The following is a 144,179-nucleotide window of genomic DNA, read 5'->3' as shown; positions in this document are numbered from 1 at the left end:
CTATTGGACTATGGAAGCTGCCTAGACAAAACATAAACAGCTTCTGGCTCACGAATCGGAGTAATTAGCTGCGGCCCCTTGATATCTTTGCTGTTTCCCACTGGTATCTGCAATGAGTTCCTGCAGAGATGGGCGGTTGTTCAAGGGATCATCTACCTGCAACATTTGCAGCAGTTCCTGCATCGTTGGTCTCTCCTTTGGATCGTCCCTGGTGCACATCATCGCCACATTCAGTAGTAGCTTAATATTCTCATGATGTTGGGGCACCTCTTCAAGCAGCGTCTCGTCTAGTATATCCACTAAATCTTCCTCCTCAAACATGGAGGATCGGATCCACCCGGGTAGAGTCTTCCCTTCGAACACATTGTCGTCCGTCGGCCTCCGCCCACTCACCAGCTCCAGTAGAATAATCCCGTAGCTGTAGACATCACATTTCCTTGATATTTGTCCAGTACTCGCATATTCTGCCCAAAGAACAAATTAGTTTGTTACGTTAGAAGTTTGCAGAACCAGAAAAACTCCAGAACTTAAAATTAGCGAGCAAAAATAGTACACCTGTTCTTACCAGGAGCAACATATCCAAGCGAGCCTAGCATGTTTTCGGTGGAAGCCATTGACACCGTCTGCATCAGGACTTTAGCAAGCCCAAAATCAGTGATTCGAGCCTCCATGTCTGCATCGAACAAGATGTTGCGAGGTTTCAAATCGCAGTGAACGACGTGTTGTGGACACTCGTAGTGCAAGTATACCAACCCCTGGGCAACCCCAATTGCGACTCGCATTCGAACCTCCCACGGAAAAGCAGGAGCTGTACCTTCGGGATGGAGATGATCGTTTAAATTTCCATTCGGCATGTATTCCAAAATCAAGACATAATTATCCAGATCGGAGCAATAACCCAGAACTTTGACAAGATTTCTATGTCTCATCAAGCCGACCGATCGCAGCTCCGCCTCAAAAGAACGCTGAGCTGTGCTCTCGGGCACGATCAGTTTTTTGAAAGCAAACATCTTGCCATCCCTCGTTATGCCTTTGTACACTACACCCGTGCCTCCACTACCAAGAATATTTTCTTGGCTAAAATCATTCGTTGCTTCCCGTATGTCTTCCGCCCTTAGTTTCAGGAAATTGCTGAATTTATTCAAATGCGAGGACATACGTAAGGACGTAGCCGGGCCGCATTTCTGTAATAGGACGAAGCAAATAATCCCGAGGATAACCAGAAGAAAGCATCCTGCAACTGCCAATCCAATCTTTGCTGAATTTGTTAGGACTTCATGTTGGGAACAGAGTCTCTGTAGGATCTGACCACAGAGGCCGGGATTTCCTAGAAAGGACGCAGCCGTTAAATGTCGGAAGAACCCGTGATCTGGGACTGGGCCTTCTAGCTTGTTGTATGAGAAATTTGCAAAAGATAGTCCTGTAATATCAGCCAAGGAGACGGGAATGGTACCCGTAAAGGCATTGAAAGACAAATCTAGCTGCTCTAAAGCTGTGAGGTTTCCCAATTGTACGGGTATGTCCCCAGAAAAGGAATTCTGAGACAGGTTAAGGGAGATTAAACTTCTCAGCTCCGTTCCAAGAGAAGGAGGAATAGTGCCCTGCAACTTGTTGCGGGAGACATTTAGAGAACGCAGGTTTACGCATCCTGCAAGAGCAGGGGGGATTCCGCCGGAGAGATTGTTAAGAGAAAGATCCAAAACCTGAAGCTGGAACATGACTCCAAAATCGGGAGATATATGACCAGACAAGCGGTTGCTGGCAACGTCAAAATAAATCATGCTTGGGAGATTAGGTGTAAGAATCTCTCCTTCGAGTAAATTGCCGTTGAGCGAAATGTTGCTGAGTCTGGTGCAGTTGTTTAATAGGGAAGCGGGAATGGGTTCCGTGAGCAAGTTGTTATCTAGTATCAGATGTTCCAATTTGGCTAGGTGGCCAAATGAAGAAGGAATAGATCCTTGAAGACGATTCCGGTACGAGCTAAGGACAATGAGCGCAGTGCAGTTGCCCAGTTCGTGTGGGATAGTTCCTGTGAAACGATTAAACTCGGACACGACAAGCCAAAGAGTTGGAAGATTACCCAGCTGCGATGGAAGACTACCCGCGAGCTGGTTCTCGTTAACAAGGAATTTGGTAAGCAAAGTTAGATTGCCGATTTCAGTAGGAATAGCGCCCGTGAGAGCATTGTATTGCAAATCCAACTGAACCATCTTCTGAAGTTGGAAAATTTCCTTAGGGATAGTGCCGGACAAGCGATTGAAGCCCAATATAAGCTGCGTGAGGCCGGAACAATTGGCAAGAGATGCAGGGATAGATCCAAAGAAGCCGGAGTTGGGGCCGGAGTTGAGAATGAGCTTCAAGATCTGGAGCTTGGGAAGAGTTGATCCAAGGTCGGGAGGTACCCTTCCTGAAAATGAATTATTCGACACATCTACGAAAGAGAGGCTGCTAGAATTCATTGTTAAGTCATTCAAGACTTGACCAACAAATTTGTTACTGCCGAGATGGACGTAGTGGAGTTTGGAGAGAGACCAGATTAGTGGAGGAACTGCACCGCTGAAATAGTTGAGTCCCAAGGAGAGGAAGGTGAGGTTCCTCCATCCGAGTGGGAGTGAGGACGGGATGGTGCCAGAGATGCGGTTGCTATACAAGCTGAAATGATGCAGGCTAGAGCAATTGGCGAGAGAAGGTGGCAGCTGTCCTTGGAGCTGGTTTTGGTCGAGGGCAAGGTAAGTTAAGAGGGTGAGGTTGGCGAGAGAGGGAGGGAGGGAACCGGAGAGGGAGTTATAGGCGAGGTCAAGGGAGTGCAAGGAGGAGGAGAAGCGGGGGGGCAAGGAGCTACTGATGGAGTTGAAGGAGACGTTGAGGGTATGGAGGCGGGAGAGGTTGGCGAAGGAGGAGGGCAAGGAGCCCGAGAGGGAGTTAGAGCTCAAGAGCAAGTGAGAGAGGGAGGGGCAGAGGCCGAGCTGGGGGGGGATGGAGCCTGTGAAGTTGTTGAAGGAGAGGTCGAGGAAGGAGAGGTGAGGGAGAAGGGCGAGGGAGGGAGTGATAGAACCTTGAAGGAGACGATGCGAGAGGACGATGGCTGTGATATGGGAGCGGTGCTTATTGCAAAACAAGCCTGCCCAGGAGCACCACGAAGCGTTACTGGGTGGGCTATCGGGATTCAAGTCCCAAGAAGCGAGTGCATGCAACGGATCGAGTTTGATTGCCTGCTTGAAGTCCCGCAGCACCCTGAACGTCGTCGTAGTCGTAGTAGTTGTAGAGCCAGTAGAGCCGTGGGTTGCAGCTGCTGCAACGCCAACCCCTCCACAGCTGATTATACAGCACACCAGCATCCACAACCACGCCATCTTCTTTTGCACATCCTGCATTCCCAACTTCTTGCCCCTTTATAACAAGCGTATCGACAGGGCTCTTACATGCAACCCCCAATGTGAACGCAAGTCTCAGGCGCATGCATGACTAAGTTAGTTTCATGAGTATCAACTAAGGCTGACGATCACCACTGATTTCCAACCATCAACAGCATGGTACACGTGGCTATGTAGGATCGCTTGTTTTGGCATGCAGTGCACGTGGATGTTTTTAATTTGTTGACATTAGGTAGGTGTGCTCCATGTCTCCAATGATTTTTTACCAAGGAGGTGACATGATACAACTACTAGCGTGGTGGTTTTTGATAGTTTGGCAAAAGAGCGCATATGCATGACATGGGTGTGAGGTGGTCAGTATGATGGTAGAGTAAATTAGTTGGCAAATGTCTCAATCACACTTTATGTATACATGGATGCAACCATAGCACTACCTTAAGTTCTACTAAATGCAAACGATTGACAAGATTACTTTGCAACACCTATGATAGTAGCCCATGCATAAAACCATTGGAAAGTTTTCGTGTTGTTTATTTCAGTAAAAAAGAAATGCGTGTGCATGAGGGTGGGTGTGTGTGTGGGTGTGTGTCTGTGTGTGTGTGCGCGTGCGTGCGTGCATGCATGTGTGTGTGTGTGGTGCACGTGCGATTGTGCATGTGCGCATGCATGCATGCACGTGTGTGTGCGTGTGCGTGTGCGTGTGCATGTGCGTGTGCGTGTGCGTGCGCGTGCGTGCTTGCATGTGTGTGTGTGTGTGTGTGTGTGTGTGTGTGTGTGTGTGTGTGAGAGAGAGAGAGAGAGAGAGAGAGAGAGAGGGGGGGGGGGGGGGGGGGGCTAAAAGCCAAAATAAAAGGGTATGGGGGAGGAGCCATGCGGCAAGAGGAACATTTTTTCCAAAAATGAGAGTAGAGCACTTCCTTGCAAGGCAGTGCTAAAATGATGGTGACTACTTGGGAAAACAAATGGACACAGATCATGAAGAAGGTGAAGATGGAAAGGCCCATGCTTAAACACAAGAAAAAAAAGTTAAAAATGGAGATGATTCCTAGACTTCTTTTTTACTCTTACCTCCAAGTTTATTTTATTGTCCAATACTTTCGTTGAAAATATTGGACAATGACAAACATGTCCATTTTCACCTCTTTCTCCTTGTTTTAGTCATGGCCTATTGATCTTCATCTTATTTCTTCTCAGGTTGACTCTCTCTCTATAGCTTTTTTCAAAGGTGACTTAGCTTTTTTCAAAGGAGTCACCTTCTTCTTTTTCATTGTCACTAGATTTTGAAGCAAAAATTTTATTGGTGTCAAAAGTTTGTACCATCATTTAGCTTATGCCATGGCTACCCTAAATCTCTATAATAATAATCACAAATAGTACTCTATCGAGAAGTCACAAATATTTCTCTATCTTGGACATTACCAATGGGACCACCTAATCATGCACTTGGCTAGCCACCTTTAAATTTGTAGACAATAGCTAACCTATAAGAGTAAAATGGTAAAGATGAAGAATTCTATGACTAAAAACAAGGAAATGAGACCAAAATAGAGACATGCATGGAAGTGATCTAAAATCATATATATTATTAGTGTCACCATTGGCTTGTCATTTACTTGATGCTCTTTGGATTTTCTTTAAAAATAGGCTCTAAGAATATCCCCATGTGGGCTGTGGCATATCTCATAACTCGTCACTTATTGGTACTAATTTGGTAAGTCTTATGTAATATTAGAGAGAAAATACGTTTGGAATTCTATAGTTAACAATGAGTTAACTACATGAAAATTTATAATGGTTGGGCCATGATGCCATAAGTGTTGTCCAATTAAGTCTTCAATCATCTAAAATTTAAGGAGTTCGAACCTAAAAGTCATTTAAGACTTAGCTCATTAGGGGAAGTTTCGGCTCAAAAAGGGCCTTATAAAGGACGTGATTAGAAAATTGCTAATCCTCAATTTAAAATAGGCATTGCAAAATGCAATTAATGGGAGGGTTTTACACGTATTAAGAGAGGTGGAATGTGTCACATACATTTTGATGATGAGAATGCATTTGTCTAAAATCCAAGGGTGCTAATGGTTGGGCTTTATGATCCATTGGGTCATCCCAGTCAATCTAAGGGCCCATGTGAGACACCCTGTCTCCACCTTTTATCTCATCCCCATCCAAGGCCACATGTGAGACACCTCCCCCTCACCCTTGGATCAACACCGCATCTAAGGGCTTATAAGCTATCACAAACCAAGTGAGACATATGGCTTCAAGAGTCGCACCAGAATCAAGGCCCTTGGATTGTTTCCTCAATCAAGGGCACATGTGAGGCGCCTACTTTCCACCCTTGGAACAGCTTCTCATTCGAAGGGCTCACAATCTCTACTGGACATCACATCAATGCGTGGGCTAGGTGGCAACTCTACACGATGTGCCAATCTTGGACCAGATCAGATCAAATATGCATCTAACGGCACGCATGAGGTGCCTCTAGCATACCATTAGATCTTTGGATCTATCCAAGGGTTTGGATGCGGCTACCATGAGGCATTAACTCACGTGGGCACCACAAGAATGTTCGAGTTGTTGGATCATTGCCACACCCCACACATTCAAGGGTGAGGGTTAGCTTGAGCTACAGTTAATCACCCATCGTTGATGTCTTGTGATGATCCAATGGCCATGGTTCTTTTTGAAGACCTTTACCAAAGTAAACAAAGGTACACTGACCCGTTGTCAGTCCTCCCACCAATGATAAGAGGTTCAAAAACCTTTATTCTTTAAATGTTGAACCCTTCTTATTGGCCAAACCCTAATCTCGCTTTTTTAAGGCCTAGTGTAAGAGGCCCTTTTTGAGCGCTAAATTCCCCTAGTGCTTATTTCGATAGTTTTAAAAAAAATCTTTTGAACCCATTTGGTGTAAGGGCAAGTTCCTAATGTTACCTTTCCTTTTGTAGATTTTGTGTTTAAAACCCCTTTTTTAAAGGGAAAAGACCCCTAGGAAGAATCCTAAAAGCTTGAAATATGAGGCCTTCTTCATGCATGAGGAAAATAGAGATGAGAGTGGAGGGATCACTAGATTCTTGATACAAATGCTGCTACATTAATGGGAAAAAAGGTTAGACGGCAACGAGCTTGAGGTGAGGAGATTGCATTTCTACACGAAAAGGCCGATGATCAATCAAACAACTAAAAAATATTTCAGCTAGCCCAAAGCCTTGAATAGTCCAATATCATATACATCCTTCTTTTACCACCTAGCGCATGACATGCTGAAGAAAGTCCCTGCATGTCCACATCATGGAAACTCACGAATCGTACCAACTATGTATGGGCCCCCCCTAGAATCATGTCCACATCGTGGTAACAATCATGTGACCTTACCAACTTTGTATGGGTCCCCCCTAGAACCACATTTCACATGCGTGTTGGTATCCCTCATAGACCCCAAATGCCAATATCATCCCATCATTTAATTTAGAATTTTGGTAACAATCATGCGACCTTACCAACTATGTATGGGCCCCCCCTAGAACCCCACTTCACATGCATGGTGGTATCCCTCATAGACCCCAAATGCCAATATCATCCCATCATTTCGTTTAGAATTTTGGTAACAATCATGCGACCTTACCACTATGTATGGGCCCCCCCTAGAACCCCACTTCAATACTTTTATCTTTGTTGCATTATCTATAATGCATGTGCGTGTGTGTGTTCATGGGTGTGCATGTGCATGTGCGTGTGTGTGTGTGCGCAAGTGCGTGTGCATGTGCATGTGCTTGTGTGCATGCGTGCGCACATGCGGGTGTGTGTGTGTGTGTGTGTGTGTGTGTGTGTGTGTGTGTGAGAGAGAGAGAGAGAGAGAGAGAGAGAGAGAGAGAGAGAGAGAGAGAGAAGTGGGGGGAGGGGGGGGGGCTAAAAGCCAAAATAAAAGGGTATGGGGGAGGAGCCATGCGGCAAGAAGGACATTTTTTCCAAAAGTGAGAGTAGAGCACTACCTTGCGAGGCAGTGCTAAAATGACTACTTGGGAAAACAAATGGACAAATATCATGAAGAAGGTGAAGATGGAAAGGGCCATGCTTAAACATAAGGAAAAAAAGTTAAAAATGGAGATGATTCCTAGACTTTGTTATTTTATTAGTTGGAAAAGAGGATATCAATACTTTCATTGAAAATATTGGACAATGACAAACATGTCCATTTTCACCTCTTTCTCCTTGTTTTTAGTGATGGGTCTATTCATATTCATCTTATTTCTTTTCAAGTTGACTCTCTTTCTATAGTTTTTTTCAAAGGAGTCGCCTTCTTCTTTTACATTGTCACTAGATTTTAAGGCAAAACTTTTATTAGTGTCAAAAGTTTGTACGATCATTTAGCTTATGCCATAGCTACCCTAAATTTCATAATAATAGTCACAAATAGTGCTCTATCGAGAAGTCACAAATATTTCTCTATCCTGCACATTACCAATTGGACCACCTAATCATGCACCCACCCACCTTTAAATTTGTAGACAATAGCTAATTTATAAGAGTAAAATGGTAAAGATGAAGAATTCTATGACTAAAAACAAGGAAGTGAGACCAAAGTAGAGACATGCATGGAAATTATCTAAAAGCATATCTATTATTAGTGTCAGGACCATTAGCTTATCATTCACTTGATGCTCTTTGGATTTTCTTAAAAAATAGGCTCTAAGAATATCCCCATGTGGGCTGTGGCATATCTCATGACTCGTCACTTATTGGTACTAATTTGGTAAGTCTTATGTAATATTAGAGAGAAAATACATTTGGAATCCTATAGTTAACAATAAGTTAAGTACATGAAAATTTATAATGGTTGGGCCATGATGCCATAAGTATTGTCCAATTAAGTCTTCCATTGTCTAAAATTTAAGGAGTTAGGACCCAAAAATTATTTTAGACTTAGCTCATTAGGGGAAGTTTGGGCTCAAAAAGCGCCTCATAAGGACGTGATTAAAAAATTGCTAATCCTCAATTTAAAACAGGCATTGCAAAATGCAATTAATGGGAGGGTTTTACACGTATTAAAGAGAGGTGGAACGTGTCACATACATTTTGATCATGACGATGCATTTATCTTAAATCTAAGGGTGTTAATGATTGGGATTTGTCATCCATTGGATCATCCCAGTCAATCTAAGGGCCCATGTAAGACACTTGTCTCCACCTTTCGATCTCATCCCCATCCAAGGGCACATGTGAGACACCTCCCTTCACCCTTGGATCAACATCGCATCTAAGGGCTTATAAGCTATCACAAGCCAAGTGAGACATACGGCTTCGAGAGTCGCACTGAATCAAGGCCCTTGGATTGTTTCCTCAATCAAGAGCACATGTGAGGCACCTACTTTCCACACTTGGATCAGCTTTTCAATCCAAGGGCTCACAATCTCTACTGGAAATCACATCAATGCATGGGCTAGGTGGTAGCTCCACACGTTGCACCAATCTTGGACCAAATCACATCAAATATGCATCTAAGGGCATGCGTGAGGTGCCTCTAGCATACCATTAGATCTTGGATCTATCCAAGGGCTTGGATGCGACCACCATGAAGCATTAACTCACATGGGCACCACAAGAATGTTCGAGCCATTGGATCATTGCCACACCCCACACATTCAAGGGTGAGGATTAGCTTGAGCTATGGTTAATCACCCATCGTTGATGTCTTATGATGATCCAATGGCCATGGTTCTTTTTGAAGACCTTTACCAAAGTAAACAAAGGTACACTGACCCGTTGTCAGTCCTCCCACCAATGACAAGAGGTTCAAAAACCTTCATTCTTTAAATGCTGAAGCCTTCTTTTTGGCCAACCCCTAATCTCGTTTTCTTAAGGCCTAGTGCAAGAGGCCCTCTTTGAGTGCTAAATTCCCCTAATGCTTATTTCGATAGTTTTAAAAAAAATCTTTTGAACTGGTTTGGTGTAAGGGCAAGTTCCTAATGTTACCTTTCCTTTCGTAGGTTTTGTGTTTAAAACCCCCTTTTTAAAGGGAAAAGACCCCTAGGAAGAATTCTAAAAGCTTGAAATATGAGGCCTTCTTCATGCATGAGGAAAATAGAGATGAGAGTGGAGGGATCACTAGATTCTTGATTTAGATGCTGCTACATTAATGGGAAAAAAGGTTAGACGGCAACGGGCTTATCCCGTAACCATTATAGCTATGTGCCTGCCGAACGAGGCCCAGTGGTATGAAAGAATTGCTTCATCATCTTGTCCCCCTACTATACCCAATGGGACCGGGTGGAGTGGTATGAGAACTCAGCCCGCCAAATCTCCGTGTCGTAGAGCTCAAGGCTCGTGCTCTCATATGTTTCTCTAAGCCAGTGGGATCTTGGGTCCTACTCCCTAAGCCTTTCTATGGAGGCAAGGTCTCGTTCGCAGTGCATGCTCACGCTCCTAAAAAGGCCTCCTTCTTCTAAGGGCATGAGACTGCAACTCCTCACTCGTCAGAATCACATATGCCACCCATGAAGCCCAGCCCTCACAAGGTGCTGACTCTAGTTGCTACCAAATCTCTGCCAAAACTTGCTGAACCTCTTGGTCTTGCAAGAGGTCCTTTGGAATGCGGACCTCCTTTTGGGAAAGACCCCAGCGGGGTTACTCAAGGTAGAGCACTACTAGAGAGTGGTCTAGCATTGTGGTGCCTACTAGAAGCCTTGTAGAGCGACCTCTGTGGAGTGCCCAATCCCCAATGTAGAAGTGATCCAACCTCTCAAGTAGTCCATCATGTCTCCTTTAGCTGAATGAGAAGAGGAGGATTCTAGGTATCCTGCTGAACTCTGGCTCTCACCACCACAGGTCTCTGCCCCACTGATCATGAATATGAAGTGCTCCCATGTGCTCCACTCTATGGCTGGCATCTCAGAGAAGGAGGCACCACCCTGCTTGTCCTCCCCAAAATCCAGGTTGTTAAAGTCTCCACCAATGATTCAGGAGTCAACACTTGGCAGGCACTCTGTCAGCCGCCTCCAAAAGGTTGGCCGATGTTGTTTGCACGCTACGGCATACACATTCAGGATCCCAATCCTATACTCTCCCATCCTGACTCCCATCCAAACTACTCCTACCTGGGATAAGCTCACCCTGATCATAGACCTCTGGGGTCACCATCTGGGAGACCGAGATGTAGACCCCTCCGCTCCATCCTACAGTAGGAGACCACACCTCCAAGCCTCTCCTAGAAAGAAGGTGGTGCTGCCATTTGATGTTTGATGTTGAAAACATGTGCTCCTGTATTAAAAGGAAATCCACTGCTCACCCTACCACTGCCCTCTGCAACTCTTGCCGAAGGATCAGATACTGCGGCTAACTACGTGCACGGTCATGGAGCTTGTGCATGTTCCAACTCACTATGGTCCAACTCATGAAGATGGGGAAGCAGGAAATAAGGCTCGCCTGTGGGAGTGTACACGTTCCAGCAAAACTGCCTTTTTTGACTTTGAGGAGGGTTTTGAGGGTGAGTAGTCTGTGTCCATGCAACGGCGTATCAAGGTGGACACTGGCTCTATGCCAATCATTCGTGCCCATAGCAACATGAAGGAAACATCCACTTTGAACATCTCAGCACATTGGCTCTATGCCAATCTTTCATGCCGTTAGCAACATGAAGGAATCATCCACTCTGAACATCTTAGCACACTTTTAGAGGGGCCATCAGTGTGCTGAATCAATCCTTGCCTCAGGCGGCAATCTGATAACTCCTACTGTCAAATTATAAATCAGCTTTTCCTGCGTGAAGCTCAACTGGAAGTTCACTTCATCACCATGAGCATGCCAAAGATCTAGTCCCAGTGGACCCATCCAATCTTCCATCATGTTTGAGATGTGATCCCCCATCATAGCATCAAATACCCCTAGGGTCCACTTCTCCAACCCTGTGGAGGCAAACTGGAATCTCCAAACTGGGTGTGTCTGGGAACCCACTATGCTGATCGAACCTTCTTTCCAAAGCTGCAAGATCATGAGCACCATATCCAGTGGTAGAGGGTAAGAGTCGTGGATCTCCACGTAGTTTCAAGGCCCCAACCTCCAAAATAATATCAGGAGAGGGCACCCAGGTTGAAGAATGGGAGCTGCTGATCGGGAGGACGAGCCCCTTCCCCTTGAATCCCCTAGAATGGGAGGGATGTGAAGGGATGGAGATAGGCCACTGCAACGAGGAAGCGGAGGGGGAAGTGGACATGCCCTTCCCTACTGGCAAGGCAGCCGGGGCAGGATTGATAGAAGGGAGGGGGGGGGGAGCTAAAGAAGCTGCTATGGAGGGGGATGCCAAAGCATAAGGAGGGGGGGAGGTGGGGGGGGGCGGGTGGTGAGGATGACCATAACAGGAGTGGCAAGGGGGGGAGGAGGGGGAAGGGGGAGCTCGGGAGGAAGGGGGCATGGAGAGGGAGAGGCGTCCAGCAGGGGAGGGTGGTGGGATGGAGTAGGGGCACAAGCCCACCCTGGTGACTAGGCACATCTGGGCTCTAAATCCCTTTCTCCTCAGCTGTTCCCGGCCTACCCTCCACAACTTCTGCCATAGCAACGTCAAGAGCTCCTGAGGCACCTTGCAAATTCGAGGGTTGTACCTCCACTGATGGAGGGGAAGGATCTCTAATCAAGGGCTCTTGCAGGTGATTGCTCCTCTGTGGATGCCTCTCGGCCTACTCTCTCTCTCCCCCTACATCTAGCCCATTGCCTGGGGTGCCTTTGAGCCAATTTACTTAATTTCTTTTTCTTTTTTCCCATCTGCGTCAACTCTCCCTCTAAAGGTATCACCCAAGGGGTCTGGGACTCTTGCTACTCTTGTGTTTGTGGGGATGCTGGGCTCGAGTCTATTGACTCTTCCTATCCTAGCAAAGGGGGCGGAGGAGTCCATCCCTGACCATGGGGGCAGTTGCAAGCTAAATATCCCATCAGCCTACAATGAAGACACTTGCCATGCAAATCGGAGATCTCCACTCTCTTGCAGAGTGTACCCCCCTCGAGGGTCTCAAGGAGGATCAACTCTGGGAGGGACACTAGGCTCTCAACCACTAATATGATCCTAGGGACCCCATCGTCTGCTACCACTGAAGTTGCCGAATCTATTGGGGATTCTAACACCATGCCAAACGCTCTACCGATGGAGGGAAGGATGGCTTTGTACTCCCTTGGAAGCCCCAAAACGTGGAGCATCACGCGGAATAGGGGAATATGGTGTGTCATGTCCATGTGTCCTCCACTATGAAGCCATGGTACCAAGGGAAGAGGTACACTAGGGACTAAGGAGGATGGAGCTCTCCTCCACAAGTGCCAAGGCAGTAGACCGAGAGTTCAGTTGGATGAGAAAAATGCCTCTTCTATAGATGGTGACCTCCTGGATGTGGTCCCCTTATTGTGCTAGACTCGCTTGAATCCAGTGTCTCTTTGTGGGTGTGAGACCAATAGTTTTGCCCACTACTGCCTTCTCTTGTGACCGAACTGCATGCTTCACCTATTGCTTGTCGGTTGGGGAAAGAAGAATCTTAAAATGGTTGTGGGATTCAAGGGTGCTACCATAGAGCTGCCCCTCTAGCCAGACCAAGAGTCACCACCAAGAAACTCTTCCCCGAAGATAAACAAAAACCGCACACTATTGCCCAAAGGGAAGGAAAAAAACCAAAGGGCCAGCTGTAGGGGAATGGGCACAATGCCACACACCCCTATAGTTGGCTACCAATGGAGAGGGAGAGCCCTCAAAGAGGAAGAAGGTGAAGGGGGGTGAAGAGGGGACGAACAGGAGGCGAGGAGGGAGTCAAAGAACAAGCGAAGTGGAGGTAAGGAGTTGAGGTGAAACAGAGGAGGCGAGGGGAGGGTGGAGGGGAGAGAGTGGATGGAGGTGGGGTGGAGGAATGAATGTGAGGAGGTGAGAGGAGGCAGGAGGTGGGGTAGGTGGAAGGAGACAAGTAGGAGGCAGAGGGGTGGAAGGAGAGGGCGGGGAGGCAGCAGGGGCAGAAAGAGAGGGCGGAGAGAGGTAAGCGGAAGGAGAAGGCGAAAGGAGGGTGTGGAATGGGTGGGAGGAGGCAACGAGATGGCAAAAGGAAGGTGTGGAGGAGCGAGGTGGAGGCAAAGGCTATCGGAGGGAGGAGGCAGGGAGGGCAGGGAGGGAGGTTTGTAGGCGGGAGGAGGCGAGGAAGGAGGAGGAAGGGGCAAAAGGAGGTGGGAGGAAGAGGATGTGGGAGGGAGGCAGAGGGGGGGGCTTGAGGGGAGATTTTTTGAAGTGTCCTAAGGTTTTCCCTCCTAACCACAGTAGTGGTTGAGTTAGTTGTTTGTAAGGGTTTTAACCTTAGTTAGGGTTACGCACTAGGGTCTTAGGGCTTATGCCCTTGTACTTTGTTTTGTTCATCATTCTCAGTACAAGAGCTCAACGAGTAGTTTCTCCTCTGCTATTGTGCACCTCATTAAATTGGTATATAGGTTGCCCCTCGCTCCTTTGCACCTCTCCTGCCCTTGGGAAGCACTTTTGTCATGAAAAAACTTCACTTTTCTCACGAAGAACCTCCCTATCTAGCCTTTTTTAGTCAATTGTCACCTCTACAAGACTAGGAATGATGGACAACCCATTTTGGAGGGGTTTTCTCAAATTTTGACCTAATGTACCTGTTTTTAATAGCCTGCACTTGTTTTTGGTGGTTTTCGACTAGTTTTCAAGCTCTTAGAGTTGTGGAATTGTCATCGATTTCGGCTTGCTGCAGCCTAGTTAATCAAGGGCAACCTATTGTGGAGTGATTACAGATCGGTTTTAAGGGTTTTAAATATGTTACAAACCCACTTTAGGGTTTGAAAACTATTACAGACGCGTTTCTATGGTTTTAGACTTCTTTAAGGGTTTTATATAGGCCACCTCTTGTGTTGAAGTTCTTGAAGCGAATCCTAACCTGGAAGTGACACTGTTGCTAACTTGACCAAGTTTGGCCTATTTTGGAGCTGTTTTTGGAGGAGAATAGTATTGTTTCTTGGATGCTATATAGGCTGAACTTTCATGATTAGTTTAGTCACATTTCTTCTTGCGTTTGGAGTTGGGTGATTTTTATTTGCAAGTACGAGTTAGATTTCAACCAGATTTGTAGACTTTGGCCAAGCATTGGCTTGTGGAGCAGTGAATTCTGTTGGTACAACTGCCAACAAGCATGACTATACTTTGATCCTACCAATTTAAAGCAATCCAAGTAAGTTTTCCTTCTTAAAAATTTTCACAAAACACATATACACACCCCAAAAAAAACACATCCAAAAAAAGTTTCCTTATACTATTTAAAAAGACTCCCATGTGGTATTTCAATTATCAAAATACCATGTGGCAAGGTTTTTTCCAATCATTAAAATGTCGAGAGAGAGAGAGAGAGAGAGAGAAAGAGAGAGAGAGAGAGAGAGAGAGAGAGAGAGAGAGAGAGAGCATGTACACACACACACACACACACACACACACACACACATCTTTTAAATGATCTTGCATCATCATTCCCATACATGCATCTAAAACTTTGTAGCTTGAAATAGAGCTTTAATTTGTTGCCAGATCTCAAATTTGAGCAAGTGACAAGAAAGATCTTGAAATTCTGAGTAATTTTCCCTCTCAATCTGAGTTATGCATCAAAAGTTATAGATCTTCGAAGTTTTGGATATGTATAAGTGAGGAGTGCCCCGCCCCCCAAAAAAAATAAAAAAGTCCATGTGGCATTTCGGCTGCCAAAATGCCATGTGAGCTTTTTTTTTGTTTTTTTTGTGGCACTATTCACTTATACATAGCCAAAACTTGGATTGAGGTGGTTTAAGAGGAAAATTACTCGAAATTTCAAGATCTTTCTTGTAGCATGCTTAGATTTAAGATTTGGAAACCAATAATAGGTCCTTTTTAAACTATTGTTGGCCACACATGTGGTCCAAAAATTACACCAAGTAGAGGGGAGTCCCAACTCCCTTCCTCCTAGCCATGCTGCCTTTATCACTCTCCAAAAAGGCCGGCGAGATTATAAGAGAGGCTTCACAAGTACTTTTAACTATACCCAAGCACTCGGGATTAGTCTTTCCTTCATCCATGTGTCATATAGTGTGTGCTTGAGGCATTATTCATTCAAATAGGTGACTTATCTTATTAGCCACACATATATTTCCATCTTCCACCCCCCCTCCCTTATGGGCCAAACACTTGAAACATCATCTTGGCCTTGAAATGTGGGATCTGGGCACAAATAGCCTTTCTAATTCAAGGAGAGTTTTTGGGATGTGAAGTTGTGACTTTTGTATCTATGCAAGGCTCCATAGTCTAATATCTTAAGAAATACAAGTTCTCTCAAGTTTCAATTTGTAGTCTATTCCACAATCGTTCATGTCTGATGTTTGCTTCATTATAAGTTATCTCAAGTTTCAACTTCACGTGAAAAAAACATTTTTGAGTGGTTTATTTTCAAGATATAGAGAAGATTCATGCCAACAATCCTTAAATGTGAAGGTGAGACTTAATGTAATCATGTGTTTGGAAGAGAGGGCAAAGTCATGGGGAGAGACTAAGAGAATACCATAGTGCAATAACACTGACAAAGAAGACTACATAATCTCTTCCTTTGGGATGTGATGTAAAGAGAGACAGAGAGAGACGCGCGCATGCACACACACATGTCACACACACACACACACAGTCGTTTGCTATAATAATAACAAGGAAAACTACGGAAAGGTGACACAAAGAGAGAGAGAGAGAGAGAGAGAGAGAGAGAGAGAGAGAGAGAGTGTGTGATAACAATGACAAGAAAAACGGATAATTTATTTCAATTGGAAGGAGAGAGAGAGAGAGAGAGAGAGAGAGAGAGAGAGAGAGAGAGAGATTGCAATGAGTGGACAAAAGTTGCTCTTCTGTTACTTGGCCAAAATGAAAACTGAATACAAATGGCTCGTGGCCACACACACACATGAGTTGTCTTTGTATAGCAAGAACGACCCTAACTCCTAGAACTCCAGACCCTTTTATACACTACCTTCCTATTGACATTTGCGATGGGTACTACCCACTGCATTTACAATAGTTTGCGATGGGTACTACCCATTGCATTTACAATAGTTTGCACCTTCTTGTCAAAAAGGGCAAGTGCTATTACTTTGTATTGATCCTATTTGGCACCTTTTGCTCTAATGGATCATTTCTTGGTCTCTTCCTCAGAATCATTCCTTGGTCTCTTCCTCAGGACGGCCCATTGACTATTCTTTGGGTTCTTCATCTATTTCTACAACAGCCACAATGCCCTAATAGTCAGTGTCCTTTTCCAACTTTCCTTGTCACATAGGATTACCTTGCTATCCAAGTTGACTTGATTACATGTGTTGTTGAGTTAGGGAGGAGCGATCATTACCACTTCATATGGGAACCACTCTTGCTTAGGCAATAGAGTCATTGGTCGGTCTTTGATCTTTGGGCATTGCATTGATGGTTGTTCTCCCATTGCTTAGTTTTCTCATTCGACAATTCCTTTTCCCTCGTCTTCACAAGGTGGTGGTGCATGCTGCTAGGCGACTAGAGGTGCTAGTGGCATTGAAGGTGCAAGGTCCTTATTGCTGTTGTTGTTGCTACTGTTGCATTGGTTTGATAGGTGGGTTCATTGCTCGCTCTTTGTTTCTCTTGGGCATCTCCTGTAATAGGTCATCTAGCAAGTTTGTCAGTGCGGGTGCCGATTGGGATCCCCTACACTTCGTGTTGATAGGGTAGAGGTGTGCTTTGATTCTTTCAGCCTCATATCATCCAAGCTAGATTCATGCAAATCGGTCACTAATTTGTGAAGCTACAAGTTTCACTGAATTGACCGGTGCCTCTCCTGTAGCCTTCAAGGATTTTTGCACTAATGTTCGTGGCATGCATGTGGTTGAGGGTCATCCGTTGAATTTGTTGTGATAGAAATCAAAGGAATGTGTAGGCATCTACATCTTTTGTTTTTCTTGTGATGTAGCCCTACCCTTGTAGCCATGCAACATCGTTGAATAGGTCATCAAAATTGACTTAGGCATGTCATCATTGATCTTGGGGATCTCGAGGACTTGTGTCACGTCCTCGTCATTTATTGTCATCGTCCGCCCCTTTGCATTGAGCATCTTCATCCTGTTATTGTAGGTTTAGTGGCCTTGATGTGGTAAGGCTTCGATCAAAGGCTACACTCCGAAGTCATGAAAGTCATCAAGTTCGGTGAGGTGAACCTAGTTCAAGGACACGGTTCATCATTGGCAAACTGTAGGTGGGTTTAGCTTAGGGTCCTTTGTGAGACCACCATTGTGCCCACTCCGTCAATACCATGCCTGCTTGTGTTACTTGGTCATCTTGGTTGCATGTCTTTTGTAGCACATTGGGTTGCTTTTTCCACAATTGATATCCATTCTTCCAATGATCTTCCTTGCCATAGAAGTAGCACAGTGTGTTGTTTCTCCTTGGTCTTTTCCCTTTGTGGGGTCTCCTCTCTTACTCCTCTCTTACTCCACTAGATGGATGTCCACCATTCATTTGTGCTTGTTGAACTAGCAATCTTTGATTGTGCGGCCCAAATGGTTGCAGATGTTGTAGTACCTACCCGATCAACAGTCACTTGTGTGTGACCATCGGGTTTGCTAAATGTGGCACTTGGCCTCTTCCTTTCTATTTTGCCTCTAATTCCCATCTCTTTTATAAGCTTCTTGAGCTCCTCCTTCTCAATTTTGGTGTTCTTTTTTTTATCATCTCTTCTTCTTCTTCTTCACCACCACTATCCGCTGTTCGGACCAGCACCTTCTTCTTTTTTGGCATGTTCCCCTTCTTGACTGCATTCGCTCTGCTAAGCAAATCAGTGGCATTCTTGTTTGGATACATAATCTCCATGTTATATAACTTTGCTCCTTGAGTGAGACCACTCATCAACCTTGTTGGATACATAATCTGCATGTTACATAGCTCTACTCCTTGAGTGGGACCACTGGTCAACCAACACCACAATGCCGTTAAGTCTTGCATGTTGTCGAGCTGATTTGCCAACAACCTATTCGTGTTGCAAAGTCATACAATGATTCACCTTTGTTTTGTTTGGGGTAGTTGAGCTTTAACAATACATCTTCCTTGGTGAATTTGTGTTGGAACCTTTTCAACAAAGTAGCCTTCAACTTGTCCCACATTCCAAAGTGCTCATTGGGGTATTGGTCATCTCATTTGATGGATTTGTTAGGAAAAGTGGTGGGGAAGTACGTCAAGTATTCTAACTCAATTGACTTGTAGGATTCTGTGGATGAAACCTGAGATTCTCTACCTCATGTACCATGAAGTTCTAAAACTTCATTCGTATCTTTGGTCTTCTTACTTTGTCGACTCCACAATGTGGGCTTGGTGGTGGACTTCCTTGTCTTTACTGTCCATCTCTGCTTGCTCTCCTGGAGTCGATCTTTGTCCTCGTGATGGTAACGAGGATTTTCTCCCTTGCCCTTGCCAAAACTTGCCCAAATTTGCTGAAGGTGGGGTTCTTTAACTCGCTTGGTCACTACCTTCTTCCTCTCTTGGTTCGGCATCGACAATGGCAAATTAGTCAACCTACTCACTTCCATCGATTAAGTGTTTGGGCTTCATCCACACACTCATCTTGAGCCTTCTTGTCTCAATTTTGATTTCAGCAATCCAATCTTCTTTTGTTATTAGTAGCTTAGTTGACATCTTGTTATTGTGCCCATAGGCTCCGATATTCATTGCAAGTCAATGCGCTTGACCTCCACCAACCACTTCACATTCCTCAGCAAGATCATCAAATATCAATGCCAAATTGTGGTTCTACATGATAGTTCCTCTATTCTTCCCATGGCCCTTCGTTCACCTAAGTGCATGGGGCAATTCCCTTTTCTACATGACCAAAGGGTGTGTCACCCGTGTTGATCAAATGTGAATCATTGTGAAGCAAGGAGGAATGCACAATGCATAATAAAAGGAGAGGAAAGATTGCACTCCACACACACAAGATGCCAAGCTGGTAGTGGAAATGACCCTAACTCGTAGAACACTAAAACCTTTTTTACATGACCTTCTACTGACATTCACGGGTACTACCCGATGCATTTACAAGGGTTCATACCTCCTTGTCAGAAGGGGTGGGTGCCATTACTTTGTATTGATTGTACTAGCATTTATTGCAAAATATCATTGGATTTGCAAAAGCAAGGGGACAAAATCTTGGGTAATCAAACTCCTTGTCCATCCCTCGCTAGTCCCTCGCCAAAGTCTTGAACCATGGATCCCATGAGCAAAAAGACAAGAGTTCAACCAATAGGCTACAACATACTTGATGATAGATGTGGGAGCTTTTTTTGGATTTTCCCTAGTTCGCCATCCCTCAATGTGTACAGCATATCGGCCCATCACTCAAGCGGATGGGTAGGTGTAAGGGTGGTGTGTACCTACCTTGAATTGGAAGAAATGTAATCATACATCAATACACACATGCATGTAGGTAGAAATAAAATACACATACTTGTATAAGACTTGGTACCATGCAGACTTGGTACCTATGTATGTATGTGTGTAGGTCAGTGCTGAAAAATTGAGGATTGATGTCATGTGAATGACAAATTTGGGAAATCAACCTTTTAATTTGAAAATGGAAATAAAACCTGCAAGTTTCAAGTCATTGGTATTAATTTTTTGCTTAAAACCGGCGAATTTCCATAAAAATCTTTGAATTTTTCAACTTGAAGGTTTTTGTATATGTTGAGAAAAACTAGTAGGGGACCTATGTGCTACTACGGCATTGCATGATTCAAGTGGAGTTCTTTGCAAGTGGTAAAGGATATACAAAATGAAGGAATAGTCTTAGATTATAATTACATGGTAGAGTATCATGATCTATTGGCTTATTAGCCTAGTGATCAAATGTTGGGCGACCTGTAGCCACATGTAAGGCATGCAGCTCTAGTCCTTGTGCAACCACATGGTAATTCATTTTCCTCTCCTCCCACTTGCCAAGTAACTTACAATTTCTTCGTTTTTTCAAAACCTCATTTTCGAGAGATTCTCAAGTTGACACTTGTACAGAGAGAGCATTGAGTATTAGAGAGAGAATAACTTCAATTATGTAGATATAGATATAGAAAAATTTTTCGTGGACATTGTGTAGGTACATTGAGGTTACAAGTGGACAAGTCCACGTGTGATGCATTCTGGTTCAATGAGAGGTTCATGTCTTTGCTCAATCCCACCTTTGAGACTATAGTTCAAGCATCTTTCTTAGCTTCTGTTTATGCCCACGAGCCTTCGCTCCATCTTAATTATTAGTAGGTACCTTGTATCATAAATCTATGTATGTATGTATGTATGTATATATGTGTTTAGGCTACAAGTGGGTAAATCCACATGTAATGCATTCTTGTCAAATGGACATTGATGATAAGTTAAGAGGCTCATGTCTTTGCTCAATTCCACATTGGAGAGAGCTCCTCTTCAAGCATCTTTCTTAGCTTCTCTTTGTACGCATGAGCCTTCACGCTATCTTAATTGGTAGGTACCTTGTATCATGTATGTATGTATGTATATGTGTGGAGGTACACTCGAGCTACAAGTGGACAAGTCTGAGTGTTGTTCAAAGGAAGTTGATAAAGTTGAGAGACTCATGCCTTTGCCCAATTCCACCTTGGAGTGAGAGCTGAGCTTTAAGCACCTTTCTTAGCTTCTCTTTCTGCCTAAAAACCTGTGCTCCATCTTAATCAGTAGGTACCTTGTATCATGTATGTATGTGTGTGGAGGTATTCAACTAAAAAAAAAAGAGTGGTAACAAGTGGACAAGATGCACAGATTTTGATTCTATGTTCAAGGATCCAAAACATCCAAAGCTGAAATTCCCCGGAGTTTATTCATTTTTATTCTTATATTATGGCCCTTTTAGATAAGAAATAGGATTAAATTACTACCTCGTGCACTCTTACTTGTGAAGCTGAGAGTGGGGAGGCTCATGTCTTTGCTCAATTCAACTTGGAGACTTGCCTTGCCGAAGGCTTTTGCTGATTAATAATAGTCATCTGGAGCATGCTGACTTTAAAGCCTTGGTCTCTGATGCTATTCAGCCCCTCTGTCGTCAGAAACACATCGGTTTGGATTATGCCTGGCACGCTTTTGTTGCACGGATGCAAGCAGTTATTTGAGATTATGGCAAATCCTATATGCAAGCCATAAGGGAGACTGTAGCACATGCCAAATTTACTTGTCAAAGTTTGACTGTGAGCTTGCTCATCTTCGCCCTTTGTCTTCAGAGGAAAGCATGCTCTTATGTCAAGCTCAATTCTCTCTTCAATCCAATGATCGCAAAAAGCTTGATTAATGGGAAACTCGATCCAGACAACGGGCGTTTTTAGATAAAGGCTGTTTTTTAAGAGTTTACACTACAAAAGATAGGCTGCCAATATTTGTTGGATCCGGATGCTTGATGGTTCTTAGTCAACATCTCGTTCAGAGCTTGTTGATTTATGTGTGCAGCACTTCTCCACTCATTTTGGGCATGTGGATACTCTTTCTCCTCGGGTCATGTCTGTACATCAGCTTCTTTTACAGCATATCCATCCAATTTTGTCTGATGCTCAGGCTTTGGAACTTGAACATCCCTTCACTGAAAGGGAATTGTTTGATGCACTGAGATCCTGTGGCAGATGGAAATCTCTAGGATGGGATGGCCTCACTGTTGAATTCTTTCTTGCATTGTGGGATCTTCTTAAATTCACCTTGCTGCAAATGGTAAATACAGCATGCCAAAATCAGCAAATGCCTGTGTCATGGAAAAAGGGTCTTCTCAAGCTGATTCCAAAGAAGCAGCTATGTGATTCACTTGGTGATTGGAGGCCAATCACGCTCATGCCAATCATTTACAAGATCATTGCCAAAACGGTGGTTGATCGGATTAAAGGTTATTTGCATGATGGGTTGCATCCCTTCCAATATGGCTTTGTTCCACGTCGCCATATCACAGATGACATTGCCATTGCTTATATTGCAATTGAATATGCCAAATACACGCAACAGGATATTCTACTCTTGTAGGTAGATATTGCAAAAGCCTTTGACACTTCAATGGGATTTCATCTCACAAACTATGCGAGCTTTGGGGTTTGGACCAAAAATGCAGCACAGGTTATTTACTAGCTTTATAGAGATAGCAATGCGGCTTGCATTCTTTCTAGGGATATCTCTGATGAGTGGACTCTTTGTTGTTCAGTCCGCTAGGGATGACCTCTCAGTGCTTTACTGTATGCCATTGCTACTCATCCTATGCTACAATATATTGATCATCTTGTGGCTACAGGATCACTACATGGCTTGGAATTGGATGCTAATCGCAACATGGTTGCTCAAGCTTATGCTGATGATTCTATCTTTACCCCGAAGAATACGCCCCATGATCTTGGTGCTTTGATGCAGGCCCTCTCTGTTTATGGTTTGGCAGCTGGTCTTCATGTTAATTTTCAGAAGTCTAAGCTACTCCCTTTGCATTCCAAAGACTAGCATAATCTATTATGGCCCGGGGATATCATTCCACTCACTTAGTTTGTTCGTCATCTTGGTTACCCTTTGGGGTGGGAACTCACTCACTGACAACAAACTGATTGGGTTTTGGCTAAGCTTCGGAAAAAACTTGAGTATTGGAAACTGGCAATCTGGCCTTTGCACGTTCGTCTTCGAATAGTGCAGTCCATCCTTGTGGCATATATTCAATTTTACTTGCCATTGATCATGTTACCTAAGGCAGAGCTTACATCTTTCATGTCTGTCTTTATGGAAATCTTCTGGCCATCCAAACATGGCAGAAAAAGTCTCAGACTGCTTTCGATGCATCACATTTGTTCTCCCAAGATGCATGGTGGATTGAACATCACGGATATTCCTATGCATATTCTTGCCCACAGGGCGAAAATGTTGCTGTAATTTTTGCAAGGTGATCAGCCTTGGGCTCTTATGATTAGGACTCTGGTCACTCATATCAGTTTTTTTGCGTTTGGTCATTGGCAACTCGATCAATGGGATTTCTTTTTTGGCTGCACTGATGGCACTACTGACTGCCCTTTTCTCTCCCGCTTGCCTCTTGACTAGAAGCATGTTCTTTCTCATTTGGAATGGAATGGACGGCAATATTTGCTTGGGAATTCTTTGAGAGATAAAAGCATTCACTGGTCGAAAGTCTTTCAACCTCCCTTGGCTTTACAGGAACCTCGACGTTCCTACTTTATCTCGTTTAAAGGCATCACCTCAGTTGCTAATGTTATAGATGATGCTGGTACTATGCTCCCCTTTTCTCTAGCAGCCACTACATATGGATTGGGCTCCCATTATCGTTCTTTGTGGCGACAAATTACTTCTATGCTTTTGCCTTTTGTTTCGATTTCTTCTTTGGAACTCCAGGACCGCCGCCGGCTAGGAGATCGGACTTTGACTTCTCCAAGGTTCTCTTCTCATCCTTTGAGGCTATCTCAGATTACTGCACCTGCATTGTATAAAATCCTTTTGCCTCAACCTTGGGTTTCAGAGAGAGGTGATTCTGTTTAGCGAATGCATCGCCCAGCCAAGTGATGGAGGAAAAGATTACAGCAACTTTGGGCCTATAAAGTACCACTTTGACAATAATTTTTCTTTTGGCGAGTTCTTTTGGGAGTGTTTCCATCTGGATAGCTATTAGCTCATTGACACATTGCTCTTGCACTTTGCCATAGATGTTCTGCTTCTTCGTAGACTGTGCCTCACTTGTTTTGGCATTGTCCGTGCTCTCGTGAGTTTTCGATAGCGCCTACGAGCGAGATTCCCATTTGTTCCGTTTGGAAAGTTCTTCTGGCTATTTGGGTTTCATCCATCCAGACCGGAGTTTCATATTTTCTTCGTTTGGGTTCGCTACTGGGCACTATGGACTTTACGGACATATAGGAATTGTAAAGTCTTTGGTGATCCTACTTTCTCTCTGTTTGGCTTTTTTAGGTATTCTCTGTAACAATCTTTCTTTGATTGCTTGCAGACCCGCTCCATAGATCACGAGGTCTTTTTGGCATATACTGAAATTTTCAGTTGATGTAATTGTAACACCTTATTTGAGGTTGCTACTCATATAATATAATCAATCAAAGATTTCACCCCAAAAAAAAAAAGTGTGTGTGGGGGGAAGCTTTTTTTGTAATATAATGACTCAAAGATTCCCAAAAAAAAAAAAAAAGTGTGTGTGTTTTGAAGGTAGAGTGACAATTGGCAACAAGTGGACAAGTCCACATGTGATGCATTCTTGTTCAATGGAAGTTGATGATAAGTTCATGTGTCTTGTGAGCTTTTTCAGCATCTTTCTTAGCTTCTCTTTTTGTGCCCACAAGCTTCTTCTCTATCTTCATCTTAAGCTGTCGTTAGAAGTGCCCACAAGCTTCCTTCTCCATCTTCATCGTATTCTGTTTGTTCTCAACATGCATCAATCTTCCTGCACCCCCTTATTGCAAACCTCTTTCGTTCCCCCTCATCATCGCATTGCTCTGCCTTCCCTCCTCTCACCCTTCACTCGCTCCCGCCCCTCCCGCCTCTCTGTCGTTTCCGTCGCTGCTCCCTCTGTTTCCACCCCCCCACAGCTTTCCAAAGTGGTCAATTGGCAACCCGGCAAGCGATTGCAGACCCAGTCTACCCACATCACTTCTGATATCTCCACCATCCGTTCTCTTGACTGGGATAGAGATCGCTTTGATATGTACGTTGTTTTCTTCACATATAGAAAAATGACGAAAACTTCTTCCCGTTTTTTGTTGGTTCGGTGAGCGCGTGTTGGTAGAACAACAATCTTAGTCCATTGGTCAAGAAAGAAGTATCTTGTGTCCAGCCACTATCGCGCTGTTCCACATTATATCCTCCTGGTTCATTGGAGGCTTACAACGAGCGTTGTATGCTTTATCCAATTAGCAGCACACGCCTCATATACCTCCTATCTAGTTCAAAACTTATTGTGTTAATTCCTCTTCAAACCCAGACTGCATACGAGAGAATCTTTGCTATTATGGTAACCTGCATACGGCGCTGAGATCCCATAAGCATCCCTGGATTCCACGCTCTCAATTGGCTGTCTGGTCTACAGAATGCTAAGCTATTCCAACTGCAAAATAAACTTGAACGGCTGTCCAACAGGGGGTATTATCAGCATCTTGCAAACATAATTAGTAAATGAGAAGGCCCTCGTTGGAAATTAAAATTACCACGGACGGCAAAGTCTTTGAAATCGTTGTGGGAAATCATTGAGGCCTTACCAAGTCATTACATCTTCGGACAATTGTGAAAGCTTGCTATTTAGGATCCCAAACGCTTGTAAAATATAATCTATGACGTAACAGAGGAGCTATTGTATGTAGGGCCCAAACGCGTTTGAAGTAAATTAATGAGTAAACAGAGGCGTGAGGGGTGTGGCCTCCAGAGGTCTACATTAACTTCAGCCTACAGGACATTTCACAGGTTCCTGGTTCAATGCCTGCGATCACCTTGGAACAGCCACTAGGAGGCAAGTAAGGGGACTCTATAGCCAGAATTCAGGCTTGCTTGACCGCTCTTAGCAATCAGCTGTCCTACTGGATCGCTTCTGCCCTTGCTGCCATTCAGAGCGTGGGGTATATAAAGTGTCTAGCCAAATGTAGATGCAAGCAGAGTTCCCTATGTGGAAGTACTTCTTGTATGTCGAGGATTTCACCAGTTAAATAGATCATCAATCTCTCAAACAAATTCCCCCCCTTCTAGTATAGCATTGAGGCCTCCTCTGTCTCGGTCACATATCACGAGGTGAGCCAGGTTATTTGGGAGGATCTCTTACACACATTCAGGACCTGGTTGGCACCTAGCATGCTTTTTTTCTACAGGGATCACTGCTTGTGGATTTCAGAGGAGGGCTTCATTGACCCACCGGCATTAGATGCCTTGTATACTATGAGATCCAAGGTCGTTATGACTCTCTTCAGTGATGGTTTCGGATCCCTATCTAGTTTCTTGTCCTACCCAGATTAGAGATGCCCGGGAACTTTAATTTATAAGGCTGTCTGACACAAGGAGCATTTGCTCAAGACACATGCGAGATCAGGGTGTACAGCTAGACTCCACTTAGAGCACGATCATTGAGTTTTCTAGTAGACAGCACAGACCACAGGCTCTTTGGATCTGATGACTAGAGCGAGAGACATGATAGACTCGTTAGTGGGTTGAGGCATAGATAAGAGTTTAGGACCTTCCCTCCATGCTCACCAGATCGGAGGCACAACCGATGGAAAGGACAATGCCACTTGCTCAGCGCAAGGCCATAGCTAGAAGAAACATGATGGACCACACATATTGACTGTCGCTAGTGCTCTATCATAGGCTTTATGCCGCTGCAGCTTTATACATCGTCGGGCTCCCTCTTAGGCTTGACCCCTTCGAGAGCTTCCAGATGATCATCATAGTGATGCCACATCACAGCTTCCATCCTCTCCATGGGCTCATAGATCTTTTTAATGTATTGGTGTTTGTCTGATTATGGCTATGTTGTATTTGTCTTGGGTGTTCATGCCCCCTTAGAGGCTCCACCCTTTCAGCTCATTGTATCAGGTTTTTCCAGTCTCAGAGACCCTTCGGTCTTTGAAGACTTTAAAAAAATTTTCTGTCTTTTTTTTGGTGGCTTCAAAGTTTTGCCTTGTGCTCATTGGTTAAAGCGATAAACTATGTCAAGCGAGTTATCCTAAAAGTACAGAGTATGTTCAAGTATGCTTCCAAGAAGGGGAGTGTGGTAGGAGTAGATGCATCTTGGTCACTTCTGTAGAGTTTAGCAAGTATTGGTAACGTGTCATGCAAGATGATTCATTAAGTGTAATGTATATGGTGGTTCGCTATTTCACAATGGTAGACTCATTGTTATACAATTTTGTGGTATCCAACGCTCTACAGTGTCAGACAGATTCAAAGCTCACTAGTCATCTTCTTGTGCAAAATAACAAAAGAGAGTTTGATTGAGTATGCTTGTGCTTTCTAAGTTAGGATTGTAATTTTACGTCTTTGTAGGAAGCGATACATAAGTGTAAAGGGTCCATTTAGCTTTTTATGTTTTAAATAAGAGAGAGAGAGAGAGAGAGAGAGAGAGAGAGAGAATTCCAGTTTTTTGTAAGATCTTGTTTCTTGACTTGCTTGTTTATTTTTGCTTAGTCACCTTCTTCCTTTCTTCTTTATTTCTTGTTTTCTTTCTCTTTTGTTTATTTGACATATTTTTTAGTAAGCATTGGGTTTGCCCAAGAGACTCCGTGGGTCTTTAGAAACCCAGTATAGCTGCTTATGCTTGGGCACTGATGACGACATAAGTGTTGCTTTGCTTGCTAAGTATGTCTTCCTTTTGTTTTTCATAAATGTTTATGTTTACCTCTTTTTCTTCTCTTTCATTTTCTCTTTTATTTTCTGTGTAGATTTTTGGTCTTTAGAACAACAAAAAATCTAAATTTGTATGATTGGACTTATTCTAGTCTTACAAGGTATATCTTTTTCTATTAAGTACGAGCAAATAACAAAAAGCCCAGGATAAACTGCCTCATACAAAATCATGTATAAGAGAGGCTGTGGTAAGCAATTGAGAGAGTGGAATTGCCCTGAACCTTCACATCGTCCATGCAGTAAGGCAATGATTTCCAAGCAGAGTCTAAAAAGCGAGAGGGAGGTCTATGCAGAGGCATTGTTAGTGCATAAACTGAGAGACTCCTATGAGGATCTAAATGGAGCTCTGCGAATGTGCTCCTTTAAAAAGAAACTGAGAAGTTGACTGTGTAAGCCAGCCCATAGACACCTCTTCTGGATCCCATGGCTAGAGAGGGCATCCACTATAGAGCCAAAGATGCCACGTCTCTAATCATATGGAGGATAGCATCCTCAATTAACTTTTTGTTTTGTGAGTCTGACTAGTCTCCAACCCTCTGGAACCTGGTAAAAATATTTCTGTTGCCAAAGGATACAAATAACCTATAAAGGGACACCTGTGCCTGATAAATGCCCAGCCAGTGAGCCTAGATGCACTCAGTTAGTCTGAAATATCCCTTCAAGGTACTCAAGGGATATAGCTGTGAGTCCTCAGTGATGACACGCTGCTTCGGTGAAGGCAGATCTCTGAAGACCGTGCCCTTTTCTGTTGCATGTATTCTGCCTTAGGATCCACAACATGATCCTAAGGGCCAAGCAATAAGAGGGCAGGTACATCTTCAGGGAACAGAGCACGGCTTGCAATTGCTGCAGCCCAAGTAATACCCATACCAGAGTTCTCAATAGGGGTGTGCCCATTGGAGGATGAACATGTCCATGTACAAGGGGGAAATATTCGCCTGGCTGAGACAAATTTTCTCGTGGTTTGCCAACTTTCATTCGAGGTTAATCTTTGGATTCGCTTGAGCTGCAGGGGGCCTTTGAGTATTACCATTGTTAGTAGGAGCAACCTTAGCCTCCCCTTATCCTGAACAAGAGAAGACCAAAAGTCCCAGGGGCATTCTTGTTTTGTACAGAAGCAGGCATAGCTTCTGGAGGTATCGTATGCAAGGCCAGGGGACATTGCGGATCCGTTTGACCAAATTTCATGCATTCAAAACAAGCTTTTGCAAAAAGACCCTATCTCAGCTTGTAGAATGCATCACATTATTCATGGTGACCGAATACAATTCCGGCGCAGGGATATCTGTGTCTCACAATATGCAAAATCTGTTCAAGTCCCCGTTCTGCTTGGGTGGACACATGACCTTACCCAATGAGGTTGCAATTTTTGGCAACAATTTATCCAGGCATTGAGGGACATCCACCACCTTAATCCAAACTGGGCAACGATGCCTCATCAAAGAAGGATAGTCTCGTGTGGGAACCATAGAGGGGAATGTTCTAGAAGCATTTTCTTGTGATGTTCAATTGTCATAATTACTTCAAAGAACCCCCGGGTTGCGCAATGTACTTTTGAACAAAGCATCCACCCAACATGCGTGTCAGCCAGTTTCCCACACCCGCAGCAATTGGCATGTGTGCTGGGAAAAGATAATCACAAAATTCTTAGCATATATCCAGACTGGATCAACAATATCAATAGGCTCTTTCCAATCCTTTCGAGTCCCTTCAAACCCCTCATGCATAACTTTATAAACAAGCTGAGCCTCATGAGAGACATTAAGAGGGTCTTCTTGAGCCATAGCATGCTTCATTTTCTTATTGTGGGCCAATTTCTCTTTGTTGTAAGTTGTGTCATACTGATATGAAGCCATGTTTTCACAACAAGAAGGGCCTTGAAAGCTGGGCTATAGAAGCCACACTAGGCTATATGAATAGCAAGCAGTAGTGCCCAACAGAGAGGTAAAAAAACAAGAGAAAAAGTCGAAGCTTATGGAGCAATATGTAAGGAGAAGGAGAATGTACCCAGCAAAACTACCTAAGGTATCACACACAGTAAGCCACACAGCCCATTCCAAAAATCAGCAAAAGAGGGTGACTAAATGAAGCTAAAGAGGTCACAAAACAAGTAGAAGCCCTAAAAAACAGAGAATATAAACAGGGAAAACCAGAGAGTATGCACATGCCTAAGGAAAGGTTTCGAAAGGGAGTGTAAAACTATGAAAAGAGAAGGATTCTATACCGGAGAACAAGAAGGGGTTGAAGGCAGGAAAAAACGCAGAGTTTGGGGGATAGAAAACACAGAAGATTGCCCATACACACATACCCCGCAGATGTTGGCAAGAGAAAGAGGTGTAGAGGGAAAGGGCAGGTTGTGGATAAATTCTGGGTCAGTGTCGACTTGCGTGTAGGGCCCAAGTACCCTTAGATGAAGCTGTACGGGATGCCACAATGCTGCCAGATCCTTGCAATCACTGTGGACAGGTCCTAACTATGGGAAGCACCCCTATGAGGGGGGGCTGGAAAGGCAACCACCAATAGGTAGAGCAGCTGTCACCCATCCCTTCAAGGTACTCAAGGGATATAGCTGTGAGTCCTCAGTGATGACACGCTGCTTCGGTGAAGGCAGATCTCTGAAGACCGTGCCCTTTTCTGTTGCATGTATTCTGCCTTAGGATCCACAACATGATCCTAAGGGCCAAGCAATAAGAGGGCAGGTACATCTTCAGGGAACAGAGCACGGCTTGCAATTGCTGCAGCCCAAGTAATACCCATACCAGAGTTCTCAATAGGGGTGTGCCCATTGGAGGATGAACATGTCCATGTACAAGGGGGAAATATTCGCCTGGCTGAGACAAATTTTCTCGTGGTTTGCCAACTTTCATTCGAGGTTAATCTTTGGATTCGCTTGAGCTGCAGGGGGCCTTTGAGTATTACCATTGTTAGTAGGAGCAACCTTAGCCTCCCCTTATCCTGAACAAGAGAAGACCAAAAGTCCCAGGGGCATTCTTGTTTTGTACAGAAGCAGGCATAGCTTCTGGAGGTATCGTATGCAAGGCCAGGGGACATTGCGGATCCGTTTGACCAAATTTCATGCATTCAAAACAAGCTTTTGCAAAAAGACCCTATCTCAGCTTGTAGAATGCATCACATTATTCATGGTGACCGAATACAATTCCGGCGCAGGGATATCTGTGTCTCACAATATGCAAAATCTGTTCAAGTCCCCGTTCTGCTTGGGTGGACACATGACCTTACCCAATGAGGTTGCAATTTTTGGCAACAATTTATCCAGGCATTGAGGGACATCCACCACCTTAATCCAAACTGGGCAACGATGCCTCATCAAAGAAGGATAGTCTCGTGTGGGAACCATAGAGGGGAATGTTCTAGAAGCATTTTCTTGTGATGTTCAATTGTCATAATTACTTCAAAGAACCCCCGGGTTGCGCAATGTACTTTTGAACAAAGCATCCACCCAACGTGCGTGTCAGCCAGTTTCCCACACCCGCAGCAATTGGCATGTGTGCTGGGAAAAGATAATCACAAAATTCTTAGCATATATCCAGACTGGATCAACAATATCAATAGGCTCTTTCCAATCCTTTCGAGTCCCTTCAAACCCCTCATGCATAACTTTATAAACAAGCTGAGCCTCATGAGAGACATTAAGAGGGTCTTCTTGAGCCATAGCATGCTTCATTTTCTTATTGTGGGCCAATTTCTCTTTGTTGTAAGTTGTGTCATACTGATATGAAGCCATGTTTTCACAACAAGAAGGGCCTTGAAAGCTGGGCTATAGAAGCCACACTAGGCTATATGAATAGCAAGCAGTAGTGCCCAACAGAGAGGTAAAAAAACAAGAGAAAAAGTCGAAGCTTATGGAGCAATATGTAAGGAGAAGGAGAATGTACCCAGCAAAACTACCTAAGGTATCACACACAGTAAGCCACACAGCCCATTCCAAAAATCAGCAAAAGAGGGTGACTAAATGAAGCTAAAGAGGTCACAAAACAAGTAGAAGCCCTAAAAAACAGAGAATATAAACAGGGAAAACCAGAGAGTATGCACATGCCTAAGGAAAGGTTTCGAAAGGGAGTGTAAAACTATGAAAAGAGAAGGATTCTATACCGGAGAACAAGAAGGGGTTGAAGGCAGGAAAAAACGCAGAGTTTGGGGGATAGAAAACACAGAAGATTGCCCATACACACATACCCCGCAGATGTTGGCAAGAGAAAGAGGTGTAGAGGGAAAGGGCAGGTTGTGGATAAATTCTGGGTCAGTGTCGACTTGCGTGTAGGGCCCAAGTACCCTTAGATGAAGCTGTACGGGATGCCACAATGCTGCCAGATCCTTGCAATCACTGTGGACAGGTCCTAACTATGGGAAGCACCCCTATGAGGGGGGGCTGGAAAGGCAACCACCAATAGGTAGAGCAGCTGTCACCCCCGCCCCCCCCCCCCCCCCCCCCCCCCCCCCCCCCCCCCCCGGCTTGTAGAATGCATCACATTATTCATGGTGACCGAATACAATTCCGGTGCAGGGATATCTGTGTCTCACAATATGCAAAATCTGTTCAAGTCCCCGTTCTGCTTGGGTGGACACATGACCTTACCCAATGAGGTTGCAATTTTTGGCAACAATTTATCCAGGCATTGAGGGATATCCACCACCTTAATCCAAACTGGGCAACGATGCCTCATCAAAGAAGGATAGTCTCGTGTGGGAACCATAGAGGGGAATGTTCTAGAAGCATTTTCTTGTGATGTTCAATTGTCATAATTACTTCAAAGAACCCCCGGGTTGCGCAATGTACTTTTGAACAAAGCATCCACCCAACGTGCGTGTCAGCCAGTTTCCCACACCCGCAGCAATTGGCATGTGTGCTGGGAAAAGATAATCACAAAATTCTTAGCATATATCCAGACTGGATCAACAATATCAATAGGCTCTTTCCAATCCTTTCGAGTCCCTTCAAACCCCTCATGCATAACTTTATAAACAAGCTGAGCCTCATGAGAGACATTAAGAGGGTCTTCTTGAGCCACAGCATGCTTCATTTTCTTATTGTGGGCCAATTTCTCTTTGTTGTAAGTTGTGTCGTACTGATATGAAGCCATGTTTTCACAACAAGAAGGGCCTTGAAAGCTGGGCTATAGAAGCCACACTAGGCTATATGAATAGCAAGCAGTAGTGCCCAACAGAGAGGTAAAAAAACAAGAGAAAAAGTCGAAGCTTATGGAGCAATATGTAAGGAGAAGGAGAATGTACCCAGCAAAACTACCTAAGGTATCACACACAGTAAGCCACACAGCCCATTCCAAAAATCAGCAAAAGAGGGTGACTAAATGAAGCTAAAGAGGTCACAAAACAAGGAGAAGCCCTAAAAAACAGAGAATATAAACAGGGAAAACCAGAGAGTATGCACAGGCCTAAGGAAAGGTTTCGAAAGGGAGTGTAAAACTATGAAAAGAGAAGGATTCTATACCTGTGAACAAGAAGGGGTTGAAGGCAGGAAAAAACGCAGAGTTTGGGGGCTAGAAAACACAGAAGATTGCCCATACACACATACCCCACAGATGTTGGCGAGAGAGAGAGGTGCAGAGGGAAAGGGCAGGTCATGGATAAATTCTGGGTCAGTGTCGACCTGCGTGTAGGGCCCAAGTACCCTTAGATGAAGCTGCACGGGATGCCACAATGCTGCCAGATCCTTGCAATCACTGTGGACAGGTCCTAACTATGGGAAGCACCCCTATGAGGGGGGGCTGGAAAGGCAACCACCAATAGGTAGGGCAGCTGTCACCCCCCCCCCCCTTCCACCATAGTTACCAGGGAACGGCGTTCCGACATCTGGAATGCCTTTCCAAGAAGCAGGCTGGAACGGCCTCGAAATGTCCCCAATTAAAATTTTTTTTTTTTGCTTTTTGAAAGTTTCAAATGAGTATTTCAGAGCTTATATAGAAAGTTTAAGCTGTAAAATGTAAGTTTCTTTCTTTTTCTAACATAGTTTTATGTCATGTGATGATGTGTCGTGTATGACGTGATGTTCCAGTTCCCGTTCCCCCTTCCCGGAACTTTCCCGTTCCGACACCTGAATTTCCGTAACGTTCCCATTCCCTGGTAATTATAGCCTCCCCCCGCCCCCCCCACACACACACACAGGCCTCGTGGGCCTCTCTCTCCTCGGGAGGCCTCGCGGGCCTATGGGACAAAGTGCATGAAAGGAAAATAACTCATACAAGTCTCGAAGGGATGAAGCAAAGGGTGCCTCTCAGATAAGAACCTCCATGCAAAAGTGGGGTCCCCTTGACGAAACGATCGGATCATCTCATCCATCTTATGTGAGAGGAAAGCTCGCTTCTTATGCGGCATCAAGCGTCGTGAGTTCGGGTGTGTCTCAAATCTCGTCAAGTGTCCCAATGCTACTCTCGTATAAGATGAGATCTCATCTCCCTGCACTCATCATCATACCAAGAATTCTGTGACATCTTCCCAGTTGGGGAGTGAGCTGGGGAATGATCTAGTGGCAGCATCATGTATAGTAGATACCAATGCATCTAAGGCTAGGGCGAGGTCTGCATCATCTCTCAGGGGAGTCGCTAGCCTATGAGACAGTCAGAATGGTAAAAGACAAGTATGGGTGATCGGTGCCAAGGGGGGGAGGCGGGACTATGAAGACCTCGGCCATAGTCCTCCAGACCTCGGCCGTCGCTCGAGAACGTTATATATGATTAAGTTATGTATAGCCCCCATATCTAATACATGTCTCCCATTTTTTGTCACATGTGACGCATCGTCTGAGTGTCTCTCTATCCCGAGCTTTGGTGGGTCTACCTCTGGCGCTTGGAGGGGATCTGACTCAAAGTCAAGCAGCTCTACGTGTCTTTTCCCCGTACGCGCATTGAAATCACCAAGGAGTGCCGGGAAAACTCCACTATGTCCTCATAGATTGTCTCATAAGGGCTATGACCAGATGTAGTGACCTCACACGCGTAGGACGATGTGTCTGGAGGGAAATAGCACATTGCAATAAAGAACGGCAGTGTGTCAAGTGGCTGGAATCGTACCCATCTGTGTCCTGTGTGCTCCTCCTTTTGTATTAGAGCTATAAGTGACCTCAGATGCAATCTAAACAGGACTGCTACCCCTCCATCGCCTCTTATCCCATTGTCCCTTCTTGTTTCCTGCCTAAAGGCTGACTCCCAGGTATATCCAGTGACTATGGGTAATCCTCTTTCAGGACTCTCGTGTGTTTCAGTATAGAATATCATCTCCCTACTATTGTAAGTCTTTGAGAACCCCCTGGATCTGACCATAGGCTGCCGTTACTGTTCCATACTGCTATTTTCAACTCATGCTATCCTCTGACCCCATGGTGTGGGCACCGCCATGCATTATCTCCACGTGCATCCTCTCCTTTGTCTTTTCTTTCATGGATTATAACTTTACCATCCCTATAAACAGCCCATTTGTCCACCTCTCTGGCTGCCATAACACGTATCGTTCCTTCCTTCCAATATTTCTGATGCAATAATGTAAAATCATCATCAAGGTATATCTTAGTCCCTTTCAGGGTGGCTCTCATGCTCATAAAAGTGGATCTATCCATGGGACTCCTGAACTTTATTACGAGCGGCCTCGTGGGTACATCATCCCTTCCTACTTGCCAGCAGCCTCAAAGGTGAGATTGATGTTCATTTTAGTCATGAGCGCCTTTGCATCCACCATTGAGCTATCACCCACTACCAAGCCTCTTACTAGCACATTTAGGGCTTTATTGCTTTGTCTTTTTTCCTCTCCTAATGCATCAGAAATGAAAGCCTTCTTCAGGGCTGCTGCACCTTTGCTGACCTCTTCCTTCCATTCCATAATTTACTCCTTCCCTTCTATTATTTCCTGCGTAAATTCTGCATGCTTGCCTGGCATATTAGCTTGAATTACAGACACCTCCTTCCTTTGCAGATTTCAGCTCTTCCAATACTTTTTATGTTTTCTCTTCTTCTCGTGAGGGAGTTGATCTGCTCCAGTCAACTCCTCGATGGTATTGAGCTCCTCATTGAGAGGTGGCTGGAATTCACCCTCCTCTCGTTGCATGCATGCCTTTAGTGCTTCATTCTCAGCTTTTTGTGTAGCAACTTGACCTTCTAAATTCTTTATAAGTGAGGCATATTTACTGGTTTTTTCTTCAATCATTCAAGTCATTTTCTCCTGCATTTGTTTCAGCTGAGTATTCCACTCTGCTTGCATTTCCTCCGATTTATTGAAATCCTTCTGCATAGAGTCTCTTACCTTGTGCATAGTCCCATCTCCCTTGATTTCTCCGACCCTTTTCTGTAGTGACTCAATCTCGGCATCCCGTTTCTTGATGATATCCTTTGCTGCTGATATGCATGCCTTGGCATCTGTGTCATCCACTTTTTGGATATTTGCCCCAATGGTGCTATATTTTTGTTTCTTCTCTCCACGTGTCTTCTTATTTGGGGAGTTATCCATTTTCCAAATTTCCAAATTTGAATCCCCCAATTATATCTGTTGTATATGAGAGAACCCTGCTGAAAATGCATCCAAAGCTGAAGCAATAGACTTGATTGGACTTACATTTTGAGAGAGCTCTATCTTCCAATAAATTTCTGTTCTGGATGTCTTGGTTTAATCAGTTTCACTGCCTTGTTTGCAGGTGACAGGGGCAGAGCAGGTGGGCAGAGTGATGAATGATGTGGCGGGATGATGAGGGCAGGGCAATGGGCTGTTCATGCGTTGCGGTTGTGGTGGGCTGCTGAGAGCTGAGCTATAGGCGGGTGGCTGTAGGGGGCCCCCTCAGTTGGAGGCGGGGGCTTATGCAGCCCCTTGGCTGTGTAGGGTGCAGGGCGCAGCCCTGCACTGATGCAGGGAGAGGCAGACACTTTCCGCGACGCCTCACACAGACGTAGCGTCGTCTGCTAGGCCCTGGCAGCAAGGAGCAGTCCCCCCAATCAGTTTGTGGGGAGGGGGGGAGGGGTGGCAATTGAGGCGCTGCGACAGGAAACCCCTCTAAAGGGGTCACGATGAGGCGGGGGTGTGGGGGGAGAGAGAGAGAGAGAGAGAGAGAGAGAGAGTCTATTAACGTCCACGGGAGACCAAAGGTCTATGGAACAATAGAAAAGCCATCTAATACATCAGCATAGGGAGGGCACATGGCATCTCCCTGAGAGTGCATGTTTAGAGTACCTAGATTATGGACTAGAAAAAACATATAGTCGGCCATACATCATTTTAAGACTGAGTCTCTTTTGGTTTTGATTTAAACCCCTTAATGAGTGCTATCCCTCCATGGTACACTGCCCATTTACCATACTTCATGGCAGCCTTAACTTTGGCCAATTCCGTTGCTTTATTTTTCAGCTGAGCCCTTTTGAATTCCTTGGCTATCCATAGTTTAGTACCTTTCAGCTTGTAAGACTGTCGTAAAAACTTGAGTGGTAGATCTCGTGAATTGAACGTAAGGACAGCATGACCTTTGCTCCGGGATGTATTGACGTCCACGGGAGGCTCTCGCAGGCCTATGGGACAAAGTACACAAAATGGAAAACTCATACAAGCCTCAATGGGCTGGAGCAAAGGGTGCGCTAAGGCCCTAGTTGAGTACTAACCTATACTGATCTAATGAGCTCAAGAGATCAATCAAAATCAAAGCAAACTGAGAGCTGGGACTTAGAAGCCAAAGCCTGGCACCGTGGTGGCTCTCCAGTGAGCTGTGAAACATAAGAATATCTTTTTAGGAAGGTAGAAGTCAACATGATTCTAAACAGCGTAGGTTGTAAAAGGGGTAGCGAGGATTTGGATGCTGAGACTCCGCACAAGGACTTGGTTGTATCTGTAGTATGTGAAATTGTAATATCTGTTATATGTCTTGAGAATTTCTCATTGTAAATCATTGTGGGCTCCAATGGGTTTCAGTGGGCAGCTATTTCAGGTGTTGCACCAAAGAATCATGCTGTTCCCAATTATTGACGTATTCTATGCATATGGGTAATTCATTATCATGCTTGAAGTAGAAGATGAACTATATGGCGTGTAATCGTAATAGACAAGCAGATATATAAAAATATTGTTGTGTTCCTTTTTTTCAAAGACCAATTATGACTCATAAAGCTGAGACTCATGATATTTGCTACTGCTAATTATTCCACTCCTCCTTTGTGATATCTCATGCAGAGAGTTTGGCTTGCAGAATGGAACTACTTACAATTCATACATTGTCAATGCTGATAAGCTCACTATCATAGATGCGTCACATGAGAAGTTCCGGGAACTTTATCTTTCAGCACTAAATGAACAAATTGAGCCAAGGAATATTGAGTACATTGTGGCCAACCATACTGAGCCTGATCATAGCGGGTTGATACCAGATCTTCTTGACCTTGCACCAAATGCAACAGTGGTTGGCTCTAAGGTTTGCATACAGTTTTTGCACAATCTAGTGCTTCGGCCATTCAAAAGCCAGATTGTGAAGGTAATTGTTGCGTAGCTGCTTCAAAGGATGAAATAAATCATTGCAGTTTAAGGGATTTTTCTGGTAATTAGCTGGTCCAAACAATTTCAAGGGAAGGAGAGGGGTTTTGGCTAAGCTGTCTGTTTTCTGATGGAGTACTAAGAGAATGCTTGACCATGGTAATCCCACTCAAACCTGCAAGGGCTCAAATTGCTCGAATTCTATTTTTTTTTTTTTGGGTCTGTTGGGTGGGGGGGGATCCAGGTCTTTATCATATCTAATGGTTAGAGTTGATTGGTTTGGTATGGCAAGGCTAAAATGCTCGAACTAGATTTTGGAATTTTAATGAAGACTTTGTGTTGTATTTAGACCTGTAGAATAATTTCATTTGGATGCTACTTTTTGACTGGTATTGTAGGGACTTGATAAAATCTACAACTAGATCTCTCTTTGGATTTAGCACTACCTTACACTCATGCGCAGTCAATAAGCTTTCTGAATCACCCCACAAAATTGTTAGTGCTAAGACTTAGGATTTGACAAAAGCAAAGTGCTTGAAAAGCATGCACAAATGTTTTTCGGAAACATTCACGACTTTTTTGCCACTGCTTGAACGATTTTACAGGAATGAAGTGATAACTCACCTAAGTGATGTATCTTGGATCATATAATATACTGACTTACATTTCTACTTTGGAGAGTCAATACCACTTTTGGTGCTAAAGATAATGGAGCGATTGTCAGTTGTTTTGCTTGCATCTTTCTCTTTCACCATGTTGACAGTTCTCTATTGCATCTTCATTCCTAAGGATTGTGGGGATTGCTTATGAGCCGTCTTCTGCATCCTAAGGTACTCTCTCACTAAATCAAATATAGACGAAAAAATTTCCCCCTTAGCATAGTAGGGGTGAGAACTCTTCTTTTTACCCTTGTCCTATAACCTCTTCATTCTCTATTTGGGATATGTGCATAGGCAGTGCAGCAAAGAATATGCAAATGAGTTACTTTCAGCATAAGCGCCTCATTAGACTCTATTCTGTACTCCATTTGCTAGATTCAGGGAATTCTTGCACTACCTCCTTCCAGTCCACAGAATTCAAAAGCTGCACCATGTGCTGTTAAGTTTCAATATAGATTTTATGGCTTCATAAAAAAGAGTAAATCATTGCCACCATAAGAACTCATGAGGAAGCCTGGAATCGAGATACTGCTATAGTGGTACTCTGGATGGGATGTAAAACGGGCACCCAAGGTGGGGGTTAGCTAGGCCCAAGCTTGGGGTACGAGGTTGTACTTTGATGCGAAGTCCTGCAAAATAACCATAGATTAAGAAGACGACATTGTTGGCGCTGGTGAGCTTGCCACCCAACTGTAGATCCAATAGAAATAAAGGATCACCCTCTGAGCCTGCGGTTAGCCAAGCACCGCACCGCATCCATGGCCACAAGCCCTGTGTCCCATATCACGGGAGTCAACTCATGCTGAGTTTAGCGTCCCAACTTGAACAATTCTTATCGGAAATGCCTCGTGAAGTTAGGATCACATTCACTGACAATCTCAGTCAGAAGCACATAAAGACTAAACGATTCCTCCACCAAAACCTCTGCATTTGCTCGTGTGTGGAACACCTTCGCTTTTCCTCAACAAGCCAAATTGAAATTAAAAAATGTGAGTTAGGAATTAAAGCTCACTGAAGTAAGTACACTTTTACTAAAAGTGAAGTATACTCAACAAAGCACGGATACTCTTTAGTAGTATTACATGCAAGCCTGTCCAGCTCATGCATGCATGGCATCAAGCCCAAGTTGGTAAATGTTTGCTAATCAAGGGAAAGACTGGCATGCAGAGCATGCTGCTCCTAAGCATGACCCACATGCAAGGCACATGCTATTCCAGGCACTGCAAAACTCATACTCCAGCTTCTGTCCAGAAAGCCAAAACATAGCACATTAGCAGCAAGTCACCCTGTGGACTGCTGATCGACCCTTGATCTTGCTTGCATGTACCTTAATGTGACCTCTCACATACTCCAGAGCTGGTCGACCAGCTCACAAGCAGAATTCTGTTATTTTTCCATCTCCACAGCCGGCCCAGGCTAATGAATCAGCATAAACTTGCACGTAAGGCCTGCTAAAAGGCTGACGAATAACCCAAACAGCCCTCCCTCGCAGACGATGTCCTTCTTAAGCTGATGAATCATCTCAAACAACCATCCTATGCATAAGATAACCTGCTCGAGCAGCCATCCCATGCACACGAACTGACGAAAACTCAGGTTCAGCCTCCTTCTCATGCACACAATCATTAACAGAGCCTTCTAGCTGTCGCGATATGCCCTATTCACAATTTGTGAACTTATTCATGAATGTCCTTGCGAAGATGCTTCTTATGAGAAGCCAAACCACATTCTTCTATCGAGATGCATGCCCCATTTTCAAAAATCCAGAGGCAAGTGGAATTCCATGACTTCTTCACAAGAGGAATCTTTGTGCACACATGTACCAAATTCACATCCTCTACCAATGCCTCGATGTTTTGCTACACTGGGAGAAGAATCTTCAACAAATGAGCACCAAAACACACAGAGACAGGTGCTCATGCAAATGAGGATAAGCTCCCAAATTTTGGTGATTGGGTGGCTTTAGTACCAATTGAAATGGGCACCCAAGGTGAGGGTTAGCAAGACCTAATCTTAGGTGTAGTCTAGGTTCTACGTTGACACCAAGACTTGCGAAAAAACCATAGATTACAAAGACCAGATTGGGGGAGCTGGCAAGATCACTACCCAGCCATAGATCCAATGTAAAGGATCACCCTTCGAGCTTGAGGTCAGCCAAGCATTGGTGTTGTGTCCATGGCCACAACCCCCGTGCCTCATATGGTGGGAGTCCACCTATATAGGTGCTAGGCTCAAGGTATTGTTATCCCAAGGAATTCATCTCGAGGGATCCCTGTCAATGAGCCCACAACTCCTATATATAGACTCACCAAAGGGTGTCCTTATCCTAAGGCACCCATATAAGGTGTACGTACTAACTCCTTTTAAAGGATCCAACGCTCAGACCTAACCCATCATTAATGCTAGCTCATGCTATGGCCTTGAAAGAGGGTGGGTGCTTCAGATTTCGTGCCTAGTCTCTTGTTGACTTGGTGTGCATGGAAGTCAAGGTCTTGGTCCTGACATCTCCCAGAGACATCCTCTCCCATGAAGAAGTATGTGATCTCTAGATGTCTAGAGAGCTATGGTTCATGGTGGGTCTCATGAGTTTAGATCTGAGCCGGGTGAGCTCATGTACGACGAGTGTGTTTGCATATCTCGTTTGTATAGTCGATGACTGCTCATGTTTGTATTGATGGGTGAAAAGGCAATGGTATCTTCCTTGGATCTCATAGACTCATAGTATCTAGGGCATCCCATCAAGACATGCTCCTTGGTCTCTACCTAACGTGTGTCGCAAAGAGTTCAAAGTATTGGATCTCTGTGCTGCCATCTCACACCTGGTCCATTGTGTCAAGATTGCATGGGAGAGATGGGCTTGCAGGTTTCCTGGTGCATAGAGGCAACCGTCCTCACTCAAGTGGAGGAACATGTGTGCTATCTCTCCCTCCTCCTCTTCGCATTGGGCATACTTTTGGGTTCATTAAGTGGCCTAACATTGTGACGCTGCAATGAGGGTGCTTTGCATGGGGTGAGAGTTGTGCATATGTCCAATCTCCTATTGGTTTGATGACTTTAGAGAGGTGGCACAAAATCGTGTCAAGATGCTCACGTGTGAAGAATTTTTTGTGCTATGTTGTTGTTAGATGCCATATCTAACATCAAATCTCATGAGTCTAAAATCGTAGTCTAGTGACATGTGCAAAAAGTGCATTGCACATTGCACCTTTGTCTGGATAGTCAATAATCTAACTCATGTCTAGATATCCATGGTGAACAAGTAGTGTTACCTGCCTAGAAACTTAAATAATCTTGGGCAACCTTAGTAGTACATGCTTTTTTGTCTCCAGCTCAAGCCCGTAGAGAGTCCTAATATTAGATCTCTACGATGTGTTGTTTCTGCAATCTCTTGATTGGCTTCGACTTGGAGAGTGTGTGAGAAGAATCCTAAGCTAACCCATGGCAATTCGTATCACATGGGAGAGATGGATTTGTAGGTGTCTTGGTGTCCAAATTAAGCCTCTTCTCGTAAGGGAAGGACATAGTCTCTATAGAAGGCCATTTGTGGCATGTGGGTGTTGGAATAGCCCTGTCTACTAGATTTATACCTGCTAGAGGTTGCCTTTGATGACCTAATGCATCTTCTAATGTGGTATCATGAAAAAGTGGCATCTAGGGAGTACTACGGATGCTTTTTGCCTTATCAATTCTTGAGTGATTGATTCTCTGTTCCATGTGTCTGGGTAGATGACCAATGGGTATGTGAAACCATATTGCTACTCGTGCATACCAACACTACTCATTTTTTACAATTGTGAGCTCATATATGGCTAGACACTTTTTTAAATCTAGTAATAAAGACACCGCTTATTAGCTATCATACGGAGATAGTTTTATGAAAACCATCAAAGAAGGTCTAGTTATTGATGAACCCTCAATTAGTGAGGAAGCACTTAGAAGACTTCAAGGTCTGAAGGGCACCTAAAAGGATCCATGTGAGTTATGCATTAATGACCACTATGAAAGTATAGCCTAGTTTGAAAGTATGAGGATGCCAAGGACAAATACCAAGTGATAGGAAGCCATGAAAGAGGAGTATCGTAGTATCATATAAAGAAAACCATCAAAGATAGTCAAGTTATTGATGAACCCTCAACCAGTGAAGAAGGACTTAGAAGACTACAAGGGTCCAAAGAGCACCTCATAGCCTCCATGTGAGTCATGCATTAATGGCCACTATGAAAGATATAGCTGAGTTTGAAAGTTTGAGGATGCCAAGGACAATCCCAAGTGGAGGAAGCCATGAAAGAGGAGTATGGAAGTATCATATAAAAGAAGACTTGGGAATTAATAGATTTACTGCCAGGAAAGTTTTTCATTAGTAATAAAATATGGGTCTACTGGTTTAAAATGTATAGTGATGGAAGTGTGTAAAAGTATAAGGCTAGGCTGGTTGCAAAGGGCTATGCTCAGAAAGAAGACATTGACTATGATGAGACCTTTGCGCTAGTAGCCAAACATAGCACTATCAGCTTGATAGTGGACCAGCCATGTGGTTTGACGTTAAAGGCAAGGAGAAAAAGGTTTGCAAACTACGAAAAAATTTTGTATGGTTTGAAACAAGTGCCTCGTGCCGTGTATTTGAAAATTGATGAATAATTCCATGAAAGGGGCTTCAATAAGCGTTCATTAGAATATAGTTATATACAAAGCATGCGCCTTCCTTTGCTTGATGCAACAAAAGGACTTGTCATCGTGGTTTTGTCCCGGCTGCTTCATGCATGAGCATCAGCCCAAATTCTTCAAAGTGAGTTATAGTTCTTACATTGTCATCACTAATAATAACAAGGAACTAATGAAATAGGAAGAGAGAATGTTCATATGTTGATCCAATACCATTGAATCCAAGTGAGAAATTTTAATAGATCGACATAGCCTTGGAGTAGATGGCACCTTATATAGGCGACTTGTAGCTAGCTTGATATATTTGACCACCACTAGACCAGGCATAACATATTCAGTTAGTGTAGTGTCCCAATATATGGATGATAAAAAATAAACCCATTGGAGGGCAGCCTAGAGCATTCCCACTTTTGTCAAGGGAACCATAACTCCTGCGATTGAATATAAAAGAGGCAATGATTGAAAATTCTTAGGGTTTACTGATAGTGATTGGACAGGCTGCTCAGATGATAGAAGGATCTTGCCTCAACAGTGGATCTGGCCTGATATCGTGTAGTAGTAAGAAGCTAAGTACTGTTGCTTATTCTCCACATAAGCCGATGACGAACGCATCTTGTGAGGCCCTTTGGTTGAGGATGATCTTAACCTTATTCAAAAAGATCCATATCCCTTATAATCAAAGCTCTATTTAATTGGCCAAAGGTTCCTAGCTTGTGTGAGAAGCCACCTGGAGGATTCTCCCTCTCATCTCCTCATATTTTCACCTCCTCAGCTAGGGTTTACTATATGTGAGGCTCATTGTATGTTTGCAATAAGTCGCTGCATTTTCAGTTTGGTGTATCGGTTGTAACCAGAAATTGGCATTCCATTTGCAGCAGCAGTTCATTGTGTGTGTATCCTACCTGTGTTTGTCTGTGGAGGGCAATTCAGTGTAGAAGGCCTCCACCTGTTTTCTTTTAGTTCCGACACATAACTTGTTTGCCTATTGTTTGATGGCTGATTTGTAATATTGGAGGTGCACTACCTTGTTGTCTTCGATCTTGTTCTGCCTTTTTCTTTTGTCATTCGTTCTCATAATGCCCCATCTCTCCACAATAATTGCATTTTCTCTTTTTGTAGAACTTAGTTCCACTGCTTGAATTTTGTGCATTATGGCCAGCATATGCAGTGCCAGCACACTCTCTTCCTACATGAGAGAGAATCTGATGCATTGTTGAAATAGTTACCCTTGCCTTTTCTCCTATGTGTTGCAAAAACTTGATCATTGCAATGACCTCCCTCCATGTGTTGAATGAGTTGCTCTTCCTAGTAGAGCAAACCAAGTATTTCCTGATATAAAAGCATCTTGGCATGAGCTGCCATGTTGAAGGTGGAGATAGTCTTTATATTGTGGTACCAAAGAATTCAAAGTGATTAGCATAACGACTTTTTCCTCCATCTTCTCACCCAGATGCCAATTGCTTGGTGTTTTTGTTAAGCTTGGTGAGATGACTGGGAAGTGAATGTCTCTCTCTCTCTCTCTCTCTCTCTCTCTCATCCCTAGAGAATGCTTGTGCTGAAGTCTCCACACTCATTATATGACTAACAAGGGAGAATTTGGCTTTGTGGATGTTTTCAACAATCTTCCACCAAGCTTGAAGAGGGGATTCTTGTGCTTTCTTAGATCTTATATATGATAAACGTGAACAACCTGAATATAGTGGTTTACACATTATAAAAATGCCTCACATTGACTCAAACATTTCTGATTTGGCAAAATATGGAGTCATTTCTTCCCAATTACATATATTTTCCCGCTTTTGGACAACTAAGGAGTCTTTCATCACTGAATGTAGTAATTTGATCACTTTACTAATACACAATAGGTATAATCTAAGAAAAATAATGAAAAAAGTACGCACAATCTTAGATATGAAGTCTTTTATCTATGGAGTATCGGCCTTAGGCATGTTTAACATAAGCTGAAAACAAAAAATAGGGAGCTGAATAGCCCGTTTTTCTTTTAGTTTCAAAAGAGAGTTTGATTGAGTATGCATGTGCTTTCTAAGTTCAAAATGTAGTTTTGCATCTTTGTAGGAAGCGGTACATAAGTGTAAGGGGTCCATTTAGTTTTTTATGTTTTAAATAAGAGAGAGAGAGAAAGAAAGAAAGTTTATTAAAGTCTTCGGAAGACTGATGGGTCTATGAGACTGTGAAAATCGTGGTACAAACGAGCTGTGAGGGTGGAGCATTCACACCAATGCAAAATGCAAAAAATGCAAAATGATAGTACTAAGTACAACATAGTCATGTCAATGGTCGGCTACATATCAATCTTATCATCATCATCATCAAGACGTCAGGGTGGATGAGGCAATGGAGGCATGAAATCGGCGATAGAGTGTTGTCGGCTGCTCACGGGTGTGGCCCTGTGACGTCTCTTGGTCATAGCTCTGTGCCTAACAAGGGCTACGATAACCCCTGTCGGCCGGCGAGCTCCAACTCTGAATAGAGAGGGGATATCCCCGGGTGCCTGACTGCCTCATGAATGAAAGATGCCAAGCATCTCTGGTCTGGATAGGAGAGGAATTGGGACATAAACCCCAGAGCTATCTTTGAAGAGGTAGTAGAAATGCCCTCGGATCTCATAGTAAACATGACACATGAAGATGAAGTGCTCCTCCGACTCAACCTCCTGTATGTCACATGATGTGCATATGCACCTCTCCCTATGTAGGCCCTCTGTTGTGCTGCTCTCAATACGAAGTCTATGTGAAGAGACCTGAAACTGCCCAATAGAGATCCTCAATGAGTGGGGTGAGTGGATCTGCGTGTATCCTAGTGGGTCAATGAAACCCTCCTCTATGATATGCAAGGAGTGATCCCTGTAGAAGCTGAGCTTCACTGGAAGCTCGCTCCCAGCCAGGTCTGGAATGTGTGTAGCTGTAAGAGATCTTCACGGATGACCTGGTTGACCTTGTGTGATAGGAGGGGAGAAAACGGAGCGTCCATACTGTACTGGAAGGGAGGGAGTCTATCCATGTGGAGCTCCAGTCGCTCAACCATCTCTCTGTGCGTGCATACCAGCATCTCTGGTCACCTCCCGCTGATAGTGCCATCGCTAGTAGTCTGCTGCGCCTAGAAGCATAAGCTCCGTACGCCCTGACTCAATACAGATACGTGGACCTAAAATGCTGCATCTAGCTATAGTGGGGATGACCCAAACTCAACCTAAATGATCTTGTGAGGAACAGATGGCTTACCGCGAATCATCCGTGATAGCATGAGAACCTGTACCCGCTCCACACGAGCCCACTCTATATGAGAGAGAGAGAGAGAGAGAGAGAGAGAGAGAGAGAGAGAGAGCTTTTATTCCTATTTTTTGGAAGATTTTGTTTCTTCATGTGCTTGTTTATTTTTGCTTAGTCATCTTCTTCCTTTCTTGTTTTCTTTCTCTTTTGTTTATTTTACGTATTTAAGCAAGCAGTGGGTTTGCCCAAGAGACTCCACGGGTCTTTAGAAACCCAATATAGCTGCTTATGCTTGGGCACTGATGACAACTTAAGTGTTGCTTTGCTTGCTAAGTATGTCTTCCTTTTGTTTTTTAAAAACATTTTTTCATACCTCTTTTTTCTTCTCTTTCGTTTCTCTTTTATTTTCTGTGTAGATTTTTGGACTTAGAACAACAAAAATTCTAAATTTGTATGATTGGATATATTCTAGTCTTACAAAGGTATATATACATGAATCTTCCACAAGATCTTTCTTGTGAATAGCATCTTCATTGTGAACTTCTCCAATAGTTCTGACTGCGACTTAACTTTTCTTCCACATGAGGCATCTTATCTGAATTAATGCTTGCAAAGAAATGCTATCCCCAACAAATACTACTGCTGTAGTAACTGAAAGTAACAAGGTGAAAAACCTGGATGTGGGCTTGCTAAAACACCAACAGAGAGCGGAAGCACTTGCCAAAACTTCAAATGTCACCTCGAATTGCAAAACCCCTTTGCCAAACACCTTCAAATCGCTTTGAAATGTGTGTAATGGTACACAAAATGCAAAATCCCCTTGTTTGTCCCCACAAAATGTCTACAAATTTGAAATTACAGCAAGAATTGGCTGTCCCGAAGATCAGTTTTCTATCAACACTATCACAAATGCATTCCAAATTGCATCTAAAGGTGAAGTTTCAATGCTGATAGTGAAATAGATTGTCAAAATGCAAGAATGCTATTTATTAAAAAAGCCTTTTTTCCTGTTTCTTTCTTTTCCCTTTTTGCCCGGCGATTGTGTACGCCTATGCTTGTAGCACTCCCAAGTTGTTGGAAAAGATGTGTAGCCCTTCTGCAAATTACATTAGAGTGCATGCTAGATTTTCAAGCGAAGTGTTTGGAGTGTCCCATGTTGTTACAAGCTGTATGCTATCCAAGTGCCTGCTAGATTTTGAAGCGACTGTGTGGAGTGCCCCATGTGGTCCCATCTTCCGACGATGAAAATTCTCATAGCTCCTCCAGGGATTCACAAGTGCACGTGTGTGCGCAGGACTTCCCTGCAAGACAGGTTGTGATAGCAATTGTTAAGTTTGGGAGATCAGGAAGAGACTACACAGCATTGGAGAAAGCTTGAGAAGCTGAAATGGATTGCACACAACACAGTGCGAAAAGGTATTATTGTACCACACGTTTAGGGACCTGAGAATCCTTGAAGTCAGATTCTTGATCTGAACTCGTTTTCCACCCATGAGGGCATTATTCTATCCATGGTGAGCATAATCCCAACAGTTATGCAGTGGTAGCTGGGCATGTGGCAAGAGAATTATGTAGTAGGAGAGCCTTCTTTTGGGCATCTGAATCAAGCAGCACTTGGGCTGTCCATGTGTAGTGCTACTCATCACTCTTATTTTAGAGCATGATATAAACATAGTTATGGATGTCTACATGGCTGCATGTTCTGTGGGTTTTAAGCATTGCATTGCAAGTGGTTTGGCTGCAGCAAGCGAGCCTCTATTTCCTGACAGGAATACAGTTTTGTATGAAAGTAAAAATTTGCAAGATGACAGGTCCAACATTTTCTGAAATAGAATTGTGTGCTGTTCTATTAGCCATATTGTCTGTTGGGTACTAATATCCTTATGAATGTCGAACATCAATCTCTGAAGCTCCTCTTCAGTCAGTATGTAATAAGAGAACGACATAGGAATTGGGAAATTTCATGCTATCCTTCTACCTTCAACCTTGTATATTATTTGGGGAATGAGAATAAGGTAGCAGAGCTATCATCATTATTTCCTCAATAGCCTACTATGAAAACCTTTAAGCCCTAAAGCAGACCCATTGATTTGAATAGCATTGGGCCGTTATGAAGGTACCAGAAACTGTAGTATTAGAGATGGACTGTTGTAGCAAAATCTATGTACATATCTTTGCAAATTAGAGGTTGAAGAAACCATTCTTTTTTATACATAGCACCTTAGAAGGCAGCAACATTAGCAGAAGTGGAAAGGCCCTTCTTGTATTCAGCACGAGGAGGGATGACAGTAACAATGTTTCTGAATTTCTCCCTTTCCAAAAAGCATAGTATGAGACCCATGGTGCATCATGATGTATATCTTCTTTGTTTGTCATAAAATCCTCAAGGCATGGCAGGGACTTGGGACATACTATTGGAGGGCATGATCAATTTTTACCAAGTAAGAGTATTTTCTCCCTTGCAAGACTATAAGAGGGTAGAGCACTTAAAAGCAATCCCATTGTTTATCAAGTTTGTTATGGACAAATCGCATCAGAACGTCTATTTGTTACAGAGTTGTGTGTCTAGCAACAAAGCTTCGAAGAGAAATTGACTTGCCATCTCTTAGAGCAGGCTCATCCCAAATACACAGGAAAGTTCACCTTTTTGCAGATGAGGCATAGACCTGCTGTTCAACTTCTGAAGACGACTATATGGATAACGTTTGCGTGGTGAAGTTGCATGCTGTAGATGCACAGGAACAATCCAGAATCGCAACCTTTTTCTTCACATATCCAAAAAATTTTCATGACAATGTGTCTTTTGCGCATGGGAGAGTATTTTATGATGACCGTGACTAGTACAATACTCCTTTGGCTTGTATATTGTTGATAGTCTCGGCTAATTCTAAGGGTTCTCAGGATAATATGCTTCCTCTTTTGCCTGTATTGAGCTCACAATACCTCCAGATTTTATGATTTGCCCTTTTGACCTTCTATCAAAATCTTTGCTGCACTCATTGCCAAAATACATCTAGAAATTTCTGTGTCCAGCTGTGGTCGAAATCAGGACGATGCCTATCATTCTCATACAAGAAAACAGTGCTCAAGTATAGAAACCTTTTCTCCCTCTGCAATTTTCTAAACTGAAGGTTTTTCCATGGGATAGATCTTCTGAATTGAGTTTTTGGTGTCTGCAGGGAGGTGATACTCTGGACTTGGGGAAGGGGCATGTCTTGGAGTTTGTCATGGCACCAAACCTGCACTGGCCGGATACTATTTTTACCTTCGACCGTGGATCAGGGGTTCTCTTCACATGTGATGCATTTGGTATGCATTATTGTTCTGAGACGGTGTGTCTTTGACTCCATTAATTTGATTCTTTTTCAAGAGAACTATATGGTTTGTAAAACAGAAAACTGATTGTTCAAATGTGCACAGTACGAGGTTTTTGGTAAAACAAGTCATATCCATTCTGTTGAATCATGGTCAGGTGGGATCTTAGTATGTAACTTGTTGAGGCGTGGATAGAAGCTGTATAACAGGCTACAGCTATCGTATTATATCTTAGTGTTTTCAGGGGACGAAGTGAAAGGTGGCATAGACCGACATTCATATAAACCATACTTTCAACATGATTGAATTCTGACTTCACACAATCAGCGCAGGGCACTTAAATCACTAGGAGTGATAGCTCGTTGTGAGAGTTATAGCATTCAAGAGTCATTGATGAGCCTGTAACTTTGTGCTAGTTGGTAGCTTTGATAAACTTCTTTGCCAAGAAATGATTTTGCAATTGCTTGTTAAACCTTCTCCAAGTGTGAGCTTGATGTCCCATACTAGCCATAGCAGCCTGCCATAGAGAAGCACGGTTTTGCAAATGTAAGGCTTCAACTCGGAGCATGTCTTTTTCTTCATATTTGTCTCCATCATCAAAGTAGTGGATCTTGTATCCATGCTAGCAAAACTTCAGGCTGATCTTCATCTTTATATTTGTTGAACTTGAGAAGCTTGTCTCCAAGCTCACCTAGTCTTCTCTTCCTCTTGGAGACGGCTTGCGATGTCGTTTTCTTTCTCTTAAAGGAGAGGTAGGTAGTGACTTACCCTTCCTTACAGAATCTTGAACATTTGCACGGCATCTTTCTTCGGATTGCGGCCCTGGTTTATCGGAATCAACATGGTTAACTTCTTGAACATGAATTGTCAGGATATTACTATAGGAGGTAGATGGGAAACATGACTAGCCATGCTGGTTATTGAATCAATGAGAAGAAAGAGGGATAATCTCAATAAGGGAGCAGAGAAAGAAAGGAAAGAAAGAAAGTTTATTTAAGTATTTGAAAGATCGAAGGGTCTATGAGACTAGAACTAGATACAATGAGCTGAATGGGTGAAGCCACTATGTGGGCATCCACACCCAAGGCAAATACTAACACAAACATATGAATACTAAATACCTTTGGAACCCACGAGAGAGAAGAATAGACAAAGAAGATAGGCAATAGCAACTATATATCTAGATACTAGGATACAATCCACAGCGAAGGGGGCTGGACAAGGTGAGAGAATGCTCCAAGGAATGCCCAGGTGTGAGAAACTAAGTTGAGGAAAGGGCGGGGGTGAGGCTGGCTTTATAGCCCCCAACCAGCCTGGTGGGCTAGCCAATGAATCGACTAGGTGGTCATCCCTAACCCAACCAAGTAGATCGGCTGACCTAACGTTGGTTTGGTCAAGTTGACCTGACCATGCAGATTGGTTGACCCTACTTGGTTGGGGCCCGTTTGGGCACCCGACCCAGCCCTAAACCCAGCCTATCCTTGTTATGCTCAAGCTAAGATAACATGACCTTGGAAGGGTCAGTCGACATTTTCCCTTTAGAGGACCGACAATTGTAAATAATCTACATTGCGCTCTATGTATATGGTCAAAGGACGTCAATGTCAAGGTCATCGGTGAGGGTGATTTGGGTGACTAGGTGGGTCTAAAGGCTTAGGTCTAGGTGTTCCTAGTTATGAACTGTTCCTAGGGGCAAATGGTTTAAAGGAATCCCAAGAAGGGCTAAAAAGGAACATCTAAGTGTGGCCTCACAAAATGGACATGTTGCAATCAAGGCCCATCTAGGGAGTCTGGGGGTTCTGTAAAAAAAGAACTCGAAAAACAGTGTATGGAAATCTGAATCGTGACCTGAACATGGATGGGAGGTTATTTTAATGCAAATCACTTGTGATCTTATAAAGCGAAGCAATTTTCGTGTATGTATATGTATCATTTAGTATCAAAGCAGAGGTTGGTTAAGGCACATCTACGTTGAAGGTTGACGTGCAGTCAAGGGGATGATGTTAAACCAAAGGCGCATGCTAAGATTCCACGTTGCCGGACTGTTAGGGAGAGAAGCGATTGAGAAAGTGTTGATCATACAGTTGGCATGAGGCCTTGTGACATTAGGATAGCAAGGGGTTTGCACCATCCATCCTGGAAAGAATGGCTTGTGATTGACAGTTCAGTCTTTGTCATTTGTCAAGATCAGATAACAGGAAGAATATTAAAGCAATCGCAAGGGATTAGAATATTGTACGCCAATTGGGTTGCTGTTTTTTTTCCTTATACGATTGTTCAACGGGCATTTGAAGGTAACGATGGTTCTCAGCTGTGGTGAACAAAGGCATCCTTTTGAAGAGGTTTTTGCATCTAAGGGCAAGTTACTAGCCAAGAGAATCCCAATTAAAATATAGCATGAGATTATAGATTTGAAGATTTCCGTCAATCATTGATGGAATCCCGTTTTTTCCATCCAAAAACAAATGGTACTGGACAACTTTTGACAGAAAACCAGTTTGGAGGTGCATTCGGATGGTTTTCATTTTCTTACAGTGCCCTAACGTCAAATTAAGGTAATCGGGAAGTTGTGTGCAGGTTTGGACTAGGGAGCTTTCTGTTCCCTTATACATTCAATTTGTTTGAGTTCTGAAAGTTCTTTGAGCTTTCAAATATTTAGAATTGCAGGCATTTCCCTAGTATAGGGAAAGAGAAATTGGCAGATTTCAGCTTTGTAGTATTAGTATTGCAGTGAGTGTGGACTCGGGTTATGCAAGCTGTGATTTCAACTTTGGATAGCAAGTGTTAAAAAAAATAAAATCAAAATAAACCAACCCAAGCAGGGTTAAACTCTTAGACTCTAGGTTTGAGATTTTATGGATAAGGGCAAAGCAATTGCAATGGAAGTTGAGGAAGAAGCTTCACGGGTAGATCCCGTAGGGTCAGGAGCTCGGACGACACAACAAGTGTCCCACCCTGTGGCCCATACATAGTCAGGTAGGATTGCTCTGTTAGAGGATGCCTTACAACAAATTTGACTCAGCACAACTACAAGCTAATGTAGGGCAATCTGAACTTAGAAGGATGGTTCAAAGTATATATGCGAGACCATCCATGAAAGAAAAAGAGAAGGCTCCTATGGAACCTGAGACCAATATACATATGGTCGAGCCTAGGAAGGCTAAAGTACCAAATATTGCTAATTATAGACCTAAAAAGTATTCTGGTTGGATGACAGATTGTAGTTCAGATATCATAGACGGCTGGTTGCACAAATTGGTTGATGTATTTATCATTTGTGAAATAAACAATGATATGAAGAAAATCCACGAGGCCACTCATATGTTTACTGAGGCAGCGGATAGGTAGTGGATCAAACAACAAAAGGATGGTGGCATCCACTACCTGGGACGGGTTCAAGAAAGAGTTTAGAAAACATTTCTTGCCTCCTAATGAAGCATCCCGAGCTTGGGATCAATAGTACCTTCGTCAGAGGAATTTGTGAGTAGCTAAATATACTTACAAATTTAGGGAATGTGTAATGAAGATATCTGAATCCCTTTCTCAGTTGATGCAAATAAAGGATTTTATTTTTGGACTGAATGATAGAATGAAAATGGAAGTTCGGACTAAGTATGTGAACATGCTTGATGAAGCAATAGCTATAGCCGTGAACTATGAAGACACCAGAAGCAAGCCAAGTGGGTTTGTGCACGCAGGGACTCTGTATGAGAACCTGAAAAAGAGTGGGTCTAAAAAGAGGTGGATTAGGAAGTTTGGTGCCCCACAACCAAGTGGATAAGCCAAACATGCAAAATGCTGGGGTTCCTTCAAAACCAATGACCACCGTTGGAGTCGAGAAAAGTAACTCCAATGGCAGCCCAAGCTTGGTCGAAATCCTCTTTAACCCCGGAACAAAAAGAGAAAGCAAGGAGATAAGGCTTATGCTTTGGATGCCTTCAGCCGATTCAGTGAAAAGATTGTCCACGAAACAAGGATCGTCGGATGGTTGAGATGGTGGTCTCAGAATGCGACATGGAAATGGAGGGAAGTCCCAGAGCCAAACCAGATGCAAATTTAGCTAGCGGGATCTTCTGAGAGTTTAGTACCTATGTTATTGTGTGTGTCTGTTGCTAAGTTAGTGAATAGTGTACTGATAACTTTCTATCTAAGCCAGTGGCAACAAGATATACAGCTTTTAGCAATACAGAGTTAATTAAAATGAAAGGGCATGTCAATCATAATGTTATTGTGTTGTTTGACTTAGCGTCAACACACAAGATAATTAACTCCAAGATTGTGAAGAGGCTGAAGCTAGAAACTAGTCCATCTGACTATGCGTATACAATTAGAATGGTAGATCGAAGTTCTACTGAAGTGTGGAACCAAACGATTACATAGTTAGAGTTTCAGATTGGACTATGCGTAGAAGCTGGATCAGGCTTGCCCATGCAGATATAGCCCTGGGAAAGGCATGGCATTCTAAGAAGAATCTGGCCATTGATTGAAAAAGGTACATTTATCAGTTTATGATGAATAATGTGCAATATGCCCTGTGAGGTGAAAAGGATTTGCCTCAAGGACCATTAATTGCCATGATAGAAGTTCAAAAAATTCAGGAAGAAATTTTGTTCCTTTTTATAGCATCAATAGAGTAGATCAACGGTCCATCGACTAGCACTGACGCTACCCAAGATGGGCAGGTGGCCAAGTTGGCTGATCAGATCACATAGTTCTCTGATAGTTTTAGGGATGAGTTGCCTTATGGTTTACCTCCACAGTGGAATGTCCAGCATAAGTTTAAACGTATTCAAGGGGAAAAACCCGTAAATAGGCCTCCCTATAGGTTAAGTTTTACTGACGAAGTTGAGGTGCGGAGGCAACTAGAAGAATAGCTCAAGCTGGGGCAGATTCAGCCCAGTTTCTCACCTTTTGCTTCGCTAGTGATAATGAAGAGGAAGAAATATGATACCTTTCATCTTTGTATAGATTACAGAGGGTTAAGAACAGGTATCCAATGGCTCAGATTGTTGATTTGCTGGATGCATTACATGGAGCCACAATTTTCAGCAAGATAGATCTTAAGAGTGGATACCATCAAATCTAGATTCGAGCCTAGGATGTGCATAAAACCGCTTTCAGAAGCAGGTTTGCATATTAGGAGTTTCTGGTTATATGCCATTTGGGCTTACCAATGCTTTGGTGACTTTCATCATGCTTATGAATGACCTACTACGCCCATACATAGGGAAGTTCGTAGTACATTTTATTGACAATATTCTTGTTTGCAGCAAAAGTATTGTTGAGCATCATGACCACTTTAGAAAAGTGTTTGATACTTTGAGGAAAGTCAATCTTTATGTGAATAGAAAGAAAACCGTGCTATGCATGGTGAAACTTGAGTATTTGGGATTCATTATTACACCTGATGGGGTGGAAATGGATCAAAAGAAAGTGGCTACGATATTAGCATGGCCAATTCCTCAGAGTATGACCGCGTTGCGATCATCCTTAGGATTTGTGCAATTTTATCAAATGCATATCAAAAGATATTCACATAGTATGATAGCCATTGATTGACCTGCTCTCAGATAAAGTACCTTTTGTATGGGACATAATAAAAAAGAGAGTTTTAATGCTATAAAGAAGATTGTGATCTCTTGTCTAGTGTGAAAAATTGTTGATCCCTAGAAACTGTTTTTTCTAGAAACCGACGCATGTGGCTTTGCTCCAAGAGGGAAGGCCGATAGACTTTGAAAGCAAGAAGCTTTCTCCCTCTCAACGAAAGTGGCCAACTTAAAGTTGTACGTATTATTCATGCTTTGAAAACATGGAAGCATTCTTTGTATAGATCAGAGCTTTACGTGGATGTAGACCACCACACTCTAAAGCATTTTTGTAAAGAACCTGACTAGAGAGGTTGCCAAGGTAGGTGGGCAAACTCATGCAGGAGTTTAATATGACAATTCAGTAGTGAGCAAGATTGCTGATGCATTGTTGCGCATTATGCATAATATGCGTTTCATGGTATTAGAGAGTGCTCTGATGAACGGGATTAGAGAAGCTCAGAACGTAAACGAGTTTGTCCAGAGCATTTGGCCTAAGGCTCATGTGATTAAACCTAAACTCATTTAAAGGAATCCGAAGAAAGGGTAAAAGGGGTGTGGCCTTACAAAATAGACGTGACAATCAAGACCCATATAGGGAGTTTGGGGGTTTTGCAGAAAAAAACTCGTAAATTAACGTATGAAAATATGAATCGGGATGTGAGTTTTAACAAAACAAGGATGGGAGGTTATTCTAACGCAAATCGCCTATGATTGTCAAAAGCAAAGTAGTTTTCGTGTATGTATATGTATCAATCCTAGCCTATCTAGGTCTACCTAACCTAGCCTCTCGGGGCAAGCACACCCACAGAGAAGTCCTCTCTCACTACGAGATGCCATACTTTAACACCCTCTTTGCAGCTCATGGTCAGCACAATAATCTAAAGCGGCAAGCCGATGAAGATACAACCATGCGTACCTATTGGATTCACCTCAGAGAGAATATCAAATAGCTTGGATCCTTGAACCATAATGCCACCTTGAAGAATAAATGAGATGTCCTTTGTGATTTCCCATACCATTCTGCACTGAGTTCGCAGTGGGGTATTATGATCTATGGAACACACCACGACCTGTATCCTCCGATGAACACATGATGGAAAGTCGGAAAAACTTTTGATTGCCTTTTCCAGCACATGTTTGGAGAAAATTCCTCCTTTTCCTCCAGCATGCATTATGGGATACAGACTCTGGTGCACAACGTGTCCATAGTCTTTGTGACGTCAAGCTACGAACTCTGAACTCATCTGGTCCATAGCTCCACATACTTGTTTTGGCTATCATACTTCAAATGATCGCGGCCGTTATCAGCCCACCCTCCTCCCACATGCCCTCTCTGGCTGTTATCCGTGGGAGACCTGGAACTAGTTCTAGAAGGTTGGGGTAATCTGGAGATTCTTGGCAACAATTGCCTTGGAACCACCAGACTGGGAAGATGAGTTTGTCTTTGAGTCCTGGTCCTTAGTTTTTCCTTTGGATTGACAATCTTTGGCTAGATGCCCTCTCTTTCCGCATTTATAATGCTTGCTCTGCTTTTTCTTGTGCATTGTCGAAAGTGCTTCACCTCCACTTGGAGTGATCTTGAGCTTCCCTTGGGAGACTAGAACTAATCCCTTCTCGAGAAGAAGGGAACATAGATCATCAAATCCAGATGACTCAAGGTGACCTGGTACCTCAACACTTGGGCAACCATGTCATAATTGGAAGGAAGCTTGGTGAGAGTGAGCGATGCCAGCTAACTGGTCGTGAGGGCAACACTGGTAGCCTGCAACCAGTCATGGAGAACTTTTACTTGCATCACGAATGGCTACATGAAACTACCTTTGGGGAACTCAAGATTGTACACCTATCCCTGCAAGGTGACAGCATCCATCGTCGGATCCCTTGTGTAGAGATCCTCTAGCTTAGACCATACCTTAGATGCATTCTCTAGTGTCTGGACGGCCAGAGAAACCTCCAATCTGACCAATGCTGAATATGTCTTTGTGTCTCGATCCTCCCAATCCTTGATCTCCTCTTGAAACCCATCCTCCCGATCAGCATCCCAGTGGATCGAACTGTTGGGATGCTCAGGGTTCCATTCATAGCCCTGAACAAGCTCCCACAAACCCTAATGGATGAGCCATATCTTCATGTTGAGCTTCTAATAGGCATAGTTTGTGCCATTGAGCTTATCCTCCCTACTCATACATGGAGGTCCCATGAAGCCATTCCAAAACTCACACCCTGCAGCGGAACATGGCAGGAAACAGCCTACTAGGCAGAAAATAAGAGATGGGGTTTGGGGAAGAGAAGACGTGCACCCATGCTGCCTTCTCCAACAGCTGATCCCTAGTCTTGTGTTACGCTCAAGTCGAGGTAACATGACCTCAGAAAGGTCAGTCGGCGTTTTCCTTTAAAGGATCAATGTTTGTATTATATTTGTTTGGGCTTTATGTAAATGATCAAAAAGGAATAAAGGTCAAGGTCCTTGGTGAGGGTGACATGGCACTAGACTAGGTGGATCTAAGGCTAAGGGACCTAAATGCATTAAATGTGCCTAGGGGCAAATGGTTTTAATGATATCCCAAGAGAGGGGTAAATGATGCATTAAGGAGGGACCCCTAGAAAGAAGACACGTGGCATCCTAGATCCATCTAGGGAATTTTGGAGCTTGGTGGAATTTAGTAGGCAGGAGCTTCACGTAACAACAGGATTTTGCTGAGAGCTTGCTACCACCGAGGTTGGCTGGGAGGAAAATTGAGGTGCCTATGCCCGTGAATCAAGAATCAGCTAGGAGCAAACAGATTAAGTTGTGTCATTTGGTATCAGAGCCGCAGGTGATTGGAAAAGGGGGATCATGAGAGGTTTTGGGCTGGCCAGGCGCATGCTTAAGCTCACGGACTGTTTGCGTCATCTGGTTCGCATTATCTGCAGTGGTTCGTCAACCTTGGAGTTGCGTGTGAAAGGATGGTAGGATCGCGTATAGTCGCAGGTTACCTTCAGGACTCCTTGGCATCGCGGGAAGGGACTAGCTGTTGTAATCTGGTGGTGTCGTATATTTCGTCGATGATTTGAAGGTGTGGAAGATGAGCAGCGCACGACCAAAGTTACGGTGTGGTCACGAAACTAGTTGTTGTGAATTACAGCATTAATTGTTCACGGACATCATCGCAGCGCTGGTCACGGTTTGGTGCTCCTTGACATCGCGTGAGAAATTTGGTTAGTTCTGAAGACTGGGGCTAGCTGTTGTCATATTTACGTAGTAATTGGCTGGTGAAGCAAAATATCAAAGTGCGCTCCATCTGCGGAACATAGAGCCACTATACGGCTTTGCTGCGGGAGGGCCGTTACGATTCAAGAGGGCCTTGGGTCACATCAATTTGTTCTACGTCGATGATCGCGATATCGATTTCAAAAATGTCACTTTTGCAAAAATAAAAGACGAAGACTTTCCAGTTGAAGTCAAACTTCCTATCAGACATGGTCTATCTAGAGAACTGCAGCTTTCTTTCGACAAAATAACGGAGCTTATAACGACTGGGGCTGATTCTGTGCTATTTAAGGATGTTTTGAGAAGTTTGGCAACTGATTCTGGTCTCCATCCTCTGGTCCCATATTTCATACAATTTATTGCAGATGAGGTTACTTGGAGTTTGGATGACTTAACACTTTTCTGTTCACTTATGCGAGTTGCACACAGCCTCTTGCTCAACCCTCATATACATATTGAGCCCTATATTTGGAGTGGACTACAGGGACTAGTGGATCTCTTCATGCATCAAGAATTATAACTAGGGAGCTCTCTATGCCTTCTAAGCTTTGTTAGAGCATATGCTTGTTTATTGCCTCCGTGTTTGAGTCAACTTAGATTGCAGGAGTTTCCCTAGATAGGGAAAAGCGGGTTTGGTTACAGTGTGATATATGCCTGGTTAGCTGTAAATTTGGAAGTTGGACTTGTGATTTGTAATTACAGTTTCAAGCGGTGTTTTATTGTACCTAAGTCAATCCAAGTAAAAGATTTTATCTTTGGATTGAATGATCGAATCAAGATGGAAGTTCGGGCTAAGTATGCGAATACACTAGATGAAGCAATTGCCATAGCCCTGAACTATGAGGATGCAAAAGGGAACAGACCAAGTGGGTTTGTGCAAGTTGGGGCTCAGTATGGGTGCCCGAAGAAAACTGGGTTTAAGAAGAAGTGGATTAGCAAAGGGAGTGCCTCACAGCCTAGTGGTCAAGCCAAGCAGGCAAAACCAGTTGAGACTCCTAAATCAAGTACCACCATTGGAATGAAAAGAAAAGTAACACCAATGGCAGCCCGGGCTTGGTCGAAGTCTTCTTTGAACCCAGAGCAAAGGGAAAAAGCGAGGAGAGAAGGCTTGTGTTTTGGATGCCTTCAGCTTCATCAGTGGAAAGATTGTCCACGAAACAAGGATCGTCGGATGGCTGAGATGGTGGTCTCAGAATGTGACGTGGAAATGGAGGGAAGTCCCAGAGCAGAACAGATGCAGATTCAGCTAGTGGGATCTTCTCAAAGGTCAGTACCTTTTTGGTTATGTGTGTCTGTTGCTAAGTTAGTAACTAGTGCAACTGATAATATCCTGTCAAAGCCCGCAGCAATGGGATATACAGCCTTTAATGATACGGAGTTAATTAAGATGAAAGGGCAAGTAGCTAATCATGAGGTCATTGTGTTGTTTGACTCAGCGTCAACGCACAATGTAATTAACTCCAAGCTTGTAAAGAGGCTGAAACTGAAGACTAGCCCATCTGACTATGCATATACAGTCAGGATGGCAGACAGAAGTTCAATTGAAGTATGGGACCAAAAGGTTACCCAGTTGGAGCTTCGAATTCAGGACTATGTTGAAAGCTTGATTTTGAAATGACTAAGCTTGCTCATGCAGACATAGCTCTGGGTAAGGCTTGGCATTCTAGGAAGAATCCAGCCATAGATTAGAAAAAGCACATTTATCAATTCGAGATGAATGATGTGCTGTATGTCTTACGAGGTGAAAAGGATATACCTCAAGGAGCGTTGATTTCCGTGATGGAAATTCGAAAAGCTCAAGAAGAGTTTTTGTTTCTTTGTACAGCATCGGTAGAGCCGGTTGATGATTCTTCGGCTAGCACTGATGTTGCTCAAAATGAAGAGATGGCCAAGCTGGCTGATCAAATAGCAGAGGAGTTCTTTGATCGTTTTAGGGATGAGCTACCTTATGGGTTACCTCCAGAGCGGAATGTTCAGCATAAGATTGAACTAATCGTGGGGGCAGAACCTGTAAATAGACCTCCCTATTTACCGAAGAAGCGGAGGTATGAAGACAATTGGAAGAATACCTCAAGTTGGGGTAGATTGAACCAAGTTTCTCATCTTTTGCTTCGCCAGTGATATTAAAGAAGAAGAAAGATGATACTTTTCGCCTCTGTATAGATTACAGAGCATTGAATAATATCACTATTAAGCACAGGTATCCGATGTCTTGGATCGATGATTTGCTAGATGCATTCCATGGGGCCGTAATTTTCAGTAAGATAGATCTTAAATGTGGCTACCATCAGATCCGTATTAGAGCCGAGAATGTGCATAAAACCGCTTTTAGAAGCAGGTGTGGACATTATGAGTTTTTGGTAATGCCCTTTGGACTTATCAATGCTCCTGCTACATTCGTCATGCTTATGAAGGATTTACTATGTCCGTATATCGAAAAGTTTGTAGTACACTTTATTGACGATATTTTGGTATTCAGTAAAAGTATTACTGAGCATCATGAACACTTAAGAATAGTGTTCAGTACTTTGAGGAAAGCCAGTCTTTATGTAAATAAAAAGAAAACTATACTTTGTATGGTTACGCTTGAATATTTAGGGTTCATAATTACTCCACAGGGGATAGAAATGGATCCGAATAAAGTGGCTGCGATACTGACTTGGCCAATCCCTCAGAGTTTGACTGCTTTGCGATTATTCTTGATTTGTCCAATTTTATCGAAGGCATATCAAAGGATATTCCGAAATAGTATCGCCATTGACTGATCTGACCTCAGATAAAGTACCTTTTATATGGGGACAGAATCAATAAGAAAGTTTTAACACCATAAAACAAGCTGTGGTCTTAGGACGTGTTAAGAATAGTTGATCCCCAGAAACCGTTTTTCCTTGAAACCAATGCAAGTGGCCTTGCGGTAGGAGCAGTTCTCCTCCAAGAGGGAAGGCAAGTAGCCTTTGAAAGCAAGAAGCTTGCTCCCTCTTAACGAAATTGGCCAACTCATGAATTAGAGTTGTATGCTGTTATCCATTCTCTGAAAACATGGAGACATTATTTGTATGGATCATAGTTTTATGTTGATGTTGATCACGATACTCTGAAACATTTTTGTAAACAACTTGACTTGAGAGGCCGCCAAGCTAGGTGGGCAGAACTCATGCAGGAGTTTAACTTGACGATTCGGTACCGAAGAGGGAAGGATAATAAAGTTGCTGCGTTGTCACGCATTAACACTATCTCACCCATTCACAAGGCAGGGGATCCCATGAGCCCGGAGAACTACAAGACCATTATGATTGGACATGTCATGTCCAAGATTTATGCATCAATACTTGATTTTGAGGTCAGCACATTTGCGGAGTGTCGAGGACTTAGAGCAGTAGAACAGGCCGGTTTCAAGCGTGATCATGGGACCATGGACCACATTCTCGCGCTCAGATGTATCATCGAGGAGACGAGGGCACGGAAGCAGAGGGTATACTGTTGCTTTGTGGATTTTCGCAAGCCATTTGACACAGTTCCGAGAGCTCGCCTCATACGACGCCTACAGCATTTGGGTTACGAGCAAGAGATCATTTGGGCTGTCGTGGCACTTTATGATCGAGTTTCAGGCAGAGTCCGAACAGGATCTGGATAGACAGACGAGATCATGAGCACTATCGGGGTCAAACAAGGATGTCCATTATCACCTACCTTGCTTGGCCTCTACATTGACAAGCTCGAGACAGTGATGCAAACACAGAGGGGGGTAGGTTGCTCTCTCGTGGGCACGCTGATCCGGATATTGCTTTACGCAGATGACATGGCTCTCTTGTCTTCCTCAACAGAGGGGCTCCAAAGACAGACACCTTGACACACTGCACTCCTTTTGTGAGTCTCATGATTTAAAGGTTAACTTGGGTAAAACCAAGGTTATGATCTTCAATACATCTCGAGCAGTCATGCGCCAGGAGCAGTTCACATTTGATGGGTCCCCTGTCGAGGTAGTTTCATCATACACTTATCTTGGGGTCGTCTTTTCCGGACCCATCTTCACTATGAGACGCGCGATGCATGCACGCAGGATATGCTTCATTGGCTAGACTAGAGAGGTAGTGCTTCTGCTCTCACTTTTAGGATCCACAGACCAAAGGGTTGCTTTTTGACTCCTTGGTCCGCCCAGCAGGGATGTATGGTACAAAGTGGGTCAGGGTGGAGCGGTGCCTGAGATCATTCTGATTAGGTTCTACTACCTTGCCATTTCTTTTCAGCATACCATTCCTTATGGCATATCTTTCATAAGTTTGGCCTTTTCTGGATGCCAGGTCATCCTTTTCCCCGGGTTTTAATACATGAGCCTTAGGCCAAAGGCTCTAGACGAACTCATCCACCTTTTGAGTTTCTCTAATCTCGGTCATTAGAGCACTCTCTAATACCGTGAAACTCATGTTATGTGGAAACCCCAAGCAAACAGCTTCATTAAATAGCTTAGCTAAGATCGGGGCTAGGAGGTTAATCCCATATGCAATGAACTCAGTGCATAGTCCCTCATGATCCTTCGCTCGGCCATTATGAAGTTTCATTACGGCATCCTTTACCCTCACCTAGTGAAGAGGGTGCAGGATGTGAGGCGTGGCATATGTGATAGGTTAGGGATTGGCTGATTTGGGATATCGTAGAGTGTGCGTGCATAATCAAACCACACCTGGGTGTCAGGGAGTGGTGAGGGGGACCGTCCCTCTAGAAATCTCTACCAAAAGTCCTTAGAGTTGTTACTGAACAGAATGTTTAGTAGCTCCTCCTCATTTCGGTGCACAAAGTCAAGTTTCTCCCTGCGTACGAGTCGACGGTACTCGCGTAGCGTCGGGAAGACTGTTTTTGGTTTCGAATCTGAGCTGACGGCGTAAAGCCTTATACTCATCATCGTACCACCTATTACAGGGTACGGATTAACCACTTTCTTCACTTTCTCTAAATACGATTTGCATAACGGAAGAACTTCAAATGGAGTGCATGTGCAAGCTCCAATGTCACTGCCTATTTCGAGAAAATGTTGTTTGATGCAAGTAGAACCACCTGTGAACTTGTGTCCACAATATTTACACTGCAAGAAAGAAGCTGAGGCATGTACTTTTCGTATCTCCATCACGTAGGTGGTGGTGGGCGGGTGGAGCGGGTGGTGTGGGGGAAGGCGTGAAGAGTAGCCTTGTGTAGTGAGCGGGTGACCAGGGTAGCACGATCCTCTAATAGGGGTATAAAGTCAATGTATGTGAGAAGTATGTATAGACGGCCAGAGTAAGTAGGTGAGTGATCGCGATCAAAGCGTATATCATGGTAGGTGGAGTAAGAACTCAATGGGGTAGAAAGTGCTGTGCGGCGGGGGATAGAAATGCTAAAGAAAAGATAGGTATGATCAGCCCCTGGAGGGAGAGGTGCTACAGTAAAGTCAGTGATGCGAGATGTGAAGGCAAGGGATCCCATGATGTAGTCCACAACACTAAACCCTCCCCCATGTGGAAAGCACGTGAAGCCACCTGATGCGCGCCATCTATCAAGATCATTATAAATAGCAACTGTATATCCAGATAGCAGGGATACAATCACAGCAAGGGGGCAGGACAAGGTGAGAGAATGCTCCAAGGAATGCCCAGGTGTGAGACATTGAGTGGAGAGTGGAGGGGCCCCCCAGCTTGGTGGGCTGGCCAATGAACTGACCAGGTGGTCGGCCCTGACCCGACCCTAGTTGGGTCAGGTTGACCCAACCATGCAGGTTGGTTGACCCGATCTTGTTGGGTCCCAGCTGGGGCACCCAACCCAGCCCTAAACCCTGCCTATCCTAGCCTATCTAGGTCTAACACCGACATAGAAACTCTCACACTATGAAATGCCATACTTTAACACACACACCATTGTACATGAATCTTGCCTTGATACTATCAAATTCATCAGAAAGATCCTATAGAAACCTTTCCCTACAAGGATTCTAAATACATAGAAAAGCTCCTATAGAAACCATTCCCTGCGAGGATTCCAAATCCCTACAAGGCTAGGTCTTGAAAGAAGGGATAAGGGCTCATGTGCCACTCCAATTGGTTAGAATACAGGTGGTTCACTGATCTGCAAGAGAGACATTTCATCATTAGGAACGAACTCATAGGAGGAGGAACAAAGCTTTCAATCTGAAAATGGTTGGACAAAAAGAAGATGCAATGAGCCTGTTTTAATACAGCCAATGACTTTCTACATGCCAAGTTACCTTTCTTGGAGCATAAATGCATGGAGGTATGGAAGGATGACTCACGAAAGAAGCCTCCGGTCATCAAATTCAAAGTTGCTTGTGCTGAACTGAGTTTACCTTACCCGATCCAATCTGACCATGCAATGGGACTGTTCATTGTCTGCTCTCCTACCCTAAATCGCGTCCCATGTATGGGCCAAGGGATGGCCAATACCATGGCTGTTTCATGGACAGATCTGCCCTCCAATTTGGGTGTACATCAAAATCAAGATGTGCTGCCCAAGTGGCAGACTCTTTGTTATGCTCTAGCCGAGATAGCATGACCTCGGATAGATCGGTGGGCATTTTCTCTTAGATGACCAACTTTTGTAATAGTTAATGTGCGTAATTAAAATGGTTAAGAGAAGTAACTGCCAAGGTCCTAGGTGAGGGCGGAATGGCATTGACTAGATAGTTCTGAGTGCTAAGGCCTAGGTGCACCTAAATGTGTAATAATGCCAAGGGGCAAGTGGGTTTTAATGTGCCCCAAGAGAGGGGTAAAATGGTGCACCAAGTGGAGAGGCCAAAATGCTGACATTTGGCAAGGAGAACTATCTAGGGAATTGAGGGTCTCATGGATAAGGATGATGGAAAATCACGAAGAGAAAACGTACGTAATATGACGCATCAACGATCCCTGAGAATTGGCTGGGAGGAACAATTGAAAAGCCATCGCCCGTGACTAGTTAGAACGACGAGGAGGAAGAGAATTAGGCGTAATTAGTACTAGGAGCGACGAAGGGTGTTGACATTTTGGTATCAGAGCGACTGGAAGAGATCAGGAAAGGGTGGAAACAGCGATGTTGTGTGACGGTAGAAGAGAATCGATGAATGATAGAATTGTCGATCATACGGGTGGTAGTTAGAACCGGAATCGTGAATCGAGAAGGGGCAAAGTTGATCGCGATTTCATGCGACTGGGAGAACTAAGTCGTGACTGTAATTAGATTCGAGACTTCGTGCAACCGGTAGCAGCGTGGGAAGTATTGAGAAGTGACCTTGTCCGTGGCTACGGGAGTTGGGGCAATGGAATGCCTGCAGCGGAGAAAGGTCGTGATAATGGGTGTCGTCCAAGCAGTTGGGTGCTTCATCGTGCGGCATATACTCTGAGCGCCGAGGCAAGGATTTGGAAAGTAATAGCCAGGGGTAATTTAACGTGGGAACGATTAAAGTCAAGAGCACTCTTGACGACGCCCTGTGCAACAAGGCATCCACTACGTCATGATGTAGCTACAAGCAGCAGCACGCTTCGATCGGCTTCTTACGCTCGACGAGCTCTCCAGTACTCGCCCGCAGCAGCAACAGCTCGCTGCCTTTGTCCCTCATTTTTCTTGCTTTTCGCTATCTCGGAGAGGGCTACCGCTATTGCTATCGTTGGTTCGACAACAGGAACCACTCACGACGTCATCTGGGACCCGACTGTCTATTAAAAGTCAGAAAGAAAGGGAGATCGTGGTCAGGAGTAATTACCAGGGAGCACTTTTTTCCCTTATACAGATTTTCCAGTTTCCAGTTGTAGTGTAGTTATTTCAGTACTTCTATTGGTTATTTGGGTTCTAGAAAAGACTATTTATATTTAATTATTTAAAAAAAAAAAAAAAAAAAACCCCTCTTCCACTGTGAACCTATGGAAGCAGAAGGACAGAATTCAAGAGTGAATCCTAGTGAGTCTAGAGTACAGTCTACACAACAGATGTCACATCAGGCAGCACCTACTTTGATTGGTAGGATTTCGATATTAGAGGATGCTTTACAGCAGATTATGAACCAGCAGCTTCAAGTGAACGCTGGTCAAAATGAGATCAGGGAGATGGTGCAAGCCTTGTCGGCTAGACCGTCTAGGATTGATAAGGGCAAAGCTCCAGCAGAGCCAAAGCCCAGTATACATTCCTTAGAGCGCGCAAGGGTCAAAGTGCCCAATATCGCTAATTATAGACCGGAGAAGTACGCTGGTCGGATGACCGAGCGCAGCTCTGATGTGATCGAGGTTTGGTTGCACAAGTGGGAAGAAGCCTTCGCCATTTGTGAGATTAGATCCGATCTAAAGAAAATCCGCGAGGCCACACACCTGTTTATTGAGGCAGCAGCGGACAGATGGTGGATAAAGCAACAGAAGGATCAAGTTGCTCCAACCACCTGGGAAGGGTTTAAAGCTGAATTCAAGAAACACTTTCTCCCACCTGATGAAGAATCCCGAGCTTGGGATGCTTATAGAAATCTTCGTCAGAGGAGCTTGTCAGTGGCAGAGTACACTGACAAATTCAGGGAATGTGTCATGAAGATAACAGACCCTCTCCCTATGTCGGTTCAGTTAAAGGACTATATCTATGGACTGAACGACAAGATCAAAATGGAAGTTCGGGCTAAATATGTGTCTACACTAGATGAATCTATAGTAGTAGCCCTGAACTATGAGGATGCCAGAGGCAGATCTGGTGGATTTGTGTAGGCAGGGACTCAGTATGAGCACCCGAGAAAAGGGGGATTTCAGAGGAAATGGGTTTCAAAGACAAGTGTCTCGCAACCAAGTGGCCAAACCAAGCATGTGAAGCCGGTTGAGGGACCAGTAAAAACAAGTACCACCGTTGGGGTGAAAAGGAAAATAACTCCAATGGCAGCCCGGGCTTGGTCAAAGTCCTCGTTGACCCCTGAACAAAAAGAGAAAGCTAGAAAAGAAGGATTGTGCTTCGGCTGCCTTCAGCGACATCAGTGGAAGGATTGTCCACTGAATAAAGACCGTCGCACGGCTAATATGATAATATCTGAATGCGACGTAGAAATGCAGGAGAGTCCCAGTGCGGAACATATGCAGATGCAATTGGCGGGACCTTCTCAGAGGTTAGTACCTTGTTTGTTATGTGTATCTGTTGCTAAGTTAGTGACGAGTGCACCTGATAACATCTTATCTAAGCCCGCAGCAACGGGGTATACGGCCTTTAATGATACGGAGTTAATTAAAATGAAAGGGCAAGTGGCCAGTCATGATGTCATTGTGTTGTTTGACTCGGCGTCAACTCACAATGTGATTAACTCCAAGCTCGTGAAGAGGCTGAAACTAAAGACAAGTCCATCTGACTATGCGTATACAGTCAGGATGGCTGATGGAAGTTCAACTGAAGTATGGGACCAAAGGGTTACCCAGTTGGAGCTTCGGATTCAGGACTATGCTGAGAAGCTTGATTTTGAAATGACCAAGCTTGCTCATGCAGATATAGCCTTGGGTATGGCGTGGCATTCTAGAAAGAATCCAGCCATTGATTGGAAAAAGCACGTATATCAATTCAAGATGAATGATGTGCTTTATGTCTTGCGAGGTGAAAAAGATATACCTCAGGGACCGTTGGTTTCCGTGATGGAAATCAGAAAGGCTCAAGTAGAGTTTTTATTCCTTTGCACAGCATCGGTAGAGCCGGTGGATGATTCTTCGGCTAGCACTGATGTTATGCAAAGTGGTGAGATGGCCAAGTTGGCTAATCTTATAACAGAGGAGTTCTCTGAATGTTTTAGGGATGAACTACCTTATGGGTTACCTCCAGAGCGGAAAGTTCAACACAAGATTGAACTGATCCCGGGGGTAGAACCTGTAAATAGACCTCCCTATAGAATGAGTTTTGCTGAAGAAGCGGGGGTGCGTAGGCAACTGGAAGAATACCTCAAGTTGGGGCAGATTCAACCAAGTTTCTCACCTTTTGCTTCGCCAGTGATATTAAAGAGGAAAAAGGATGATACATTTCGCCTCTGTATAGATTACAGAGCATTGAATAATATCACTGTTAAGCACAGGTATCCGATGGCTCGGATTGATGATTTGCTAGATGCATTACATGGAGCCGTGATTTTCAGCAAGATAGATCTTAAGTGCGGCTACCATCAGATCCGGATTAGAGCCGAGGATGTGCATAAAACCGCTTTCAGAAGCAGGTTTGGTCATTATGAGTTTTTGGTAATGCCCTTCGGACTTACCAATGCTCCAGCGACCTTCGTCATGCTTATGAATGATTTGCTACGTCCGTATATCGGAAAGTTCGTAGTACATTTTATTGACGATATCTTGATATTCAGTAAAAGTGTTATTGAGCATCGTAAACACTTGAGGATAGTGTTCAGTACTTTGAGGAAAGCCAGTCTTTATGTGAATAAAAAGAAAACTATACTGTGTATGGTTAGACTTGAATACTTAGGGTTCATAATTACTCCACAGGGGGTAGAAATGGATCCGAAGAAAGTGGCTGCGATACTAACTTGGCCAATCCCTCAGAGTTTGACCGCGTTGCGATCGTTCTTGGGATTTGTCCAGTTTTATAGAAGGCATATCAAAGGATATTCCGGAATAGTATCGCCATTGACTGATCTGACCTCAGATAAAGTACCTTTTATTTGGGGACAGAATCAACAAGAAAGTTTTAACACCATAAAACAAGCTGTGGTCTCAGGACCGGTGTTAAAAATAGTTGATCCCCAGAAACCGTTGTTCCTAGAAACCGATGCAAGTGGCATTGCGGTAGGAGCAGTCCTCCTTCAAGAGGGAAGGCCAGTAGCCTTCGAAAGCAAGAAGCTTTCTCCCTCTCAAAGGAATTGGCCAACTCATGAATTAGAGTTGTATGCTGTCATCCATGCTTTGAAAACATGGAGGCATTATTTGTATGGTTCAGAGTTTTATGTGGATGTGGATCATGATACACTGAAACATTTTTGTAAACAGCCTGACTTGAGGGGCCGCCAAGCTAGGTGGGCAGAGCTCATGCAGGAGTTTAATCTAACGATTCGGTACCGAAGAGGAAAAGACAATAAGGTGGCTGATGCGTTGTCTCGCATTATGCACAACCTGAGTTTCACGGTGTTAGAGAGTGCTCTAATGACCGAGATAAGAGAAACTCAAAAGGTGGACGAGTTTGTCCAGAGCTTGTGGCCTAAAGCTCATGTGTTAAAACCCGGGGAAAATGAAAAGGATGACCTGGCATCCAGAAAAGGCCAAACTTACGCAAGATATACCATAAGAGATGGTATGCTAGTTAGAAATGGCAAGGTTGTAGTACTTGGTCAGAATGATCTCAGGTAGAGAGTCATTCGACAGTGCCATGATAGCCCGTGTGCGGGACATCCAGGAGTCGAGAAGACATATGATCTCGTGAAGCGAGATTTCTTTTGGCCAAAGATGAAAAAGCATATTCATGAATATGTGACACGGTGTTTCTCGTGTCAGGTAAGTAAGGCCGAGCGGGTGAAGCCACCCGGACTTTTACAGCCCTTGGAAATACCACCAAGTAAGTGGGAGAGCATTTCCATGGACTTTATTGTAGGACTACCTGCAACACAAGGAGGGTATAATTCTATCCTTGTGGTGGTTGATCGTCTAACCAAGATGGCTCACTTCATTCCGACTAGAGAGTCTGTTAGTGCCCCGCAAGTGGCGGATTTGTTCATTAGACATATATTTCGTCTGCATGGATTACCTAGATCCATAGTGTCAGACAGAGATGTTAGATTTACCGGTCATTTTTGGACAGCGGTATTTGAGACATTAAGGACTGAGTTGGGAATGAGTAGTGGGGATCATCTTGAGACGGATGGTCAGACGGAGAGAGTCAACCAGACTTTAGAGGATATGCTGAGGGCATATGTGTCATTGAGGCAACATACGTGGGACAAGTGGTTGCCATTGTTGGAGTTTGCCTACAATGATAGGAAACATTCCTCTACTGGGTTCAGTCCGTTTGAGCTGAACTATGGTTATAGACCAGCCAATCCAACTATAGTTGGAGTACTTCAGAAAGTGCCTAGTGCCGCGAACTTTGTAGTTCAGATGCGGGAGATGCTAGCACTTGCGAGAGCTAATATCCGCCAGGCTATGGATAGAGCCAAGGTGTATGCGGATGAAAATCGGTCTATAAGAGTATTTGAAGAAGGAGAAAAAGTTTTTCTCAGAATTCCTTCGCACTCGAAGTCGTTGACTTCAGGAGAGTGTGCTAAGTTATCACCTCGATACTGTGGGCCGTGGTTAATTCTAAAGAGAATAGGCAGTGTAGCCTATAAATTAGAATTGCCACAAGGGTGTAAGGTGCACCCGGTTTTTCATGTTTCGCGCTTAAAGAAATTTTTGCATACAGGTGACTCACTAATCGAAGGTGTGGTTTTGTTTCAGGAGATAGAGGATATTGCAAGGCGCCAGCCAACAAGAATCCTGGACCGAGGAACAATGCAAATACGAAATCGGCAGATACCCACGGTGTTGGTTGCATGGCATGGTCAGCCTCTATCGGAAGCTACCTGGGAATCCGTATACCAGTTACGGAGAGCTTTCCCAGATTTCATCATCGAGGACGTTGATGCTTGAAGAGGGAAGGAATGTTATGCTCTAGCCGAGATAGCATGACCTCGGATAGATCGGTGGGCATTTTCTCTTAGATGACCAACTTTTGTAATAGTTAATGTGCGTAATTAAAATGGTCAAGAGAAGTAACTGCCAAGGTCCTAGGTGAGGGCGGAATGGCATTGACTAGATAGTTCTAAGTGCTAAGGCCTAGGTGCACCTAAATGTGTAATAATGCCAAGGGGCAAGTGGGTTTTAATGTGCCCCAAGAGAGGGGTAAAATGGTGCACCAAGTGGAGAGGCCAAAATGCTGACATTTGGCAAGGAGAACTATCTAGGGAATTGAGGGTCTCATGGATAAGAATGATGGAAAATCACGAAGAAAAAACGTACGTAATATGACGCATCAACGATCCCTGAGAATTGGCTGGGAGGAACAATTGAAAAGCCGCCCGTGACTAGTTAGAACGACGAGGAGGAAGAGAATTAGGCGTAATTAGTACTAGGAACGACGAATGGTGTTGACACTCTTTTTCGCTCATCAAACCCCTATTACATCCACAAAGTGTCCTGTCCTCATATGGGGGCTTACGTGTGGGGAGTCGACTGTAATTCTCCAACAATAAATACATGCAACTTGAAGCAAGAAAGAGCAGGGAAGGAGGGAGTGTAGAGGGAGAGAAGCTGTAATAAAGATGAACAAAATAGAGGCACATGTCTATGGCTTCTCCACTTGAACTGTGATTGGTACAGGACCAACAAATCACAATGAGAGCAAGGGGAAATCAGCCAGCTTCATTAATTAATGTGGTGTTCATTATGAATGCTCTCGACGTCTCATCCACTTCAGCTACTTTAAATCAAACTTGCAAAACCATCTAAGGCAGTGCTCTCCAGCTTCTCTCCCTAGAAAAATATAGTCGAAGACACAATGGAAGATACAGAGTTGTTGAGACAATTCGATAAAAAAGGATAGTTGAAGACACAATAGAGGAGATGGAGTCATTCTTATCGATATAAGAGGTAGAGAATATGGTGGTGGTTGTTGAGACAATTCGATAGTAAGGGATAATTGAAGACACAATGGAGGAGATGGAGTTATTCTTATCGACATAAGAGGTAGAGAATATGGTTGTTTTAGTTCTCCTACGATTTCCACTGAAGAATAGTGAATCTTAGTCATTCTATAGATTACAAGCACCCCAAACCAAGAGGTGGTGGGAATGGAAGCTACACTTTGACCCTTATAAGAAAAGTTACTGGTGCACTTACTGTAATGAAACTTTAGTATGATCCCGCTCCTTTAGAAAATCTGGCACACTTAAAAGAGCAGTTTGGAATACTCTCCATTGTAAGGAATTTTGGCTGAAGAGTCCTTTGCACCCTTGACAATTGTGCCAGTATATTGGTTCACATTACTCACCAACAAGCTCCTTATCTCTGCACGCTACCTAGGCCCAGTTCATTTTCTTCTTACACAGAAGTATGTATGAGATGCGAGTCTAAAACTTCCAAACAAACTACCTCTCAAATAGGTGGAGAGACAATTTGGGCTGCAATATGCAAATGTAGATGAAGTATTTCAAGGAGAGAGAGATCAAACAACAATAATAAAAGCTACGTAGACCATGCAACACACAAAGGCCTTACACATGACAGACCTAGATCTTTTGTTGGATTCTCTTCTCAGGCAATAGGCATGAATAGGCTGACAAGTACCATTGTTTAGCTTCAGGATACAATTAGAATCTAGTGAGCTGCAGTCCTAATTGTGGATTTAAGGTCCTGTATCAGTATGTGATCAGCCTGCTTCTCTACTCTTTGTGTCTTCGTATAAATATTTAATTGTTCTAAATAGGATGTAAAAGATGCATATCATGGTGACACTCTTAATTCCACTAATGTCCAAAGCCATTTGTAAATTTGCATTTTGCCTTGTGCAAATCAATGTGGATTACATGACTCCACTCTAACTTCTTTCTCAACTGGTATGAATTTTAAAAATCCTTTATGCATTAATGATGCTACAGTGCTCAGTGAACTTTTTTTCATCAGATAAATCCGCACCCAAGGATGGTGACATTCTCTTCTTGTCTGAAACAGTTTTTAGATTCAGGTTGCTTTTCTAATGTACTGATACGGTCTGCATACAGGTCTATGATGATGACCTCAGCACCATTGAACCACACTATCGATTCTACTATGATTGTTTAATGCGGCCAAACTCTCGTTCAGTGCTCAGTGCTCTGAAAAGAGTGAGTGGGATGGAGTTTGGCGTTATTGCTACTGGTCATGGCCCTGTTTTGGCTTACAACATTGCAGAGCTGATGAACAAATATGAAACCTGGAGTAAGCAAGCTCTAGAAAAGCAGCTTTCCACAGTTGCAGTGTTGTATGTGTCAGACTATGGTTTCAGTGATAGGCTCTCACAGGTAGTTTCATTAAAGTTAAAGGCAATGTGCCTATGTGATTATCTTGCTCAATGGACCTTCTTTTTGGTTTCCTCACCCTGCATACAAACTGTTGCAGGCACTAGCACGAGGATTAACAAAAACAAATATGCTTGTAGACATGTTGGATTTGAACACAGCAGATTCACAAGAATTGATAGAGTGTGTGGGAAAGTGTAGTGGCATTGTTCTAATGGCCCCTCCCAGCTCTGGAGCTGCCAATGAAGTTGCCAGCACCCTCTATGCAGCTGTAAAAGGGAAACAAGTGAGTGGAATAGGTTGATATATTATTGACTTACAGGTCGCTTTAGAATATCAAGTCTGCTGTATATTTAACAGCTGGTTTGAATGCTGGTGGTTTTTCATGTGTAGCCTGTTGTTGTAGCAGAGAGTTATGGTGGAGATGATGAACCGGTTGACACCATCATCCAACGATTTTTGGAAATAGGCATAACATCTCCTTTACCACCTCTACGAGTCAAAGAGACACCGACTGAAGCCACGTAAAACCTCTCTCTCTCTCTCTCTCTCTCTCTCTCCATACATGATGCAGAGGCTGACCAGAGCATGCACGATGGAGGTCCAGCCCATCCTAGCTCTACTCAGAGGGGACTGTCCTAGCTGTGGCTTCACTCTTGATATGACCCACCGGATACAAATATCATGGAGACCACGCCCCTTGCCATAGAGAGACACAACCCGACAGACATAGATATGAGATATCTTTGCAGTTCATAGGAGAGCCACCATGGCACCTGGCTATGTATTTTGATTTTGAGATTGAGGTACTAGTTTTGAGTTTTGAGTTTAGCATAGCACTGAGCAAGGGCCTTAGCGAGCCCTTTGCTTCAGCTCAGAATGGATACAACCAATTGAGAACCCTTGATATTATTTAGGTGATGTGAAACGTTGCACAAAATTTGCACATGCACATTTGATGGCACGGTCCATAAGTTCTTCTAGCTTTGTTTGCAACTAAAAAGACTTGAAAATTTAGTTTTTACACTTACAGAGCTATTGCATGCTTGTCTTAAAACATTTTCGTTTGACAATATTTGTAACTTAATTCACCTTAAAATAAATGTAATTCTTGTGGGAGGTATCCACTTGGCTATTCTTTTATGGGTGTGGATGTAAACAATTGTAAAACTTTGAACTTTACAGATTTTTTCCCAAAAAATATTTGATGTAATACAAAATATTCAATTAGTACATGTGCAATACTCCTTGGATTGCATTTTATCTCATAGCCCCCTCAAGCTCTTTCGAAGCAGATGGCTGCAATTCAAGCCAATATGCAGGGCAAGCACACAGAATTCACGCAGCAAATAACAGAAGGGAAAGAAAAATTTCTAGAATGGAAAGAAGTGGTGAAGAAAGGTGCATCAGCCCCGAGGGTGGCCTCCATTTCTGACGCATTAGAGGAGGAGAAACGATGAAGCAAAAAAGCCCTTAATGTGCTGGCAAGCGGCTTGGTAGTGGGTGATACCTTGATGGTGGATGCAAAGGCGCTCATGACCAAGATGAACATCAGTCTCACCTTTGAGGCTGCGTGGCGAGTAGGAAGAGATAACGTACCCACGAGGCCGCTCATAATAAAGTTCAGGACTGCCATGGATAGATCTACTTTTTATGAGTATGAGAGCCACATTGAAAGGGACCAGGACATACCTCAATGACGATCTTACACTCTTGCAGCAGCAGGAGTATCGGAAAGAGGGTATGATACGTATTATGGCAGCCAGAGAGGAAGGAAAATGGGTTGTCTATAGAGATGGAAAAGTCATAATCCGAGAGAGGAAAGGCAAAGGAGAGGATACAGGTGGGGATAGTGCATGACGGTGCCCAGGCCATGGGGTGAGGGGACAACGTGGATTGAAGATAGTAGTATGGAATTGTAATGGCACCCTATGGTTAGATCCAGGGGGCTTCTCAGAGACTTACACTGGTAGGGAGATGATATTCTATACTAAAACACATGAGAGTCCGGAAGGAGGACTACCCATAGTCACATGATATACTTGGGAGTCAGCCTTTAGATAGGAGATGAAGAGGGACAGAAGGGTTACAAGGCTCTAGAGGGGTAGTAGTCCTGTTTAGATTGCACCTAAGGCCACTTATAGCTACGATACAAAAGGGGTGGCACACACGACATATGCGGGTATGCTTCCAGCCACTTGACACATGATAGTGTGCTTTTTTTCCCCAGACACATCATCTTATACACGTGAGGTCACGACAGATGGTCATAACCCCTATGAGATAATCTATGAGGACATTGGAGTTTTCCAGGCAGGGAGAAATACTCCACCTTGGTGACTTTAATGAGCGCAAAGGACATAGACAGGTGGAGCTGCTTGATTTTGAGTCATACCCCCTCCAAGTGCCAGAGGTAGACCCAGCAGAGCTCGGGATAGAGAGAGACTCAAAGGATGCATCACACATCACAAGACATGGGAGACATTTATTGGATATGGGAGCGATACATGACCTAATCATATATAATGGTCTCCAGCGATGGTTGAGGTCTGGAGGGCTTACATGTTCCCCACACAGAGGGGGCAGAAACACTGTGGACTACTTGATGGCTCCTTGACCTTTGTGACACAAGTACATGACTTCATAGTCCCTCCCCCCCCCTCTTGGCACCGATCACTCATACATGTCATTAGCATTCTGACTACATTGCTAGATATAGTACGTGATCCACCTGCCCCCACCCAGGTTCGGGTACATTTTTATCATGTCCTTGAAACTTAGAGAATCAAGGAGTGCTCATGGCATCTCAGCTTGAGATTATTTAGCACACATCTAAGTTCTAGTCTTATATCAAAAGTGGCCTTCGTTACATCAGTGTAAGACTGAGGGTCTTTAGGTTTAGATTTGAAGTCTCTAATTAGAGCCATTCCATCACGGTAGACTGCCCATTTTCCTGCTTTTCGTGCATCCTTCACTTTAGTAAGTTCAGCATTCCTTTGTTTGAGCTGAGTTGGGGTGAGCTCTTCAGATATCCATATTCATGTACCTTTCAGCTTGTTTGGCTGTCGGAGAATCTTAACTGATCCTGCCCTCTCATTGAAATAAACTTGCACTTGTATTCCCTTTTGGGAGATACAACTGATGCCATTTTCATCGCATTCTATTTGTGGTATCCCCTTCTTGAGGCATGTAAATTTCTCTTCTTCTTTGTGTCCCTCATCATCATCAAAACACCCAAGACAATCCTTTGGTAGTCCCCCAATGCGCAATATTCTCTTATTATGTACCATGGCTTCCTGCTTTTTTACTTCTGCATAGAGATCTGTTTTATTAATTTTGTTGTTGGTCACAATGGCCATTTCTTTCTTGGCTGAGCTGGCCTAAATGGTGATCATCTCTTCAACGGTGGAGACAAGTGTTGGAGCTGGTGGAGATGTGCTGCATTTTTCCATAACCTCTGCTATAATTTCTTGCTTGCCTTCACTCTCCATCTCCTTCACCTTTCTTCCAAGAGCTACAAGCATAAGCCTGAGCTCTCTCACTTCTTGCTGTAGAAAGTATATTTGCTCTTGTGGATCAGATCCAATCCTCCGCTTGTAGTGCAATGCATAGGGGCTGGGTGTCGATGTGGAGGCTGCAACGCCAAAGTAGGAGGGCTTTCTTATCGGTGTAGAGGCAAAAATCTTCATCTTTTCGGAAGTTCCATAATGGCCTATGCAGACTTTGATGTGCCCTTTTGTTGAAGCTAACCCCCAAGCTGAGCCAGGGGCTCAGCTCAGCCTGGGGTGAATTCGAAGCCTACAGCTGCTCCTCTTGCTCTGATGCACGGACGTGATAGGAGCAAGTACAGGTAGGGTGTTGTTTGACGACTTGTGTACGGACTGTACAGAAGAGGCAAGTACGGCTAGTATGTAGGCACACCGCTGTACGAAAGGTAACGAGTATGGATACGGACTGTACTGAAGGGAGGCGCTGTACGGTGGCTGACAGAAGGGCAGCTAATGGAAGAGATGTACGGCTGTACGGAGACTAACAGAGAGGTAAAATGGGAGAGAGAGGGGGTACGACTCTGGAGAGAGAGAGAGAGAATTTTATCCAAGGCTACAAATAGCTTATATATAGATACATAAACATGCTCGTGTGCACACTCACACAGAGTTTAGAAGGGTTGATAGTGATGCATATTCAGGGTGGGGCTTGAGTATAAGCATTCCTATTGTAAAAGTACGCATGCTTGTGTTTGGTGTTACAAGGCTTGCATTGTGGGTTTGTATTTGATTTATAACTACCATTAGCTCTGCAAGTTATGTGTTTTAACTTTTCTGCTTATTAACCTTGTTCGTTCTTTTGTCACATGACTGCAGATATCAACTATATGAGGAAGCTGGTACAGACTTAGGGCAGTTATTGTCACAAAAGAAAGTGATCCAATCTATCAAGACCAACATTCCAATGAACATTGCCAAGGCTATTGCACGTGTGTCTGGTGGAATATATGTTGTTACAGCAAAGAAAGGAGCCTCAAGGGGTGCCATGATTGCGTCTTGGGTCTCTCAAGTATAACTTGGAAGCCCCCCTTTCCCCATCCTACCTTTTTCCCTTGATTTCAGTATTCTTTCTCTTCCCTTCTGTCTTCCTCCCAAAACGCCCCCCTTCACTGGTCATTCCCCTTTCCCCTTATACATCATGATCTCCTTTGCCTTCTGCAATTTTCTCCTGCAAACTAATATATGGCAGTCTGAATCGAAGCACAGAATGGGATTATGATTGAATGTGTATATCTAAGGAAGTCATCAAATAGTTTGCACACGAGCTCAGTTTGCATGAGTTGTATGGATAGCTTGTGCATCTTTCCCCATATGTGTCTTTTTCCACATTGTTAAACTTCATGGGTCGCGCTTCAAAGGTAGAATAGAGACAGTACCATTGAGGATAGAACCTATGCAAAGGTAAGAGAAGTTTTTGAAAGAGCCCAATGTGTTTGCTTTTGAACCAATTATGGAAGAGAGGATCAGCAGAGATAATACTATATGCAGAAAGAAAGTGAAGGCTTTCCAAAAGTTTTATTGTCCACTTGTATTCCTCGGTAATAAGCATATTACTTTTTGGGGGATATCCTCAATTGCAGTTATCATGTGTAAAGTGTATTTTCTTTAACTAGCCTTTGTGTCCAAGATATATGGAGATCATTGTCAACTAATTGTGCATATCTGAAATCATTTTGTCCCTTCCTTAGTCATTGACACCACTAGAACTCTTTTATGTGCCTTCGGGTGTGATGTGTGGCTGCTTGATGATTCAAATTTTTGTTCGTGTTTGGCTTAACCTTGAATCTGTCATGGACAGAGGTTCAAGTATAAGGTCAGTCTATGAGCAACTATTGCAAGAAGTAGTCTTATGTCCCTACTTTACTACAGCAATTGAAGGATAATATGATTAAATCCCAAGCTCGTATGAAACTCTATCCAGATCGAAATTGAAGAGGACTATTTTGAGGAGGGGGATTACATGTTTCTCAAGCTCCACAAGAACATATATGTTTCTCTACAGGGTAACACTAATACCAAGCTTGCACATAGATATTATGGTTTATACAAAGTTCTAAGAAGAGTTGGTGAAGTGGCCTACTAGTGAGAACTGCCCCCATCTTCCAGAATTCGTGATGTATTCCATGTCTCATTCTTGAAGAAGTACTTGCATCCTTCTGGTTACCTCCCATGGATGAGGAGGGACAGATTTAGCACATTCCAGAGAGAATCATTGGTTTTATGGACCATGTACTCAGGAATAATCTTATGTGGAATACTACATCAAATGGAGGGGCCTCCCGGATGATGAATCCTCTTGGCAATAGCATTTGTTCTTCTCATTGTTTTACTCTATTGTGCCGGTGACTTTTTAGAATTTGAGGACAAATTATTTTTGGGTGGGGAGGACTATAACAAAGGGGTTTAGTTATTGGCTTTTTAATTGGCTTTGTACTTTGTACTTTACATTGCTAGACCATGTGGCATGTTTGGGGAATTATCCCATAAGCACAGTTGTAAAACAGCCTGCCCTAATTTCTATAAAATGCTTGGCTGTCCCACATGCACTCATCTTATGATTGTACTTCCATTCACTGAATGAAACTAAATTGTATAGTAGAGCTAATTGCTTAGTTGGGAATTCAATAAGGAGTAATCCTTTTCTGTCCTTATGCAGCTCATCACAAGTCACTGTGGTAAGTCAACCCCATGACTTAACACTCCTCCACAAATGCTAAAAGATACCCCAATTCTACCCTAGGCATTCCCTTGCTTAATTTGATGATTTATGTTCTAGTTTTGGGAGTTAGTCTGGTCTGGGAACTAGTTAGAAGTCGTTCGAGATAGAGCTAGTTCTGTTTAAAAATGTTGTGGTGTGTAATTTGTAAAACATCGTGTGTGCCCATGTGATAAAGGATGCGTCTCTAATTACGAAACATGAGGAGTGCGATCCTTTACCAAAGGATGATTGCCTCTTTGATACTTCAGATGCAATGCTGGATATATTCCTTGCGATAAGAACTAAGAAAGATTTCTAGGCCATCTATCATCCCTTAAATGACGCCAAAAAGACCTCAAGGCATCATCTATGATCCCAACTGCTCTACAATGTGCCCTATGAGGCAATGGTGTTTCATCATCTGCATCGCCTTGCCAAGGCAAATTGAATAGTGAGATCTTTAGATAAGTTTGACAGGGCTGCCTTTTAGTGCCTTTGCAAGTGACGAATTGGATTGCATTCTTCATGCTAGGAACTAGGGCACAGTGGGTATCACCTTGCCTATTAGGTGGGACGAGAAGTTATTGGACTTAGATTATGCATCTATTATTTTTGCCTATATGAGTGGTGATTACAACTCTCTTCACCAGGCTGAGGGCACAAAAAGCATAGCTTTTGGATGTATTTCAAATGACAGCAAAAAAGGGATTCTTCATTGCCCTAGAGAACACCTCAAATTGGGGACTAGATTGGGTTTAACTTAGGCTCCAAAAGGGGTCCATCACACGTTCCTTGGTATTGAACCTATGTTTAGAATTTCAATAAGATGATCCAAAATCACACGTGCCTTGGTATTCGAAAGAGATTTGAGAAAGAAGATGGGGAGATCTCCCTCCTTGCACAACTTGCAAGAGCAGAGGCAAGCTAGTGTATTGCAAAGTGGAAGATGAGGCTTTAAATCCTTACTGAATAGAACCAAAGCAGCCTCATTCGTCCTCAACCAATAGAGAGCTTGTGCCATATTTGCTTGTCAAAGTGAAGAAGAATGGTATACTTTCAATTGGATTCAAGCTCGAGCTCTTGTTAGAAATATTTATATTTCTTTAAGGCAATGGCCAATGTTAAGGTTTTTTCCCCTAACCTCAGTTAGAGGTTGAGTTTGTGGGTCAAGATGTTATTTTTGTAGAGAATGCAAATCTTCCCTTTGCTGTTTTTGACAGAAATCAGGTTTCATCTGATGCCTTTTACAGGCTGCTGCCCATTTCATTTGATGCTGCAGCTGAAATTGTAGATGCAAAACGAAGAGAGAGAGAGAGAGTGCAGGTACAGGACGAAGTCGATGTAGAAGTCACGTCAAAATATTAGATTGATGGATAAGGTTCCTAAACACAAGTACAAAGTACTTGTATCTAGGCCTAGGACTAAGTGTCCTAGGTGTCACATAGGACTAAGTGTCCTATGTGGCATAGAAGGCACTAACACTATAAGTGCCTACACTTATGCCTACAAGGCACATATCATGGCCTATAGGGCATCACTAGAACCACCAAAAGATGGCCTACAAACCCCCCTCCATGGGATGGGCTGAAGTACTCTGGAAACGTCTCAGAATACCTGGTAGTTTCTGGTCATGGTGGCACATGTTCATCCAAAAGGATATAGCCACCTATGAATGTACAAGGAATGTCAGATCATGTAACAAAGGGAACCAAGTGTAAAGCCTGTCGGAAGACTTCGAACTTGGGATGAGGAAGTGCCTTTGTAAACATATCAGCGATGTTGTCCTCTGTGGGAAGATAGGACAACTCTATGTCTCCTGCTGACAACCGCTCCTGAACATAATGATAGTGAACTTCAATATGCTTGGTACGCGCATGAAACACTGGGTTACACGCAATGGCCAAAGCACTCTGGCTGTCAGTGTAGACAATAGTGGAGGATGTCTGGCAAATACCAAGATCTGTAAGTAACTGTCGAAGCCAAACACACTCTACTGTAGCGGTGAAGGCTGCCCTATACTCTGCCTCACAACTAGACGTGGCAACTGTCGGTTGCTTCTTGCTGAGCCAAGAAATACATGAATTGCCAAGCAAAAAACAATTGCCAGTATGTGACACTCTGGTGTCGGAACATCCTACCCAGTCACTATTCGTGTAAGCATGCATGGTAAGTGAACCTTGATCACCATGGAAGAGGGCTAAATCCTGAGTACCTCTCTGAGATATCTGAAGACTCTCTTTACTGCCTGCCAATGCTGTGAACTGGGCATGTGCATGAAGCTGCTGAGCTGAGATACTGCATACTGCAAGTCAGGTCTGGTGTGACATAAATAAATAAGGCATCCAACAGCCTGCTGATAAAGAGTGATATCACATGGTGGGCTCCCATCATGAGCTGAGAATTTGAAGCCAGGGTCCACTGGAGTAGAGATTGGCTTGCAATCCTCAAACTGAAAACGATCAAGGAGCTGTCCAATATACTTGGACTGAGACATCATGATACCCCCCTCAACATGAGCAAACCGAATGCCCAAATAATAATGGAGCTGTCCCATGTCTGACATGTCAAAAATCTGCTGCAAATCAGCCTTGAAAGCTGCAATTTGCAGAGTATCTGGGCCTGTGATAAGCATATCATCCACATATAAAATCAGCACTAAAAAATCAGATCCACTCCCATGGAAATAAAGAGTGGGTTCTGTGGGACTATTCTGAAAACCAAGGGATAGTAAGTGTGCATGAATTTTGGCATACCATGCTCTGGGTGCCTGCTTCAAACCATAAAGGGCTTTTCTAAGCCGGCATACCTTATTTTCAGAATTAACAACCTCAAAGCCAGGAGGTTGTGTGACATAGACTTCTTCCTGCAGATCCCCATGAAGAAAGGCAGTCTTGATGTCAAGTTGGTGCACTTGCCAATGATGATGGGCTGCAATGGCAATGACACATCGAATGGTAGTAATCCTGGATGTGGGAGCAAATGTCTCCTCAAAGTCAATGCCTTGTTGTTGGGCATACCCTTTTGCAACAAGACGGGCTTTGTATCGATCTATGCTGCCATCATATTTCCTTTTTAATTTGTAGACCCACTGTGTTCCAATGGCATGCTTGCCAGGTGGGAGATCTACTAATTCCTAAGTGTCATTTTTAGCAATAGATTGTAACTCAGTTTTCATTGCATCCATCCACTCTTTGCTATCAAAAGCATCTTTATGGCACAAAGGCTTTTCATTACAAGCTGTAGCAAGGAGTGCAAACTCCAGAAAGTGACCATGCTGTCTATTCCCTGATCTTGTCCGGGCAGCAAAAGGCTGATCTTGTTTGCTGTCCCTCAATGTATCTAGAAGCCATCTGGGAACTTGCCTTTGCTGTCTATTAACAGCTCTTTCTTCAATGACTGCATCATTAGTAATGGGATCATTTTGTGCCGGAAGAGAAACCTGCAAATCAGCATGAGGTTGAGGCTGATTATTGCTTTGTGGAGGGCCTGCAGGAGGTGCATGTTGCTGCTCAAAATCCTCTTCTGATGATGGTAGAGGTAACCAAGATTCAAAGGCATCAAACATGTCAATATCTGGCTTTGCTTTGCAGTCCACAAGAGGAGAAGCTGAATGTTCAGCAAAGATCACATCTCTATTGACAATAATCTTCCCAGTATTTGGTTGATATAACCGATACCCTCTGCTCTCCTGGCTGTAACCCGATACCCTCTGCTCTCCTGGCTGTAACCAATGAATATGCATTTGATTGCCTTGTCATCAAGCTTATGTCTCAGCTGAGATGGTACATGAACATATGCAAGAGACCCAAAAACTTTCATGTGTGAAAGTGAAGGCTTCCTGCCTTTCCATGCTTCATAAGGTGTAATAGTCTTTAATGCCCGTGTAGGTGATCTATTCAGCACATAGTTGGCACACATTACTGCATCAAGCCAAAATTTATTGGGCAAAGACTTGGCCTTAAGCATGCATCTGGCCATCTCCACAGTGGACCTGTTTTTCCTTTCAGAAACAGGATTCTGCTGAGGAGTGTAAGGAGTAGTGCATGAGTGAATAATGCCCCGTGAGGATAGAAATGCATCAAACTCCTTTGACATATACTCACCCCCCCTATCTGTGTTGAGGGTGACAAGCTTGCATCTTGATTCATTCTCAACCATATTCAGCCATCTCTGAAAGCATAAGAAAACTTCAGATTTGGCCTTTAAAGGATATACCCAGCAATACCTTGTGAAATCATCAATGAGAGTCATGAAATACTTGTATCCTCCAATGGCATTTGTCCTCATTGGGCCACAGACATCGCTGTGTACTAGCTGCAATTTCCTTTGTGAGAGTTTTGGACAATTCTTTTGAAAAGGAAATCGATGCATCTTACCCAAAAGACAACCCTCACACACATGTTTAGAAACTGTGTGAGTTTGAGATACATCATTCGCCATCTGCTGTGAATGTAGCTTTGCAAGAGCTCTATAATTGAGATGGCCCATTCTCTCATGCCAAAGATGAGTTTCAGCAAGCTGTGAATCTGAAATAGCTAATGCTTCAGTAGAAAGTGCAGCTGAATGATGATCAAGGTGATAAAGCCCTTTTTGCAAGGTGCCAGTGAGAACTATGGCATTGTCATCACGAAGATCATATACTAGGCATCTGTAGCCATCAAAAATTACTCTGAAACCTGAAGTAGCAATTGCTGAAATTGAAATCAAGTTGACTTCAATTCCAGTCACAAAAAGAGATTTGTCAGAGTGACAGGATGGCTGGAAATGGATGTGAGCTGCACATCTCCAACTCCTTTTACAGCATATGAAGTATTATTGGCACATGTAACAGTCCCCCCTCGAGGTGCATCAGCTAAAGAATGAAACAACTGTCTGCAAGATGTGACATGCTTGGAAGCACCACTATCAAAGTACCAGGACTGAGCATCATTAGCAGTAAAAAGTGCATCAGCTTTGGAGGGATCAAATGAGCAATGGACAGCCCATGCCCAATCATCCTGAAGAGCATGTGCATGTGAAGCATCTGCTGGCTCATGGGATTCAATGGCATGTGAGGCATTAACTGTCAATCCTGCTTTGTTTTTCTCCGAAGCAATGCACTTCCTGCATTCTGAAATGTCATGTCCAGGCTTGCGACAATAGTTGCATCTTTTCTTCTTTCCTTTATCTGCTGTATTTTTAGATGCATGGGAGGAATTACAGCTGCTATGCGTAGAGGAATTGCAGCTGCTATGCGCAGATTTTGGCTTGTTCATAGGCTTGGAAGCCTTGCCTCTTCCTGTTTGCTGTGAAGCAAATGCATGATTAGGAATAATGGCTTGTCGGTTAGCTCTACTTTGCTCTTCCTGCAAAAGCAAAGTAACAAGCTGATCAAAAGAATAGTGGTCTGGATTACCCATGGCCACTAATCGAAGGGTTGTAGCAAACCCTTGATATGTATCTGGTAGTCCATTCAATGTAGTACTGACAAGCTGTGAATTTGGCACCACCTCATCAATGTTGGCAAGCTGTTCCATGAGGTCCTTGACCTTTGTCAAATATGCATCCATTGACTCACCTTCATTCATATTCACTTCCTGTAATTGCCTTCTCAAATATGCAACACGAGCTTCATTGCGAATCTGATATAGAGAAGCCAATTTATCCCAAGCATCCTTTGCTGTCCTGCAGGACCGGATGTGTGGAATAATGATTCTCTTGCATGATAAAGCAATGCATGAATGTGCATTTGCATCTCTTGCATCCCATCTTGACTGTTCTTGAGTTGGAAGAGCAGCAGCAGGAGTGCTAGAGGAAGAGGCATCAGGAGGAGTACCACCTGCAGAAGGTGCAGCAGTAGAACCAACCACTGTCGCATTGGCTGGCCTCAGATCAGCCCCAGAAACAATATTCCACAAATGCTTTGCAACAAGAATATGTTTCATGAGATACTTGAGATGTTTCCAGGGTACTTTCAACCATATCTTTGGGGGGGGATTTGTAAGAGATTACAAAGAGAAAAGCCCCAAATTTTGCTTAAATTTTGCAAATGTGACCCAATCTATGCAAATCTGACTCAATGTCCTACAAATATAACTGAATGTCCTGCAATCTGACCCAATGTACTGCAATCTGATGCAAAAACAGCAAATTTGGCAAAAGCCCCAAATTTATTTAGGGCAAATAGGCCAAAAAGAGGGCAAATGTGGGAAAGCCCCAAATTTTGCTGGAATCTCGCAAATGTGACCCAATGTCCTGCAAATCTGACTCAATATCCTGCAAAAGACTCAATGTCCTGCAATCAAGCTGTACAAACAGCTCAAGTACAACGTACAGCTGTACTGTCAGCTTAAGTACTGTTGTACGGCTGTACGGACGTACGGTGTACTACTGAAGGTACGACCCTGTATGGTGGCTGTACGGTGTACCACTGAAGGTACGAGTACGGCGAATGTACGACGCAAAGTACAGTGCAGAGTACGGGTACGGCAAATGTACGGAGCAGAGTACGGGTATGGCGAATGTACGACGCGAGTGCAGTTGACGACTCACTGAAGGTACGGCGATGCACGACTGCAGTACAGCGTACGGCGACCTCCGTACGGCGACCCTCGATGCGCAGGTACGAATTGAATGTACGTACGACTCTGAAGGTACAACGGAGCAGATAGCGCTGAAGGGCCTCGAACCAGAGCTGGGAATGTACGCAGAAACTGTACGGAAGGTACAGAAGGGACGGACTGTACGACGCCTGCTTGTCGACCAACAGGGCAGAAAAATCTCCAATGAGCAATGGAGGCTCGGGGCTGAGGAGAGCTGGAGGGCTAGAGCAAAACTTGCTCTGATACCACTGTAGATGCAAAACGAAAAGAGAGAGAGAGAGAGAGTGCAGGTACAGGACGAAGTCGATGTAGAAGTCACGTCAAAATATTAGATTGATGGATAAGGTTCCTAAACACAAGTACAAAGTACTTGTATCTAGGCCTAGGACTAAGTGTCCTATGTGGCATAGAAGGCACTAACACTATAAGTGCCTACACTTATGCCTACAAGGCACATACCATGGCCTATAGGGCATCACTAGAACCACCAAAAGATGGCCTACAGAAATGCCAATAGAAGTCAGAATTTGCAGCAGTGTCCTGTAGTGGTTGATGCCTCAGATCAGCCTAGAGCTGGTCCGATCACTCAGCAAGAACTTGAGCATGCGGCACAAGCAAGCACAGCCATATAGGAAGCCATGACTGTTCCTCGTTGGCTGATCTGTAACTCTTGAGGAAAGCTTTCTATCCCCCTACCAGGCCGTACACGGAGTGACACTAGAGATGCTGAGGATGCTAACAGTTGTGGATCAGCTTGGGTCAGCAAACTACCTAAGGAGGGGAAGCCTGATTCTTGATGATGCATGCGATAATGTGCATTGGATGCAGGTTATGCAAGCGAAGATGGACTCCATCAAGAAAAACCACACTTGGAAGTTGGTGGACTTGCCTACTGGCAAGAAAGCAATTGGGACTAAGTGGGTGTACAAGCTGAAAAGAAAATCAAATGGCTCCATAGATAGGTATAGAGCCCATCTTGTTGCAAAGGGCTATGCGCAAAAGAAGGGCATAGATTATGATGAGATTTTTGCTCCCACTTCCCGTATGACTACAGTCAGGGGTGTGGTTGCATTCTCTGCATTTACTAGATGGCATATCCACCAATTTGGACATAAAAGCTACATTATTAAATGGGGCCTTTAGGATGTTTCTCATCCCATTGGTTTTGTAGTACCTAGCCAAGAAAGCAAGGTATGTAGATTGAAGAAAGCCTTGTATGGCTTTAAGCAGGCTCCTTGAGTTTGTTATGCTAAGATTTATGCCTTTACGACAAGTTAGGGAATGCAAAATGGTCCAATGAGAGCGCCCTCTATGTCAGGAAAGAGGGGGGGGGGGGCACTTGCTCGTCATCGTTTTATATGTTGATCACTGGCACAATGCTGCCAAAGTTGCAGATTTTAAGGGGAGTTTTTTTTTTTTGGCCGAAAAAACAGAGCTGATTATATTACTTCGAAAAAACAGGAATACATGGGGTCAGTCTTGCAGCTGACGGGGCTGCGTTCACAAATCGGATGCAGCCCTAAGAGGAAACAAAAAGCTCTCTCTCAAGGAGGGATCAGGCGGGTGTGAATAAACAGCCAGAGAGGCGGTGAGTAGCGCCACTGAAGGCCCTGAGATGTATGCTCGAAGAAGAGGCCCTGCATATCCCAATCACGGAGGAAACGTCTCCGCTTCTCCCGGCCAGCCCGGGAATCCCCCTGGATCTGGTCCCACTGGCCTCTGAGTGTGTGGATAATCTCACTCCAGATGTCGGCCATGACCTGGGAAGTTGAAAGAGAGGTACCTCCGAGGATCTGCGCGCAGCGTGAGGTCCAAATGTGCCATCCGACGATGCTGCTAATAATCTCCCAGACTGGCTGCCTCACCTGAGAACCTGTGTCCACCTCTGCCAAGTGCTACGCGATGCCCTCAAGCGGCCCCCAAGTCCCCTGTGTGATGAGGAATATAGGGTCCTGCGGGTCTGCCTCGAACAACTGGTGATAGCCAGGTGTGGTGCTGCACCAGCAGAACGCGCCCCAAGTGATCAAACCTAACTCCGGTGCTGCATGAGAAAGGATCCCGAAGGCCAACCTCCACACATCCTAGGCACGAGTGCAGCTCCATAGGCAGTGCTTTGGTGACTCCTCGTCCTCATGACAAATCTGACAGAGTCCTTCCTGACCAATCTGCCGCAACCATCTCCCCACTGGAAGTCCCTTGTGGGCAAGTAGCCAAAGGAAGTAGGAAATCTTCCGCGGCCGCCAGCTCTCCCACAAGGCCTTCCAAAAGGCCTGCAGAAATAGCCTGGAAATACCCTGAGCATACCAACTGGGCCGCTGGGTGGGTGGTCTGCTCTGCATCCTCCCGAGAACGCTCCTGCCCAGTTTCATGCTATAGGCGAAGAAAGGGGTCGGCCCCTGATCTGCCACAACCTCTGGCCATCTCCACTCTCCTGGGTCCCAGTCAAGCTCTGAAAGGGCCCGTCCCTCCCAAAGCCAGAGACGCCACACCTGCAGCTGATCCTGCTCAACTCTAGGATCGATCCGCCAAACCTTCCCCACGAGGCCTACGACACGAACCCTCTGCCACGAGAGAAGGGGGTCGATGAGCGCACCCTCTCTCCTGACTCGGCCGTCCTCCAAAACGGCGAAGGAGACAGAGGTGTCGTCCAGCCGGCCTGCAACAACCAGTGGGATGCCACGAGGGGTGAACTGTCCAAGCCAACGAGCATCACTAGGCATGAGGGTCTGAATCTCTGGTGGAACCAACCATCCGGCAGGAATCGCTCCATCTATCTCTGTACGCCTCGCCTGAGCTCCACAGACACCCCCGGTTGCGGCTGCTAGAGTAGCAGTCTCCAAGTGTCCCTCCAAACTCGAAGGGACCGGGCGGGCCCCCACATCCAGCCGTCCCACGAGATATGCGACCTCTCCCCGAGCTGAAGGCCTAAGGCATCTCTGACCTGACCGTTCCAGATGAGCGGCTGGCGGTCGATCTCCTCCTGACTGCTAGGAGGCGACTGGATGAGACTGAGACGAAGTCGCCTCCAAACCGTGAGCAGGCTACGAATGAGCGGGGAACGGGGGCGGGTAAGCGGTGCAGAGGTGAAGATCCACCTGAGGGACGGTAGCCACTCCCCTCCTTGGCGTGGGGTGCAAGAACTGATCCCCTGCTGAAGTAACATCTTCCACGTTTGCCCCCCCCGGGGTCAAACCGCGGATAACTAACTTGCCCAGCAGGGCCTGACTCTGGAGCTCTGGATCAATGACCCCCAAGCCACCCTCAGCCTGTGGAAGAATGACTGTCTGCCAGGCTACCCTGGCTCTGGAATCTCTGAGACCATCCCCTCCGGACCACAGGAAATTCCGAACCATCCTCCTGAGCTGTGTCACGCAAGATCTTGAGAAGCACCAACAAGAGGCCACATACCAAGCCGTAGCCAGGAGAACCTGATTGACCACAAGAGCACGTCCTGCAAGAGAGAGCTTAGCAGTGCTCCACAAAGCCAGCTTCCGTCGTATGGAATCTAGCACTGGGAGAAACTGCTGAGCTGGCATGATGTCCAGGCCGACCTGAAAACCGAGATATCTAGTAGTCTGCCGCGGAATCCATCTGAAGCCCAAAAACCTCCCCCACTGTGAGCAGGCCCCAGGGTCTATGAGAAAACCAACTGATTTGTTCCAGTTGATTTTCGCACCGGCTGCCGAACAGAAGACCTCTAAGGCCAGCCTCACCCTCTCCAGCGTCATCTCATCATCTTGAACATAAAGCGCCGTGTCATCTGCATACTCCGAGTCCAGGAGCTCAGTGTTCTCCCTGATGGGAAGGCGAACACCCCGAATCCTTGTCGACCTCGCACGAAGAAAGTGTGTTAGCGCCTCGACGAAGAAGAGAAACAGGTACGGAGCAAGTGGGCAACCCTGACGCACTGATCTCTCCAATCGAAATCGCTCTCCCATCCTGCCGTCGATGATGACCCTACTGGAAGCTGTCCTGTATAACACTGAGATACCCTGAATCCATCCCACTGGGAATCCAAGTCTCTCCAAAGTACCCTCCAAGAAGGACCAGTCCACTCGATCCTAAGCCTTCTCAAAGTCGAGAAGTAGGATGGCTAAGTGAAACCCGCTGTGCTGAGCCCACTCCGTCGCCTCTGAGAAGGTGAAGACATTATCCAGGATACTGCGATCCTGGACAAAGCCTGTCTGAGTGTCATGAATGAGGTCAGGAAGTAGTGGCCGAACTCTGGCGCTGATCATTTTGGCAAGGATTTTATAGGCAGTGGTGAGGAGAGTGATCGGGCGCCACTGACGGATCTCCTGCCGATCTCCCCCCTTCGGGATGAGGCAGATCAATCCCGAAGAGAGGCTCTCTGGCATATGTCCGCTGCTGAAAATCTTCTGGAGGGCTGCAAGGAGGGGCTGATGGATCTGATCCCAGAATGAAGTGAAGAAGGCTCTAGAGAGCCCATCCTCACCAGGGCATTTCTACCCATCGATGGCCATCAAGGCCTCCTGCATCTCGACAGTGGTAAACGGTGCCATCAGCGTCGTCTGCATGCTGGGCTGAACAAGGGCCGGAATGTGCCTCCACACCTCCTCGCGGGAACGTCTGGTGCGGGGGGCAAGCTGCTCCTACTGGAAAAGAGTCCTGTAGAAGTCGGTAGCCAACCCCATGACCTCCTCCTGGTCGGTAATGATGTGGCCATCCGCTGTCCTAAGACTCTGGATCTGGTCACCTGCCGCCCTCTGGCCATGCGTCCTGAAGAACTCTCTGCTCATCCGGTCGCCCTTCCTAGCCTAGTAGGAGAGGGAGGCGTGATAAGAAAACTCCGAGCGACGCTGGAGAGTCTCCTCAAGAAGGGCTCTGTCTCGGAGGGCCTGGATCCGAAGCTCCTCCGAACCTGGAGCTGCCTGCTGGAGCCGCTGAATGGAGGCGAGGTCCCTATGAAGAGCTCTCTCTCTGCCCCACCACTCCTGACGAACCTGAAGGGCTGCTAGCTGGCAAATCTGGCTGGACTCCTGCAAAGCCTGCGCCACCGACTCTGCCAGATCCACGCACTCGCCCCAATCTCTGTCCCAAAGGCTACCGATACTACTCCGCACCTCCTCCCTAGAGAATATGGAATTAGGAATCCTGCACGAACGGGGGGGAAGGGACTGAGCTGCCGAGTCTAGTGTCAAGAGCACTGGCGCATGGTCGGAGAGTGTCGTCCCTGGCACTACACCCACCTGACCACCTCTGCTGATGGCCCAATCACTGACATAAAATTTGTCCAATCTCTCCAGGAGTCTGCCCCCTTCCCTGCGGAAACCCCACGAGAAGTCCAAGCTCCCGTGCCATCGGCGGAAGGACGGGTCTCTCCAGCTGTCCCTCCCTCCTGTCGCAAAGAGAAAGGAGTCCCAAGCGGACTGCTCTGCTTGAGCTATACCTGTAAACTCTGGTCCTCCAAGGTCTCTAGATTGTTGAAGTCACCTCCAACAATCCACGAATCCATGTCTGGGAGAAGCTCTGTAAGTGTCCTCCAGAAGGTGGCTCTGCGTCGGAGGTCTGTGGGTGCATAAATGTTGAGGACTCCTATTTTGGAGCCCTCCAACTCTAGGCCAACCCACAGCGCACGGCCTGGGATCAACGTACCATGGCCAAAAACTCCCTGGGCAATCGACTCGCAGACGGACGTACAGACACCGCCACTCCTCCCCTGTGCTGTGATCGAGGGCTCCCAATAAGTGTGAGAGCGTCCAGGGAGGATCTTCCCGCAACTACGGGTATGAGCCACTGAGAGCTTATGCTCCTGGAGCAGGAGCATATCCAAGCGACCAATCACTGCTGGTTGAAGTTCCTGTCTCAAGATAAGCTTCCTAGGACCACGGGTACCAGAAGAATGAAACCCGTTCACATTCCAGGAAACAAGGTGTAAGCTCATGGTGAGGACTGGTAGGCTGCGAACAACTGTTTGCTCGCGGCCGAGGTCGGTGAAGAGGCTGGTAGTTCGGAATGAAGGCGCTGACGCTTCTGTGAGGGTTTGGAGGGGGAGGCGGGGTCATCCTGCCCGTTCTTCAAAACCTTGAGCAAAGGCGTGAGGCCTTTGGTGCCATGGACAAATGCTTTCTCGAGCCAGTTCGAGATCTCTGATGTAGTCATCCCATAGAAGGCGCGAAGTTTCTGTGTTGTCCAGACTCTGACATCTTGGGGGAGGGGCCAAGTCAGAGGGGGCTTGAGGATCATAATCAATCTGAAACGCTTGGCGACGCATCACCACTGCAGGCGCATGTCACCCTCGGATTACTGGGTCTCAAGAAGCTGTCCACTCGTCGGGCCTCCAGGAGCAAATCTGAGCGTGTGTCTGCTCTCTGAGAGCCTCCCAGATCGAGTCGTCTGTCCAAATCTCGGTGCCGTCGCTGAGAAAAGTGAAGGCAAAGCTGGGTCCATCCCTCAGGGCCAAGGCTGCGATCTTCCCATCCGCCCCTTTACGGAGCAAGAAGATACTGATGTCGAGGCAAGCTGGGAAGGTCCCGAGGTCGGCCACATCTAAGTAATCCCAGGGATCGGACCTGTAGAAGTCGCGAGGGAGCTCTCTCTCCTGGAGCTGAGGCCCGTCAGAATCTACAACTGAGGGGGCCAGGCTAGCAGACAAGGAAGGCTGCTCCTGGGGCGGGTTTGTCTCGGGGTGCCCTGCCTGGGGTGAGGAAGGGGGAGGAGGCTGCGGGGCAGGAGACACTGACTCCACTGAAGCGACTAGCAGGGGGGCTGCACGCGGCTGAGAAGCCACCGGTGAAGCAGACACTGCGGGAGAGCTGAGAGGGGCGGGGGGGGGATGGGGCTGGGGCTGAAGAGGAAGAGGCGGGGGCTGAAGAGGAAGAGGCGGGGGTTGAGGCTGAGGGTCGAAAGAGGGGGACAGCGGCTGGGGTAGGGACTGGGGCTGGATGGGGGGGAGCTGGGGACCGGGAGAGAGGGGGGCCTGAAGCTGCGGGGGGCGGGTAACAGACGAAGAAGAAGCTCTCCCTAGACCCTGGGGCAGCTGCCTGTCAGGTCTCTGAGGCACTGCTGCAGGCTGGGTAACCTCTGCCTCCTTGCCTTTGTCAGAAGTCTTCTTATTCTTTCCTCTTTTCCTTCTGACCTCGGTCCAGCCTCCAACCACCTCTGGACCGGACTCCGGCTGCCTCTGCTCTGCCTGGCGTGGCTGCCTGGAGGGAGGGGGAGGGGGCTGCGGGGGGGGCGGGGGGGACCGAGAGGGGCTGGAGAAGCGCGGGCAAGCGGCAGCCAGGTGCCCAAAGCCATGACAACGCAGGCACTGGCCTGGCTGTCTTGTGACTACCATGCTCTGAGTAATGCTGCCAACATCTGTCACAATCTCGATCTCCGCAGGGAGGGACGCAGGATCTGCCACAGCCACCCGGACTCTGGGGGCACCTGCCGCAGCAACCGCGTCGACAAAAGTGTCATGCATCACCCAGTCAAAGTGGGAACCCAGGTCCCTGACTATCGGCCGCAACTCAACAGCAAGGCCAGGAAATACTAGCGTCACTAAGTGGCGAGGTATGCGGAACCGAGCATCAAAGTTCGCTGCGCTGAATCCTCGGTACCAAGGGACTATCATGATGATCTTTCCATCCACAGATGTGGGGGAACCAGCAATCAGGTTGCTTGCAGCTTTCGCAGTGGAGAGTTTAAGCCAGAAGATGCCCCTTCCCATAAGGGCCACCTCCTCGATGTGGCTATCCTCTAGCATAAGGGTAGATTGTAGCCAATCCCTGATGGCTGGCCTGGAGGGAGAGTGTCCAATGACTCTGCCATAAACTGAGGTGTGGGCGAAGTCATTGGCAGCCTGTTTTACCAGGGACGACTGTTGCTCTGTCAGAATCACGCGGTAGGCTTCTGGAGAGGGGGGGGGTCCGGCTGGGCCTCCGGTTCCGGGCAGGGAGCTGCCATACCGCCAAGACAGACTGCGAGAACTCCAATGAGGAAGAGGCTGCCACCAAAAAGGGAGGGCTAGATGAGGGGTGGAGCCTGGGGGTGGATGAGGGAACGGCGAGGCGAGGCGACGGCGAGGTGATGGCGAGGCGAGGCGACGGGCAGTGGCGAGGCGAGGCAGAAGAGAAGGCGAGGCGAGGCGAGGCGAGGCGAGGCAGAAGAGGAGGCGAGGCGAGGCGGAAGAGGAGGCGAGGCGAGGCAGTGGCGTGGCGAGGCGAGGCGGAAGAGGAGGTGAGGCGAGGCGAGGCAAGGCTGAAGAGGAGGCAATGGCGAGGCGAGGCGACGGGCGGAGGGTGGAGGCGATGGCGATGGCGCGGTGAGGCGACGGGCGAGGCGAGGCGGAGGCGATGGCGAGGCGGGCGAGGCGAGGCGGATGGGGAGGTAGGGGGTAGATGCGATAGCGAGGGGAGAAGGGCTCGCAGGAGCAGCAGCGCGTCGCGAAATTTTAAGGGGAGTTTGGGCTGACTGCTATTATTTGGGCATTCAATTTGTGCAGGATGACAGAGCCATTGGGTTATTGCACTCCAAGGATACTAGCAAACTGTTGGAATGGTTCAGATTTAAGAATTGCTGGTCCATTTCCACTCCTATGGCACCAATGCTTAAGCGGGATGTCCCATTTACTTGTGTAATATGCGGTCCTTTATTCAGTAGGCAATGTTCCAGGTGAGCAAATTTATTCACAGCCCTAAGACTTCTCATTGGCAGGGTGTGAAGTGTGCGTTGAGATACCTGCAAGGTACACAGAGGTTTGCTATTTCAACAGGGGGGGGAGGTGACTTGCACTTACATGCTTACAACGGTTTTGATTGGGCTGGTGACTTTGATACTAGGCAGTCAAACAGTGATAATTGTTTCTTATTGGACTCATGCATTTCTTGGTTGAGTAAGAAATAGTCTATGATTGCTACCTCATCTTGTGAAGCTGAGTAAGGGCAGCGTTCACAACCATAGTCGAGTGTGTTTGGTTGAGGCATTTATTGGACGATTTTCATGCATCATTGGAGGACCATACTTCGATTCTCACTAACAGTCAAAGTGCGATTGCAGTGGTGTGGAATCCTATCTTTCATGCTCGTATGAAACACATTGAAATTCACTATCGCTATGTTAGGGAGCGGCTACATGGACGGTAGGCTATTAGCTTGATCTTTCTGCTCTACACAACAGAATTTGGCGGATATGTTTCCCTAAGCATTACCTCATCCAAAGTTTCAGCCTTTCCGTAAAGCTTTGAACTTTATCCGTTTGGCGATTGATATTTACCTTGTACATTATGACATTATCACTGTAGGGGGTGTTAGAAATATTCATTTTTCTTAATGCCATGGCCAATGTATCAAGGGTTATGGACATTTTCCCCCTTTATTAAGGTTTTTTTACCTAACCTCAATTAGAAGTTGAGTTTGTGGGTGAGTTAGTCACCACACATGCTTTGAACATAGTTAGGCTCCATCCTAGGGTTTTGTCTCTATGACTACCCTAGCTTTGTAGTTCATTGTTGTTACCGAAATTCCATTTTAGCTTCCTTTAGCTCCATTCTCTCACATTCTCTTGCTTCCATTTCCAACAGCTCCAACCAAGCCAATAGTTTTCCACTCGACAAGGAAATGCCTCCTCCAAAGCCTTAGATGAAGATGGAAAATTAATGGGTGGTAGCTCCCCATCTCAAGTAACAACCAAACTTAAGAGAGATCCCATCCAATGGGATTGGATAGGATAAGTAAGATTTGCTAGATAAGTGTGTCACAACTGCAATAGACAATGATTTATTGCCTATCTTTGTCAGTTGGTTACAATTGCATGCATTGGTGATGCCCTAGTCATATGCATTGAAAACTTTCTTAAGAATGCATTGCTAAAGAGAGGGTGGCTGGTCTCAACTATCAATGTTCTCATAAAAAGTTGGTTTGTATTTTTGTTTGAGAAGGCGGAAAAGGTGAGTGAATTGCTAAACCAAGGCTTGTGGTTGGTTAGAGACCAATCCGTGTACCTTGATTTTTGGTCATCCACATTCGCCCAAATACCCCAAATCAACGATTTCCCCTGTGTGTGTAGACTTTTATAATCTTCCTTTAGCTTGGCAACCAAGTTCATAGGCTATGTTACGGTCTAGGGGTAGATTAACCGAGATTTAAATCAACACTCACTCGCTCTCTTTCACTTAGTTCATCACTGAAAATGGAGGATACATAGATGAAAGAAATCAACACGATAAAGACTCTAAAAAAATATTTATTATTGATGTATGCGCATGTCATCCTGCTTCAACATGTATCCACTTGCTTGGTACTATTTCTTTTTGTTTTTCAATAGTATGCTTATTAAGAAATGAAATGTTTTCCTACTGTTCAGTTACAGTTCAGTTACAGGGGACTAGGTCTAGCATTTGAGGGTGGACCCCCTTGCTTGGGGTTATGGGCATTAGTGACCCACAAGAGTGATGGCCTCTCTTTGAGAGGGACATCTGGAAAGCACACGCCACCTGAGTACCCAAACATGGGACCAATCAAATGCACAGATTGCATACCGACCTAGGAACCATTCAAGAGAATGTTCCCTGAGCTTTGGGTGTGGGCCTGGCAGCATGCCAAGAGTAATGGAGATACAAGATAAGACGACAAACAAATGAGCTCAGTATGGCTCAATTATGACCTTAGAGTACGTCAATAGATAGTCTAAGCTGTTAGGAACCCGTGGGTGCGATCAGAATTAAATTCTGACAACTTTGAAATTTTAGGGTTTTTGGGAGTGACGTGGCAGCTGACACGTGGCAGACTGCCACATGGAATCTGAGCTGGCAGGTCAGTCCACCTGTCCCACACATGTGGCAGCATGCATGGCAAGTGGCAGGGCATGCAGGCCAAGTGTTTGGCCCCAAATCTGGTAGATTTGGGGCAGGTGGTGGGCTGTCCTCTTTGGGACTGCAGCCCACCAAAAATCTGGGACAAGTGTCCACCTTCCACTCTAGGTCTAGGGGGGGGGCTGAGCCTATAAAAGAAGGCCTCTCCCCTTCATTCCACACATGAAAATTTCGTCACTTTTCTTCTCCCTCCTTTTGGATGATGCAGCAGAACCTCTCCAGCTCCTTGGGTGCAGCCAGCTTCTCCCCAGGCCATTCTCTCACCTCTACAACAGCACATTCTCTCTCTACAGTTCCAGCCCCTCCTCTCCAGAAATCTGCCCCCTCTCAGCTCTTCTGGAACAGCAGCAGCATCCTCTCTCCTTCACCTAGCCTGGAGCAGCCACAGCCCCTTTCTCTCTCCTGCTGCAGTCTTTCTCTCTCTACTGCAGAATTTCTCTCTCTACTGTTCCAGCCCATTTCCCTTGCAGAAATCTGCCTTTCTGTGCACCTCTGGAACAGCAGCAGCTCCTCTCTTACATCTCCTCCCTTGGGATCAGCATTGGCACTCTCTCTCTACATCTATCACTCCATAAAAGCTTTCTCTCTCTAGCCTACAGGCTGTTTTTCTAAGCTGTTCTCATTCCAGCCCCATTTCCACACTCCCCTCACCCAAGGTAGCTTCAGAGGCATCAAGGACTTCATCTACAAAAGGGTCAAGTCACGAAGGGAGCCTGTATTGTCAAGTTTGTCTCATTTACAGCACTATTTCATGTTGTTTCTACTATCTTCTAGAAACTAGTGCTTGTCTCTAATGTTGGATGTAAGTGGTGATTGTTGCAGGCTTCTTCCTTGTGGATTGGGCAAGCCAAGAGCTGAAACTTGAGCTTGGAGTCCTCCTTTTTGTTGTCTACCTTGTACATATGCTCTTGAGTCTTGTATCTAGGTCCTAGGTTTTCACTGAGTTCATCAGTTTGGAAGGTGCATTGCACCTTGGTCTTGTATCTCCATTTTCAAGAATAAAGTGAGCCTGGATAAGGGGGGGGCCCCGTCTTGGCCCCTCAATCATATTGCATTCTCCAATGATGTCACTTTGTGTTTAAGCTGTATAAGTCTTAATTCCAGCTTAATTGCAAACTCTTAAGTTCAAGTATATGTGTTTGGCAACTCGCAATCATCTCATTCAAATGCCTCTGCAAAATCCGTTGTTTGAATTGATAGAAAGCACCGAGTAGTTTACATTGGTATCAGAGCTTAGGCAGTGGTCCTGTACTCTGTGCTTTCTCTTGTTGAGTCTCTCCTTCATTGAGTCATCTTGTCATCATGGCAGCCACCAATGGACCTGACCCTCCTCCTAACCTGCATGAGTTGAGTGCTCTCTTGGCAAACATTGCTCAACAGGTTCAAGTGCTGGAAAGCAGCCAAGCAGAAACTCATGACATAAGGGCCCAATCCCAAGGAAGAGGCCGTGCGGACAACACCAACTCCAACAAGGAGGGAAGATCATCCTCTTCTTCCCCTCCTCGAGGTAGACGGCGTCATCGGAGTCCATCTCCTTCGTGACGTCCACGGAGACAAAGGTATGCAAAGCATAAGGTACCTCTTGGAGATAAGCTCTTCAAGTTTACCAAGTACAAGGGAGAGGACAAGCCCGAGGTCTTGCTGGCCTGGATCCGAGACCTCGAGTATTTCTTTGAGGGGGACGAGTACGAAGACAAGGCGAAGATCCGGTTTGCCGTCCTGCACATGCAAGACCGTGCTTCACTCTGGTGGGCAGCTATGGTCAACACTGGACAGCAAGCCCACACCTGGAAGCACTTCAAGAAGAACTTGATGAGGCACTTCCTGCCTCAGGAGTTTAAGAGAGATACAATGGTGCAGTGGGACATCCTCCGCCAACGCCAAGAAGAGAAAGTCAGTGAGTATGTTGATCGTTTTTGGGATACTTTGTTAAAAGTTCAAGCATTGAGTAGGAAGGATAAAAAAGAGCAGCAAAGGAAGTTCTTTGCTGGCCTACGGTATATCGTTCAGCATGAGGTGGACATTGCCACTCCTACTTCTCTCGAAGACACCATCAACATTGCCTTGAAGGTGGAGAAGAAACAATCTTTCTCCAACAAGCGGAATGGCAGCAACAAGCAAAAGTCCCAGGGAACCTCTTCCAAGGAACAAAAGGGTAAGGAGACAGCAAAGGACGCACCAAAAGAGCAAAAGTCAGCCAGCCAGCCTCCTTCGAAGAAAGCAGCCCGCACTTTCAGCTCATTGTCTCCACAACAGAAGCAAAAGTATTACTCCAAAGGGCGGTGTTTCAAGTGTGGCGATCGAGGCCACAACTTCTACGAATGCCCTCAAGCTGCCAAAAACAGCAGAAACAAAGAGCAGCTGCAAATAAAAGACGGAGGGCGTTTGCAGTGAAAGAAGGCCAATGGGTCTTATTGAAATTTGAGAAAGCCCGGTTAAAAACCAAAGTGGGCAAAAAGTGCATCTACTTCAAGCTATCCTTTCGATATTATGGTCCTTTTCAGGTGTTGCAGGTAATAAATGATGTCTCAGTCCGATTGAGACTTCCAGAGCATTGGAAGATCCACAATGTCTTCCACGTAAGCTTGGTGAAACCCTTCATTGGGGAACCACCTCAAGAGCCCACACTGGACGATGCACCTGAAGTAGAGGACACTGAGATCTTGTTGATCCCAGAGCAAATTATTTTGCATAACTTCACTACGGGACGTCGAGGCACGACTCGCAAAATGTACCTTTTGAAGTTCAGAGGGCTCCCATCCACCGATGCCGAATGGGTGGACAGAGCTACATTTCAGGAGTGTCCTGAAATCCTGGATGCTTATGAGGAAGCATTTCAGTTGCGGACAACTGAATGAAAGACGGAGGGAATGTCATCCTGCTTCAACATGTATCCACTTGCTTGGTACTATTTCTTTTTGTTTTTCAATAGTATGCTTATTAAGAAATGAAATGTTTTCCTACTGTTCAGTTACGGACCAATGGGGACTAGGTCTAGCATTTGAGGGTGGACCCCCTTGCTTGGGGTTATGGGCATTAGTGACCCACAAGAGTGATGGCCTCTCTTTGAGAGGGACATCTGGAAAGCACACCCCACCTGAGTACCCAAACATGGGACCAATCAAATGCACAGATTGCATACCGACCTAGGAACCATTCAAGAGAATGTTCCCTGAGCTTTGGGTGTGGGCCTGGCAGCATGCCAAGAGTAATGGAGATACAAGATAAGACGACAAACAAATGAGCTCAGTATGGCTCAATTATGACCTTAGAGTACGTCAATAGATAGTCTAAGCTGTTAGGAACCCGTGGGTGTGATCAGAATTAAATTCTGACAACTTTGAAATTTTAGGGTTTTTGGGAGTGACGTGGCAGCTGACACGTGGCAGACTGCCACATGGAATCTGAGCTGGCAGGTCAGTCCACCTGTCCCACACATGTGGCAGCATGCATGGCAAGTGGCAGGGCATGCAGGCCAAGTGTTTGGCCCCAAATCTGGTAGATTTGGGGCAGGTGGTGGGCTGTCCTCTTTGGGACTGCAGCCCACCAAAAATCTGGGACAAGTGTCCACCTTCCACTCTAGGTCTAGGGGGGGGGCTGAGCCTATAAAAGAAGGCCTCTCCCCTTCATTCCACACATGAAAATTTCGTCACTTTTCTTCTCCCTCCTTTTGGATGATGCAGCAGAACCTCTCCAGCTCCTTGGGTGCAGCCAGCTTCTCCCTAGGCCATTCTCTCACCTCAGCAGCACTTTCTCTCTCTACAACAGCACATTCTCTCTTTACAGTTCCAGCCCCTCCTCTCCAGAAATCTGCCCCCTCTCAGCTCTTCTGGAACAGCAGCAGCATCCTCTCTCCTTCACCTAGCCTGGAGCAGCCACAGCCCCTTTCTCTCTCCTGCTGCAGTCTTTCTCTCTCTACTGCAGAATTTCTCTCTCTACTGTTCCAGCCCATTTCCCTTGCAGAAATCTGCCTTTCTGTGCACCTCTGGAACAGCAGCAGCTCCTCTCTTACATCTCCTCCCTTGGGATCAGCATTGGCACTCTCTCTCTACATCTATCACTCCATAAAAGCTTTCTCTCTCTAGCCTACAGGCTGTTTTTCTAAGCTGTTCTCATTCCAGCCCCATTTCCACACTCCCCTCACCCAAGGTAGCTTCAGAGGCATCAAGGACTTCATCTACAAAAGGGTCAAGTCACGAAGGGAGCCTGTATTGTCAAGTTTGTCTCATTTACAGCACTATTTCATGTTGTTTCTACTATCTTCTAGAAACTAGTGCTTGTCTCTAATGTTGGATGTAAGTGGTGATTGTTGCAGGCTTCTTCCTTGTGGATTGGGCAAGCCAAGAGCTGAAACTTGAGCTTGGAGTCCTCCTTTTTGTTGTCTACCTTGTACATATGCTCTTGAGTCTTGTATCTAGGTCCTAGGTTTTCACTGAGTTCATCAGTTTGGAAGGTGCATTGCACCTTGGTCTTGTATCTCCATTTTCAAGAATAAAGTGAGCCTGGATAAGGGGGGGGGCCCGTCTTGGCCCCTCAATCATATTGCATTCTCCAATGATGTCACTTTGTGTTTAAGCTGTATAAGTCTTAATTCCAGCTTAATTGCAAACTCTTAAGTTCAAGTATATGTGTTTGGCAACTCGCAATCATCTCATTCAAATGCCTCTGCAAAATCCGTTGTTTGAATTGATAGAAAGCACCGAGTAGTTTACAGCGCATCTCTATTGAGCTTGTTGCAGATTACAAAGGACAAACTTGAAAGACTTCGACATAGACACAGAATATAATTGATTCTTTGGAAAGTAACAAAAAGTTTTGAAATGAGTGAGTCCATTCTGACCGTATCTAAAGAAAGTTTTACGTAACTAGAGCCAACTATGGGATAGCTGTGGACGAACTGGTCACAAGTCAAATAGGAATTTTCTCCAGCAATACAAGCTTGAATTTGTTCATGTCTAGAATGGACATTGAAAAACGGAAATATTAGTGGAAAGGGGGAATGGTTAGAATCTCCTAAAAGGGATCAAAGAAAAACATTGGATTTTTCCAAGCTCCAAGAGGCGCTGCTCCAAGAGGCGCTGCAATAGCTTACATGTTGCAAGATAAACTTAAAGAAATTGGAAGGTGACAATAATGAACATTCAATAATCTGGGATAGTTCTAGTTGCTACCTTCCACTAGAGTGTTCGAAAAGTTACTCCACAAATGACTACTCTCAAACTTTAAAAAATTACAGAGTACTGAAGGGAACTGCAAGTCTGCTACCTATTCCCAGAACACACAAAACAATAGAGGAGTGAAGATGTGAAGGAAACTGAAAATGGAGAAAAACCATCTCTTGGCGCACCCATCGTTAGCCAATGAGGCTCTCACATTCCCTAAACTAATGGCATTGCAGGGTCCACAATGTGTTTTTAGCGGGAGCTCTCCTAGCACTTTGCCCTCCGTACCATTCTGCAGCTTCTTTCACTTTGCCCTGTGTACCTTGCCTCCGAAAGCATGGCATGATTCTTTCAGAATTCTTTCAGGTACATCCAGTTGATCTTGTTTTTTCTTCATCTTTGTTTCACGGATTCTCTTCATAGCCAGTGTTTCTCCTTCACATCTCCTTAGTAGTGAGCTTAACAGACTGATAAAGCTCGATTGGAGCAGCATTGCTAAAATGATGACAATGCATATTTGGTCAAAATTTGTTGGATAACTAGTCATCACAGCAGTTATTGTTATAGTCATTGTTTGTTGATGAGTGAACAAGTCTCCTTGATTCAACAGCTAATATTTATATCTTTGCTTCTATGGCATTTGCCATTACCCTTTAGCTGCTTCACGGAAGATACTTTCCATCAGCATTGAGAGTCCTGCTCTCAAATTTTTGGTCTGGGACGTTTTGTCTGTCAACGTTGTATTTGCCATACGCCCTAATTTTTGGTACAATCAAGTGAGCAGTTTGTTTTGTTGCACAATCAAACGATCTGTTTGTTTTGTACAACTACAACAACATTGTTTGCTCATTGAGTCCCATAGCCAGCCATTTGTTTTGCTTCACTGCCATTCGTATCATGATCCTCCAGTTTTATGAATCCACATTGCTACCAAGTTCACTGTAGCTCTCAGCGGCCACAACAGTCCACATCTCGTCTACGGAACTTTGCCTTGTGCAGGTAGCATTTGCTATCTTGATTGGGATTTTGGGCTGCTTCTCAGACATGTGGAGTGGCTACTTAACTTCCATGGAATTGGACCATTGAAGATTGAATTCTAGTGGGCTATAATATGTCACATCCTCCAAGGTAAATGCTTCTTCCCTTCTTATAAGTCACTGAATTTCTCAACTGTTGTGACTTCCACAAAATCACAATGATGTGAAGAGCACAACTGGTCACAATTGTGGGGAGCTAGTCCCTCAATCAGACTGTTGTAGCTGCATTTTTCCCAATAATGAAAAGACTTGTCCAAATCATGGAAGAACTCCTAAGATGTGGGATTCGAACCTGAGGCCCTATTTACATACCATGACAGCATCTCATTCTCATAAATGGGAGAACACGATGCCTTGCTGGGAAGCTTTGCACCTTTAAAGATGTCAAGGATAGAGAAGGGGAACATGGCTATATCCACCTCTCGTCTAGGAAACTTTGCCTTGCATTGTGACTCGCACAACAATCACAATGATGTGATGGTGCACAACTTGTCAGAACTGTCTAGAATGTATTGGTAACAAAAAGAATTCCCTCGACCACCTTGGTTTGATTATTCTTTCTAGGTGACATGATGGCGGTTTGGCTTGATCATCGTAACCTCGCAACAATTTGGCCGTTCATGATTTATAGGCATTGGAGTTTCCAGAAACTTCAGCTTACAACATCTCTAGGGTGAAACTGTGTTGCCCCAGAGTCAAGATGTAAGAAACTTCAGCTTACAACATCTCTAGGGTGAAACTGTGTTGCAACTCAGTTTTACCTGTACCCACAAATGTATCTTATTGAAGTTTGGCATTCTCTAGTTACAAAACCCATCTAGCTTGAATCCATTTTACTCACTGCTGTGACTGATAATCTTTCCAAATCAGACAATAAATAATTTTTATGACATCATTTCAAATCTTTGATTTGTGAAGATACCATGTTTATGATCTTTTCCTTTGGTTATTTGCAGGCAAGTTTCAAACCCCTTGGGATAAGTATTGCTGTGGCAAAGGATAGGGCAATTGAATCTCTAATGCAGGTTTACATGGTTTGAAAGCATGTCTGTTTATTCCCATTGTGTACTTCGTTGATAAATTCTTAATTGACTTAAGGTTCTTTTTTGTAGGTAGGAGATTCTTTTGTGCTGAATTGCTTGGAGGAGGGAAATTATCAAAACTTAATGAAGCACTTTCTAAAGAGATTCCCTCCTGGAAGTGGGTAGAATGCTATTGCTGAGATATGTATTAAATTTATATATTCTTGTTTTTGTCGTTTAAATGTTGTGGATTACTTATTAGCATCCCATAGTTAGAAAAAAAACAAATTTATGCTAGACTTTCCTTGGCTGGTAGAACGCTGATGCTCAACCAGGTACTTCTGGCTACCATGCGGTATGTGGCCTCTTGTTGGTGTTTCCATGTACACATCATTAGACAGTTGAAGAGGCTGCTTAGGAATTTCCTGTGGTTCAGTTTCATAATAGTATATGAAGGAGGCTAGCGTTTGGAGCACTGCTAGACTTTCCTTGGCTGATAGAGCACTGATGCTCACCAGGTACTTCTGGCTACCATGTGGTATGTGGCCCCTTGTTGGTGTTTCCATGTACACATCATTAGATACTTGAAGAGGCTGCTTAGGAATTTCCTGTGGTTCAGTTTCCAAAGAATTAATACATACTTATTCTTTATACCTTAGAATATTGTCATGAGAATTTGTTGATATGGTATATAGAATGTCTAGTATTGGTGACTGGCTCAGTGGAGGTTAGGAGATCACTTCCCCAGTTTGCTGGTACTAGATTTCAAGATCATGAGAACCATTCTGCAGGCTTGGAGAGAGATCCTTATTGATCCTCACTAATTCAAATCTGAGTGTTTCAGCGAGCAGGGAATATGTCTAGGAGTGAGAGGAGGACCAGCTCCTTTCTCATACTTTACTGTAGACACCTCTCCAGAATCACTCTTACTCAGCTGTTGGATCAGGAGGTTTTAGCAAAGTTATAGGATTGCTGGAGAGCGTTTGGTCATGAGATCTATCCCATTCAGTAACTAAGTCCAAGCGGAGGCTTTAGATGTTTCAAGGGAAAAATCTGGCTAGTTGGACTAGGATTGGACTAGGATCCAAGGGATGTCTTGGCCAACTTCCATTGCTCCAGATTCTCTTGTTCCAAAGGAGACCTCTTGCTAAGTTGGACTAGGATCCAAGGGACTGGTAATCGCCAAGTTCCACTGCTCTAGATTCTCTTATTCCATTCTTTCAGTATTCCACGAGGATTGGATACAGGGAATGTTTCAGGGGAGACATCTTGCTGAGTTGGACCTAGATCCAACGGAGTGGTCTTGGCCAATTTCCACTTCTCCAGATTCTCTTGTTCCACTCCCAATATTGCACGGGGATTGGATATAGGATTCAACAAAGAGCCACCCATCATCTACCTACAGGTGCTTAGTATTGGCTGGCACAGGGTATATAAGAGCATCATCTGTCGAGTTTTTGGTCTCATTTTTGGGGGTTACTAGGGCCAAGAAAGTCTCATACTTTCTTTGCTAACTATTCATAGAGGTACCAATAACATTTGCTGCTGTTCATCCATTGTTATGGAGGAAGCGAAGGTGTTCCAAAGAAGGATTGTAGGTTAGTGAATAATGCTGATGGCCTTTAATCTTTTTGTTGTAATTGAAATGGCATTCATACAAAATAAGATTCTATGTTCAATATTTGGCTTCACCTCATTCAAATGTGTTTAACACGATGTTGTTTCACAAGGCCCTAACCGAGTTCATAGTGACAAACATTTCGACCACCCTACAAATGGCTTTCTAATGAATATTGAGAGAGTGCAAGTCTATAGACAAGTTTTGCACTCTTTGTTTCAATAAAGCCCTCTGGGTAGGTGTTGGATGTGCCTAATATTTGATATCATTGTATAGTTGAATTCCCTCTACAAAGCAAGCTAGATTAAAAAGAAAAAATTCTTTCTTCTCTAGTGTATATTGTACAATTTCCTCGAGATGTTTTGCTAATGATGTTTGGGCCAATCCTAATGGTCCAAATGGGTTTACCTAGGTATCTTATTTTTTTGACGCTTTGCCATTTGTGAAGAGCACGAAGATGTTGAAGCATTGAATTCATCTAAATGAACTTGGCTTTCCATGATCCAAGTTCATGATTAAGCATATGAGTTTCTTTCTTGATGATCAAATGTAGGGTTGAGATCTCCTTAGGTAGAGAGTTGTAATAATATTGTACTCTAGAGAGTGTATCTTAAACTTCAATAGAAGTGCCAACATGATCACAAAGAAATCATTTTTTGCTTCCAATAGGGCCTATGCTTGTATTGGGAGTTGGATGGACACGAGTTTGTGTTTGGTTTTTATGAACCTCCTAGCTCGAGCTCCATTTCCTACTGCTGATTGTAGCCATGAATGTATACTTTCGAGAGTGAGGCTATGTTTCTTCACCCCCACAAGGAAGCTAAGAGGGTGCACTACCATATTGCAACCAAATGGTGCCCCGATGGCATTAGTGATGGAGTTATGGGTGAGGGTCTTGTAGTTTATGCCATTGCTCAGCTCGATCTGCACTCCTATGCTTCTTGGACAGTGTCACCCCTTGGGATATCATTATTAAATCTTTTACAATTGTTGACTTTTGGATTGTTGGAGGGGATTTGGACATAATTTTATTTTGTGAGACAAACACAAACTGCTTTTGGGGCATCAAGTGATGAAAGACGAGTAATCACAAGAGAAAGAAAGAAAGAAAGTCTATTAAAGTATTTGGAAGACCAAAAAGGGTCTATGAGACAAAAGGAAGCTGATACAATGAACTGATGGGTGGAGCCACTAAACAGGCATTGACACCCAAGACAAATACAAGATAAAAAATCCGTAGTCCTGCCCATAGCGGCGTTGGTACATAGAAGGAAAGACTCTTTGAGTGGAACTTAGTGAGAGGGTCAACTCTAGGAGGGGGCTGTCGATGTGTGAGGTTGCTGCGGGGGCAAAAGTCCTGTGATAGCGCAGTGGTGGCTGTCACCATGTACAGCCCTTTGAAGTCTCCTGCCCGTAGAACAAGTGCCACAATCACTCCTATGGGTCGTGCATTTGGTCTAGTAAGCATGGAGGTAAGGTCCCCTAGCGTGATTTGTGCCTTAGTGCGTTGGCGAGTTTGACTTTTCTTAGGCTCTAGCTCGGGTCCTCATGGCTGCCACCTTTGTGAGTCTTGCGGATTAGTATTGAAAAACTCGGTGATTGTGAGAAGTTTTAACGGTCTTCAAGCAATCCATTGCAATGGTTGACAATTAGTTCGGCTGCAAAATGCAAACCCTATGTCTTGATAGAGGGGGGAAATTCAAAGTCAAATGAATTTGCAAAATTCTTGGCTGAGAAGGGTGTCACACATTAATGTGTTGTACATTACACTCCAGAGCAAAATGGTATGCTTGAATGTAAAAATTGGTTACTCATGGAGATGGCCAGATCCATGGTCAAAACAAAGGGGCTACCACTCAACTTTTGGATGGAAGCAATTATGTGTGCCAATCCTGTGTTGGTCCCGCAAAAGCATTGAAAGTGGCTACATTTAATCAAGCTTGGCATGACAGAAAGCCCAAGGTTGATTATTTTCACACTTTTGGTTGCTTAGCCTATGCACATGTGCCTCAAGAATTGAGGGGAAGCTTGATGATAAATCCATCAAATGCATTTTTGTGGGCTCTAACAAAGAAAGCAAGGGCTACCACCTCTACAATCTGGTGATGAAGCGGATTTTTGTCAGTAAGAGACTATTTTTGCAGCCTCTTGCTGAACTCGGTAAACAGCAAAATCATGGTTCTTCGATGTGTTTGCTTATAGCTTTTGATGCAAAAGCCGAATACACGGAAATATTAAGGCATTGGTCAGTGTGAGGTTAGTAATAAGGTTTAGGGGCACTTTTCCCTCATCAAGTTTTTCCCGCTCACCATTGTTAGTGTTTGAGTTAGTTGTTTGTAAGGGTCTCAGTCTAGGGTTTTAGGATTTTACACCCTTGAAGTTCATTTTAGCCTTCAATTCTCAATACAACAGTTGAACGAGTTGCTTCTCCTTAACCTTTGTGCACCTTGCTTCCATTTCTCACAGAGGACAACTCTAACAACCATTAGTGGCACATAAGAAACAATTTGCTTAAAACCCCTAAGCAACTCAAATCTTTGGAACCATCTTTTTTAAGACGATGGATTATCACAAAACATAAGGTCCTTACCAAGTTTTGACCTTTTTTTACAGCTGATCGCTTTGAAGGGGTGGAGTATACTGAAGATGCAAATGGATGTCCCATACTAATTGAGGCGTTGGCTTACCTGCAATGCATTGTGAAGTCTCGTATGGAGACAAGTGATCATTGGGTTTGTTATGGTGAGGTTGTTGATGGGGCTGTCTCCAAGTCTGATGGCCGTACTGCAGCACACTACCGAAAAGTTGGAAATTACTACTAAACCTTTGTACACCATCCGCTAATACTTTCCTCAACTTACTTGCCTGTATAAGTGGATATTGCTTCATTGGTTGTTGACAGTTCTTGTGTACAGGCCTGTAAAATTCATTGTGTTATAAAGCATCTTGATGTAATCTTATATGTAAGACAAAGATTTGTTATTGATGATGCCTAAAGTTATTGGGGTAGAGGCACTAAGTTGTGATCCTTCCCATTGTGAAATTGTTTGAATCAAATTGGGGACTGTGTATAACGAAGGATAATATGGTCTTATTCAGTTTCTGACCTTTCCACTTTCACTATTATTTTCTGTCAATGCAGTACAATCAGTCGGTCTGCATTTGTGTTCTTTGAGCCTGATATATCCAGGGTGTCCCATTTCCAATACATACATTCAATTTCCTTCATTTCGGCTCAAAATGAGTACTAAGAGCAATTGGTGTGTTCAGATTTTGATTTAGTTGCATGAGGTTGTCTTATGTCCTTGTATCTGTTGCACGAGTTCTATGCTCCATAATATACATCAATACAGCTGAAAGACTTCAACAGGTTACTCAGTGTGTTTCAAATCAACTATGAACTCTGGCCTTCATAAGGCTCGGTACTCCTGACAATAAGACAAAGAGGGAGACGACGAACACAACAATTCAACAAGAATGCAGAATAACCACTGGTTAGATCTACTAACAAAAAGACTAAAAAAAGGTGTCGAGAATATGAGTCTGCTGCCTGTAGCAAACTCACGCAGTGGAATGATCTCGAGGAGGCGAGGGCACGGAAGCAGAGGGTTTACTGTTGCTTTTTGGATTTTCGCAAGGCATTTGACACCGTTCTGAGAGCCCGCCTCATACGACGTCTACAAGATTTGGGTTACGACTAGGAGATCATCTGGGCTGTCATGGCACTTTATGAGCTAGTTTCAGGCAGAGTCTGAACAGGATCTGGATGGACAGACGAAATCATGAGCACTATCGGGATCAAACAAGGGTGTCCATTATCACCTACCTTGTTTGGCCTCTACATTGATGAGACAGTGATGCAGACACAGGAAGGGGTAGGTTGCTCTCTCGCGGGCATGTTAAATTGGATATTTCTTTACGTAGATGACGTGGCTCTCTTGTCTTCCTCAGTAGAGGGGTTCCAGAGACACCTTGACGCACTACAGTCCTTCTGTGAGTCTCATGATTTGAAGGTCAACTTGGGTAAAACCAAGGTTATGATCTTCAATACATCTTGAGCCATCATGCGCGAGGAGCAATTTGCATTTGATGGGTCCCCTGTTGAGATAGTTTCATCATACACTTATCTTGGGGTCGTCTTTTCCGGACCCATCTTCTCCATGAGACCGCGATGCATGCACGCCTGAGTAGAGGATATGCTTCATTGGCTAGACTAGAGAGGTAGTGCTTCCGCTCTCACTTTTAGGATCCACGGGCCAAAGGGTTGCTTTTTGACTCCTTGGTCCGTCCAATAGGGATGTATGGCAGTCCATGCTAGGGGCCAAACTTGTCGAATACAGAGTGGGCCAGGGTGGAGCGGATATAGGTTCTCATGTTATCACGGATGATCCGTGGTAAGCCATCCGTTCCTCACCAGATCATTCGGGCGGAGTTTGGGTTACCCCCATTACAGTTAGATGCTGCATTTCAAGTCATTACATATCTATATTGAGTCAGGGAGTATGGGGATTACACCTCCGGACGTAGCAGAATACCATGGCTAGCACTGTCCTCTTCTATGGCACTTACAGTAGGGGGAGATCAGAGGTGCTGGTATGCACGCACAGAGAGATGGTTTGCGGGACTAGTGCTCCACATGGACAGACTACCTCCATTCCAGTACAGCATGGATGCTCCGTTCCCTCCCCTTCTATCACACGAGGTCAACCAGGTTATCCGTGAGGATCTACTACAGCTACACACATTCCGGACCTGGTTGGGCCTGAGTGATCTTCCAGTGAAACTGGGCTTCTATAGAGATCACTTCTTACATATCACAGCGGAGGGTTTCATTGATCCACCAGGATACACGCATATTCACCTACCCCACTCGTTGAAGAAGTTCCGGGTCTCTTCACATAGACTTCGTATCGAGAGCGGCAGAGCAGAGCGGTTACCCAAGGAGAGGTGCATATGCACACTGTGTGACATGCAGGAGGTTGAGATAGAAGAGCATTTCATCTTTAGGTGTCCTGTTTGCTATGAGATCCGAGGGCATTTCTACTGCCTCTTCAGAGATAGTTATGGGGTTTTGGCCTGCTTTCTCTCCTACCCAGACCAACGGTGTTTGGCTGGTTTCATTCATGAGATGCTTAGACATCGCGAGAGGATACTACGAGCATGGAGACAGAAGCAGACTTCTTCCTTGACTGATCCCTCTTAGAGCTCTATCACGGAGTTCTTTCAGCCATATCACATAGACCCCCACGAGACGAGACCTCGGCATGACCGTGATCCGGAGCTTGTGACCCAACAGCTCAGCAGAGGGTTGACACACAGATCATACTTGGGGACATCCCCTCCTTGTTTAGGGTCGGTGCCCGACTGACGGGGGTCATAGTGGCCCTGGTTAGACACAGAGCTACGACCAGGACTGCACCCTTGAGGGGCCAACGGCGCTTTATTGCTGACCTCATGCCTCCACTGCCTCATCCATCCTGATGTCCTGTTGCTGCTGATGACAATGATGATGATTATGATGATGTCGATGCTGATGCTGAGATTTATACATATAGTCGACTATCGACATGACTATGTTGTACTTAGGACTTAGTACTGCCATTTTGCATTTTTTTGCATTCTGCATTGGTGTGGATGCTCGTTTAGTAGCTCCACTACCACAGCTCATTGTATCAGGTTTTTCACAGTCTCATAGACCCATCGGTCTTTCGAAGACTTTAATAAACTTTCTTTCTTTCTTTCTTTCTTTCTCACGCTCTCTCCAATCTCACCCCATGATGGTAGTCACAAAATGAGGAACCCACAATCAGAAATATGCAGAAAATAGAACAGCAAGAGGAATGCCAAAACCCCTCAGTATATTCCTCAATTGTGGGCAAAAATATCTCAAGGGAGACCTAAACACAACCAGCAGATGCTGGGCAAAACTGCAGCCAAGAGAGGCTGTCAGAAACTGAAGGATAGAGGGCAGGCTGTCAAGCTCTGAATGGGCTCCTCTGTGCCTTGTTAAAAGTCTTCAGTGGGATGCTCAAAAAATCCATCAGATGGGCCCTTTCATAGGGCTGGGAGAACAGACCAGGTTGGAGGCCAACCTGGTCTGTATGACAGCCTACTAGGTCTAGGCTGACCCAGGGTGTGGATAACCCGACAAGGGAGTCTGTACCAGCCAACCAGATGGCTGAACTGACCAATTACTGGTTCTGCTAACCTCAGTTCAGGCCTGTACCTGCGCCTGTCAGGGTGCCTCGAGCAGCCCTTCTCTCTGCACAAAAACACTGCTGTGTGCAGCTCCAAGTGCCGGCCTTCTGCCTGTACTTTACTCAAAAGATTCTACTACCTACCCCCACAAACCTCATATGCGGGCTCACAGATGGGGCAATGGTCTCCAACTGAAAGTACATCATTATAGAACCCTGCCTTAAGTTTATGCAGTGCTGAGCACAACATATGGAGAACAGGAGTACATTTGAGTATTCCTTCCCTGGAGGGTCTTTGAACAGATGCTGCCAATGTAACATGTTCTACATGGTTGGATTTTCACAAGTTTCCATTATCCCCCCTTTAGGATCTTCTTCAATCTTTCCCAAGCTGGTACAAAAACATTTTGCAGCACTGTTTAGAGACACGAGTCACGACACACATGATTTCTGTTGTGATTAACAGTATTATTTTTCAATTGATACTATCAGTCCTTTATTCTCTATGCTGTCTCAAAGATGCAGAGCATGCAACACATGTGTCATCACCTTCACAGGTGCAACTATATTACATGACTCGTGCTCTGTTGATCACAACCAGCTCTTGAACACAACCAGTAGCGTCCCCAGGAATTACACGCAGTAGTGTTACACTACGGAATCATACTTCTTTACTTGCATGTACTGCACAATCATAGATGTGTGTGCAAGCCAATAAATAGACAAAGATCCATGAGAGATATAGCACCAACAAAAGAATATTTCCGTCCAAAATGGATACAATAGACAAGAGGCTTGAGTCACCACCAAACCGTGGTTCTCAGTCCTTACCAAAGGCTGTGATACTATCACCTTGGCCCTTCTAGATCTCTGAGCCGAAGTGCTCTTCTGAGCTTATGTTGACTCTCTGTCCAGTGATCCCTCCACCTTACTGCCTGGGTAGTCAGCCTAGGTGCACAGCTTCTCCAAGCTTAGTCTGCAGCCCTTCAGCCCTCTTCTCTCTTCCTGAATGTAGGCAGAGAAGATGCTGGTCTGCTGCTCCTTGCTGCTTGCTTTCTGCTGCTCCAGGTGATGCCAAACTGAGGCCCAAAAAGGACCTCCTTTTATACGGCCCTAGGCCCCTTCAAAACAACGGATCCCCTAGGTCTATCTGGCCGACCCAGTCAGCCCTAATGGTTGACCTGGATTGGCCCACACATCCATGCATATGCAGGCCCCGCCTGGCCACGTGGTAGGCTGCCACTGGCCTAGGCAGGCCTGCCCTTATTCTAGCCTGCTCTTGGTCTTCTTCCAGGCCTATATGTCTCCCAAACAGACGCGATCTGCTGCGCCTCTTCTTCCGGCTATTACACTGCCTCTAGCCCCCGGGCCTGCACCCAAAACTGCGCCTACATGCTAAAGTGGCCGTCCGTATACCTGTTGACGTCATCACCTTGTCATCGCAGCCCTTTTCTGCTGCAATCCCTGCGCGCATGCTGGCCCTCTCCAAGCGTGGACTGCCTCTGGACACTTGTGCCTCAGATCTGCCCTATGGTGGCTTCCGTCTGCCAGGTACTTGCTCTCTTTGTGTCTTTGTCTGATTCTGCCCACATGGCAGCCACAATGCTGCCCATGTGGCATTCTCTCAAACCCTAGGCTCATGCTCTCCTCATTTGGGGGCTCACAGATGGGGAGGTGACCTCTAATATTCCAACACCCCCTCTCACCAACACATCATGGCCCAAACCCAATCTGTTGATGTAGATGCTCTAGTTGCTTCTGTGTCGTAGCTCTTTGGAACAAGTTAGTGTCGTATTCATTTCCCTAGGTTTTCATCCAGTGGCTCCTACTCCGCCAGGTCCTGTTCTGCATTAGCACACCAGTCTAGTACATAGGTCCATCCAAGGTAGCACGTGATGGTACCACCCCCTTCAGTCACATACTCTGTCTCGGAACTTGAGCACTCTAGGTACCAACTCCCTCCAACTGTCCCCCTCATGCTAGGTGAACAGCCTGAAGTTCTCCAGGCACCTTGCTCTTAGGATCTGTTTCAACTTGTCCTCTGTCTGGCAAGGTCTACAACCAAATAGCATACCCGAAACGTTATATGCCAAGCATGAATCCAGATTACTTGGACCGTAATGCTCCATGTGTGGTTCTGTGTTGTCCCCTCTAAGTCACAGCCTCCGTTTGACCCTAAGTCCTCAGGTCCTATTAAAGAATCCCCCTCTGTGTCAGCAAAACCAGCCAAGCACCCAAATGATTCTGGGCACTCGTCACTGTCCATCACCTTCACAAAGTCTTTTGACCCCTCTCCTGACCATTCCTCAATGTTAGACATCCTGACAGTAACACTGGGGTCCATATACCTAATCTTAGCAGCACTAGGAGATGCCACCAAAAAAATTCCTCTTTGATCACCAACTGAGTTGGCTCTGACTCCTCTACCCCTTCTTCTTTGATAAGCCTTCTTCTTTCTGCTGTCCTTTAGAAAATACCTTGGCTCATCACAATAGCATCATTTCTTTTCTTTCTTTCTCTTCTTATTCTTTTCATCTAAAGAATCCGCTCCGTCACCGTCAGATTTGTCCTTGGGCTTGCCTTTGCCAGGCTTATCCCTTGCCCTTGCCTTTGCTCCTGTCCTGAACTACTAGGGCTTCATCATTTGTTCCATCATACTTCTTCTCACAAGCTTCTTATTGCAGCAAAGCTCCTCCAACGTCACTTACGCCACCCTTTGCCCTTTAATCACCGTGGTAACAAAACTACTATAGCTCTGGGGGAGCATTCATAGCAACAGCCCCAATCAAGTCGTCCTTTGACCAACTGCCGCCAGCTAATCCCACACCACCTTCATCTTGGTGATGTGATCCTCAACTGATTCCCCTTCATCCGTGCTCATGCCATACAGCTTCGTCTCGAGGTCCTTGATCCTTGCCTCGTTGTTGAGCTCATAGATGTCCCTTCATGTTATTTAGGCCTCAAAAGAAGTGTTCACTGTCTGTATGTGAGGAAGCCCACAATGATGGCCAAGGCTTCCGCATCACGGATGTGCCAGGCTCTCACCAACATCAGCTCCGTTGGTGTCGTCACCTTTGAAAAGGCATGACCCCCCCTTTTTCAACCATGTTGCCATGTCCCAAGTGAAGTTCCATTGAATCCTCTGCATCCTAACCATGATCTGGAGGATCGCTTGCTAACTCGATAGGCAGCGCAAAATTTCCTTGAAGTCCCTATCCACGCAATGGTGGCACTTCCCATCCATTCGCATCTTCTCCAACCGTGTGCAAATGGGTGGTCCCCTCTGGCCACCATCTAGGAAAAAAAAATATTATCTTCAGTGGGCGGAGGCTAGTCGGACTAGAATCTAGTAATGACCACTTGGGACAATTAGTGCTCTACCTAGTGTTGCCTAGCGAAGGGGTCTAGGCGGTTGCATTGAGCTGCACATGACAGCCAATACATGTGAGAAAAAGGGAACCTCTTTAGTCCTCTACACGTGCCCTGCTCTAGAAGACCAAGATGACTCACATCCGTATCTAGCATGTCTAGGTTCCCATCCAACTTTGGGTCTCCCTTTGCCTCCGAATGAGGAAAAACCCCTTGCCCCACTCTATAGTGCATGGGGTGGGAAGCGTCGATGACTCCATGTAAGAAAAGGATTCGCAAAGGTGCCCTTATCCTAGAGAACTGTCCATACCAACTCAAGGGAGCGGAGGCTTTGTGCAGACGAGCCCTTCAAGATTGGGAGGGAGGCGTTTATCTCGAACATCCTTGTACCTGCCTCTCTCAACTGAGAGGGATCTCACACATGCCTTTGTCTTCCAATGAAGCCCTTGATGTGCATCCACTACCCCATCATACATCACTCTGATCACGGATCTTCGGATGCTAGAGAAGGATTTGGGCTTCGACTCCTCACGACAATGGGGGCTAGCTTGGATAAGTCTACCAAACAAGCGTGCTCCTAAACCCTATGTAAACTCCTCATCAATGTTGATAACTTTCTTGAGAGGAGAGCCTCTGAGAAGATCCGCTGATGAGATTGTTAGCATGGTCCTCTAGTGTCGTGGAGGGTGTTAGAGTGTTCTTGCCAAAGCAAGAGCTTCTAGGGTGAGGCTGCATACTATGAGCTTGCCTAGCAATGATTTGCTCTACAGTCCTCCCTCTGCTTAGGAACGATCACCATTTGCCAAGCGACCCTAGCTTTAGTGTTTCAAGTACCATCTGATCCTACCCATAAGAAATTGTGCACCATGTTGCCCCATGTATCCCCTGTGAAAACTCAAACCCATTATCTACGTGGTGCCCTCCTAAAAAGCCCACTCCACCCTGTCATCAGCTTTCTCAAAACGTAAGGGAAGGACTATGATAGGCTGAGATTTCTCACAAGCCCAATTCACTACCTTCCAAAAGGTGGTGGGGTTGTCTAGGATGGTGCATTCTTGGAATAAACCTAGGCTTGAGTTGAATTAGAACTCTTTGATGACTTAGTATATCCAAATCCTCCTCCTCTGTAATGAGTTACAATTGTACCAGTGCCACAATGGGTAGCTATTGAATCTACCCCATCATGTTCAATCCCTTTAATGCGGAGAGGACCCTATGATCATCATAGCTTCCACCTCCAGATTGTCCACTCCTATAGCTTTTTGGAATAGCCTTGGTGGGGGATTTCTATTCCGTGTAGACAATCTTCTTGCCCAATCCTAGTGGATAGATTAGATTCTATGTACCCTACATGAAAGAATTATATGAAACCTAGTTTAGGTTTCTCTCTCTCTCTCTTAGGAAACACCCAAGAAACATTTTTAGTCTCTTGTAGATGCTTTGCTTGCAATTCTTTGTAGAGGGTCTCTTCAATGGTAGGATTCTTCTTTCGTAACTTTGAGGATACTTGTACAAAGAATGATATGTAACGAAGAGTCCTAGAGCCTAGGATAATCTGTCACACCCCCCTCTTAAATTGCACTACATAACAAGAGGGTGCATTACAAATCATTTTAGATGAAAAATTAAAATTAATGAGAAAGTAGAAAGCAAAAAGAAACAAAGAGGGCTCATTTTTTGCCCACTTGGGATTGACACAAATTTAATATAATTTTATGCATTGAGACCATTTAATTCAATTAAAAAAAAATGAGACATTCATATAATTTAAAAAAGCACGTGGAGTAAACATCATGAGAACATGCTCCTAATGCATTTAGACATTTAAATACTTTAAAAACAGTGTCATGAAAATTTTCATATAATTGAAGAAGAGCACATGAAATAAACATCATGAGAACATGAAATATAGTTGTATTACATAGAATGTGTTTTTGTTCTAAGAAAATTTGGCTACTTTGACTTAAGTCCATTGGCCACATACTCCACAAGGGTAATTTTGTATATGGAGGGGAGTAGAATCCTGTGACCCTTCCTTTGGAGGCTGTGATGCTTTGGGTGTAGAATGAATCTCCTCTGCTTGAATTGCAAGGCACTCCCCAATGGTAACAATTAGGTTTTGAGCACTGTCAACCATAAATGCATGTAGATCCATCTTTGTATATGATGATAGTAAGGGATGTTAGTTCACACAAAAAAAATTTGAGGGAAAATATGCAATTGTGGAACACTCTCCACCCTGAAGACAAAGAAACAGTTGGCTATTTGTTTGACAACCATGATATAGCATCTTTATCAAGGAAAAATGCATATCCTTGTGTGGATCTTCTGGTCTCATGATCTATTGCATAGTCATAGTCTCAGTTTCCATGCAACCTTGGATGACTTCATCTATGTTCGACCTCTAGTGTACCTTAAGACTCTTTTGGCTGCATTTCAATGAGACTTTTTGGATTTTCCATAAACTATGCTAGTGAGCTTACTGCATAACAAATATATGGCCTTGTGATAAGTTAGATATATAAGAGATCCGATGAGCTCACTCTTGCAATCTGTCATGTTAAACTTCTTCAGAAGACTATCTATATATTTCTGTTGGTTCATGAAGGTCCTTGTCTGAGTCTCTTCAGAACGCAATTCCAAGACAATAGTGCAGAAGTCCAAGATCTTTCACGTCGAACACTGCAAATAAGTCTTGTTTCAGTTTGTTAATGAAGCTATCATTGCTTCTTTTGTCTTCCTCAGTAGAGGGGCTCCAGAATCACCTTAACGCACTATAGTACTTTTTTGAGGAGTCAACGGTGGTGACTACTTTGATTAATGGAATGCATGTTAAGAATGTGTATGTGGAAAGAGGGGTTGAAATGAAGTTCAACCTGAGTAAAACCAAGGTTATGATCTTCAACACATCTCGAGCTGTCATGCATCAGGAGCAGTCCACGTTTGATGGGTCACCTGTTGAGATAGTTTCAGCATACATGTATCTTGGGGTTGTCTTCTCCGGACCCATCTTCTTTATGAGACCTACGATGCATGCCCGTTTGAGCAAAGGATACGCTTCATTAGCTAGACTAGGGAGATAGTGCTTCTAATTGCACTTTCAGGATCCACGGACCAAGGGGTTGCTTTTTGACGGCCTAGCGGGGATGTATGGAAACCCTTGCTGGGGGCTAGACTTGTCGAATATAGAGTGGGATCGTGTGGAGAGGCTATAGGTTCTCATGATATCATGGATGATCCATGGTAAGCCATCCGTTCCTCACCAGGTCATTCAGATTGAGTTTGGGTCATCCCCATTACAACTAGATGCTGCATTTGAGGTCATCACGTATCTGTACCGAGTCAAGGAGTATGGGGATTACACTTCTGGACTCAGCAGGCTACCATGGTTAGCATTGTCCTCCTCGGCCATCGCCATCGCTTTGCTCAAGGTCTCCATTGACATCGCCGAGCTCTCCCTCAAGCACATGCGCACATAAGCTAGAGGTCACCCATCGCCAGAACACGCACGCATAAGCTCGAGGTCACGGTTTTGCTGCCCTTGCTAGTCATCACCGTTGTCAAGCTCTTTGCCATCCATCTTGCAACTAAGGTAGGCCTCACGTTCCCTCACGTTCTCTCCCGGCCCTCACTTCCCTATCTCTTTCCCTCCTCTCACCTCTCTCACGTTCCCTCTCTCTTTCTCTCTCTCGAGTCTCTTTTTCCCTTACGCTCCCTCGTTCTTCCTCTCTTGGCCCTCCCTTTCTCTCTCGGCTCTCACTCTCTTTGACTCTCTCTCTCTCTCTCTCTCACACACACACACACATGCTCTCTCTCTCTCTCTCGTAAATATAGTAACATGAAACTTTTATGCCAATTTTGAATTCTAAAGAATATAATAAAATTTCAAATTTCTCCCTTAATTCTAATTTTAAATTTTATATGGTTAGAAAATACACTTACATAATTAGTCTATATTATTTTACAGAATAGAAAATTTTAAAAATTTAAATGAATTTTTTACAATTTTGATTTAAATTTCAACATGTGCATAGCACCATCATGTGATCATATGTGCATAGCACTAACCAAATAGAGTGCTATAAAGAGAAGGGTTAGATGCCCTAACCCTAACCCTAAATGGGTTTGTATATATTCTACATTTTCAACTAAATCTAGTGTACAGTTAGTCATTTGTGGTGTGCTCTCTAGCTATGCCCTCTCTCCTCATCTCCACTCTTCTCCTTTCCCCTCTTCATATTTTGTCATAGGTTAGGTTAGAATTAACTCTCCCTTAGTTAGTTAGGCTTACAGCTAGGTTAGGATAACCTAGGGTGGTTTAGTTACATTCTGGTTAGGTAAGACTAATTGTCCTTAGTAGACTAACTCTAGTTAGTTTACCTAACTGCAACTAGTTAGGTTAGTCACAATAACCAGACAGTTAGACTAACTAGTAGCTAGACTAAATTTCCTAGTTGAGTTACCTTCCATAAAGTCCATTTACACTAGGCTTAAGGACAAACCCCCCCTAAAAACAAAAAAGGGCCACATTTTCCACCTACTTTCACCCTTTGTGACTCACCCGTTTGACAGCCAAAATGGACCCCGATTGAGCCAAGATTTCACACATAGAAACACCACGCTACGGGAAAATTTTTCAGTTCATTGCACACCATTTTGGCATCCCTAACACTCACTAATTTGTGCCCCCGTGTGGGTCCCTTTTTGCACTAATTCACTCATAAATTTTCACCGTGACCTCTGATTGACAATCCATTTGCGCCGACACATTTTCCTACTTACATGGAATAATCCTATGCACATTATTAACATGACGGTCCCTACAATACCAACGCATCTCTAACCCCCCTAACAAAACCACATCAAATCTACACTTGCGAGAGAGGCACCCATTCCACCTCTCGCCAAATCTGCATGCAACTACTCTCTGACCAACGCCTCCAACCCTCTGCCCTGAATTTCCCCCCAAAAATTCAGCAAATTCCTTTGACTCCTCCATGATACAACATGGCCGCGCGCCGTCGCGATGATGGGGACCTTGAACTCGAAGCGGAGGGGAACAATTTCTTTAACCCTCGCAACAATTTTGACAACAATAATAACAATCAAGGTAGGTTCCCCTTGGGCAAACTCAAACTTTTCAAATACAATGGTAGGGGCGATCCAGCCCGATTGCTCCAACATTTTAATGCCGCATGTTGAGCTGGTGGAGATCAATCCAATGAGACCAAGGTCGCCTGGTTCCCCACCATAGCCTTAATCGATGAAGCCTCAGAGTGGTACCTAGACCTCCTAGTGGAAGAAAGAGCCACATGGTGTGAAGAGAGTGAGAGAGAAGGGAAGGAGTCTCACTTGCAGCTTTCTCACATACACAATGGAGGAATATACACAAAGGTGGAGGCCGAAAACAGTTTTCCTTTTCTTAGTTGTGAAAGCCAAAAGAACAAAAGAATAGGTGAACCCTATATGTGGGTCTCAAACCAAACTCAGCTAACTATGGTGGCATACTAACTGAGCCACTAACTAGAGTACATAAAGATAGCTGTCATCCAACTATTATTCATGGGCGGTGTACCAATCTCATCTGCAGCTAATAAGTCGGTGACATAAATGTACAACGGTCACCCTGGCATATCACGAGTGGAACTCGATATCTCAACACTCCCCCTCGAGCTCAATCCCAATTCTTGCATACCAAGCAGGTCTCTGAACTTGTGCAGCTTCTCTGCACCCAATGCCTTCGTGAATATGTCAGCTACGTGATCCTCTGTGCTGACATAAACTAGATCAATAAAACCTACTAGAACCTTCTCCCGCACATAGTGATAATGCACCTCAATGTGCTTTGTTCTAGCATGATAGACTGGGTTATTTGCCAAGTGTATACTGCTCATGTTGTCACAATAAATGACAACTGGCCCATCTGTAGATTGATGCATATCATAAAGTAGCTTATGCAACCAAGCTACCTCACATGCAGCCATTGCTGCACCCCCTGTACTCAGCCTCTGCACTCGGCAAGGCAACTGTAGGCTGTTTCTTGCTGCTTCAAGTGACTGCAGCACTCCCAAAAGAGAACACATATCCACTTGTAGATCGTCTATCAGAAATACTACCAGCCTAATTAGTATTAGTGTATCCATGCAACTGTATCTGAACCCCAGTCTCATAAAATAGTCCATACTGCAATGTGGACTTCACATACCTCAGTATGTGTCTAGCCACATCCAAATGCGGTTTCCTTGGAGCCTGCATAAACTGACTTACCAACCCAACAACATAGCTCAAATATGGCCTGGTAATAGTCATATAAATCAAACTTCCTACTATGCGTATGTACATAGTAGGGTCTTCCAGAAGCTCACCTGCATCTGCGCTCAACTTCACATTCTGCTTCAAAGAAACTGAAATAGGCTTACAGCCTGTCATCCCATATTTGGACAGCATGTCCAATCCATATTGCCTCTGCAAGAGCCATATTCCATTTGTGGATCTAATCACCTAACTGCCCAAGAAGTAACGCAGCTCTCCCAAACGCTTCATCTCAAACTTCTGCTTCAATAGCATTTTCACATGAAGGATATCTTCATCACTATCACCTGTGATGATCAAATCATCAACATAAATGACAAGCAGCATAATACCTTTCTTTGTTTTTCTCACATAAAGTGAGAAATCTGCCTTGGAAATCTGAAAACCAATAGTGACAAGATACTGTCCTATCTTGTCAGACCATGCTCTGGGTGCTTGCTTCAAGCCATACAAGGCTTTCTTGAACCTGTAAACAAACTCACGATGAACAGCATGAACATAACCTGGTGGCTGCTCCATATAGACCTCTTCTTGCAAGTTACCATGCAAGAAAGCATTCTTTACATCCATATGATGTAAAGACCATCCCTTTGATGCAGCCATAGCAATGACTGCTCTTATGGTTGCCATCCTTGCAACCGGACTAAATGTTTCTTCATAATCAATGCCATATGTCTGTGCATACTCCTTGACAACTAATCTTGCCTTGTATCTGTTCATAGAACCATCTGCATTGTGCTTTACCTTATAAACCCACTTGTAGCCAATTGCATTCTTGTCTTTAGGCAAAGGCACCAATTCCCATGTAGCATTTGCTTCCAAGACATCCATTTCTTCATCCATGGCTTTCTCCCATTTTTCTTTTCCCATGGCTTGCTCAAGGGAAGTGGGTTCTGGTTCATGTATCACTTTGACCATATAGGCATAGTGAATGGCTGTAAATCCATCATATTTCAGCCTATCCATAGGATACCTAGCTCTAGTAGACCTGCACAAAATAGGCTCACTACCAGGTGCTCTCAAAACATCCCTTGTCTTTCTTACTCCAAGTGTAACAATAGAAGGAATACCCAACTCATCATCAAGGCTCTGTTCTGAGCCACTCGATTCACCATCCACATAAGAGTGACCTACATTCACATCAACCATGGGCTGATCTACTTTCTCTTTTCCTTTTTGTGATACTTGCATACCACTATCTACATTGCTTTGAGGAGATCCTCCTGATCTCAATTTACCTGTCCATGGCGAAGTATGTGAACCACTGCTAGAGGACACTACAGGTCCACTAATATTTTGTGATTGCTGCTGTGAATTCTTTGCAGCATTACCATTTTGTGCATCTACATCATCAATCACATTTACTGGTTTATACCAGCTGCTCATCTCATAAAAAACATCTCTGCTCACTGTAAACTTACTAGTAGAAGGGTTATAGCATCTTTACCCTTTCTGCTGCAGAGAATAACCAATAAAGATGCACTTCTCAACTTTTGGATCCAACTTGGATCTCAACTCATCTGGCACATGAACATAGGCAATGCAACAAAAAACTTTCAAATGAGAAATATCTACAGCATTACTAATTAGTAGCACCAACTACCAACTCTAACCACTAATCTAAGCCAAGCATTGAGTACCATCTACCAGCTCTAACCACTAGTATTACTAATTAGCAGCACCAACTAGTAGCACTAGTAGCACCAACTATGAGCTCTAACCACTAATCTAAGCCAAGCACTGAGTACCACAACTAGCAACACTTACTGGCACTACAATAGCACCAACCACTTGTAGCAGCACTAACAACTAGTAGCTGTAGCACGAATTAGTGGCACTAGCAGCACTACTTAATAGCATTACCAATTTGTAACAGCACTAGTAGCACTAATTAGTAGCATCACTAATTAGTAGCAATAGCATTACTAATTAGTAGCACCAACTACCAGCTCTAACCACTAATCTAAGCCAAGCACTAAGTACTAATACTAGCAGCACTTACTAGCACTTTAACAACACCAACTACTTGCAGTAGCACTAACACCTAGCAGTTGTAGCACTAATTAGTGGCAGTAGCAACACTACTTAGTAGCATTACTAATTTGTAATAGCACTAGTAGCACTAATTAGTAGCATCACTAATTAGTAGCAGCAGTATCACTAATTAGTAGCATCACTGGGCATGACTAGCAGCACTATATACACCTCTTTTTAGTAGCACCAATTTGTAATAGCAATTTGTAGCATCAGTAATTAGTAGTATCACTAGGCAGGACTAGCAGCACAATATACACCACTTTTCAGTAGCACTATGTAGTAGCACAAGTAGCATAGTTATGTAGCACCAACTAGTAGCACTAGTAGCACCAACTACTAGCTCTGACCACTCATACAAGCCAATCACTATATACATGGAATGAAAGGGTGGTAGCCATTCAAAGTATAGCAATGCACACTATTGCGGGGACAATAAAGTGATGTTCCCAATCATTCATGAAAATGAGAAGACATTAGAACTATGATGTTTACATCTCAAATGGCATGCTGTTGTATATGGCTTCATGCACCTCATCTGACATGAAGAACAGCTTGTCACCATCCATAAGTTCCATGGGAAACTTTATAGCTCTGACAAGGTGAGAATACAAAAAAACCTCGGGTTCATTATCAAGAAGGCAGTAATAGTTATCTGCCTTCTTTCCATAGTACAACCACTTCACACACTACAAAACCACTAGATGAAATGATGTTTCCCCATCTATCCTTCAAATTTTGATTCGCAAGATCCTTCCTGGCAGTGCACCGTAGGACATAGAAATCTACACCCTCATCATGTTCTACCTCTGCATTGACTGCAAAATTATCTCCAACATAGAGAGCATCACTCAATGTATCATGATGTCCTTCATATGCAGGATCATCACAAGGGTTTTCTTTAGCTTCCATGTCCTCTCTAGGGACAATAACTTGATATTCCCAACTTGTCACATACGCTTTATTACAGCATCTATTCCAAGAACCTAAGATGCAAGCACAACAATACCATGACAACTTTCGCATCCTGAGCTCTGTGCATTTGTGCTCTGAGAATCCAGAGACCGAGTGTAGCGATCGCACCAGGGGAATGAGAGCACAGTCCCATGCTATTGATCTATCCACTTCTCCTAGCTTCACCTCCTAGAACAACCTTCTTATATTTCTTTCTTTTGATATATAGGAGGCATGAGATTCATTTGAGAGATCTGAACGCAGAAAATTCACCACATCAGTAGCACAAGTAAGCTTCTTTGAATTTTCCTTCAATTGCTCGTGTGTCAAGGCTCTTTTCACAACCCATCATGCTCACCCTTTCCATGTCCAAAGCCAAAGAAACTCCATGTCATCTTCATGTTAGTTAAGGAAGGATACCTTGCAAGAAAGAAAGCAGGCTATCTCACTTTAAACTGGGAAGCTGTACCTTCTGACCAAACCAAATGTTGCTTTAGTGCTAAATCTTGTCTTGCCAACCAATTGTGATGTAGCATAAAACAATGCTAAACAAACAGAGTATCATGCACCTTGTAGAAATGGATGGTTTTTTGAACCTCACCTCTTGTCCAAACATATGTTATTTGAACAAGAATAGTGACTTGGTCTGAGTGCCAGTGCATAGATTGTATCTCATTTTGTTTCTTAAAGGTGTAATTTTCTACAAAATCCACCACAAAATCTTTAGGAAACCTTTGCTGACACTCTTTAAATTTGTTCAACTTGCCACTTGCATATGAAGTTGTGCTTAATGATCTTCTTCATGCAATCCCGAGACATCTGTAATAAGGTGCTGTAGGTCATTTTCTTGAATGTGAGCACCTTTCTTCTTTTTTTCTCCCCCTGTTTTCCAATAGTTACATCTAGATCCTCAAAAACCTTAACGGAAACATGGTGGGTAGAATCACCCTTCTCTTGTGGGCAGGCCAAAGATTTTTTTGGCCCACAACTAGTACATTCAGTGATGGTACATGCATCCTGAAGGCTTCTGACACAACACACTTTCCCAAAAGAACATAACACCAGTGTATGTATGATTAGAAGCTTTACAAACAGCTCCAGTATTGTCCCCTGCACATATTTCACAATTGCAATAACAATGTGCTCCATCCAGACCGGTGTTGGGACGACGCATGATATTGATGGAGTCTTTCAAGAAGGCCATTTGGACATGTTGAATGCAGCAACATGTATATCTATCCTTCAATTTATGGACAAACAATGGTTTAAATCGTTCAAATGAGCGTTGTTGCATTATGATGTCTGGATAATTTTTCTTGAACTCTATAAATAACTCAACTTGCACATGAAACTTCCAATGTCATCAGAAATTTTATCTACAAAAGTGATCAGATTAGGATCAAGCATCAACAAGTATTAACAGGCACTAACAAGTACTAACTAGCAAGTTTCTGAACTAATAGGAACTAACAGGCACTAACAAGCACTAACAAGCACTAAGTGGGGCAATAACAAGCAACACTATCAGGCAACACTAACAGGTACTAACAGGCACTAACAGGCATTATCAAACACTAACACACACTAACAGGCAAAAACAAGCAACACTAGATAGCATTAAACTAACAAGCACGAAATAGCATGTCATGAAGTAGTACTAATTAGTAGGTTACTGAACTAACAGGCACTAACAAGCACTAAGTGGGGCAATAACAAGCAACAACAAGTATTAATAGGCACTAAAAGATACTAATTATAAGGTTTCTAAACTAATAGGAATTAACAAGCCCTAATAGGCACTAACAAGCACCAAGTGGGGCAATAACAAGCAACACTAACAGGCACTAACAAGCACGAAATAGCATGTCATTAAGTAATACTGATTAGCAGGTTACTGAACAAACATGCACTAACAACCACTAACAGGTACTAAGGAGTAGTTTACTAAACTAACAAGGCACTAACAGATACTACTTAGCACCAACAAGTATTAATAGTTACTAATTAGCAAGTTACTGAACTAATAGGCACTAACAAGCACTAATTAGCACCAACAAGTATTAACAGGTACTAATTAGCAGGTTACTGAACTAGTAGGCACTAACAAGCACTATGTGACAGTAAGTGGAAGTAACATGAAATATGTAGCACAAACAAGCACTATCAAGCACCAACAACTTATATGTGGCATTAGCAAGTACTAACAAGCACTAATAACCACTATTAAGCAATAATAGAAACTACAGTGTTGCAATAACTTAAGCAGTACTTGAAGCACTAATCAGCACTATCAAGCACTATGTCATAGTAACTACACTAGTGACAACAAGCAATTAGTAGCACTACTAAATAGTAGTAACAAGTATGAATATGCCATAACTAGCATACTTAGCAAGTACTCTATCACAATAAGTACCACTAACAAGCAAATGTGGCACTAACAAGTATGTCATATGAAGAGAACAAACAAGCAATATGTAAGTTTAACAAGCAATATATGGCACTGCCAAGCACTATCAGTCGGGTGGATCTAGATGATAAGGATCTTGATACAACACTCACCTGGGGAATATCAAGAAGATGAATAAGGTGTTTTATATAAGACTATATCCATATCAGTTTGTGGCATACATCCTTCTTATTGGGTGACATGCAAGTTTACATTGACCAAAAGGAGAACACCAAGTCCTTCACTTCCTGGGTGATCATGCTACTATGTGCTTGTCGTCGGCAAGTGGACAAGGGAAGATTTTCATCCTCCTTTAAAAGGAGTCTAGATCTCCTGCACAAAAATTCCTCCTATGAATGTTTAAAACTCTTGAAGTTGCTGAAATGTTTAGATTGGGAGCCCCTTTTGTCCCATCGTTCACTAACATCATCAAAGGTAGTAGGAATACTAAGAATACCAGAATCAAGTATACAAGCGTTTTTAAGGGTGCTCATCGCAAAGGAGGAAGTAGAAGGAGACATAGTTTCTATGATAATAGCTTCGTATAACAGTCCATTTTGTGGTGATATGAAGAAATAAGCGAGTGGTTAAAGAACTAGGTAAGCAATAAGAACAACGAGTGTTCTCATATTTTTAGAGAAAAGCACTATGAGCATGCTGATCTCACGAAATGAAGACTTTCATCATGAAACCAAGATATTCTTGGAGACTGAGGGCCCTCTCTTTGAGAAATGGAGATCTGACTCTGCCGATTGGCGTTCGCATGATAAAGCAACTCGTCGGTATATTTTATCTGCTCTACATGATTCTCTTATGTTGGACTTATTTGCCCTTCCTTCTTCTCATGCAATATGGGAATATCTCGTTGCTACTTTTGAGAGTAAATCTGTCACGGATATTCTTTATCTTTGTAAATTTTTGAGCACCTATTACAACTCATATTGAGTCGTTCAAGAATATCATCAATCAACTTGCTGCTGCTACTGGTGGACTTGTTCCACGAAATCAATTGGTGACCTATCTTCTCGACACAGTCCAAGATCCTTTATATGATAATATTGTTACTATCCTTTCTAACAAAAATGAAATTGATTTTGATCAAACATGTATTTCCTTGATTGAGTATGCCCAACGACAGGAGCATCATAGAGACTCTCATGAAATTGTCATGATAACAATGGATGATGTAGATTCAGAGATAGCTTGTGTTTCTCAAAAGCATTCTTTTTGCAAATATGGACGTGGTGGTAATCCGTATAGAGGTGGTAATTCTTCTCGTCTCAAATATCCTGAGAAACATTGTTCTTATTTTGATAAGCATGTTCATCTTATCTCTGATTGTTGGGCTCGGCAATATGATGATGAACATGGTGTTACCACTAAGCAACCCCGCTTATCAAAAAATACTTCTTGTGAATATTGTGGTGGAAATCATTTATCCTTTCGGTGTTACAAGAGGCATTATGATCATGAATATAAATAGTTCATCTGATGACTTTGGTCGCTTTGAACACCGTTTCGAGGGTATTGTGAACACCACATAGGAGAGCTGCCTGAACACTAGATTCATCTCTTGTTTCTTGTAGTTGAGCTACTCTCAGGGTAGGGTGTGCTTGTAATCTATCCAATATGTCTCTTTGCTCCACTGTCCATTCCAGTTGTTTGTTGAGCAAAAAATATTGCCACGTTGTCACAAACCTTTTTCCTCTTTCTTTCATCAGTAGTGAGATTGGACTCTTGAAGCCTTCCCTTTTTTTTCTCGCTTCATATTCCCTTATAACCATGTGCTGGTTTCGAGCACAATGGGTGCACATTGAGGATGCAGGGATGGAGCATCTGCACAAATCATTGTGGCTTCTTGAAATCATCCGCATGCCCTCCATGTTAAAGAAAGTATGTCTGAACAATGCAACACAACAACAACTAAGCAAGAGGATCACTGAACAGATCGTATAACAATGTGTTTACAGACAAATAAAACAACCGAAGAGCATGAGAGAGAGAGTGTGTGTGTGCAAGCTACGGTTGCTTAAGAGCATAAATCAAGAGACACTTGATAGGAACTAAACCCACAACCATATTTCTTGTCTTCAGAAAGCTGGCCGAGCAGAGAGCATTACCAGAATTACAGAAAACAATAGTGCATTTTCCATGAATGTTAATAGACCAACATTGTGGAAGGAATTTCTTGGAACTGTTTGAATCGATATTAGAGACCAGCAAACAAACTCACCAAAATTGATACACACACACACACACATAGGGCTCAAAGCACCTTCCTCTTGCGTAGGTGAAAGACAAACAAACAAAGCTCGGATGCAAGGAGGGAGAACGAGAGAGATAAAGAGAGAGTGATAGAGACAGAGACAGAGAGGAGGTCATGGCGAATAGAGACACGATGTGGAGATCATTATAGGTCGTTACAAGAAGACGTGCAGCTGAATTTAGTTATGGGCAACGTTTTTAAATTTTCATACATTGTACACTGCAGAGCACTATTAAAAGCACCAACATAGCAATGTCCCAAACACCACCTTTTGTACCACCTTATCATGCATCCACCCATTATTCAAATTTAAATAATCTATCCATTGTCACCAAGAGCAAAAATGTCATGCCCTAGTCAAGATCAAGATGGACTTTTCGATAGTAAATATTAAAAAGTAATTTGTCAACCCTTTTGGGATGACACATAGTCATAGAGCTGATGTTTTCAACTTCGGTTAAGACTTGATGGCTACCCAATATGATAGTGTATACTTCTTGCAATAAGATACTTTTATCCAACATTTATGCATCTCATATGACATACTACTTTCGGTTCCAGTCAATCCTACCTATACTAGCATGTGGAATAATAAGAAAATAGAAAATCACTCCTTGCATAGACACTTTTGAGTCCCAATTTACACTAAGACGATTAAAGGATGACAAAACTTGGCACCTAACAAGAGGCCATTTCAATGGGTCTATAGGGGTTCTACCAAGACGTTCTTGTCAATGGTTGATATTTTAAGTGAGAGGCTATGTCATTCCTTGATTGTTTAGTTAACAATGCCATAAACATCGCCTACCTCATGCTCACATGCAAAGCAAGTATGGAGAAAATTAGTGCCACTTTCCCTCTTCTAGTTGTAGCATTTCCTCATGAGACTCACATAACAACGTAGGTCCCCTACCGTACGGTGTGGAGTAGTGATAGGGACATTGTGCTCTTGCCCTACCAAGCTCCTCTTAAAAGCTATTGTGTGCATGTTGACCTTCAAGCTAAATCGTGCCCTTTCTTCTCTAGTGTGGCAAGCGATTTGGGTGACTCCGACTTATGTCTATGTCATAATTTTAGTGTGATGTAATGATGCCACATTGTTAAGGGAAACTTGGGCTAGGGAGGACATTTTGCGAGGAAGGTGTTGCTAAATCAAATGAATTGTTGATGGCATAAGGTGCATATTTTCATGATGGTTTGACTTATAAAATGTAAATAAAGAACCTTCCACTGATTTCGGACAAATATCTTATGTTTTGACCTTTGCACTACCCTCCCACAATTTCCACATTATGGGGCACTACATAAGCATTTGGGAATGCCTTTTGACCCTTAAATCAATGTGAAGACTATAAGTACGTTAAGTTCTGAAGACTATATGTACTCAAACCCAAAAATGAAGATATAAGCATTTGGGAATGCCTTTTGACCCTTAAATCAATGTGAAGACTATAAGCACGTGATTTGTGAAGTTGTGAAAGTTTTGAATTGTAAAAATAACAGCAAATCTCTTTGCCATGTGCCTTTTGTATTTGCCCTAGTAGGCGTTTATTAACACCCACGTATTTGCTTTGCCATGTGCCTTTTCTATTTGCCCTAGTAGGCGTTTATTAACACCCACGTAGACTGAGAAAAGCAAGCAAGGGGTGGACATAGCCCAAGCTTGATTCACTAATAAAGCTTAACATCCCCATGGGAAATCAAATGTCTTTGTCTTCTCTTACAATTGTTCTTGGGAACTTTCTATTCCATGGAGTGCATTGAAAAAGGTCTTCACCTTGTGCATCAAGGTTATGTACTATGTAGAGGGAGGGTAAAGATAAAAAAATGAGCACTGTCGTTTGATTGGGTAATATACTTGAAGGGGGGTTCACTATATCAAGTGTGTTGAAGGCATATTTGTAAAACCCCCTTCTGAATTTTAGATTTTAAAAATGCAATAGCCGTATTTCTAAAATTCCCATATGGGTGAATTTTATATTTATAAAATGAACTCTTTTCTTATGGAGTGTGTAATTTTTTTTCAAAATCTTTTTTATTACAACCTTTTCTCAAGTGAAAATATGGATTAAATTGTAGGTTTGTTGAACTCTCAGATATATTGATGAGGATAGAGACATATATTATTGAGAGGTAATATGGAAAGGCTACACCTTGATAAGAGCTTGAACTAGTGACTCAATACTTTTGTGAGACGAACCTCCTACTCTCAAACTCCTGCGACCAGCTTCGCTTAGCTCCTCTACGTTCTTCTTCAGCACCTTGCCTTCCTCCCCTTCCATCACCTCCCTCACCACCCTCTCCACCTCCTCTCTCCCAACCACCCCTCCCTCTCCCGCCTCAAAACTCAGCCCCACCTTCCACTCCTCCACAATATATTTCGCGTTCAGACATTGATCTGCATAATATGGCCAAACCAGCATTGGAACCCCGCTCGCAATGCCTTCCACCGTCGAGTTCCATCCGCAGTGCGTCAGGAACCCGCCCACCGCTGAGTGTGACAGAACGTTCAGCTGCGGTGCCCACCTTACGAAGTAGCCGCGACCCTTAGTCTTCTCGAGAAAGTTCTCTGCAATGGAGGTATATGCGACACCATCCACCAGATCTGGGCGAAACACCCACAAGAATCTCTGGTTGCTAGCTTCAAGGCCAGAAAACACCTCTTCGAATTGCAGTTTGGATAAAATGGTGACACTGCCGAAGGAAACAAAGAGGACGGAGTTCGGTGGTTGGTCTTCCAACCATTGAAGACAGTCGTCTTCCTCCTTCCAAAAGGTGCTGCTGTCACCGTCCAGCTCTTCAATGAGCGGGCCAACTCCGTAGACGGGACAATCCAGACGCTGGGATAGGGCCGCAAAGGCAGGGCCTTCGAGCTCGTCAAAGCTGTTCACAATGATGGAATGGGCCTTCTCGTAAGCGATGGCACATTGACGAACGATGAAAGGGTAGAGATACTCGCTTTCGTCCACACTAATGTGTTTGAAATCGGGCAGATCCCGGTTGCGTAGTGCGGGAAGACCTGGAAGCGCGTCGTGAAAATGGTCTGCCGGCGTTGCTCGGTTGAGCCTTACCACATTTAGAGCTGCAAGATGAAGCAAAATTAAAGGTCAGGGCGTGAATATGTGGCATGTTCAGCTTCAACAGAAGGACAGAAAAGACAGCATCGTTGTTTATGACTTCTTAAATTGTCGAGCGCTCGGTATCGTGGAAGCAGCCCGTACCCTTTTGGATAGGAATCCGGCCTTGTGAGAGATAGAAGTAAAACAAATTGTAGCTCTGGCTGGAAGTAAACAGCGCGACTCTTGGAATCTTAAACTTATCGGCGACATCCTGTGCAGGACCTGACATAAGCATATCAGAGATCAAGCAAGTGACGGGGTTGCCTTCTGTGGAAAGACGTTCTACCAGCTGCGCAATGGGTTCACCCAAGCTCTGTGTAGCGTTGCAGAAATCCTCCAGTGATACTCGAAAATTGTTAGCCATGTCTACCCCATGAAAGGGAATATGTGCGCGCCGGATATCCAGCTGTTGAGCGTCATTTTCTTCAGCCAAGGCTGCGGTGTTCTCGGCGACAGATTCAACGAGTCGATGCTGGAAGGGGCCGACGTTGACGAAGGTAATGGAGATGCCATGGGAGGCGAGGATTTTGCAGAGGCGCATGAGAGGGTTGAGGTGGCCTTGGGCGGGGACAGGAATGGCCAAGGCATGGGGCTTGTTACGTGAAAGTGGAGGAGTTGAGAATGCAGAAGATGCCATGAGGGTGTGTGAGCTAACAGAGTGCGAAGTCTGAGGGGAAGATAAGGAAGAGTTGTAGCCCTGATGGTGTTGCTTCCCTTTCATATTCAAGCTTGGACTCCTTGCCGTGCACGGCAAGGAGTCCAAGCTTGAATATGAAAGGGAAGCAACACCAAGGACCCACGGCAAGGAGTCGGAGTCCTATAGGACTAAGACTCCTTGCCCAAGCTTGAATATGAAAGGGAAGCAACACCAAGGACCCACGGCAAGGAGTCGGAGTCCTATAGGACTAAGACTCCTTGCCCACGGCAAGGAGTCCAAGCTTGAATATGAAAGGGAAGCAACACCAAGGACCCACGGCAAGGAGTCGGAGTCCTATAGGACTAAGACTCCTTGCCCAGACTCTCTCCCCACTCTCCCCACTTTGTGTGGGGAGGAAGCCAGGCATTAGATACATCAGAAACTATCACCTATGCATCATGAATATCATGATTATATTGACATGTAACCAAAAAGGTCCAATGCTGGTCTTGTGCAAAAAGGTCGTCTTGTGCAAAATTTGCTAACTCATGTTGATCTTCTGGACTAGGAGAACCAGATATTGCAAGACTAGTCTCTTTCTTCTCCTTTTCAGATGCAATTCTCTTCCTTCATTCAGAGATATCCGAGCCCAGGTTTCCTACAACAGTTGCATCTCTTTTTCTTCTTGCTATCCCGTGAAGAAGAGGTACCATGGGAGTGACCAGCATGTGAATGAGGGCGTTTACTAGCAGGCTGAAACTTTTCCTTTGCCTTTGTTTTTATGCTGGCTAGCAAAGGCTTGATCACTAGCCATAGAAGCATTGCGATTGGCATGGCTTTGTTCCTCCTGAAGTATAAAGAAAACCCAGCTGGTCAAAAGAATAATGGTTGGCATTTCCACCTGCAACCAACCTCAATGTAGTAGTGACACCTTGATAAGAGTTAGCCAACCCATCAAGGGTATTAGAAACAAGTTGAGAATCAGGCACCACCTCATCAATGTTAGCCAACTACTCTTTCAAATCCTTCACACAGGTAAGATAGGCATCCATGTTACCACCCTCTTCAAGCTTCAAGTCCTTCAAGTGCTTGTAGAGATAGGCAACCCTCCCCTCATTCTGCACCTGATATAAGGATGCAAGCTGATCCCATGCTTGCTTTGTTGTCTTGCAAGATTGGACATGAGGGACAATGACCCTTTTAATTGAAAGAGCAATCAAGGCATGTGCTTTGGCATCACGACCATCCCACTAAATCTGCTCCTATGTAGGAGGCAAAGTACTTGTAGTAGAAGATGCAGTTGCTCCAGAAGTAGCATTAGGCCCATCACCTAATGAGCCTGAAGTACTACATGTAGCACTAGAAGCTACATTTCGTGTAGGCTTGGCCTCAGAGCTTGAAACAATGTGCCACAAATTCTTGGCAACCAATACATGCCCCATCATGTATGCCCACATGGGGCAATTTGTATCATCAAGCTTGTCCTCAGCCCCAAGCATCCCAAATAAATCATCCTTGCTGCTAGTCGTGGTGCTGAAATTCAAGGCAGATGCACCAACTGGCAAGGCAAATGAGAGGAAGGCAACCTCTCAAAATCAAGCGGCAAAATTTTGCTCAAGCTTCAAAGCAAAAAATACTCTCGACCAAGTTGGGTCATTTTGGTAACAATTTTTGGCAAATCTAGGAGGAATTTGACCGTGCAACGCAGAAGGCAAAGTTCATCAGGATGTCATGGGGTGTCCAAAAATGCCAAAACCCGTCATAGTGTTAATTTGGTCATTTGGAGAGTGTCCAAATGGCCAAATTTGTGCCATGGTAGATTTTGGCATTTTTGTACACCCCATGATGTCCTGACCAACTTTGCCTTCTGTGTCGCGGTTAAATTCCTCCTACATTTGCAAAAAATGGACATTGAAATGGCCGAAGTTGTCAAATTCCTTCATCTACCCCTTCAAAATCTATATTTCTTCATAGAAAATAATGAAATCCATCAATCCTTTACAAGGTGATATAGTAACCAACCTAAAAATTAAAATAAAAGATACATGGACATAGCCAACCTCCATGACCAAGAAAACATAGAAAATGAAAAATTTTGATTCCTCTTCAAAATATATATTTTCTCATGTAATGCATCAAACTATTTGAAGGTGATTTAGTGATATTAAATCAAAAATTACATTGACATAGCCAACCTAAAAGGTGGCTCCAAAGGCAAGGTAAACAAAGAAAATGAAACTTGATAAGGTGATGTAGTGGAAGATCAAAGTCTTTTGGATTAAATAAAAAACTACATTGACATAGCCAACCTACAAGGTTCCTCCAAGGGCAAGAAATTATATAGAAAATATATTGCCTAAGGGTCTTACCAGAGCTATGCTACAGGGCACATAAGTTGTCATATTAACCAACCATCATTTGCTAAGTTACTTTGTAAATATTTTATTTTCTATGTTTATCTATGTTGAAGTTGATTCGCCCCATGACTTTCTATAAAGACACATGGATTTCAAACAAGTAGATGAAGGAATTTCACAATTTGGGCCATTCCAATGTCCATTTTTGGCAAATGTAGAAGGAATTTGACCGCGACATAGAAGACAAAGTTGGTTAGGATGTCATGGGCTGTCCAAAAATGCAAAAACCCACCACGGCATGAATTTGGCCATTTGGGGGGTGTCTAAATGGCCAAATTCGCGCCATGGTGGGTTTAGGCATTTTTGGACACCCATTGATGTCCCGACCAACTTTGCCTTCTGCGTCATGGCGGTCAAAGTCCTCCTACATTTGCAAAGAATGGACATTGAAATGGCTAAAGTTGTCAAATTCCTTCATCTACCCTTTCAAAATTTATATTTCTTCGTAGAAAATCATGAAATGCATCAATTCTTTACAAGGTGATGTAGGAAAATCTCAAATTTTTGTTTTTTAACACTCCATCTAATCAATGTGGTGCCATGGTGCATTCCCTTCCTTATATGTATTGGAATGGCCAAACTTGGCAAATAACATTTTATTAACTTGTAAGTTACATCAAAATGTGATATAACTTTTTGTGCAAGCTGACATAAAAAAAAGATGCAATATTAAAAACAATAGATAATTAAAATAGCCATAACAAAAGATTCACCATTTTGCCATAGATACATGACAAATTTTAGCTTTAGATAGAATAATATTATTAGAAATAGGTGTTTGTATTTCAAGTTGTATTACAAAGAGGCTTCATAGAGCCTGTTTCTCTTCTTCTTTAGCTCTAATACACCAATAATAGGGTCTTTGAATCCTCGACTAAGTCCTTAGAAAGATCGCTATGCTATTTGGAATCTCACATTTAACTCGGAAGTTTTTATAATCTCATGTACAACACATTGGAATGGATCACATAGGTTGCCTTGGGTCAATGCTATGAATTCTCCATGCCTTCTTGTTCCAAATGGATAGATTCTCCATTCCTACTTGCTACATCACACATGAAGAAACATCATTTTAGAAATTTAAATTTAAATGTAATGAATCATATGAATTCTTCTTCTTCAATCAGCCTCTGAGCTTCAAGACTTAAATTAGCAGCATCACGAGCTCTAAGCATCTCCTTTGCATCACCATTCCCTTCAATTCCTGCATCACCTCCAAAACAACTTGCTCATGCATGATTTTGTGTCTTTTGATATGAAGAGTCCATATCATCCATGCGCACCATTCTCATATCATCCTCCATGAAGTTCCTTAAAGAACAACTAAGGGAAACTTAGCAAAAGTAATGCACTACTGTGGATAATCCAAAGTAATAAATTACACTATGGAATTAACCTTTTAGCTCATATTGTCCTCTTTAGAGAACCTCCAATGGTTCAAGATGCTTCTTTTCTTGAAAACGAAGATTGTGGATCACATATTGATACTGCAATTGTACGGTCACATGGTAACATGGGAGATCTCCTCAAATGGCGCCATCAATAGTCGTAGAGTTTATAGATACTATGATAGGCCATGATAGAAGGTAGGTCATGCTTGAGGAGGGATGAGAAGGATCATGAATGATTACAAGAGAGGAGAAGCAAGTGGAGGACTAGGTTTGAGGATGAGGGCAGATGAATACACATGAGTAGGAAGAGGAGAAGCAACAAGAGCAGGTGTGAGCATGAAGCAGGAGGAGAATGCATGAGTAGGAGGAAGGAGGAGTAGGCATGAGCATGAGGAAAAAGGATAATGGATGAGCATGAGGGAGGAGGAGGAGCAGGAAAAAGCAACAGGGGGGGAGGAGGATGACGCATGTGGGAGGAGGAGGCATGTGGACAAAGGGAGGAGGAGTGGGGGAGGCAGGAGGGAGGAGGGGGGAGGGAGGAGGAGGAGGAGGAGGAATGGGATGTGTGGAAGAGAAGGAGGAGGGAGGAGCAAGACAAGGAGGAGGAGGGGGGGGAGGAAGAGGGAATTCAATTCAAAATTCAAAATTTTGACTTTGGAGGATGGGGGGAGGAGGGAGAGAGAGGGAATTCAAATTTGAAATTTGAAATTTTAACTTTGAGAAAAGTGTCCCCTCCTTGGTGTAAGAGGTGGCCCCCTCCTAGGTGTAAGAGGTGGGATCAACTGGGCTTAACCCACCTAGGTAGGGGGGTTAGGACTTCCTTGGACCCCACAAGAGGGATTGAATTAGGCCTATTCCATTTCTTAACCCATTCCTTATGATGCCCTTTTGAGACCCCAATTCTCCCCTAATGTATCAACTGCATTTAATGCATCCTTCTCTTCAATGCTTCTATTTCTATCACTCTTCTAGCCACCACTCTTCCTTTAAAGCATTTTAGTATTCTTGGGAGAACATTGACTCATGAGGAAAATGATAAATGTGTGTGTTCTCAAACTTCATGGGAGCAAGTTTATCTCCCTGCATGAAAATACTTTAGTGAATTGACTCAAAAAAGTCACATACAAGAAAGAGTTGCTATTATGATCACAAACATAGCTAAAATGGATTTTATACCTCATCATTAAACTCAACCCTAGGTAAAGTCTAAAAGTGACCATTATTTTTGTGTCATTGATAAGTTGCATAGTCTCCTTATAATACCTTTACACTATGCACCATCACATAAGACCCACTGATAATGATTCCCTTTATTTGTGTCTTCTTTGGATGCTAATGAGATTGAAACCACCTACAACCTTCTGAGCCTGAAGCTGGCTGAAAATAATATTGAATTCATTCAAGTGAGAAGCAATGGAGACCCCTTCCTTCATCTGCAGTTCAAACAACCTCTTCATGAGGTAAACTTTATTAGAGGCAGTTTCCTTTTCATAAGTGGCACACAGTTTTTTCAACAAATCTTCCGTAGTCTGCTCAGGTGGTGCAGTGTCGTGGATGTCTCGTGCACAGAAGTGCGTTGCTTTGTCTACCATAGAGGCTGAGTATGTTGCAACCAGAGAGGGTTGCAAGGAGGCTATATGGCTTGATCGGCTAGTGGGAGATTTGGGGATTCATATAGGTGTACTGACATTGCATAGTGATTCCATGAGTGCTATTCAGCTAGCACGGAATCTGGTCTTTCATGCAAAGACCAAACACATTGAGGTCAAGTACCATTTCATCAAAGAGGTGCTTGAGGACAAGTGCATAGAGCTTGTCGAGGTTTATACAGATGATAACCCTGCAGATATGCTGATGAAGAGTCTACCTAGTCAGCAGTTTGTACCCATTGCAAAAAAATTCCCCAAAAGGCAACACGAGGCCTTCTAAGGCAAGGCAAGGCCTTTCCAAAATGCAAATGAAGCAGAATTTGGAAAGAATCAATGCAACAAAGGCTTCCCTAATGATGTTGCCAAAAAATACAGTAGGGAAAAGGTTATGAATGCAAGCAAAGGGATTCACCCTTAAAGGAGAGGTGAAAATTAGAGCAAATGACAATGAAAAATGCCGATAGAGGGTTGGAAATGAGAATTACAGCAAGATAAAGTGCTCCCACGAGGAGGAGAGCACTTGGAAAGGAGAGTAGAGTGATCCAATAGAGGGAAACTCATAGCCCGCGCAAAAGGTAAGCCAAATGAGAAGGAATGGGTTCAAGGAGAGACCTCCAAATTGCTTCAACAATCTCCAAATGTCTTCAACAACTAGCACATAGCACAAGACAGCAAGAAAATAGCTCCAAATCTCTAGCACGAGCTTCGAGGTAGGTCTAAAAGGCAATAAATGCTTTGAAGGAGATCCGTACAGCAATTAATGGGTTGTACAATGGCCATACAACATCAAATGCAACCCTGACAGGTCCATACAAAAATTAATACGCCTCTGACAAGTCCAAACTATGGCAGGACAACAATAAATGTAGTCAAATTTCATATGTACATCTTGTATGACTATACAGAATCTGTACAACAAGCCCATTAAATTCACACACGCAAATCTGTACTGCTGGAAAATAAGTAAGGGAAGGTGAAACCACCTTGAAATGCAACAAATGGGTGAGAAAACTGTCGAAATGCATAGCTGGAGCACCAAAGACTCGATTTTTGATGATGGAACTCCTCCAAATGGCGTCGAATCACTCCAGCTAGCTGCAAATGCCTTGAAAAATGATCTATCCAGTAGGAATGAGGACTCAAGAGGCTGCCAAATAGCTTGGAAAAGCTGTCAACGTCTAAGGGAATGGATTCCCAACCTGGCTCTGATACCGCTGTAGGCTAGGGCAAGTAATGGAAGCTCAAGAAATGATGGATAGAAGACAAAAAAGAGTTGTTGTAATGAATTCCTACAAAACTGATAGTTGAGGCTCAAGAGAGAGCCAACATAACAAAACCCTAGGGCTAAGTGCCCTAACTGGACTGATTGTCGTAGCTATCCTAAGTGGAACATGTACTATGTACCAATTGACCTAACTAATGTAACTAGGCCTAGAAGGCACATACTAAGGAATGAGTGGCACCTATGGATAGCCTATGCATAGAAAGGCCTACACCCGCTAGCCATGGAAGAAGGACGATGAGCTCTGACCTCGCACCTATCCTATGTCCAGGCTCTCAGCAAGTGCACAGAAGACCTCCAATCAAGAGAAAATGAAAGAACAGTAGCAAATGAGCTCAAACTTAGCTCCAAATGGCATCAAACCAGCTCCAAGGTGCTCTATTCTAGGCTGGAGAGGGCATCAGATCCACAAAGCAAGAGGCAGCAGGAGAATTGGCAGCTTAGAGAGTGAGACAGGATGAGACAAAACGTGTTGGAATCAAAGGCCAAAATGATCATAGGCAAGAGAGAGAAATCCATACACCCACCAATATTTTGCCTCCAGGTGCATGCAAGAGAGAGAGAGAGAGAGAGAGAGAGAGAGAGAGAGAGAGAGAGAGAGAGAGAGAGAAGGGGCAAAATCCTCAAAATGCATGATGAAGGGCCGTACTGCTCTAGCAATGGGCCTCAGACCACAACAAGTCGTACACTCCTAAAAATACGTGCTAGCTGACTTTGCAGTTGAAAATCAGCCTTGGGTGTGCAATAGGTCTGTATAGTTAGTAAACAGCCTTGAATAGCATGCCAATATGATCCATACAACTTGTACAATAATTATTGCACCTTAGGATGCAGTTGCACAGCCTCAAAATGCATGTTGGATTAGCCATACCAATACTTACGGGGAAGGAAGGAATCATCACGTATGGTCATGTAATAGCCTCCAAAGCTCAAGGTAGAGAGAGAAAATCACAAATGCCGTCACATGCAAAGAAATGACTGCCACGTGGCTCATTAATGCCTCTAACCCACTCACCAAGGACACACTTATGGCTTCCCTTGGGCCCAACTTTTTGAGCTCGCTTTTCCTTGCTTGGCCTAACACTTGGCCCAGTAGGTGCACCTAGGGGTTGAACCACTTCTAACATCAAATCTTACGGGATTTTAATATCCACAAGTTTATTTGCACATAGAGATCACGTCCCCGGTGTGACAAACTTTCTTCTAGATTATTTGTTCAAAAGAAAGCATTAGAATTCCAATGGACACTGATTGTGTTGTTTTCTTAGCGAACTTCTTCAATTTTACTTACAAATTTGAGGTTTTTGCTACGATTGATATCTTATAATACTTATCTAATCGTTATTCATAAATTTAGTCAATTTAGAGATTCATAGATGACTCATTTGTCCCAGACGTTCCAAACTTTTATGTACAAAGATTCAAATTCTTTTGGTGGAGAAATTATCTTCCAGAGTTTTTTGAAATTAATCATATGACCAACAATGGAAGCTATGTAGTTTCTTGGATCTTACTATTACTCGATCTTCCTTTTTAGAAGTTGATTATTTGATACAACAATAACTGAGTATACTATCTTGAACATCTTTGAATTATGGAGTGATTACTTCCCAATTCTAAGGTTCTCTCATCTTTGCACAAGTAAGAGTGCCTCTCAATGTAGTAATTTAATCCTATTTCTTATTTAGAAGGGCCATAATATAAGAATAATAATGAAGAAACTCCGGGTCAGCTTTGGATATGTTTTGGATCCTTGAACGTAAAATCAAAATCCAAAGTGTAGAGCTTCAATGTCCATTTTCTTTTTGGTTCTTATGGTTATTCTATTTTTGGAGGTCATATGTGCTAGTCTATTTCTATTCTTGTTTTATAAAATTTTTTAATTCTTAAGATTATATATTCTAGTCTTATGAAGCTATATGTTCTTTTAAGTAAATTGGTCATTTAGGACATTTGGATTTGTGTTTATTGATTCTAATTTCTCCTGCACATGTGTGGTTGGGATATTCATGCTGAGCAAACATGGTCTTTTCAATGATATAGCACAGATACAGGTATCAAAACCTATAGGGCTATTTTTGCTCATTGCCTAGCTAGCCAAATTTCACAGCATTTAGATTTGTCCAAAGTTTTTGTGTCTGGCTGCAATCACATATCCCAGCAAATCCGGACGCAAAATCTGAAAGTAGAACTTGGGCGTTCTTCTTGCAATTGGAAGAAAGTTAAGCTACTTTGATTGAAACTCGACCTCCCTTTTGCAAAAAACCATGTCTGTTTCAACTGAAATAGATCAAGGAGATATTCCCAGCTTTGGTTGAGCACCAGCTGAATTGAGTTTAATACAACTGGTCTAGCCTAAAATGAGTTGGAGCAAGGCTAAAAATAATGGGTGACACCTCCAAAATAGAAGTGATAGCTCCAAGTGAAACTAGCCTTTGGAGATTCCAAAGGGCAATGAATAGTTAATAACCAGCAAATACAATGATTATAGCCACTTAGAGAATTATTATAGCCAACCAAATAAAAAACAAAAACCAAAATCAGGAGCTAGATTGCCCCTGTCTAGCCCTAAACTTAGTGCCCCTTTCGATGTTTCTTTATCATTTACTCAAAAGGCATCCAAATACAAGAAAGCACTATTGTGCATTAGCTCGAGATCAGCCAACTGACTAATCCATTCACAGGCACTTCAATCTTGCTATGCATTAGTTTCAGTCTCACAAAGGCATCCTAGTCTAGTCCAATATCCCATGGCAGCCTTTCTTTCTATTATGGTTGATAGTTTAAATTTGGCAGCTTTGATACTCTTCAAGGGAGTGCTGGTGGGAAAGACATCAACCAAGGCTATCTTGATAGCACCGATACTCTTCAAGGGAGTCATAACATGACAAAGGCCTGTATAACAGCCAACCCTAGCTGTTCCTGGCACACATAAAGGCTACCTACAACAAAGCAATAGGATCTGAAGATTTTGAGGTAGTAGGAGAGAAGTTCCAGGAAGCAATCGACAAATCTGAAGGCTCTGGAGACTTTGAAACAGCAACAAGCAAAAAGGTGGACCTTTCTAGAGTAGTTATCAAGCCCTGGAAGGGTTGAAAAATAGCAAAAAACAATTCCCTCTTGGCTCCCTTCAGCTCCTGGTAGTTCAATACTTATAGGCAAAATGGATCTAGTACAAATATGGCACTCTGTGTGGTCACCACGGAGTGGATCTAAAACAGTAAAATATGGTCTGGTAGACGTAGAAAGCCTCTGGCAAGTGCAACTCAACAAATCCTCCGGCCTGGAAGCAAATCGAGTTGCCTAGAAGCACCAAATTGCCCAAAAAAGTGCAATTTGGATTTGCGCCTAGCGTGGAAGATGTGCAAATCTAATTTAGGGCTCTGGGAAGGCATGAACAACATGCATGTAGCAAAACAAACTATTCTAGAGGCTCCTAGCACAAAAACAAAATTTGTTTTTGAGCTTTCGGCAACCCTGGCAGCTCACCAACGGCCCACAAATTACCCTAGTAGTCAAAAATCAGCAAGGCGATGTCATATAATATCCCTAAAGCACCTTCCCAGCATATGACTTACCTCTCCCTATTCTTCTGTGGTCCAGAAATAAGCCTCGAAGAAAATTTTAACATTTTGCCTTGTCCCACAAGCCAGCTTGCCAAACGTGGCTCTACATGGTAGTCGGAAATCA

General features: G+C 44.0%; 3 protein-coding genes across 3 annotated transcripts in view; 1 reads left to right on the top strand and 2 right to left on the bottom strand.

Annotated features, from left to right (window-relative positions):
* The window catches only part of LOC147891848 (uncharacterized), a 3,583-nt gene extending 124 nt beyond the window's left edge, over window positions 1-3,459 (bottom strand). The window contains exons 1-3 of the mRNA XM_087388523.1: window positions 3,213-3,459; window positions 566-3,121; window positions 1-464 (exon numbers count right to left, since the gene is read on the bottom strand). The exon at window positions 1-464 is cut by the window's left edge and continues 124 nt beyond it. Of these exons, the coding sequence (XP_087244649.1) occupies window positions 49-464; window positions 566-3,121; window positions 3,213-3,459 (3,219 nt within the window). The 3' untranslated portion in view covers window positions 1-48. The remainder of the gene's footprint in view (window positions 465-565; window positions 3,122-3,212) is intronic.
* A 21,209-nt stretch (window positions 3,460-24,668) lies between these two features.
* Window positions 24,669-109,585, top strand: LOC147891847 (uncharacterized). The gene is made up of 10 exons (XM_087387895.1): window positions 24,669-25,081; window positions 37,939-38,236; window positions 49,966-50,118; window positions 73,656-73,934; window positions 74,032-74,217; window positions 74,325-74,455; window positions 78,296-78,488; window positions 104,730-104,798; window positions 104,886-104,973; window positions 109,027-109,585. Exons 1-10 carry the CDS (start codon window positions 24,807-24,809, stop codon window positions 109,233-109,235), a joined length of 1,881 nt encoding a protein of 626 aa, XP_087244021.1. The 5' UTR covers window positions 24,669-24,806; the 3' UTR covers window positions 109,236-109,585.
* Window positions 109,586-132,047: 22,462 nt separating this feature from the next.
* LOC147891846 (7-deoxyloganetin glucosyltransferase-like) lies at window positions 132,048-133,838 on the bottom strand. The gene is made up of 2 exons (XM_087388381.1): window positions 133,216-133,838; window positions 132,048-133,076 (listed from the first exon to the last, which is right to left on the bottom strand). Exons 1-2 carry the CDS (start codon window positions 133,832-133,834, stop codon window positions 132,142-132,144), a joined length of 1,554 nt encoding a protein of 517 aa, XP_087244507.1. The 5' UTR covers window positions 133,835-133,838; the 3' UTR covers window positions 132,048-132,141.
* Between the last annotated feature and the right edge of the window lie 10,341 nt (window positions 133,839-144,179).

This window comes from Dipteris shenzhenensis, chromosome 17, assembly GCF_047967505.1.
Source record: "Dipteris shenzhenensis isolate YYH24624 ecotype China chromosome 17, Dip_SZ_1.0, whole genome shotgun sequence".
NCBI classification, from domain to species: Eukaryota; Viridiplantae; Streptophyta; class Polypodiopsida; order Gleicheniales; family Dipteridaceae; genus Dipteris; species Dipteris shenzhenensis.
This window is presented reverse-complemented; position numbering and strand designations above follow the sequence as displayed.

What these genes read in the sequence shown, in the direction of transcription:
- LOC147891847 (XM_087387895.1), top strand. Translation starts at nt 24,807, where the DNA reads ATGCATCAATCTTCCTGCACCCCCTTATTGCAAACCTCTTTCGTTCCC. An exon ending in TCAAAAGCCAGATTGTGAAG is followed by an intron (nt 38,237 to 49,965) that starts GTAATTGTTGCG and finishes TGGTGTCTGCAG; the next exon opens with GGAGGTGATACTCTGGACTT. An exon ending in AAAGAGATTCCCTCCTGGAA is followed by an intron (nt 104,974 to 109,026) that starts GTGGGTAGAATG and finishes CTTTTTTTACAG; the next exon opens with CTGATCGCTTTGAAGGGGTG.
- LOC147891846 (XM_087388381.1), bottom strand. Translation starts at nt 133,834, where the DNA reads ATGAAAGGGAAGCAACACCATCAGGGCTACAACTCTTCCTTATCTTCC. An exon ending in CCGGATTCCTATCCAAAAGG is followed by an intron (nt 133,077 to 133,215) that starts GTACGGGCTGCT and finishes TTCATCTTGCAG; the next exon opens with CTCTAAATGTGGTAAGGCTC.